Genomic DNA, 144,179 nt, shown 5'->3' with positions numbered 1-144,179 from the left:
CTTATCATAGAGACTTCGGACCACTTGGGATGAAAGCGTCTATCTTGGCCGAACAAAATGACATAAAAGTCAAAGGTCAAGGTCATTTGGAAATTTCCTTATTAATGAGTTTTTGTATCTGTTTTGTTTAGGATGGATGAAGTAGGACATCTTAAGACATTTCAAAATATAACCCTTTGACCCTTACCATGTAACAATATGTTTAAGAATATAGTCATTATATAACTAAATGAAGTAATGTTGGGTCTTTAAAAAATAAAGAGGCATTCAATAACTAAATGAAGTAATGTTGGGTCTTTGAGAATATAGAGTCATTATATTACTGAACAGTGCTCCAAGTTGTGACTAAAACGGTCACATTTGCGACCAAAAAATTGATTTTGCGACTAGAGATGAAAACACGCTCGCATTTATGCGATTGAGAAAATTGGGGCTGGAAACGTCCATTTTTAAGATCGGGATCGAGATTTCATTTGTAAAGATTCTCTATCAAGAAAATGTTTGAAGACATGTACTTAAATACACTTTACAAAGCATGGACTTAGATTACGTAATGTTATGGCAGCATGCTGTACAAAGTTTGAAAGAACCAGAGATGACACTTGTACAAACTTTGTAAACTTTCTAAGACCCAACCTTGTTATTGAAGCATTTGGTCAATTGCTTGCCTATCACAATGAATCATGCTTATAAAGAGTGTTTTGACTGCATTTATAGTGACTGTGTAATGGGTTAGGTACGTAGTAGTAAGTAAACATGACAAACAGCAGGCAAAGTCCTGTCTCAACAACTGTCAAAGTTGTACATGTATTCGCATTTGATTATTTCTGTGATCAGATTACTTGTGTTCTTCTGTGTACTGTACAACCATAGGGGTACATATATCTAATAAAAATATTTCCTTCAACCAAGCAAATTGTTTTTAGTCACAGTAATAAGTAATCTTTGATTTAATAAAGACATAATACATATCCTTAATACATATCCTTTTATTTAAATTATTAAGTTTTATTCACAAAAGTATTTTTATGGCGAGTGAAATATTTGGTTATGGTGACCAGAAATTCTGAAATGGCGACCAAAAACATTTTAGGTCGCCATTTTGCGACCTAAGAGCAAGTGTGACTTGGAGCGCTGCAGAAGTGCATCATGCAAGATTATGACAATTATGTATCAAGCGTTTGTAACGCAATCTTTCTATGCGTGCTTTTTTTAGCTCACGTGAGCCTTTAGGGGCATTTGTGAAATTATGACACGTGAAGTTGTGTTATTATTAAGAGCAGTGAATTATTATGGCGTCGAGCGAAGCTCGAAAGGCATCTAGGGCTCGTACGTCCACCGGAAGTGTAAGGAGCTGAACAACGCATGCTATCAATAAATCCGCGAAAATGAGTGCAACGTTTTCTTTTGTATTTGAGGAATAAAAGAAGACTTGCTTCCATTTAGAACAGAACTGTACGTCAATATAACAAGTTGGCAGATAAAAAAAATAGTTGATGTCTTTGACAATGTTCATATTTTATTGTAAACAATATGTCTTGGTTTCAGCGGATGAATACTTCACACACTTGCGATAGTTAGGCCTACGTACTGAATTTGTTAATAAAATATACCTGCCTGCAAAACAGATTATTTAGAATCCATTTCGAATGTTGACTATGTACAAATGCTTGATCTTTTAGAAACAAAAAACTTCCTGCACAGAACTATATCTACAACAAAAAGTAACTTTAAACCAACTACCCTACTTTCACTTTTAACTGTAAACGATATGAATGGTTGCCTCCTTATATCTACCACTGATCTTTTCGGTCCGGTCATTTGGACTCATGTGGTTTTTGAATCAATTGATAATTAGAGACAGAGTTTTTATCAGCAATGTACAATATATAGAATTAAATACAATCATACTTTTAATACTTATTAATTTTATTTGAATAGAGAGAAAAAATATCTACAATGTTTTAACTCCAAGGATATTTCTATTAAAACTTTTAAGTAACATTCAAAACTTTTTAGGAATGAGGTGAGTCAATTTGTAATGAATTGAAATTTGATTGATTTTGTGATAAAAACATAATTTTTATTTATCTGAAAGTAGTCGACAGATGTATTTTGTCTAATATATTTGTTTTTAAAAAGGAAGTATAATTGATACCAATTTTTAAATGAATGGTCAATAACCAAATTAAAATGTTTTTTATAATAAAAGAAATCGCAGTTCATTTAAACATTTTTATTATTTTAGTTGACTGCATAAAATCTATATTAAATTTTATTTGTGTTAATTGACCGCCCGACTCAATTTAAAAAAAAAATTAATCTCCAGCAAAACAATAAGAAAAGTTGGTCTCATGTTATTGTAAATACATTTCTTAAGAGTTACAGAATCATAATTTGTTTAAGGATTTTTTTAATCAAGTGTATGTGTGATCAATGATGGAATACCATAAATTATTTTGACTTAAAAAAAAAAGTTGTTCAGGTTTGTACTCTTCAAATTAACTTCAACTCGACGCCATTGTGGCCCTTCAGGCCTTTGATATGGTAATTCTTTTTTATTTTGTAGAAATTGAACAGTTGATGGAAACAAGAAGAAAAAGGAAAGGTATCGATGTGTGCATAGCAAGAAATATACTTTGTAATAAAAAATGTATGTATTCACGTGCATGAATACTAGAAAATCAGATATCTTTATTAGTATATAATGTTGATTTCATTTTTTTAAAATTAACAGACTTGTGTGACCAGGAAGCCAGTGGGGACAACAGGGGTGAAAACGGAATCACCCCCGACCAAAATACCTTGGACCAAAATACAGACTTGGGTGACCAGGAAGCCAGTGGGGACAACAGGGATGAAAGTGGAATCACTCCCGACCAAAATACCTTGGACCAAAATACAGCTGATAATGATAAAAATATATACCTAAATCAAAAGGGATGCAGACATTAATTCAGAGTTACCCATAGATTGTAGACTTTTCCAATTTATTTTATTATTGAAATTATGAAATATACTTTGTAATACAAAATGCATGTATTCACCTGTATGCATACTAGAAAATCAGATATATTTATTGGTAAATAATGTTGATTTCATTTTAAAAAAATTACCAGACTTGTGTGACCAGGAAGCCAGTGGGGACAACAGGGATGAAAGCGAAATCACCCCCGACCAAAATACCTTGGACCAAAATACAGCTGATAATGGTAAAAATATATACCTAAATTAAAAGGGAATGCAGACATTAATTCAGAGTTGCCCATAGATTGTACACTCTTGTCCAATTTTTTTTTTTATTATTGAAATTATGAAATATACTTTGTAATAAAAAATGCATGTACCGGTATTCACCTGCATGAATACTAGAAAATCAGATATCTTTATTGGTATATAATGTTGATTTCATTTTTAAAAAAATTACCAGACTTGTGTGACTAGGAAGCAAGTGAGGACAACAGGGATGAAAGCGGAATCACCCCCGACCAAAATACCTTGGACCAAAATACAGACTTGTGTGACCAGGAAGCCAGTGGGGACAACAGGGATGAAAGCGGATCACCCGTCTGTCACTCTTCCGTCCATAAATTTTCTGTTTTTGTCTAATAACTTTTTTATGCCGCTGCAACGCGGAGCGGGGACATAGAAATGCCGGGCGTGCGTCCGTCCATCCGTCCGTCACACTTTTTTGTAAGCGCTCTCATGCCTACATATTTTGACGGATTTTCATTAAATTTATACCAAATGTTTATACTACTAATACTTTGGTCAAGTTCGAAAATCAGCATTGGTCGAAACTTTTTCTTGGAGTTATGGGACTTTGACCACAATAATGACTCCGTTTTATCCAAAAATTGACCTTGTAAGCGCTCTCATGCCTACAAATTTTGACGGATTAACATGAAATTTATACCAAATGTTTATACCACTAATACTTTGGTCAAGTTCGAAAATCAGCATTCTTGTAAGCGCTCTCATGCCTGTAAATTTTGACGGATTAACATGAAATTTATACCAAATGTTTATACCACTAATACGTTGGTCAAGTTCGAAAATCAGCATTCTTGTAAGCGCTCTCATGCCTACAAATGTTGACGGATTTTCATGAAATTTATACCAAATGTTTATACCATTAATACCTTGGTCAAGTTCGAAAATCAGCCTTGGTCGATACTAGTATACTGTTTGACTGGCGGGGGTTCCAGGAATTCTATTCTTGTCTTAAGTTAGTATTTTGATCAGTTTTGTATTTTGCTTTGTTTTAAAGAAACCATTTGGAATATTTTTATCTAAGCATGCTCTTGTACATAATTTGGTAATTTTCATCTGCTCCATTTTGTTTAGATTTCAATTTAAACTTAAACTTAAAGAATGTTTAAGATATTATTTCAAACTTCATACACTTATACAGATTTTAATGTTGCATTACGAATATACACTCGGCGGGGCATTCATGTCCTATGGACATATTTCTAGTTTTTTGAAGTTTTCTTTGACAAGTGAATGGCTACATCCATTGTCACATTATCAATTTGACACTACATCGTACATAAAATGATGGCCCACGGGCCTATTAATCCTTTTTTACAGTTCTGGATAATATGGATTAAACTTTTTCTTATGTTTTAAGTGACAGACCCAAGTACATGGTGGTTTTATATATAAATATATATATATATATATATATATATATATATATATATATATATATATATATATATATATATATATATAAAGCACTGAATAGAATCAACAACTAGGCACCCCTAAAGTGTCGGATCTAACATATCTATCTATCTATCTATATATATATATATATATATAAATATATATATATATATATATATATATATATATATATATATATATATATATATATATATATATATATTTAATGGCTATGTTGCGGCGATACACAATATTTCATACAAATACACATCAGTATAAAAAAATGTTATACATATTAGCATAAGCCATTGAATGCTTATTTTCGGATTCGTCGGTCCTATGACACACCAAGGAGTGCAGACAGATTATCATACCGCTGTTACAACGCACTTTGAAAAATTACACACTTTGAAATTTGAAAGTCCGTTAATTTTGGGATCAAGTCAACGCATTTTGAAAAAAAATATTTTTTTACAAAGTGCGTTGATATCGTCGATATGTACACACAAAATGTTCAGGGTTTAGAGAAAATACTTGATAGTTTTATATACAATAAATGATTGTTTTAACCTTGTTTAGCTTAATGTGATATATTTAAAAAAGTACTCATTGCATTCTCAGCTAACTTGATAAACAGTTTCTAGATAAAATTGTTTTCTTTTCTCATAAGACAATATCGACAATTTACACAGAAAGAAAAATTTGAATTATCCAAATATGACATAAACTTCATCGCTTAGCAACTGCATTTTCCTTTTTTAAGTATGCAGCAAATTTACTTCTTATCTAATATATTGGTCTATACCCGAACGAATGTGATTTATAGATATAAATAATGGAGATTAATGTATAATATATTTCAACTGGCTTATTGCAAATATGATGTGAAAAAGCATACCTTAGTTCTGTTTATCAAAAGCAATATGATCTTTTAGAAGATCAGAGCGAGAAAATTAACCCACATCCTAATACTTATTTAATACTTAGTTAAAATAATTTAATGTTCGTTAATGCTAATGGTATTTTATTGAAAAGAGGGTTACTGTTGAAACTCATAGATTCTTTAACACACCAATGGTGAAATTATTGTTCGGCCAGCTCATTTTTTTTAGTATCACTGCATGTACTTATACCGAGCATATTTCTTTTTCCGATCTTTAATGTTTACCCAAAGTTGCTGAATATCATATGTTTTGGAAGGAAAAATGAGTGACAAGGAACCTTCATCTTCTAATCAATTAAATGATTCACTGGTATTTGACCTGTATCTTTGGTTAACCCCCATCCCCCCAATCCCCGTACTAAATACAATAAATTAGATTCACGAATGTTAACAAATCATCATACTATCAATAAATTAGAAATTTAGTTCCAGAATTTGAGATATAAAAATATTTTTTCAAAGTGCGTTATGAGTGTCGATACTAAAAAATGTTGATGTACCTTCATAATGCACTTTAATTTTTTTTTCAAAGTGGGTTAACTTGGTCCAAAATTAAAACGAACTTTGAAAAAAAAAATTTAAAGTGCGTTGATTTTGTCCAAAATTTTACGCACTTTGAAATTTTTTTTCAAAGGTCGTAATTTTTTTAAAACTGCGTTGCCACATACCGCGCTGAAGTTGCATAATAGAGCATTTAACTAACCAACTTTGTTGTGATTGAAATAGCTCTGTGGTTAGAGCACAACACGTTTGGTAACTGTACAGAATTCGGCTTTTTTAGGTTGTGGGTTCGATGTCATCATCTTGATGCAATAATGTTTTCTGGTCGTTTGTTTAAATGTTCAAAAATAAAAATACTAGTAGTTAGAAATAGGCTTTTTGCGAAATGCAGTATAAAATGTTTGGCATAGATTTATACGAAAACAGGCAGAGATTCCAAAACTTACCCCGATCAACACAACTAAGATGAGTACTCGTAAAATTGCCATTATAGATGAGGTTCATGCCATGTTACAACAAGCTTTTCGACCAAGTGACCACCTCTTCTTTATCGTTCTGTTATCCTAGACTAAACTTCCGCCTCGTGCTCACGTGGTTTAAGGAAATATGTTCTGTTCAAATTAAGCGATGTTGTAATCAAAACCAAAAACCCCGGTTCTATGTACTATCATTGTGCTGATTTCCGGTGTCATGTCCATGTACGTTTTTTCCATTTGGTTTTCAGAAGGTCGCGTGATTCCTGAAGTACAAAACGTTTTTGTGCGTTAAATTTGGAACCAAATTAACGCATTTTGAAAAAAAAAATTCAAAGTGCGTTAAATATAGGACGAAATCAAAACACTTTGAAATAAATTTTCAAAGTGCATTAAATTTTGGACCTAGTTAACCCACTTTGAAATTTTTTTTCAAAGTGCGTTAAGAAAGTACATCAACATTTTTAGTATCGAGACACTTGACGCACTTAAAAAATATATGTATAAATCACAAATTCTGGAATTGAATTTCTGATTTGTTTATAGTATGACGATGTGTTAACACTAGTAAATCTAATTTATCGTCTTTAAGAACGGGGATGGGGACGGGAATGGGGTTAACCAAAGATACAGGTCAATTACCAGTACATCATTTAATTGATTACAGAAAGAGGGTCCCCTACCCCTAATTATTTATTCCAAAACATATGATATTCGGCAACCTGGAGTAAACGTTTAAGATTGGAAAAAGAAATATGCTTTATTGCAAATTAAGTACAGTGATATGAAAAAAAAGATCGGGCCAAGCAATAATTTCTCTTAGGTATGCTAAAGAATCTGTAAGAGTTTCAACATAAACCCTTTTTTCAAATTCTTATCACTCAAATCACTTCATTATTAAAAAACATTCCATTGACAAACAATGAATTATCATAAAGTTAAAAATAGGCATTATGGTGGGGTTTATTTCCTCGCATTGATCTTCTAACAGATCATATTGTTTTTGGTAAACATAACTAACGTATCATATTTTCACATTATGGTTGTTTACAAGCACATGCAAACGCAAAGAGAACGCACTGCATGGGTGAATGGTTAACGTAACTGAGCAATGTTTTCTTTGATGTTTTATTCAGGTATGAAGGTACATATACGTGTAGCAAGCATTGCAGATAAATGTCATAACCCGCGTTATCTGTTTATATAACTATATTTTGTATACAATGATTGATGCAACGTTTGAAGTCCATATATATTTACATTTTCCAGGGCTTTGCCTGTGATAACACTACGTATCGATTTTGTACTATATAACCCATAACTTCAAATGGCGTATAACATATCTGAGGCGCCAGCGGGGTTTGCTTATTTATATTTAAATATTAAATCGTGCAATGGCTTAAAACTATATAAATATAAGTAATAAGGAATCAATCTTTGAATATTATGAGGTGGTAATTTCGGTCGGGGCGTGATCAAATTTATCATAAAGCCCTTCGGGCTTTATTGGATTTGATCATGTCCCGACCGAAATTATCACCTCATAATACTCAAAGAATGATTCCTCATTCCTTAAATAGCGTATGTTTTGAAAGCAGCAAAGTGATAAATTGACCTTTAACAATATTTTAATGATTATTCTAAAAATGTTTATATTACTTTGGCTTTTCTCCTTATAACAAATTTTATTGTAAATTGTGTACTTGAACTCTCTACTTTGCATTTGCATTTTATGACATTGAAACGGGTTTCTAAAAAGCATGCGCAAGACCCTGCGCATTCTAGAAGGCGCAAACTATTGAATTTGACCTTAAAGCTGACATGAATTCATAAAAGCATTTGGTCGCCATATTAGTTTCGATCGCTCCTCTACTGCCACTGGGGTATATATACCGGTTGAGAAAGTTACAGTCGGTTGCTTTCCGATCGAGGCATTCTGGTTGCACGGACTTCTAAATGCATGAACTACATATTGTAGTAAAATGATTATAGTAAAGAATAAAGAAAACAACAATCAATGAAATACAAAATGTATTTATTCTTTGAAAGGATTTCCCAGGTTTACTTTATTATTTTGCACAGACAGTGCTGCTTTACTTCGCATGCACATCGAACACGTGAGTCGTTCATACAGAGTGAATAACGTCTGCATCTTTTTGAAAACCCCGGTGGCACTACATCCAACACAGTAGATAAATAATAGTAAATCCAAGAAAGTAACAAAGTAACAACCTTTCCATCCGTTCCTATAAAAACGCTCCGTTTCTAAAATCCATGCGATCATTGACATTGCTCGATCTGCCACAGTGTGTGGTTTGCGCATGTGCGATGTTATAGTATATAGTGTATAGTATATACAGGAAAACGTTCTACAATTATCGAGGAATTTTATAAGTATCTGCGCCTGGATTTCAGTCTGTCTTGTTTCGTCGTTTATTAGATATATTTTGCCAGTGCAATGGTTGTCATTTTATTTTTCTTCAAAACACGTTTCTACACGTCTTTTCGTCCAAGGTAACGTGTTCAGGTGTACGAAATTCCTGAATGCGGTGAAGCATGAATAGTGCTCTCAGCCTTATATTGGAGTGTGTAGCGATGAGCAGAACAATAGGAATCGACAACTAATATGGCGGTAGTCGGAGATAAAAGGGAAATAATGCGTATTTGTGAATTCATGGTGTTACTCAGAAATTCTATTTAAAGTCCGATAGCTCGAACTTTTTTGTTCATATCACCTTTATGTTGTCTGTTTGAGAGCGGTAGAGTATCAGAACAGCTGATTTTAATCAGTCTGGTCAATTTGAGTAATAACTTGAAAAATGCGCCGATAAAATTTCATTCCATACACTAGTAAAACTTATAGAGAACAAATAAAAACTCAAGGGTGATAACAATTAAGATTAATTGGAGTCGCGGCTGAGAAATCGGACAACCTGCAAAATAGGGTTGAGGGGAAACTTTTTTTAGTTAATAGATGTTAATATGTATGCATGTACGAGTATAAATGTTTTTACCTGTTTACTAAGGTGCGAAGAAACGCCTATAATAAACAGAAAAAAAAGAAAGAAAGAATATGAAAGGAAGAAAAAATTTAAATAAATACATGTACATGTAGAGATGTGTACATAGTCGATGATCATCATACAAATATAAATTGATTATACTCACAGGTGCTCGTGGAGATTACAAGGCCAATTTATCACAGAAATTAAAAAATCTTCGCAGTAAAAATAGTAGGGACTTCTGGAAAATTTTAAATCAATCGGATCAAGTTAGTAAATGCTCTGTCAATATTGATGATATGTATCATTTCTTGCGTAGTATGAATGAAACTGAACGCACCGATAGTTATAATATGGAGCAACCAAGTTTTGAGTGTGAGGAAACTAGTTGTAAGTTTCTTGATAGTACTATTACCAAGGAAGAAATCCTCTCCGCAGTTAAAAAGATAAAAAACAATAAATCTCCGGGTTGTGATCAAGTATTGAATGAACATATTGTATCAACTATTGTTATATTTTTACCTTTATATGTGATGTTGTTTAATATTATTTACGATACAGGAATAGTACCTGATGAACGGTTAATTGGTATAGTTAAACCAGTGTATAAAAAAAGGTGACCCAACACAACCGGAGAATTACAGACCTATCACTTTGTTAACCTGTCTTGGAAAACTTTTTACAAGCGTTTTAAGCAGTCGACTTGAAATGTATTCTGATGATTTAAACTTAATTAGTGGTTGTCAGTCTGGATTTAGGAAAGGATATTCTACTCTTGATAACATTATATTATTGCATTTTTTGTCACATACTTTAATGCATTGTAAAAAGAAACTGTTTTGTGCTTTTATTGATTTTAAGCAAGCATTTGACACTGTGTGGCGTGAAGGTTTATGGTTTAAAATTCATAAAAGTGGTATAACTGGCAAATGCCTTACATTCTTAAAAAACATGTACAACGGTATCAAGTCAAAAGTAAAATTGAATGATGAAACTTCACCATTTTTCTTTTGTAACCTTGGCGTACGTGAAGGAGAAAATTTATCACCTTTTCTATTTTCCATGTATATCAACGATATAGAAAACTTTATGAACGAGAGAAATGTCAATGGGTTAAGTAGTATCACAAATGATTTAGAAGAAGAGTTGCTTGTTTACAGTAAACTTTTTATTTTGTTTTATGCTGACGACACTGTCATACTAACAGAGTCGGCTCAAGATTTACAACATGCGCTTGACGAATTTCGTATATATTGTAAATACTGGAAACTTACAGTTAATGTGAAAAAAACCAAAGTTATGATATTCTCCAAAGGACCTGCTCCTAAGTGCTCATTTATGTACAATAATGATAAATTAGAAGTAGTTAAAGAGAATAACTACCTAGGAATATTATTTTCCCGATCTGGCTCTTTTTGTAAAGCCAAGAAACGCTTGTGTACTCAATTCCAGAAAGCTATGTATGGTATTATTAGAAAAATAAGATATTTTGACATGTCCTTTGATATTCAATTAGACTTATTTGACAAGGTTGTTTTACCAGTTTAACTATACTCTTGTGAAATATGGGGTTACGAAAATATTGATGTTATCGAGCGTGTACATTTAAGGTTTCTTAAACACATACTTAACTTGAAAAGTAGTACCCCCAGTTTTATGGTTTATGGGGAGACAGGTCGTTTTCCATTATATATAACAATTTATACGAGAATGATTGGATTTTGGGCAAAGATGATGTTATGCCAGGAGAATAAGTTATGTAAAACTATGTATATGTATCTTTACAATTGTTACATTAGAGGTGAAATCAATAATAAGTGGCTAGTTTGTATAAAAAACATTCTTGATAGCTGTGGCTTATCCTTTGTATGGCACCAGCAAAATCCTGTTAGCGTAAAATGGTTAGAAAATATTGTCAAACAAAATCTTAAAGATCAATTTGTCCAAAAATGGAATAGTGAATTAGATACTTCGTCAAAAGGTGCTATATATCGTATTTTTAAATGTAATTTTTGTTGTGAAGACTATTTATTAATACTTTCACGAAAATTAAGAAACTTGTTTGTTAAATATAGAACTACAAACCATCACCTCCCTATAGAAATTGGTAGGTGGAACAATACTCCACGTGAAGACCGCAAATGCGGCTTATGTGAAGCCAATCAAATTGGCGATGAATTTCATTATGTTTTAGAATGTAGTGCACTGCCACATGTAAGAAAAAAATTGTTTAGTAATTATTATCTTAAAAACCCAAACATCTTAAAATTTAGAACACTTATGTCATCTTCAAATCATGTAATACTTATGAAAATGTGTACTTTAATTAGAAAAATATTTGATTTGGTCGGTCATCCTACGTAACAACTATGACAAATTCATTGTTTACTTTATTCTGTTTCTTTTTGTAAATCCTGCTTTTCTTATACTTTTGTAAATAATTCTTCTGCACCTCATGTAACATTATATGTTATGAGTGAAATAAATGAACTTGAACTTGGACAGGACCATGCACTACCCCCCCCCCCCCCTTTCCATTTTTTCTATAATTTTTTTAAATATTGTATTTTAATTACTATCGTTAACAACCCCTTATATATGTCTCCAGTCGAAAAATTACATAAATATCATGACTCTGTGACATTTTATATTCACACTCGTTTTTTCACTTTATATAGAGAGAGAGAGAGAGAGAGAGAGAGAGAGAGAGAGAGAGAGAGAGAGAGAGAGCGTGTGAATATAAAATGTCAGTCGTGATAATTATGTTATTTTTAGACTTAAGACATATATAAAGGGTTGTTTAAGATAATAAATAATAAAAAATAATTTAAAAATATATATAGAAAAAATTGGAAAGGGGGGGGGGGTGTACACGGTCCTGTCCACGAGCACCTGTGACTATGCTCTTGTCCCAAGATATCCTCAATTTACATTTTGCTTAGTTACTCGATACTTACATGTATAAAAACTTCGGGGTCTAAATTTCCAAGATTTCTCCGTTGAAACGCCCCCTTCAGCTCATCAGGTTTCAATATATGGCTAAAAATGTGATGTCTACGGGGATTTTGTATTGAAGCAGACCCGATTGATAACGTTAAAAAATTGTGCAAAGTATTCCGAGTGACTTCCGATTGGAGAAAAGATGTCAAAATTTCCCATTATAAATCTCCGTAAGAAATCTTTTTTCGTTCCTTTGATTTTTTCCGAGTGAAAATGATCATTTGTCAATGAAGATATCTTGAAAGTATCCCCTTTCATCTATTTCAGTTGCACTCCTTGCACAGGCATGTCTATTTTTCTTAAAAATCGGCGAAATGTGCTGCACAAATATCTTGGGACAGACTATAAAACTTTGTTTAGACCGGAGAGGGGAATGTATGTGTGTAGATGGCATAACCTGCTAATAACTTACGACACAAATAGGCCCCCGGGGCTCCGTGTTTAGACTGGACTCAGCACACGGGTAGTTGTGCCTCTACTCCTATATCATCAAGGAAGTGAGGCGGTCACGGGTCAAAAACAAAAATAACGGCATGTGAATTGTTTCTTATTAAAGGTAAGTTTATGGGTATTATAATCTTTTAATTATAGAATACATTCATGCATTATTTCATTTTATTTCTAATAAAGAGTACATTATATGAAAAGGAAAAGGATTATTTACGTTTTCATCTATAGTGTCTACATTTAGTTATGAATTCTTTAATTTAGTCATTGACTGAATGTTGTGAGGCTTTTTTCGTCTTGTATAATAATCATAAAATGTTCTTATAGAATTAATAAGTAATTGATAATCACAATTTGACGGAATCAGGCATTTTTTTAAAGGACACGGGCTTTTATTTTCTAGTAGTTGGATAATTTCTGACATTATGATAATATTTTATTCTTTAATGAAACAACTTTCAATTAATTTTCTAAACTTTGTAGGCATCACCGATACAAATTAAAACTGAAGTAGAACTGAACGGCGAAAAAAAAACTAACTGCAAAATGCGTCGGACGTGTAAAAGAAACCCGTTTTTGATATTGTGTGCCCTCATGTGTGTATTAGTTGTAGCAAATTTTTGTGACTTAGTTGTAAGGTATCAAATGAACTCGACAGACAATTCAATGAATTTGTCCGACATCGGCGATCTGGAATCTGAACAACTTGCTCAAACAGGTCGCAGACACAGAAATCTCGAGCAGATTCACAGAGAAAATTTGCATGGCAGCAACGTTCAGCAAAATGATGATTTGATGTGGATCCAAGAAATGAGTGACGTGTATGAAAGGGCTCCATTGATGAACCCGGATAAGGACGAGTTTGTAAAACAAAACAATACCTCAGATGAATGTAACGATTTTCATTCCTCCTTTAAAGAAAATCTACAAAAAGTTTTGAATTACTCTTTTAATGTGCCGGAGAAGTATTTAAAACTGTTGAATCTTGATAGAGTTGGAATAAAAAGTATCACCAGTAAGTCTGTGGATTCGCCATACCCGATTCTGGCTTCTGCGTCATCATCTAACCATTATAATGAAATCCAGGGATTAATTAGAGATTATCATCAAAATCTTCTGCCACTTTATCCAAACATGAAGTTGATTCTGTATGACTTAGGACTGAATAAAAACCAACTAAAACAAATGAAAAAATACTGCAAATGTGAGATAAGACAATTTCCTTTCCACAGTTTTCCAAATCATATTCGCAATCTGAGTGGCTTTGGATGGAAACCGCTTATTATACAACTTTTGTTGATAGAATTTGATTTTGTCATGTGGGCAGATGCTTCCGTGCGGTTCAATGGCAAACCTCCAAATAAACTTATTGAAGGAGCTAAGGAAGTTGGTGTTCAAATAATTCCAGGATGGGGATCTATTGCAGTGAGGACCAATCCACAAACGTTTGCGGCTCTAGGGGAACAAATGTGTATGTTTGATTACCCAGAACTCGAAGCAACATGGATGGCGTTCAAAAGGTCCGAGTTTACTCTGACGGCGGTAATGAAGCCGTGGGTATCTTGTGCATTACAATACGGCTGCATGGATTTCGACAAATCAAAATCGTATCTGAGATGCCCACGAGGCAAAAAGCAAAGACTCGGATCTTGTCATAGGTTTGACCAGTCTGTGATTGGGATAATTCTTACAAGACTGTTTAATCATAAATCGCATCTTTGTCAATTTATTGTGAATGGAATAGGATCTATCAAAAGAGGAGAGTATGTTAAATATTTTCCCAAATAAAAAAAAAAGATTTCGGCTTCCGCTGCAAAACACAAGGAAAGCTTAGTAAAACATGTACATGTATTTAATACTGTTTGTGGTCATTGCAGAAAACTACACAACTCGCATTGTAAGCTTAAGAATTTTCCAATCTTTGACATTCAATCGAGACAAATAGTTGGAATATTGACTTCTTTTAAAGTTAATAGAAACCATCGAAAAACAAAACAACTGGGCATCCTCGTTTCAACAAAGCCACATATTGCAGGTGATTTAACTCTTAGAATTTGTAGCAATGCGCAGTTTCTAAATCAAGAAATTAGCCTTCTTCATTTAGATGAAAAGAAAATTTTAATTAATATTTGATATGTAGTGTTGTTTTCTTTCAGGGTTTTTTTATATATATATTTGGGGGGGGGGGTATTTTGTGTGTGGGGTGGGTTTTTTTCTATATGTTTTTGTTTTGTGAGTATGTGTGGGGTTTTTTTTAATTTGGTTTGTGCAAACCAACAAAAAATTATTTTCATTTACTCCAAATCCTCATTCTTTTTTTTGCAATATCATAGCGTACCATTAAAATACTAAAATTAAAGATTAACCAAATAGATTATTTCAACATGCACTACATTGTACAAGTATATATTATTTCATGCAGTAACTGTTATTAGCTCTCTCTCATGACGATCTCTGTTTGCCGCAGAGCGATTTGGCCGCAAAAAAAAGATCTTTTTAGTAGTTCTCTACAGTGTTAATGTGTTTCGCATTTTCCACTAAAGCATTGCAAAATGTAACCATGAACATTGCTTTAGGGTCAGCAAATAAAATATTAAAAATTCTAAGGCAATGATTTAAGTACGTTATCTGTCGAATACATCGTGTTCTGTATTTATAAAAATTAGTCTCGGCTCTGATGAACCTTAAAACTCTGAGATTTTATTCCATACCAATTTCTTCTAAAACATTCGATCTAATGTATAATGAATGAATAAGTAGTTGTTTCAACTTACATGTAACTGTCAAAAAATCAGTTAACCCCTCTGGATCTATGCTAATGGAACATCGGATCGAGATTTCAGCCGTTGCGTAAATGGCAAAGCAGGACTTAGCGCAATGTCTCATTCATAGTTTTTGTGCGACAATTAGTGGACGAGCCCAAATTGGGATCATATTCTCACGAGAACACCGCGTGTACACACATGTATCACAGGTACATAGCCAGGGGGGGGGGGGTCGCAGCAAACACTATTTCTCAACGTTACATACCGTCCACTTTTGTTGGAGCATTTGTATATTAATGATGTATCCACGAATTAGGATTTTTATTCATAATTTTGAGAATTTCCCCTTGTTTTAACTGCTTGTCAAGATGTTTTGTAGATAAGGAGAAATGTAGTGCCTGTCGATTGATGCGATTGTATATTTTTTCGAATAAAGGAATAACTAGGAACTTTACGGACAATTGCCACTATTACAATGTAATGTAGCGAGCCAATTCACTTGTCACAACAAATAGACAATAGCAGCTGAAATACTGTTTTCTCATTAGGCTTCTTATTTTAACAGTTACTAAAACTTTGATAATAAAATGAACAAAAAGAATTAATAACGTTTTACAGTTTTTTATTTGTTTTTTGATCAATAAACTGAGTAAATGCCAGTCAAATAACAGAGTTAGTAATTTAAATGCACAATAGAAGTCCAAAACTGGAAACACAGGGCAATAGAGCCGGATTATAACATGGACTGGCAGCTGTGGAGATTGGTTCAGCTCTGGAGTTGTTTGTCATACTCATACTCGCCCAGACCTGCCCCCACGCGCTTCAGCTGGGTGACATGGTCAGAAATCTCCTTGATGGCATTAACCTGCTCCTCAAGGAATTCCGACTCGATGAAATCACACATCTGGAAAATAACAGATAAGGACATCAAATAATTGCTGCCATTGCAGATTTGTAATATTATCCAAGTCAAAAACTTGAGAACGTTTGCTCTTCCTTTGCGATTCATTACACCTTGCACATTGATAGTTATCAAATTAAAAATATTCAAAATTTTAATATTTTCTTTTAATAATTATTATGGCGAATTTACCCATCATGAATTACACATTGCCCATTTACTAAATATTAAAAGCCATTTGCATTTTTTAAATCTCGCATACTCGAACAAGAAAAAAATGTTGCAACCTTCTATCAAGACATTTTGATACAGAAGAGATATGGAAAAAATGTCAATATGTATCAAGACAATTAAAAATTACCTGAGCATCGCGGTGACCATCTGCCAACTTGTGAAGGTCAAGCAGGGATTGGTTGACACTTTTCTCCAGTTGGAGGGCTATCTGCATGGCGTCAAGTCCTGTTCCCCACTCATCACGGTCAGGTTTCTAAAAACGAACAGCATGTTTCATTACATTCAAAGTTTTATTGAAAAGAGAAAAAACCTTTTTAAGGATTCCCAATTTTCTCCATTCACGAAATAATCAAATTGTTCTTGTGTATATTCTAAGTCCTTCTGTTCATAATGAAATCGTTTATTTTTAGTGATAATTTCCATTTTAAAAAGAGGCTATAATTAAAGAGAAAGTGAACATTATACATTATGTTATATACCTTGATGTCTTGCAGCACAATACGGCCTCCCCTCTTGTTCTGGTATTTCATCAACTTCTCGGCATGCTCACGTTCCTCGTCAGACGAGTGCTTGAAGAACTTATGAAATCCTGGCAAAGCCACATCGTCCCGATCGAAGTAGAGAGCCTAAAATGATAATAAATACGGAAACTATAATCACGTTGTCAACACGTGATAGTTATGTCGGTCACGTGTTTCTATGTTGACATTTTTCACAAAACGCCAATACCATAAAAATAATCACCACTTATCCAATATTACTTATCATAGGCTAGAAGTTTTATGTCAATCGATATTAATATAATTGTCACAGAAATTATAGACGGCGGTCGTGAGAAAAAACCAAGATGTCTGCCTTATCGGCTTAACTCACCATGGACTGGTATGTGTACGAGGCGTACAGCTCCATGTTGATCTGTCGGTTGATCCCTGCTTCACTTTCCTCGTGGAAGTTCTGGCGAGGCTGACTCTGAGACATTTTTTCGGATGTTGTTGAGTTTGTAAAACGTTAAAAAGAGAACGTGAAAGACTTCTGTGACAATCCCGCCCGTACGTTCACTGACGCAGCAAAACAGGAATTATCGGATGGCGCTTTCGGGGTTGGCCGCGGTATATATACAGTGTGTGACGTCAGACGACTCAGTTCCACCTGACCTGCCTGATGTCATGCGGTGTTAGGTTAAATTGTTACCTGTCGTATTTTGCCCGCCTCATCGTAAATTTCATCATTTTATTATACGAGTAGACCTACAATGTATTACATGCCTTTTAATTTTGATATGCAATGTTACAATGAGCTCTTTCTTTCAATAGGATGGAATCCATACTTTTTTGCATGATTTATCGTCAATTAAATAATATTTTTCAAGGCCTTATTTGATGATTAATTCGAGAATTTATGATTGAAGGAAAAAATACATTTTTTCTGCAGTAACCAATTACACTACCCATAAAGCCCACATGAATTATCATTTAATTTTAATATAGTAATGATACATTACGTAAGCACAACTCTTCTTTAACCGCTGCAAGGAATATAAGTTGAATTTTTGTAGGTATTATCGATAAATGAAACACAATGTGTAGATCTATGTGCATATCACCAAGAAATTCCAATTTTTTAACTTTTCTGGGAATTTTGGCTCTTTTGAAATTTGAATTTTGGTCCTGTATTGAAGATAATATTGAACAGTTTGTAATCACAACTCCCTTTTAATTCATTGTAAGTTTTTTGGCATATAGGACCATTGATAGTGTGTTGGCATATTACCAGGAAATTCAAATTCACTTTTTTGGGGGGGGGGGGGGGGGGGTCGGTTCTTTTAGAGTTGGTTTTTTTTATAGATAAAAGGAGTAGATGTGCATATTTTTGGAAAATTTTTAACCGGTGTTTTTTTTTTTTTTTTTTTTGCAAGTTAATAGTTATACGCTCTCTGTCAAATAATTTTGGGTATTCAGTACTTAGTAAACCATGCCCTGAATCTTTATACATAATGTGTAGCATGGTAAAGTAATGTGGCGGGGAATATGGGTATGTGAGGCTATTTACTTTTCATTGAATAAAAAATATTTTTATCGATTTGAAATCACAGGAATGTTATTATTTTTAATTCTTACAAGTTAAAGCAAGAAGAATATATTGCATCCTTTGGTACTAAACGCACAGGTAGCGAATGTATTTCCCACCGATTTGATGACGTTCGTTCTACTTTGTGACCTGCAATGACTACCCTAAACAAAAGGAACGTGATATCAAACTGTTTATTATGTAACGATAATTCATATGATGTACAAACTAACATGGAAGGGGGGTACTTAACTGGACGTTAATAAAATTAATAAAAATTACAGTTTGTTCTATCATTCATTAATTAAAGCTCACATGACTGTCAAAAATCCATCAAACTCACGTGTACAGTAATTGTCAATAACTCCAATTTGATAATTATTAAAAAGTTGAGAGAAACATATAACTTGCCATTAAAACCGTCTCGTGCATTTCAGTGTCAAATTGTAAAAAATCTACATTTTGTGAATAAATTTTACTTCTGTAACATCTTATAACGGATACTCTTAAATTGTATATGGGTCATTCTCAAAAAAGGTGGATTTTTTCAAGTACCACTTGTTTAAAAACAAAGTACTTACAACCAGATTGAATTTATCATAGTTTGTATCGGGCATATCATGATGTTTGTTTGCTAAAATATGCCAACAGTACATCAAATGAAAATCTATAAAAATACGATATTTACAACCACATGAAAAGGAAACAGTCTTTGGTGTAACGCATAAGAAATATTCATAAATTTCATTAAATCTTATTGTTCATGCACTTGGTTTGGTGTTAAAGTTAAATTTTTTGAAGTTTTTCTTGAACTTAATCATAAAACAAGAATTTGATAATGTATTTTCCTTAATTTTTCATATTTGGTTTGTGAATGAGAAATATGCATCTATCTCATGACATTGTATTGCACACTGAAAACTTCTTCTCCATTTAATGTCTGATTTTTTTTTTTGGGAGACACTTGTAAGTGACATGAAAAATAATCTTAAGTGAAAAAACCTCAATATTTCTTGAAAAATCTTTGAAAATAAAAACAAAATAAGGGATGTTACACTAAGGACAATTATTGTTAGTCCAAATGTTATACCAAGGACAACCTTTATTTAAACACAAAAATATCAGATTTCAAAATAGAGACAACTGAATGTTTTCATAGCTATAACTTATGAATGCATATATTTAACAGTAATCATTATCAATGTGCATAATAGTGCCCCTAAAGTCAAATTATTTACACAATTTAGTTCCAGTATGTTTCACCAAGGACACTTATGCTACACCATGGACATTGTCTATTATAAGAATCAAAGTTTTAATATTTCAATTTGTTTTGAAAGCTTGAATGTATTTTAAATGAATTCAAAATTACCAAATGCACTTTTCAGCGGATATATTATACATGTTACTGTTATTCTCTACAAGTTCAGGCGTAAAATTTAAGTTTGTTATACAAAAGACACAACATGTTACACCATGGACACCATTTTATCTAGTTGATGAATAATTTTAGTATTTTATTATACTACATTGCATAATCTGTCATAAAATGTATTTATACAATACTTGTTTTATTAATTTTTCTATCAGAAATACATGCATGGGAATTGAAATACTCTTTTGCGTAACATTAAAAGTCCTTGGTAACACATTTTGTTTAAAGTCAAATAATATTTTTTAGGGAAAATTTGGCTTAAGCTGTAAGTCCAATATCAAATTCAATATTAATTATACTTGAATTGATAAATTTGATTTGATTTGACAATGCTGAATTTTTTTAAAATGAATATTTTAGGTCATATGTCCTTGGTGTTAATTGTATGTGTCTTTGGAGTAACAAAATATTGCATGATTGAGAAATAATCTAGATCTACAGCAAACAGATGCTTCAACATTATATATAAGCATAAACTAACAAATGTGATACATTGTGATATATTTATTGAATAATTTCATCATATCTTTCCCAAAAAAATAAATTATGTAAATTATAGTCTCTGGGATAACAGTGATAGTCTATGGTGTAACTTTTTGTTCTTGTTACACCAAAGACTGTTACACAAAGGACATATGTCTCTGCTAAACAATTACTGCTCCCTCAGAGTAAAAGAGCATATTATCTGCTACAACAACACATAGCAATAGTTTGTCTGTTTTCCAGAGTGTCTAAATATTTCTTTTTCCTAAGTATTTCCTGTTAGCCCAAAGACAATATAAAAAGTTACACATTTATTAAGGTCTTCCGTTTCCAACGGAAGACCTTATAGTGATTGTAATGTTTCTTATTAAGGTCTTCCGTTTCCAACGGAAGACCTTATAGTGATTGTAATGTTTTTTAAGGTCTTCCGTTTCCAACGGAAGACCTTATAGTGATTGTAATGTTTCTTATTATTATTATTATTTTTTTTTGTCCGTTTTTTGTCCGCAAGATTTCTCAGAGATGGCTGGATGGATTTTCTTGAAATTTTCAGGACTGACAGAAAATTATAATATCTCCAGGCGTTTTTTTCATTTTTTCAAAATTCACTTCCTGTCGTCCGTTTCCTGTCCCGCGACAAAAAGCTATGGACAATGAGATCTCAGAAACGATAAAGACTTGAACCTCCAAACTTTGAGGGATGATAGACCTATAGTTGTAGATGTGTTTAAACTATTTTGTTTTGTTCGTCGTAACTTCCGGTCGTCACCGGAAGCTCTTCAAAAATTATGCTTTTACGCATTTAATATATTTCTCGGAGAATTGAAATATAAGTATAAATGCTTACATATGTCATCTATCCGATGATTAAAAAACATAAAAATTCTACTTCCGGTGAGATATCTCAAATATCTCATGAAGCCTTTTTTAAAGTAAATGTTTGAACCCCGAGATCTCAGAAACTGTAAGTGATCAAAACACGAAACTTACAGGGATGATAGACATTTGGTAGAAGATGTGTTTAACCGTTTTTATTTGGTTGACCGTCACTTCCGGTCCACACAGGAAGAGTTCAAACAAATCAAGTTTTTTAAAAGTTTAACTCGATTTTTCAGAGATGCATGGATGGATTTTCTTGAAATTTATAGGACTGATAGAGAACGAAAATATCTCTAGGCATTTTTTTTCATTTTTTCAAAATTCCCTTCCTGTCGTCCGTTTCCTGTCCCGCGATAAAAAGCTATGGACAATGAGATCTCAGAAACGATAAAGACTTGAACATCCAAACTTTGAGGGATGATAGACCTATAGCTGTAGATGTGTTTAAACTATTTTGTTTTGATCGTCGTAACTTCCGGTCGTCACCGGAAGCACTTCAAAAATTATGTTTTTACGCATTTTATTTGTTTAACACTGAAATGATATAAAGGTATAAACGCTTTCATATGTCATCTATCCGATGATTAATAAACAAAAAAAAAATACTTCCGGTGAGATATCTCAAATATCTCAGGTAGTCTTTTTAAAACAAATATTATGACAGCGAAGTCTCATAAACTGTAAGTGACCAAGACACAAAACTTACACGGATGATAGACATTTGATAGAAGATGTGTTTAACCGTTTTTATTTTGTCAACCGTCACTTCCGGTCCACACCGGAAGAGTTCAAACAATTCATGTTGTTTAAGAGATTTACTGCTTCTGTTTGACAAAGTAAGACAAATTGATAGTCAATTAAGTCCTGTTGTCTAATGGTTATGAAATACTGAGAGAAGCAATGTCTTACAGTTAAATTGATACATGTATATCAAAACGGAAGACCTTTTTGTTGCTTTTGCAACAAGAGTCTAGTTTATTATTATTATTATTATTTTTTTCCCCTTTTTTGTCCACAAGATTTCTCAGAGATGGATTGATAGATTTTCTTGAAATTTTCAGGACTGATAGAAAATGATAATATCTCTAGGCGTTTTTTTCATTTTGTCAAAATTCACTTCCTGTCGTCCGTTTCCTGTCCAGCGACAAAAAGCTATGGACAATGAAATCTCAGAAACCATAAAGACTTGAACCTCCAAACTTTGAGGGATGATAGACCTCTAGTTGTAGATGTGTTTAAACTATTTTGTTTTGTTCGTCGTAACTTCCGGTCGTCACCGGAAGCACTTCAAAAATTATGTTTTTACGCATTTTATTTGTTTAACTTAGAATTGAAATATAAGTATAAACGCTTTCATATGTCATCTATCCGATGATTAATAAACAAAAAAAAATTACTTCCGGTGAGATATCTCAAATATCTCAGGTAGTCTTTTTAAAACAAATATTATGACAGCAAAATCTCATGAAATGTAAGTGACCAAGACACGAAACTTACATGGATGATAGACATTTGATTGAAGATGTGTTTAACCATTTTTATTTTGTGAACCGTCACTTCCGGTCCACATCGGAGGAGTTCAAACAATCCAAGTTGTTTAAGAGATTTACTGTTTTTGTTTGACAAAGTAAGACAAATTCATAGTCAATAAAGTTCTGTTGTGTAATGGTTAAGAAATACTATCTTTCATTTTCATCGAACACTTCCGTTTGTCCGTTTCCTGTCCCGAGACAAAAAACCTTGATTCCTAGAGATCTCAAAAACGGTGACGACTTGAACAATCAAACTTTGTGGGATGATAGACCTATGTATGTACATGTGTTTACACAATTTTGTTTTGTTCGGCGTAACTTCCGGTCGTCACCGGAAGCACTTCAAAAATTATGTTTTTACGCATTTTATTTGTTTAACACAGAATTGAAATATAAGTATAAACGCTTTCATATGTCATCTATCCGATGATTAATAAACAAAAAAAAATTGCTTCCGGTGAGATATCTCAAATATCTCAGGTAGTCTTTTTAAAACAAATATTACGACAGCGAGATCTCATAAACTATAAGTGACCAAGACACAAAACTTACAGGGATGATAGACATTTGATAGAAGATGTGTTTAACCGCTCTAATTTTGTGAACCGTCACTTCCGGTCCACACCGGAAGAGTTCAAACAATTCAAGTTGGTAAAGAGTTTAACTGTTTTTGTTTGACAATGTAAGACAAATTGATAGCCAATTAAGTCCTGTTGTGTAATGGTTAAGAAATACTACTTTCATTTTCATCGAACACTTCCGTTTGTCCGTTTCCTGTCCCGAGACAAAAAACCTTGATTCCTAGAGATCTCAAAAACGGTGACAACTTGATCAATCAAACTTTGTGGGATGATAGACCTATGTATGTGCATGTGTTTACACTATATTGAAATGTTCGGCGTAACTTGCGGTCGTCACCGGAAGCACTTCAAAAATTTGGGTTTTTTTTCATATTTTATTCATTTTACATAAAATGAAAATATCAGTATATAATCTTACATATGTTATCTATATAATGTAAAATTAGCAAATAAATTTTACTTCCGGTGAGATATCTCAAATATATCTCTGTAGCTTTCCTTTATACAAATTTGATGTCCGCGAGATTTTTGTCACTGTAAGTGATTGAGACACGAAGCTCTCATGATTGATAGAAATTTGATTGGGGATGTGTTTAACGACTCTAATTTTGCCAACTGTCACTTCCGGTTCTTACTGGAAGGGTTCAAACAAATCATGTTTTTAACAAGTTTAACTAACTTTCTCGGGTGTTTCATCTAGCCTGATAAACAGTGATGTACGCTTAACAAATGTACGAGAAATACCACCTTCTGTTTTTATTAATCACTACTGTTTGTCTGTTTCCGGTCCCGAGACAAAAAATATTGTTTCAAAGAGATCTTAGATTTGGCAGAGACGTGAACAACCAAACTCTGAGGAAGGATTGACTTATGATTGTACATATGGTTAATATTTTTGTTTAGATCGGCGTTGCTTCCGGTCGTCACAGAAAGTACTTCAAAAATTTATTTCTTTTTCATTTTCGTTGTTTTACATGGAAGTAACGTCTGGATATATCATTCACAATAAATATCATATCTACTTTTTTTCTATGTGAGAGAAGCAATGTCTCACAGTTAAATGGATACATGTATATCAAAACGGAAGACCTTTTTGTTGCTTTTGCAACAAGTGTCTAGTTATTAAGGTCTTCCGTTTCCAACGGAAGACCTTATAGTGATTGTAATGTTTCTTATTATTATTATTATTATTATTTTTTTTTGTCCGTTTTTTGTCCACAAGATTTCTCAGAGATGGCTGGATGGATTTTCTTGAAATTTTCAGGACTGACAGAAAATTATAATTTCTCCAGGCGTTTTTTTCATTTTTTCAAAATTCACTTCCTGTCGTCCGTTTCCTGTCCCGCGACAAAAAGCTATGGACAATGAGATCTCAGAAACGATAAAGACTTGAACATCCAAACTTTGAGGGATGATAGACCTATAGTTGTAGATGTGTTTAAACTATTTTGTTTTGTTCGTTGTAACTTCCGGTCGTCACCGGAAGCTCTTCAAAAATTATGTTTTTACGCATTTAATATATTTCTCGGAGAATTGAAATATAAGTGTAAATGCTTACATATGTCATCTATCCGATGATTAATAAACATAAAAATTCTACTTCCGAAGAGATATCTCAAATATCTCATGAAGCCTTTTTTTAAAGTAAATGTTTGAACCCCGAGATCTCAGAAACTGTAAGTGATCAAAACACGAAACTTACAGGGATGATAGACATTTGATGGAAGATGTGTTTAACCATTTTTATTTTGTCGACCGTCACTTCCGGTCCACACAGGAAGAGTTCAAACAAATCAAGTTTTTTAAAAAGTTAACTCGATTTTTCAGAGATGCATGGATGGATTTTCTTGAAATTTATAGGACTGATAGAGAACGAAAATATCTCTAGGCATTTTTTTTCATTTTTTCAAAATTCACTTCCTGTCGTCCGTTTCCTGTCCCGAGACAAAAAGCTATGGACAATGAGATCTCAGAAACGATAAAGACTTGAACATCCAAACTTTGAGGGATGATAGACCTATAGTTGTAGATGTGTTTAAACTATTTTGTTTTGTTCGTCGTAACTTCCGGTCGTCACCGGAAGCTCTTCAAAAATTATGTTTTTACGCATTTAATATATTTCTCGGAGAATTGAAATATAAGTGTAAATGCTTACATATGTCATCTATCCGATGATTAATAAACATAAAAATTCTACTTCCGAAGAGATATCTCAAATATCTCATGAAGCCTTTTTTTAAAGTAAATGTTTGAACCCCGAGATCTCAGAAACTGTAAGTGATCAAAACACGAAACTTACAGGGATGATAGACATTTGATAGAAGATGTGTTTAACCGTTTTTACTTGGTTGACCGTCACTTCCGGTCCACACAGGAAGAGTTCAAACAAATCAAGTTTTTTAAAAGTTTAACTCGATTTTTCAGAGATGCATGGATGGATTTTCTTGAAATTTATAGGACTGATAGAGAACGAAAATATCTCTAGGCATTTTTTTCATTTTTTCAAAATTCCCTTCCTGTCGTCCGTTTCCTGTCCCGCGATAAAAAGCTATGGACAATGAGATCTCAGAAACGATAAAGACTTGAACATCCAAACTTTGAGGGATGATAGACCTATAGCTGTAGATGTGTTTAAACTATTTTGTTTTGTTCGTCGTAACTTCCGGTCGTCACCGGAAGCACTTCAAAAATTATGTTTTTACGCATTTTATTTGTTTAACACTGAAATGATATAAAGGTATAAACGCTTTCATATGTCATCTATCCGATGATTAATAAACAAAAAAAATTACTTCCGGTGAGATATCTCAAATATCTCAGGTAGTCTTTTTAAAACAAATATTATGACAGCGAAGTCTCATAAACTGTAAGTGACCAAGACACAAAACTTACACGGATGATAGACATTTGATAGAAAATGTGTTTAATCGTTTTTATTTTGTCGACCGTCACTTCCGGTCCACACCGGAAGAGTTCAAACAATTCATGTTGTTTAAGAGATTTACTGCTTCTGTTTGACAAAGTAAGACAAATTGATAGTCAATTAAGTCCTGTTGTCTAATGGTTATGAAATACTGAGAGAAGCAATGTCTTACAGTTAAATTGATACATGTATATCAAAACGGAAGACCTTTTTGTTGCTTTTGCAACAAGAGTCTAGTTATTATTATTATTATTATTATTTTTTTTTGTCCGTTTTTTGTCCGCAAGATTTCTCAGAGATGGCTGGATGGATTTTCTTGAAATTTTCAGGACTGACAGAAAATTATAATATCTCCAGGCGTTTTTTTCATTTTTTCAAAATTCACTTCCTGTCGTCCGTTTCCTGTCCCGCGACAAAAAGCTATGGACAATGAGATCTCAGAAACGATAAAGACTTGAACATCCAAACTTTGAGGGATGATAGACCTATAGTTGTAGATGTGTTTAAACTATTTTGTTTTGTTCGTCGTAACTTCCGGTCGTCACCGGAAGCTCTTCAAAAATTATGCTTTTACGCATTTAATATATTTCTCGGAGAATTGAAATATAAGTATAAATGCTTACATATGTCATCTATCCGATGATTAATAAACATAAAAATTCTACTTCCGGTGAGATATCTCAAATATCTCATGAAGCCTTTTTTAAAGTAAATGTTTGAACCCCGAGATCTCAGAAACTGTAAGTGATCAAAACACGAAACTTACAGGGATGATAGACATTTGATAGAAGATGTGTTTAACCGTTTTTATTTGGTTGACCGTCACTTCCGGTCCACACAGGAAGAGTTCAAACAAATCAAGTTTTTTAAAAGTTTAACTCGATTTTTCAGAGATGCATGGATGGATTTTCTTGAAATTTATAGGACTGATAGAGAACGAAAATATCTCTAGGCATTTTTTTCATTTTTTCAAAATTCCCTTCCTGTCGTCCGTTTCCTGTCCCGCGATAAAAAGCTATGGACAATGAGATCTCAGAAATGATAAAGACTTGAACCTCCAAACTTTGAGGGATGATAGACCTATAGCTGTAGATGTGTTTTAACTATTTTGTTTTGTTCGTCGTAACTTTCGGTCGTCACCGGAAGCTCTTCAAAAATTATGCTTTTACGCATTTAATGTATTTCTCGGAGAATTGAAGTATAAGTATACATGCTTACATATGTCATCTATCCGATGATTAATAAACATAAAAATTCTACTTCCGGTGAGATATCTCAAATATCTCATGAAGCCTTTTTTAAAATAAATGTTTGAACCCCGAGATCTCAGAAACTGTAAGTGATCAAGACATGAAACTTACAGAGATGATAGACATTTGATAGAAGATGTGTTTAACCGTTTTTATTTGGTCGACCGTCACTTCCGGTCCACACAGGAAGAGTTCAAACAAATCAAGTTTTTTAAAAGTTTAACTCGATTTTTCAGAGATGCATGGATGGATTTTCTTGAAATTTATAGGACTGATAGAGAACGAAAATATCTCTAGGCATTTTTTTCATTTTTTCAAAATTCCCTTCCTGTCGTCCGTTTCCTGTCCCGCGACAAAAAGCTATGGACAATGAGATCTCAGAAACGATAAAGACTTGAACATCCAAACTTTGAGGGATGGTAGACCTATAGCTGTAGATGTGTTTAAACTATTTTGTTTTGTTCGTCGTAACTTCCGGTCGTCACCGGTAGCACTTCAAAAATTATGTTTTTACGCATTTTATTTGTTTAACACTGAAGTGATATAAAGGTATAAACGCTTTCATATGTCATCTATCCGATGATTAATAAACAAAAAAAATTACTTCCGGTGAGATATCTCAAATATCTCAGGTAGTCTTTTTAAAACAAATATTATGACAGCGAGAAGTCTCATAAACTGTAAGTGACCAAGACACAAAACTTACACGGATGATAGACATTTGATAGAAGATGTGTTTAACCGTTTTTATTTTGTCAACCGTCACTTCCGGTCCACACCGGAAGAGTTCAAACAATTCATGTTGTTTAAGAGATTTACTGCTTCTGTTTGACAAAGTAAAATAAATTGATAGTCAATTAAGTCCTGTTGTCTAATGGTTATGAAATACTGAGAGAAGCAATGTCTTACATTTAAATTGATACATGTATATCAAAACGGAAGACCTTTTTGTTGCTTTTGCAACAAGAGTCTAGTTTCTACTTACTTATCATTAAAAAAATTGAGTAAATTTCATCTTCAGCTATTTTGTCTTCTATCATTGTTTATAGCTATACGATGGGAATAAGGAGGCATCAATTATCTTTCAAATTACTAAGAATAGCAACTCTTACACACCAATATTTTGTTTCGTTACACCATGGACATAAAAACATGTACAGACAAACTTGATCTCGCTGAAAATTATTGTTCATATATTTTCTTCGTCTTTTTGTTTGAGAGAGGTATTTTACTTACCTTTTATCTCTTGACCCTATTATTTTAATAAAAAATGGTCTTACTACCTTACAAAACCTATTTAAAGTCGCAAACTCTGAGTGGGAACAGTCAAATAATGTGAAAAAATCAACTTATAAACTTTCTAAATTTTTAAGATTTTGTTAGAATTAACTGTTTATGTGCCAATATGTATGCTAATATATATCCAAAGGTAGCACAAAAGTGAAACTTGGCAAAAATCAAGGATTATACTTTCTAGTGCCCTTGAACAACCCAATACCACCTTTTTTGAGAATGACCCATATATGTTTCGGGAAAATAAATATTTAAGTCAGTAATTGTATAAGGGTAAATTATTTCGTTATATGTACATGATCATCTATAATTTAGGAAATTATTTGCAGTGACAACATGTATATATATTTACATGTATATGATTTAATATCATATAATTGTACGAAATATTTAATTTACAGTCATCAACGCATGCTCATGTTTGTACACATATGTATATACGTATATAACGCACGTTCTATTTTATGACCCCTATTACATATACTGTATATGTACATCGAAGTTCTAGATTATGACCCTCTGTTATGACCCTAGAATTGTAGCGTGTCGGTAACACGTGGCATGGTAAATGAGGATTACATATTACACGTGGTCTAGATTATAACTGCAGTTTATGCTAGAGATAATCTATAATGGGAATTTTTTTCTGTACCTTAATTGCTTCGCCACGGCCCATGCTCGAAACTTGAATATCATTGGCATGGCGAGCTTTTATAACCAGATAGCCGTATTCTGATCACTCTTTGTCTTAATTATGAACCCCAAGGGATATTAGAACCATTTTAACAAGACCTTGGACTTTCGGTAGGTTGTGACTATGTTATATCGCTGGTTTCAAGTGAAATATACACAGATCTAGATTGCGTAGTCTTATAGCTTAAAAGCCAGACATATCTTAAATTGTTGATTTCAAAGAGCCATGGCTGATTCGCCAGAAATGAAATAGACAGGCCTACGTCACAATGCTATTTGATGCAACCATCAAGATCCTGTTAAAATGGTTCTACCATACCATTTTAAAACCACATTAGTTACCTGGGTCTCGGAAAATATATTTCTAGACGAAGTTATATATTTATTTTGTATGTTCAATGTTTTGTTCTAAAATGAAGTGCGCAGATACATGTATTTACTCAAGTTGACATTTATTTCCTGAAACAAATTTCTTAAATAGATATATATCCAGGCATTGAACTGAAACATTATTTACATGTAACAGTATATATAGATAATTCTTGTTGTATTCGTCAATAGAGAGGAAATAATATGTATATACATGTACGGATTTGTAATAGGGGATATGACCTCAATCCTAACTACCAACCACGTACCAAATTTATGAGCTGTTTGTCCCGTTGACCCTGTGTTGAATCAATTTATTAAAAGCCTACATATGTATGTATTTATGTAGTATACAGCTACGGGGGATATACCAGACCACAATGGCGATATAATCCGCAATTTAACACATGTATGTACAAAGACTTCGAGCCGGTTTTATTTTAATGAAAAATGTCCTCTTACTGAAACAGAAGATTTAAAGAATGTATACTAAGGTTTTATTTAAATTTTTAGTTTAAGATAGAATTTTATTTTCGTTCGATTCTAACTTGATGTCCACGTACAAATGTGGACCCATGTAGGAATATGGGTGGTGATAATGTAGTTAAAAATAATCATTTGTGTATGACGATGAATGATATTCATTTATTTATTTAAAATATTTGATACAAGTTTGTGTGTTTTGTATAAACAAATCGCCTGCGTACTTTAATTGTGGTTATACATGAAATTCAAAAATAGTTACATGAAATATAAACGTAACTTTAACATGCATTTCCAAAGAAAATGCATGTTTGTAAAGCCAAAATCCATCTTATACAATGGACTGTGTTTTTCCTTTATGAAAACTAAAAATACTCCATAGCCCTTTACAGTATACTTTAAAACTGTGTTAACTGCAACTTATGTGATTGCAATCGGATCAGACAAGTTAAAGTTGCCACAAAACACCATAAATTTTCTGATAAAAAAGAAATAAATTAATGTCATTGCAACGAATTATGAAATCTGTGTTTGAATTAAAAAAAAAAAAACCCGGTTTAAGTATAGATCAGTGCATGGCTATGAATGATTTCAGTTAATAGAAGAAAATAATAGAGTTTTCTCCCTTTGTTTACTTATATATATGTGTGTATTTTAAATGATACAGCGGATGCTCCAAACTTATAGTTAAAAGATTTTTTTTTAAGTCAAGAAGAGGAGTACTGTAGATGATGTTACCCAGCAGCCCTTAAAAATAGTATCCCATGAATGTAACCGATGTTTATTATGGAACAATTTTATGATTCATCTGATATTAAATGCGAATTAGACAGTTATTAGTTGTCCTGCTAATTTATATAAACCGACGCAAATTTCTGATACCGCTATATACTAAAGTTTCATTCACGTAAATCAATTTTTCACGTAATAAAACAATGGGCCACGTGTTGAATTTCGCAACTTTAAAAGTTCCGATAATCAAGCTTATACTTTTCGCTGCCTTGCTTAAGGAATTTCATGTCCTTTTTATCTCAAGGTCATAAGCTCGGCTCTTTGAGATACTGAGAGAATATCGTAAAAACAAATCGCGGGAATGCGTGATTGCGAAGTGAACACACAGTGTACGACCTATAAAAATACCGATACACTAATTCAAATTTTCATCGTATCGTCGGCTGAAGTAACACGATTACCCGACACAGGTATATCAGACGACACGGAGCAGTCACATTAATTTCTAAGAACACCAATATCTTCAAAAGTTAGTTAATTAGCAGTCGGTGAGTCGTCGCTCGATTATCGGACGATGAGTCGCGATTTGATTTTTGAGGTCGGTCGATTACAAAGTCAATTTCGCAATTACTGAATATTCATCTGTAATAACGTGGACATGGCCGCTTCAAATTCTAATGCATGGCGTCGTCTGCCTGATCGCCGCCTATCGACCGATAGACGGTAGATGTTTAACGTATAATCTTCATATGTTCGGTCGTCCCTCAGCCATTTTGTCAAAATCGTCCAATAGAGCAGTCAACCCACGGTCGATTTTCGGTGTATGCCGGCCGACATTTAAGAAAATTCCAAATGCCTAATTGTCGACCGACCAACGACACTCAGACATAACAAACTATCTGCCAATGGTCGGACGATGATCGAGGGTTGCTCGACGGACTATTCAACGATCGACTGTTTCAACCATAGAAATCGGCCAATGACGCAGAAAAGAATGAAACTTTGCCCGACGGACACAACATTGATCGGTCGACGAAATAAAAGAGGTCGATATCGGCCAAAGACAACGGATGATGAACTGCCGACTGTCGTTCGATTAATTTTTATTTTTGCCTTTAAAAAACTCGTCGGACGTTGGTCGTTTTTAGCTCACCTGAGCTGAAAGCTCAAGTGAGCTATTCTGATCACATTTTGTCCGTCGTCCGTCTGTCCGTCCGTCTGACCGTCTGTAAACTTTTTACATTTTGAACTTCTTCTCTAAAACCGCTTATCCAATTTCAACCAAAGTTGGCACAAAGCATCCTTATGGGAGGGCGAATATAAATTGCAGAAATTAAAGTCCGATCTGTATTCAAAGCGCAGAAAACCTTGAAACTGTAGAAAAAGGGGGTGCATTTTTAAAAATCTTCTTCTCAAGAACTACCGAGGCAAATTCAACGTAGTTGAGCATAAATTATCCTTATGGGAAGGAAAATATAAATTGCAAAAATTAACGGGTAATTCTGTTTCAAATCTGAGTTATTACGAAAATAATGATAAAGGAAAGGCGTGTTTCAATCAGTTTAGTTCGGCATCCGGTAAAATTTGTAGGCAAGACTTGGACTGGGCAAAACAAAAGATTGGCAGTTATTAATCTGCCAATCTTATTAAAATTTCAGGATATTTGATGGACTATAGTATATTTGTATTCGCTGTAAATATTGCTGCATGCAAAATAATGCGTATTTGGAATTGACGATTGCCGATCTGCCCCGGCTTTTATTTTGCCACGGCCCGGGTTTGCATACCCATTTTACCAAGACTCGTATTCCATACTTCTAAAACGAGGTTCTTTGTTTAAAGCAGCCATGACATTATACGAAAAAGGGTCGATCTTACTATGATGAATCTGCTTGTTGTGCAAAAGTTCGCGTATGAAGGGGAATTTTGAAACATGCAAAATATATTGGTGCTGATTTTGTGAAGTAAATTGAGGCTAAATATTTCAATGCGTTGACAGTTTTCACACATGACGTTGGTGTTAGCTTGTTCTGATTTTCGTTTCGTTTTCATTATTTACGCTTTGTAACCTGGAAACTATCGTCTGTATTTCGTGATTTTTACGTATCAAATCAAACATATACTTCGGTAAATCAAACAGTTAACTGTTTACCTGCGCAAATTAAGCAACATCTGATGTAGGGGTACTGAAATACAATTCATTCTATCGGTAATTCGGCATTATCTTTTGCGTAATGGTAGATTAATGCAATAGGTTTTGTTGAGATGCTCGGCATTTTCTCGAGTTTATTCAGTTTAAATAGAGTTTGATATCGCTGACGGAAATATGTAGGTATATACATGTATATATATGATTCATTTCGAAAAAATAAATTGTGTTCTTTATTTGTTATAGTGCATGTTTCTTGTATTTAATTGTTTACAATTTCTATTTACTAACCATATTTGAGTGTTAAGCTTCGAATTATAAGCAAGATACAAAGATTTGCTCACAATTCTATGTTTGTACACAGATCTTAAAAACTAAAGATTAAAAAAGTAAAAAATTTGTCAATATTTATTAAGAAAATTCTGTTCTTCCAGAAACCAACTTTAGCAACTTATTGTATTGTAAACTTAATCTTTTTAGCTCACCTGAGGGTGGGGCCACAATGGGGGGGGGGGGTCGAAGTTTAACAAATGAATATATAGAGTAAATCTTTAAAAATCTTCTTCTCAGAAACTAATCAGCCAGGAAAGCTGACACTTGTGTGGAGGCATCCTCAGGTAGTGTAGATTCAAATTTGTGAAAATCATGACCCCCGGGGGTAGGGTGGGGCCCCAATGGGGGGTCGAAGTTTAACATATGAATATATAAAGTAAATCTTTAAAAATCTTCTTCTCAGAAACTAATCGGCCAGGAAAGCTGATACTTGTGTGGAAGCATCCTCAGGTAGTGTAGATTCAAAGTTGTGAAAATCATGACCCCGGGGTAGGGTGGGGCCACAATGGTGGGTCGAAGTTTTACAGAGGAATATCTAGAGTAAATCTTTAAAAATCTTCTTCTCAGAAACTAATCAGCCAGGAAAGCTGAAACTTGTGTGAAAGCATCCTCAGATAGTGTAGATTCATAGTTATGAAAAGCATGACCCCCGGGGGTAGGGTGGGGCCACAATGGGGGATCGAAGTTTTACATAGGAATATATACAGTAAATCTTTAAAAATCTTCTTCTCAGAAACTAATCAGCCAGGAAAGCTGACACTTGTGTGGATGCATCCTCAGGTAGCGTAAATTCAAAGTTGTGAAAATCATGACCCCCGGGGGTAGGGTGGGGCCACAATGGGGGATCGAAGTTTAACATAGGAATATATAGAGTAAATCTTTAAAAATCTTCTTCTCAGAAACTAATCAGCCGGCAAAGCTGAAACTTGTGTGGAAGCATCCTCAGGTAGTGTAGATTCAAAGTTGTGAAAATAATAACCCGTGGGGGTAGGTTGGGGCCACAATGGGGGGTCGACGTTTAACATATGATTATATAGAGTAAATCTTTAAAAATCTTCTTCTCAGAAACTAATTAGCCAGGAAAGCTGAAACTTGTGTGGAAGCATCCTCAGGTGGTGTAGATTCAAATTTGTGAAAATCATGACCCCTGGGGGTAGGTTTGGGCCACAATGGGAGGTCGATGTTTTACATAGGAATAAGCATCCTCAGGTAGTGTAGATTCAAGGTTGTGAAAATCGTGATCCTCAGGGGTAGGGTGGGGCCACAATCGGGGGTCAAAGTTTAACAAAGGAATATATAGGGTAAATCTTTAAAAATCTTCTCAGAAACTAATCAGCCAGATGATTCTTTATAATTGTTAAGACTTTGGCCCCAGGACAATTCTTTGGCCTCACGAGAAGGTTCAGAGTTTGATGTACGTTTATATCCCATATATAAACTATTGTTAAGGATCTTTTTGAGAACTGCAATACTCAACATATGATATGACTATAAAATCATCCTGTTAGAAAAGGGACTAATGATTATAAACATAAGAATATCCAGGGGAAAATGGATTTTATATATACAGGATCTACATGTATTATTGTACATTGTCCAGATAGTTTGTATTATGACTCCATTAAGCTGATTTTATCATACCTATTGTTCCTGAGGTGAGCGATGTGGCCCATGGGCCTCTTGTTTGAAATGTGACTGGAATTTTAGACCTTTATACTCTTAATTTGTAGATATGTGGGATTTATCAAGAGAACCAATTAGCTGCCGGTCTAGCTTCCGGTCTGGAAAAAAAATCGGATGGACGACCTGGAACCTACAGTTTCATACGTGTTAAAAAGTTGCAATTTACGGCACACAAAAAACTGCGCTGATTTTGGATTGATTAATCCTTATTTCCTTTAATTTTGAGATCCTTAGCATTAATTAATTTAGAAAACACATAAAATTCCTGTTTTTTGTTTGGGTTTTTTCATCTCTCTGCCTTCTTCTTTAATCAAATATCAAGCCCGTTTCTTTTTCATTCCAGTTTAACGAAAATAAGTTCAGAAAAAAGAAAAAAAGTTCGTAAAAATGATCAAAAATATATGTTTCTACATATAAATCCAATAAATGTGTCAAAATACTTGCGCCTGCGCAGAGTATTATCTGAATATATTATACCACGATCGGTATTATGAAAGAGGTACATATGTATATGATTATAATTATTCATATGTCTTGGTTAAGTACCTACCGAAATTTCTAAAAACCGACACTTGAGTTCGCTTCGAGAATACGATGTTTACTCCTAGCAATATGTTTATAGCCTATACTGATGCAGATTAAAGTATCTATGGTCTCATAGTTATAAAATATACCGAACTGCAAGGTTAGAATAAGAAAAATAGGCACATGGATCATACAACGTATCATATGATTGTTTAATGGCGGACAGAACACTATAAGGGATGTGCATGGCGTGTTGATATCATTGGTTTATGCAGTCAATGAGGCTTCTGGATTCACTCAACAACTCCCGAGTATTCCGCTACATGTACAGAGAGGTACAGAAATACCCAGAGATTTCAGCATGTGACCAAGAATCGGAGGAAGAAAGCTAGTGTAGGCTAAGATTGTTCAGGCTAACTCCTTAAGGTGGTATGGGACACTTCCATGTTGTGACGTATTGTTTATCAAAATAAACAATATAATAAAGTGTAATTAAATAGTAGTTTCTTTCCCAATAATGTCACCTAAAAGCATAGCGCAGTGGGTTAGAGGGTTTATTACGAATCTCTAAGTAATGAGTTCGAATCCCGCTGGGGGGTTTTACAATGTTTACATCTCCAAATATTTTTAAAAGCTATTTTTTGGTTAAATGTTGGAAAATTTGAAATTTCTAAACCTGTGAAAGTATTTCAATTAGAATGTACTTTATTCCACATTAACATCGACAGATATCCTGTACCACCTTAGAGGTTTCATTATATCTATGTCCCTATGTCAATCAGTCATTTCAAAAATTCTCAAATCATATATACAACGTGTATAAAAATTTTCATGTATTTAAAAAAGCATTGAAAAAACTAGATCTCACGTAGTTTTAGCGGATCACTAGTATTCAAGTACATTTAATACAATTTTGTTGGAAGTAACTTCATTAAGAATTTAGCATAGTATATGAGTAAATCTTTATGATTTACATAATTCGTGCTAATTCAATGATACTTCTACATTTCAATGTGAATGGCCTCATATAAACCTCAATTTTTTAATATTTCGTTGATGTAAAAAGACGAAAGCAAGTCCCCCCCTCCCCCCTTTTTTTTAAATGGGCAAAACAGATCATGCACCTGGAATAAATCAGTTGTTTAGAATGACAGGTATGCCTCGCCTGATGGAACTCGCAGACTATAATAACTGTGCGAGATGGTGATGTATAATTACACGTAACGCAGTGCGCCTGAGTGACACAGACAGGAAACAGAAGCCTTTAGATAACCATCGCTAACTAAAGCGTCTGATTGACTGTATCAGAAAGAAGCGGAAGTTCACCGTCTAATTTACAAAGATCACGCATCAGTTAATTTTAGGTGGTGATAAATTTTTCTAAGCACGATACCTCTGCAAATAGATAATTCGTTGTTATTGTAAGTGTCATTGGTTCTGAAAATAAGATAGTGCGATCAAAGTCGGCAAAATTTTAATGTAAAGGGAAACACCGCTTCTATCTTGTACATTTTTTTGTACAAAGCTGAGGCGATTTGATTCAAAATATCAATTGAAAAGAGGTAGAACTTTTTTTACATTGGCAGATATATCTATCGTTTGCTGTATAGGCAATGCATACCGATTTTTAAGTTTTGGCTTGAAGGCGAACGATGCATGTTATCTATGTAAAGGTGGGGTGGGGTTCAGAGCCCTATACAGTCCATGAAACGTTCTACTTTCCCACTTGAATGGTGAGTGAAAGGTGAGCGCACTCTGTACAAACGGTGAGCGCACGCTGAACGGAATATCCTGAGCGCTTTTGAACGGTGAACGGTGATAATAGAGACGTTTAAATGTTGATACTAAATTTACGTGAAGCGAGAAGTACAGCACCTAGTCATTTCAACTGTTAAAAAAACCAGCGGCATTGTTAAAGTCATAAAAACATAAAAACAAAACAAGTTTTTTTTTTGGGGGGGGGGGGGGTATTTGCAGATTTGCTGAAGAAAGTGTGTTTTTTTTAAATTTTACGAACTACATTCTGATCAAAATAATGTCTCTGATGTGAAATGTAAGTTTCCTTATACATTGTACCTTTACGCACGCGTTTTTTCCTCATTTTGTTTTTAACACTCCAAGACCGAATCTATCACCTTGGAGTTCCGAATGGAAGAAACGGGACTGACCGATATATAAACGCTAAACGAACGGTGAGCGAAAAGTAAACGCTTTGTGAATGCACAGTGAGCGCTTTTAAAACGGTAAGCGCGAACGGAGCGGAGAGCGAAAGTGAACGCATTGTGAGCGTACAGTGTACGTATGAAAACATGAGAAGGTGAACGATTCCGGGACAGTACAATCCCCCGAAATCCGTGTTTATAACGTTTAATTTTTATTTTTGATAGAGGAATGAATCCACGCATTTGAATCGGGGGAACACGTGTTGATGATACACAATGACATGCACGTACAGTAATATACACTAGTAATTATATGTAATATGATATATATATATATATATATATATATATATATATATATATATATATATATATATATATATATATATATATATATATATATATATATATATATATATATTTCAATGCAAGCCCAATAGAGAGGTGTTCTATGTTCTATTGAAATGAATTATTCTAAATATTAATATTTTGATATGAAAAATCAAATGAAAATTATTTATGTAGAATATTAAATTTACTATGTTGATTAGATTTTTAATAAGCTCAAATATAAACGTGTTTTTAACACACTCAGAAGCACGTGTCAACAGCAATCAACAGCATTAAATTACCTATGATACCATATATACTATAGTGACAGTCATTTATCAAGTTATTTATCAAGTAAACATTAATTCACAGAGTGTGATAAACACATTTACTACGAGAACAATTCTACAACATTGTAAAAATATTAAGTAAAATAAAAATCCCGACGTCGATCGTAAGAATCCGGAAAGAAAACAATCCCATGCTCCCGTTCGCCAAAAAAGCAAGCTTCAATAAAAATCTAACCGTGTATCAAAGATACGTGGGGGCTTACATAGATAGCACAGATACCAAAACCTATATTACCTCTGGCACGCGCGCTCTTTGCTTCCTGCGAAAACAAGCAGTGTCTCTCTCTCTCTCTCCGTATCGCATTCTGATGCGAGTGGTTGTATGTTGGAGAAACGTGAGTAGGTTTTTCTTCTGTCAGATTCCGACAGTGCAGAGTGTTTTACACATGATGAAGGTCAACACTCGCTGCTTGACCGTCTGTTTAAGGTAACTATTTTTTTTGTTTGTTTGTGTGCTTGTTAGTTAGTTATAACCTTTCCAGAACGATAAAAAAAACAATTATATCTTGAAACAAGAAGAGTACGATATTTTATAATATAAAGGCATTTGAATTTTTTTTAGAATGTTCAGTCAATGAACTGAAAAAAAATGTTTGTTTATGAGGGGGCCACTGTCAATTTCAAATGTACATTGCTACAGGCACGTAGCAACATAAGTATATAATCATCATTAACAGCTGGCATCAGTAATAGTTCAGCATTTTCTGATAAGTAGACAAAGAGCTATGTGACAAGTGTGTGTGTGTGGTTATATTCTAAACAATCTGTAAATTCAGACGGACAATTTTTATGTGTGTGTGTGTTTAGCAGTACAACATATATAACCAAATATTGATACTGGGACACTCGGATCATGTCGATTAAGGTCCAGACCAACAGAACCTGTGAATGATCTGTCACTTCTCACAATTGTTATGGCGAGTTAACTGTGCAAAGGTACTCTCTCTCTCTCTCTCTCTCTCTCTCTCTCTCTCTCTCTCTCTCTCTCTCTCTCTCTCTCTGAAAGCGATCAGTATAAAGATTCTATAACCTTCGTTAATTTGCTACCAGCCTCCATCTTAAGAAAACTGTAAACACACTGTTTGCATGCTGTATGTACTTGTAGCATAGTTATTTTCTGAAAAAGTGAGAAAAAGTCCACTCCAAAAACCAAGGTCGCAGCTACTGAGCATTTTGTCTGAGTCACTAGCATATAATGGCTACAAATAGAACACCATTGGACATGCTAAGATAATTACGAGGTATTGTGCGAGACCTGTGTGAGTTTGTCAGCAACGCTTTTGCAGTCAGTGTACGATTTGGGAATGTTTACTTGTGTAATGGTCTGGTAATTGGCAGGTTTCTCCAAGATCAGCAACAGCATTACATGTACAGGGGTATATGTTCCTAATTAACTTGTTGCTCTCAAACAAAAGACATTCCTCTTCCCCATCACGTATAGTCTACGGTTGTTCATGACTGCTCAGTGTACTAGGTTTAATGTACACATACCATTATGTAGATCCTCAATTGGCATATGTTCGAAATCCGTATGTACAATGTTAAAAAATATACGTACATACATTTACTTACAATAGTGTTTAAACTGTCCGTAGATTTGCCTATCGTCGACAATAGCGATAACAAGAGCAGTAACAGATGCACACTGGGTTTACCGAACGATACCTGTTGCGAGGCAGACAGATGGACGGACAATGTTCAATGTACATTACACAGTAGAGTAATTATAATGGCGAGCTTCCTCAGCAGTATTAATCTCATTGTAAAGCGAGGAAATTGGTCAGATAAATTCTAGCTGTAAGCTGGTATCGGCTCATTTTCACCCTTTTTTTAAACGAATACTACAGACATCCTTTTGATGTTAGAATAATCTTAACTCGGAAATTAAGGTTATCTAGTGTTGAATGAAATTTAAGGTATTTTCAGGGCATGTTCTATTATGACGGTGCAAGATCGTACACCAAAGTAGCTAGATCAAACACTTTTGTCGATGAAGCAGAAGGAGAAAAGGAAGAAGATAAATAACAAAAAAAGAAGAATTTTTGTGTAAAAAAAACACCTGATAAATTCAGTTTGGTATGCTCATTGTGAAAAGGAAATTATCTCTCTCTCTCTTTCTCTCTCTTTCTCTCTCTCTCTCTCTCCCTCGTAATGAATTAATCTTTGTACACGACGACATCCGAATCTCTTGATGACACCATAATGTACACGACCATTAGCAAATAGAGATATTTCACGAGATTGCTGGACCGGTCCTTGTAGAAATGAAGACAAATTACAACAGTTTATAACAGTACGTCACACATATGTCTCGGCACAGTGTCAATGAAATTCGTTAAATAAAGGAAGCTCAGGAAATTAGCCCGAGTCCCAATGATAAATGGTGGCACCGCTATTTATAGGTACATATTATAATTATAGATCCTGAAATTGTGGATCACGGTAGAAAATCCACACCAATGAAAAACTGTTTCTGATAACTATATACCGTCGTGGTGACGTCAAAGCTCTATTCTACGGTTATCTTGGAGATAATTGCGGAGACATATGGTATGCAGGTTTACCCCTTTTTTATGAAGACTATATATAAAATCAACAGTATTAATGCGAGAACATAAAACAGTGTTTTTACAAGATGAAGTGGGGAGAAAGAAAATGGGATGTATAGACAGGGATGTAAACTTATTAGTTTTGCCTTGTTAGATTTCTTGGAACGAGGAAATTTTTCTTTATTGCTTCCATATTTCATGTCTATATTGTTCACGTTTCAAAGACAACCTTAAAATAACACTGCTTTGTAATAAAACGTCTTGATTAGGTTATATTTCATATCTAATTGGACCTTACCCTTGTAATTACAATATTACACCATAACCGCTGAGATTTGTAGATAATTACACGTTTCTTAAAATTTATGTTGGACTTAGTCTCTTGTTTTGCAGATAATCATCTCTTTATAAAACCAAAACAAAAAAAAGATAGGATCTGTGTATTCCTAACAAAATAATGGCGTAGTTTCTTTCCAAAAAATGTGGTTTTCCACTTAAATGCTGATGCAAGGTTGTATATTTTTAAAAATTCGTACTGTCCACATTCATTGGATTCTTTGTATGTGTTTAGTTGGTATTTTGGTTTGCTGTCCTCGTCCGGTACCCTACCCATAATTCCGTTGGCACATTCTCAATGTTGGGAAGGCACTGCGGGCAAGACAGCAGGCTTTGCTAACTGTTCACTTGTGTACCATCATACATGTACTTGTGTAGTCTGATTTCTGATCTCTACTGTTGTTGTATCATAGTTTTACTATTAGTTTTAATTTTATACGCCACTGGATTCTTTTCAACCCGAACATATTTTACGTAACTCGTCTTCTTGAGAGGTTTTGTTATTTAGGTCTTAGAAACAAATTTCATATTCTGTTTGATAGAATGACCAATCTAGTGCAATACATGCATATGGATTTTCCCCCTTCATTCTGATTCCTAATTACTCACCGAATACTTAGACTTAGTCCGATTTTTCTTTCAGCAAACAACCCAAACATTGTTTAAATCTATGCAAATTTTAAAGTTTTCCTTAAATGTAAAAATATTTTTGTTCCTCATTATCAAAAAAGCTTTAAATGATGGAAATAGTAGATGTCATCCTTAGGTCGGTTGAATCGGAACTTAGAATATCTAGATATCCAACCGAAGATGCATGAAATGATATGCGATGTAAGTTTCCTTTGGGTTATCTCCAATCCCTCCATGATAATATGGTTACTGACGAGACTTTTAAGGCATACCAATATCTCCACAGTCCTGATCTGTTCCTTTAGTCTAAGAGCCATCATATTCAAATGGCCATAACTTAGGATTGTATGTTTCGAACAGCAATTTGACGTATATCTCTCCACAACATTTGTCCGGTGTCTGCATGTATATTTACTGTAGATTTAATTGAAAACCAACGTCAATATTCATTTGTTTTGATGCGGAAAAGAGATCCATCTTATTCATCAAACGTCAACAGACTTGTTGAAATGCTTTATTTCGGAGCCTGAACGCGTTTTTCATTGTATAGTTTTAAATTTGTTATAAAGTTTTGCATCCTATATTAAAAAGCATCGTTGAAAGATGCAAGTAATGAACAAAATGCAATATAGCAAGTAAGAAAATTATTACTGTGTCTGAAATATCTAATTTTGTTTTCAAAAGGTATATGTATATATTAACGCAGAAGGTGCCATCAGTCTGTGAAATGATTACACGCATTCCTTAAATCAAAGTGATATCTCGTTAAGTCTCGCCGACGTCGAACCATACTGCGGTATGGCGGATTCCAGAGGAAACGAATAAAATAGCATGAAGTGGAAGCTTTTGATGAATGTATTCCCTTTTGAAATAAAGAAAGAAATATTTACATTTATCCGTTTATCTTTAGCTGTTTGGTTTGAACTCGGGGGAAATGTGATATGTAAACGATTTATTCCGACACCTCACTTTTTCTTTTCTTGCCGATTATTACTGAAGAAAGGGCGATATATATCGAGTTAAGAAATTATCTAAACAATCTCCGATCTAGATTGCCATTTTCTTCAGAACCGGTGTTTTTATAGTGGCAATTAGATCTTTGCCGTGCAGAACGGCGAAATGGGTAGAATATTTGTGTCCTAAGTCTTGCATATACACGCGTGCTCCAGTGGTTAAAGAACCGAAAGCAACAGTTAACTCCCGGGTTCAAATGCTTGTTTTTTTCTATCCTGAAGGAAACTTATCACAAGTTTTATTTATCAGCTGAAGATATCGATAATCAAATTAACACGTTTCATAATCATAAGCCTAAGTGAAAGCAATTTAAGCTCATATATTGTCTTCATCGAAATACACATTGTCATTTAGCCAATTGTCATGCAGGTGTTTTGTTCACTGAACAGGTGCCAGAATATACCTCTGCGAGATTTGTCACGATTCTTAAATCTGGGGATTGTATTCAAACCACAAGATGGCGAGGTGGGAGTTTAATCTTGTATGTACTAGTGTATATATGTATGAAGAGAGAGGGGGGTCTGACTACGTTGTCGTCAAATTTACAGTGATGATGTTGTTGTTGTTGTTAATATATTTCCGCAATATAGTTTTACGCTATGGTTACGCTATGTACTAGTATTTGTTAAGCAGAATCTGTAGAAAGACACAGGCAAATATGCAATGTTCTTGGTAATTCATTATTGTCTTCTTCCGGTGGGATAAAAAATTAACTGCATTGTTCATTAAAAAAATTAATTGAAGGTCTGTTTTAAGAACTCTATGGAACCGACTACTGTGTTACTCCAGTAGATGACATGTTTGTTAGAGACATAGCACTGTGGAACAACTAAGAGCGCCGAGTATAGGCCCTTTGTCAGAACTAGTTTTGGTGACGTCTTCATATGAATGAGAGAATCTGAAAATAAAACAACTATCAACATGTATGGGATCATTGACACAATTGTAATAACTAGTAATTGCAAATAAGATCGTTGCTTAGAAAAATATCTTAAGCTGTGAGGGCAGGTTCTGTATACTCTGCAGTTGTTTTGACGAAAATGAAATTTTAAGATGAATTAGCCCAAACATACTTTTAAACACGTGAGCTATTTATCTTTATCTACCATAAAAAGATACTTGTAGCAACTTGAAGTGAAAATGTTGTATTCTATATTACAATTGCTTTTATTGTAACCAAATATCATCTCTAATGCTCGAACAGATGACATATGCAAGCCTGATACCCCCTATTACCTAAGCATAGGTTAGGTTTTGCCTATGTAGTTGTAGTTCTAGTTGATTTAAATGTATTTAATTGTAAAAAAAACAAAACACCACAACTTTTCTGTACCGTAAATCGTAGAAATCATTCTCTTTTGAAGTTATGATCTTCATTTTATAGCCAGCCCTGGCATACAATCAACCTCCTAAATTTCAAAGAATTAGTAATTGAGGGAAATGAAGACAATGTGTGTTGGGTTAAAAATACAAAGGCCATTTGCAATGGACAAATCAACAGAAAGAATCTATTTTTTCGTCAGTCGGTTAGGAGAAAGCAAGCAAACATTTTTATAAGTTTATAGGTATTTTGAAACCTTAATGATGGCCAGATCCTAAGCAATGCGTTGAATTAGAATTATGTCAGGGCGTAATGGGAATGGGTTTTTTTTTCTTGCCATGCTACAACTGCTAAGCTGTTGCTACAATTTTGTTGTCGAAGTCGTTTTTTGTTAACTGATAACGTTACTGCTAATGTTGTTTTTATTGCTATGCTATTGGTGCTACAGTTTTCGTCGTTTTTTTTAATTGCTGCTGCTATATTGATGATTTGGCTAACGCGTGTTGGTATTGTTGTTGCTACGGCCAAGCTGTTGTTGCTGCAATTGTTGCCGTTTCTTCTAATTGTGATTTTGCTACTGTTTGCTGCTATTATTGTTTCTACTGCTAAGATGTTGTTGCGACAATTGTTGTAGTTTCTGTTATTTCCTGTTATTTTTTTATTCCACTTACTGTTGTTGCTATTCTTTTTTGTGCTAAAAGTTGCTTTTTCCGTATTAATATATATTTATTGTTGGTTTTGCAAACTGCATTATGTAGTGTTGAAAGTTTTGTTGTCTTGTGATTTGTGAACCTTTAACTTTTTGTTTGCCCATGATTCAACCAAAGTTGCAAAGTTGTAATCAGTCATTTTATTGTTCCATAATATAACCTCTAGAAGTTATAAAGGTTAATGGGGTGTTAAAGAGAAATCATAATTATCTTTTCAGCATGAAGCAAATCAATTTAGCTATCAGGTGCTAACCAACGTTTTATTGCAATCAAAAGCATGCTATCACAGATCAAATCTTAAAACTTGAGATAAAAAAAAAAGAAAAAGAAAAATGACCCCAACGAGAATGTCACAGAGACCTTGATTCAATGGAACCGATCCCCCTTTTTTCGACACACTAGAATTCTGTCCAGCATTGTTAATATTTCATTACTATCATTCAAAAATATCACAAAAATTATAATTATCATCTTGAGCTGCTTCGATCTATTTTGGTAAAGCAAAAAAGCTGTTCATTCTTATACAAGCGAGCGTGTGACGTATTAATATTAAAGATGCATTTAATATTTTTTGGGGATATTGTGTTGATTAAGAGCGGGGTTTTATGTAGCGTTAATTTACAATAATAAACCCAGTGTGTTTTAAGGAATTAGACACATTGTTGACATTCCGACGGATTTTTCGACTTCTAATGAGTTCTGTTCAGATCATACCGAGGAATCTGCAATATATCTCGCTTCGTCCCAAATTTCTATTTTTATCCAATATTGGCGAAGAAATTGTTAATATTACACCGCCGCGACTAAATTACGTTCCTGATTTTAAGAATGAACGCTCACTTAATTAATTTTCTCTTCCCCGGTGATGAGGTCTATCGGTAATCCTCTTAACATTTCTAATTGACACATCTAATTTTCTGACGACATATGGATCTATGGACGAACAAAGAGTAGTTGGTTGTTTAGTAGGTACACGTCTCTGATTTGATGAAGTTGGCCACGAGCGGAGCTAGAGGAGGAAGTGGGTGGTTCCGTACCACCCCCCCCCCCCCCCCTGGAAAATTCAAATTTCTAAAATTTAGATGGTAAAATTACCGAAAAAATGCCCCGGACTTCCCCTCTTTAAACTTAGATATCCCTCAGATCCCCACCCCCGGAAAAAATTTCTGGATCTGCGCATGCATATGTTCGTTATTATATTTAATTGTAATCATGACAAGGAAGAAAAATAATCTTCAGTAAGTAAAATAGAATATACACAACTGTTATTCAGAAAGAGCAGATAATGCAGTATAAAAAAATTTTTGTATGTGAACGCATATACATGAACCTAAACGCATTTACCGCAATGCGAAATTTTACCTAGCTTTACCAGTGATAAAATAAAAAATGTCGCTATTTTCATATTGGTGTCAATTTTTGTTGTTTAAAATATGGTGGGGGGGATGAGGGTTGTGGAATAAATGTTGTTGGAATGTCAAAGTTTAACTATCTTGTACGTTAATGATAAATTGCGCAATGAATAAATTGTAAAAAAAAATATTTCAATTGACAATAATTGTGCGTAGCATTTAAAAATTCGGTACAATGTACGACGCATCCGTTTAAATTTTCCTTTAAGATAATCGTATTGCATCGCTACTCAGCCACCGCTTGCTTTTAATTTTTTTTATACCTACAAACCACTTCAAAACTGAGATAACTTCAGGATTCTTTTAACTTTAACAACTATTATTTTGGCCAATAATTCCCCAAAAATAAGCCAGCTTCATGGCTTTGAGTTGAAACAGCGGTCGGCCGCTTTTTCGCTAGAATTTATTGCCGGTATAATCATAATACAGTGCAGAAAAATGCACTTTTTACCCATCAGAAAATTATTCTCTCCCCAAGACCACGCGAATCCCTCAGGTGTCCTAGGAGGCATTTCGGAAAGGTTCCAATAAATGCAACGAACTTGCATCATTCGCCGATTGAACCATCTATAAGCGAGCTCAGATCGACATCAGCTAGAAGTGGAATATTCAGCAACATGCTGAGGAAATCGGTACAACCACATAATGCTGAGCCGAGGAGTTTCGCATTCTCTTATAACAGTTTTCAGCATTGTCGCTGTAACCTCTGTTACCGCTTTACATTAGCTTGATTGTTAAATGATAATACTTATGGGCGTTTCCGCTCAAGCCACGAGAGTAGAATTCGTGTGTCTTTAATAATCAGAAATGTTTCCTAGCATTTCGTGAGTCTTTTCTATTGGTAAACAACTGGCTCGGAATTTCCTCTGGTTTTTAAGGATCAAATTTGGTATTTGATTCAAAATTGGAAATATTGGTGATTTTGGATTTAATTCTTTATATGTACAGGTATGAGATCTTGCAAATATTTTTTATTGCGCGTTTTGCAGAATTGAACTGTTGGGCTGTCCATGATAAAAACCATGACCAAGCATCGTCATTTTTGAAAGTTTTGATACAGAATCCATATAATCATATAATAGCAGTGTCTGTTTGTTTGTTTTGTTTTGTTTTTTTTGTTTGTTTTTTTTTTTTGGGGGGGGGGGTAGGGGTTTTTGTTTTAATGCTTTTCTTTTTCTGGTTTATTTTTGTAATAAATTCTTCTGGTTTTTTATCACAGATAATGTAATACATGTATATACATATGTTAAAAATAGGAAATTTTCGCAGTTTTTGGCGTGTGCAAAGGGCAAGACATGATCAATTGTAATTTTGAATCAAACTCATTACTTGATTACAGGGATGACGATTCAGTGTGCGGTTGTCATTTAAAAAAAAAAATCATTACCAAACAGGCATTAAAAGAACTCTGAATCAGATACTGTATTGTGTATAGTTTAAAAATGCTTTATTACGAAAAAAAAACCCGTCCACTGTTTTTTCTGTCATCGATCGATTTAATTTGGCCATAGACAACATGGTCTGGGGCTCTCCCCGCCTTCTCTACTGTCCTTCAAAACACCCGGGAAAAAATCAATACTCGTACGGCTGTTAGGAGTGTTTTTGTAAGAGTAAATTAGCGCCATATCGCAGAGTATCGGCAAATAAACTCCCCGGTACTTATAATACATGCTGATGCGGCCAGCAAATCGGTGGATGTGTGCTTCGTCTCTCTCTCATGCATAACCGCATTGGACCTCATCAGCTGGTGGGTAGGTGGCTTTTCATGTTGTCTTGAATGTGTCTGTCTGACAGAGCATGAAGATGAGTTCGATGCTTTTGTTTCCTTTTAAGGTCATGTGTAAGGACTGTAGTTTGTTATGGTTTATTCCGGAAGTTCAAAGTCTTTATGCACTGGCGGGTTTTTTCTTCTTCATTGCATCCGTTTTTTGCCGTTTGACGGTGTATGTGTTTTGCTATAATCTAATCTGATCCTTCTATTTAATCGGTGTTTATATGGTTTTTGGTATAATCCGATCCATGTTTTTAATAAACAAAAGTGTGAGAAAGAATGAGTTAGAATATTAAGCATTCACGTTGGTGAACTGTAAAGTGTTGGATGAATAATGAACGAGTTTTCTAGAGGAGTCGGTTCGATTCCAATATGCTATTGTCGTTTTCGTTTGGTAATACTGTTGGTGCAAGCGCACATTGTTATATCACTGCACAGCGTTATTATTCTCGCTTCATCAATGACTGCAAGATGTTTGCACACAGAAAAAAAAACAATTAACAGAACGTGTGCAGAATGTTAAATAAACTCCGATTTTAGAAAAATAACTGCCACAAATTGTAATTAACTAGACTGGTTCATCAAAACACAATGAAAACGTTTTCGGAAAAAAATTCAATTCCCTCTTAATTTATCTCTTATGTAACTTCTGTAGCAATGCAAGTTTGTCTGCACTTTAAGCGTTATTTGATTTTTTACAATTATATATACACAGTTTTTCCTCTTGCATTTAAATGATATGACATACCGGCAAACATGCAAATCAGTCACAAACTCTGTGTTTTGAGTTTGTCTGTAGTGTAGCTGACCCTGTACGCTATGTTTGCTTTTACAACATGCAGTACCTATGATTTTCATTACCAATAGAACACAAAGGGTTCGATATACTGTTATACACGTAAAGCGTAATGTCGTAATTGCTATCTCATAATTGGCAATGTTTACGTGTATATCATGGGGGTATGATAATTGATCATTTAATTTGGTACAAGGGTCTCTAATTGCAGGATTGTTAAGTCTCCCTTGCGTTACATAAGTTATACTATTGTAATCAATGGACACCGATTAAAACTCCATGATATGATTGACTTATTAATACAGAACCACGGAATACTTGGTACTTTTTATTTTCATTAAAATATATGTATTAAGAGGATTGCAAGTAATTAATTGGTCTAAACCATGCACCAATGGAATAATATCTGCAGTATTCAACTGTTTAAGAATTATGGATATTTTGATTTCTTATCTAAATGAAATTACTGAAAAACAGGAACAATGTCAAAACGCTCTGTGAAAAAAGGAAATCGAAGTTGACGGGTTTTTTTTCGAAGTCTTGTATATCATAAATTGGATGTCTTTATTATTAGAAAAAGCCAAAGAAATGTCCAGAAGTGAAATACATGTAACATTCATAGACTGTTGTTTGTGTATTGATGTTAATTTCCTTTTGATATGTCATGGCAACACCCAATAGACTTGCCACAATGATAGAAGACAAGAATTAAAATTTCCGTAGCACCTTATTTACAGGAAATATGCTAACATTCAAACAACATAAAGACTTGAGAAAGTCTAATTACCCCTATGTAGATAGCCATATAATATCATTTCCATGACAATACCCCATGTATATTGCATATTTATAGTATTTCCATGGCAGTATTCTATGTAGATAGAATATTACGCATTATGGTATTTCAAAAGCAATAGATTTAATCTAATATCAATTTTGATATTACTTTTTATAATAGCAATAGATAAATAATTACAAACCAGGACGCGGGGGCATGTTTAAACTAATTAATAAATACAGGTATATTTCTATTTGCTGACAATAAAATACATATACATGTATATGCAATTTGTATTGTCGCTTTCAATATAAGTACGGTTCACATGCTGAACTAAAAAATATTTCATAATATGAGTAAAATAGTTGATTTGGCGTAACTATGTGATAGTGATAATAATTTTTTCCTATTTTTCAGAAATCGAAAGATGTGATGTTTCCCAACATTATGTAGAATATCAATCAATGGATGAATATACAACCAGGGGTAGTCATGGCAACCGTCAAAGGGAATATAGCATTGAGCAGAGATCTACAGAAATTAACAGCATCCGGACGACCAGTCTGAAGCAGATAGCTGTCAAAGAGAGACAGGGTACGAAGCGAAGTGACGGACAGTCCCGAACTAGTAATGACAACAGAGGAAGGTCAAACGCACAAAGCAAAGGCCCCAAGCCAAATCAAGAAGCCAAACAAAGTATTAAAGGCAGATCGACGTCATTGCCGAGGGAAAGAGACCAGCTCAAATATGAAAACCCTAAGTCTGACAGCAGTCAAAGAAAACAACCCAAACAGTTGGCCCTCAAAGGGAAAGATGACACTTCCGCCGGAATCGTTAATGATATCTCGAAAAGTACGACCGGAAAGAAACCGAACGCGTCTCGAAATAGGCATAGATCTGATGGCGATGTCCAATCTAAGGTCTCAAGGAGCAAATCCACGGATTATTCCTACCAGAAATCTAAATATGTGTATTCAACCAATGACTACTCACCAATCTCTTCGGATGAATCTCAGATCATGCATACTGACACCACTAGACTGGTGTCTAAAAGAAAAACCAAATCCATGCAACATTTCCGAACGTTTTACGACATGCAAAATGTTGAAAACAAACCCTCCATTAAGAAATTTGCCCGGCATCAAAAATATTTTTATTCGGACGAGGACAGTAGCGAGGCATCAACTCCTCTCAGGACAGGATTTACAAATGGCAACCATTCGTCGTGTGTTCGAAATGGCGTGCCAGCAGATACAGCATTGGATATGGATGGTGGCTGTGACTATTCATTTCCAAGTTTGGAAGGTTACAGCAAACACGGCCTGAAACGTAGCTTTCCCAGCTCCCCCTATACCCGTATTAAACAAATGAATAGTGGCAATATACTGATTGCATTCTTAGGTTCTATATTGTTTGGAGTTGGTGCTTTCCTGTTGTTCTGTCCTTCGACAGCTTTGTTGATAGTGATATTCCCCGTATCTTTCCTCATCAAAACGTCTATATTTTCGTGTGGTTGTACCTGTAACAATTGTTGTGAGTGTGGAATACAGTTGTCCTGGAAAGAAAGAAATTGGCAAAACAGTATTACTGATAGCACAGCGGTTTACCAAGCGTTACTTGTTATTGAATTCGGTCTTGATATTCATCGCATACGAGATCTAATAAACGCACGGCTCATATGCGCTGAAGATAAGCTGAAGAGGAAATTGTATCCAAAATTCACTAAAAAGCTCGCGGTCTCGTGCTCAGGGTTGGTCTGGGTGCCTGACCACGGTTTTACAATCAACAACCACGTGTTTTCGTCTTCTAGACGTGTTGAAAATCAGGAAGATTTACTCGATTTCGTCTCTGAATCGTCAACAAAGCCCCTTCCGCTTAACAGTCCTCTATGGGAAATACAAGTGGTTAAAAACTTTGGGGATCACAAAGACACCATTCTACTCATTCGAGTACATCCCATTCTGTCAGATGGGTTATCGCTTGCTCACAATGTTTTGGCTTCATTGACAGATTTAGATGCGATTTCATGCTCGGTGCCAAAATATTCCACGCGTGGGAAAGTTTACAGATTTGTAAAATCCTTCTTCTGTGGTTCATTAATTTTTCTGAGGGAGTATTTCTTTGCCAAAGCGGACTTCAATTTACTACATGGTCGACATACTATTCGGTCTAGTAAACGAGTGGTTTCATGGTCGGAACCATTCCCACTGGAAAATGCTCGTCGAATATGTCACGTGACAAGGTCCTCTTTAAATGAGGTCCTAGTGTCGGTGGCAGCCGGGGCCCTGAGGTCCTACCTCCAGTTAAATGGTATAGAAAACCCTTACAACATGCACAGTCTCATTCCAGTACATTATCGTTCAGGTGTCTCTGAATTCTCAATAGAAAACAATCAAAATGTGTACATGACAATGCAAATTCCGACAAACACAGAAGGTGCTATTCCTCGTTTATGGAAAATGAAGTCTTTCATGAAACATGTTAATCACAATGCATTGTTCTCGGTCAGTCGTTTTGTGAGATATGTGACGTCATACACCCTTCCCAGTGCTCTATACAATCGTCTTTGGAAGTGTATTCGAAATAAGTGCACGTGTATCATATCGAATGTCCCCGGACCTGAGGGTCCGATACGTTTTGGGTCAAGGTTAATCAAAGACCTAGTGACGTGGAACCCGCCTACTGATGACGTGTGTGTGTCAATTAATTTTGTGAGCTACGACGATCAAATCAAGATGGCCGTCATGTCTGATCCTTCTGTTCTGCCTAACCCGGAGCTGATCACTAGAGACTTTGCGTACCAGGTACGTGGGTTTCTTACACTTACTGATAACAAAACAGTCGCCATTTACTATAGAGAATCAATATTACATGTACATGTTCTTGGTGGCTCAAAATTCGTTGATTGCTCAAATTTTGTGGATTGTGTGGGTATCCTTTATAAAAGACTTTTCAATTACAGCGAATTTTAAAATTCGATTTCTTGTCGTTAAACATAAATATTTTGTCGTTTGTGCAATTACCAATTAACTAGAAAGTAGAAAAACCAGCAAGGAAAGATACATGTACTTGTAAAATGCATGTACCTTCAATGAATATGAAAGGTCATTTTATTAAACTTGATAAGGCTGTATCAAACGCAGAGCCATTTTACCAAGACTATGGACTTTAGGGAGTATGTGACAACCTTTTCTTGCGTCAAAACAAGTAGAAAGTGAATGGTTTCAAGTGAAATATACACAGAATGCGTGTGTTGTCTTAGCTCAAAAGCCAGACAAATTGTGTTGATTTCAAAGAGCCAGGCTGAGTGGCCTACAATGAAATAGACAGACCTACGTCACATTGCTGTTTGACAAAACTACCCAAAGTCCAACCTTTTGTTGAAATGGTTTTATTTATCGAACTTTTGATTTTAAAGAGGTATTGCATGTTCAAACGCCATTATTGTTATTTTACTGAGCTCAAAAGTTAAAAAAAAGAAGACGGTTTAAATACATGTTTTTGATGGTAAAATTTAATATTTAATAAACTTATCCAAAGAGCATATACATTTTCCTGTGAAATAGAGTGGCTGAGGTCAAGGCTGACTTTAAAGGTCAAGTTGGTTTTGTCAACTGCCCTTGACCTTTGATTTATTAATCTTATGATTGAAGTTTCTTAATTTTATAAAAATGTTGGATTCACAGTTTTTTTTACATCTCTCTCAGCATCGTGATCGCCTTAATGCTTGTAGGCAAATAGAGTTGCTGTTCGGGCTGCAATTAAAGTAGAATACATCATTAGTGAAAAACAGGTGCCTTTGTCTAGAGTAGCTAATTATGAAAATGTTGATCGCGATGCCACAAAACGTGGCATGGTTAAAAACATGTGGGAATTAGACGGAAAGATTCGCACCTTCAAAATGCACTAACGTATTCTTACTCTATGCAGATTTTGTTTGTAAACCCTCTGAACTAGCCAGAAAGATTTTCTAATAATCAAACTTTACACAATAACAGAACAATTGGGTTCGCTGCAAAATAAAGAATGTGTTCTTTAAACTCAAAATTTACAAAAATCATTTTATGAGGAAATTTCTTATTCTTTAGAAATTTTGAGGTGTGTTCTTTGAGCCATTACTTTTCTGTCTAATCTTTATTGAGGAAACAGTCATTTACAGATAAATGATAGGTTTATGCTTTGAATTTTTTTGTTGTTGCGACAAACGTTTTTATGCAAAATTATGCGATATCGTCTTAAGTGTCAGCAAAAATCACTACATAAAAAATTATCGCAATTAACTATGAGGTTTTTTTTAATTCTCGAGGACAGATCTCAACAACCTTCCCCCGCAAAACTAGTGTTAAAGGACAGGTATATGCAACAACTGATACCAACAATCGATTTATTTATCTTATTTGATTCATCAGTCGCAATATTATATTGTAGCATGTAATATAAATCATGTATCATGATTATGTTTTATTTATTATATTAATTTTTACAAATATTTGTTTCTCATATAAATGGTGTGTACGGTTGTGTTCTTCATAGGACGTTAGTGTTATTTAGAACCGTTTTAACAAGAGCTTGGACTTTCTGTGGGATGTTACTATCTAGTTTGCTCATCAAAACAAGCTGTCAAATATTGACATGCTTTCTTCTAATTCGCTTAGAGAAGCTCATTAATATTCATAGACTGTCAAAACCGGAAAAGTTTTTTCCAGAACAGCTATGCTGTGTGAAATTGACGCTGTTTCAGAGAAATATACATCTCTGGGTGAAGTCGGACGGGTGTCATTGCATTCAATGTATTCATATCTATTAGCCAATGACTGGACAGTGAACCATGAGTAGACCCCGCCTTCGTCAAATCGGACTTTGTCACGTACTGCCCAAGGTCCAAGCTCTTGTTAAAAAAGTTCTATTCTCGGTTGTTTTCCAGACACTTGCTCGTGTAATGTGTAATTATGCATGAATACATGTACATTGTACATAGTATACGTGTTCACATGCAGGTTTATACACCTGTCGGCATAAAAAAAACCTTGCTATGTTAAACTGATCTTAATAGATGAAAATTCAGTATTGCTAGTATCCCTGAATTACACTAAAGAAAAAACAGAAAATGCATATCAACAACGAAATAGTTTGCTTATACTACGAGTAGTGTTGCAGAATTAAAAACTAGAAAACGCATTTATCAACTACTAGAACCAAATACTAGTAGTCTCCGGACTACAAAAGCAGTTTTGATATCAAAACAATTGTGAAAAGAAATGTTTCCCGGGGGTGCGGTCGGTCATGCCGAGCTTGATCACGTGGTTTGTGGTCCCTATGTAATCATTCTACTGTAATTTCATCAGAGCTGTATCAGCGACCGCCAGAGAGCAATTCTATAGACATTTAATCATAGCAGTTGATGCCAAATCGATGGCAGATTTCCTCTGTTGGAAACTTCAAATTAACCGGTAAATGCAGAATGCTGCAAGCCAGCGTAACTGTCATAGCAAAAGAAGATTCATCTGTGTGGGTTTTTTTGTTTTTTTTTTTGCTTTTTTGTTTTGTTTTTTTTTTTGTTATTGACATAAGGCAAGCTTTGCATGCCGCAGAGCATTCATAATTACTCAAATTAATCGGCACTTTATTAAAAATACAGATAAAACTTCATAAATGTACACTAAGATAAAAGTTATGTTAAATGCATTTCTGATACTTTTAAGGATAATTTTGCAAATTTCTACACTATTAAGGTTGAAATCTTTAAAACAAAACGCAAATCTCAAAGTCAAAGTGAAAACATGTTAGTGCAAACTTGCAATTAATCGATAAGTCTGTAGAGAGGTTTAGAAGTTCATTTTTTGTAGTTTTCAATATTTTATGCAAACAATTCGTTCACTGTGCGCTTTTCAATTTCAATTTGATCTTTTGATTAAGATTCAAGGAGTCTTCTTCGGTCTCGGTTGACTGGTCTTTTTCAAGGTTTTCGGGTCCTCAGTTTCAAAGTACCATTATCATTCTAAAGATGCTTTTCATGCATTATATATAATCTAAAATCAATGATGCACATCGATGATGTAATTTTTGAACCACATTCAAGGTATTTTCCTCTACAATGTGCAGAATGTCAGCTTCTTTCTTTCAACATTACAGTTACTCTGTGCGCGTTGAATCTAAGTACAATGTTATAGAAATATTAATGTAATCGCAGTGGTCATTGTAGAAATGTTTTACATTTACTGTACACGTGTATTTTTAAGGAATTAAAGGGATCCTGTTTTTATATAATGGATTAAACGTTTTATTGAAACAATTGCATACACCATGCACTCATTCTTGTGTACTAGTAATTAAAAATATACCAGCAAAAATTTTATTTCAAGATTTATTTCAAGATATTAAATGCTGCTTGGATCATTGCCTCAAACTCATTTCAAAATTTCAAATAGTGTGCAATAAGAGAAAGTTCTACATATACATGTACGTTTTACTTTTGATCTAGAGAAAAATGCGAACTAGCTAAGCCTATCTTTCGGTCATGCATTGGTCAAAATGTCTTCAAGGGCTCAAATCAATGAAGTGTTATCGTCCAAACCCCATACCCAGACGGTAGATACTATTTTGACCAAACCTTAGGACTAGTACTTCTGACCTGAGGAAAACAAAAAAGTCATCATTGTTTTACGAACACAAATGATTTTTTACAATGAAATAGTTTTTTTTACAATGTACTGTAAAAAAAAAATGCAACAGAGTGTATTTGACTTAATTTTATGACAGCCATTTTCCATGTTGTGCACTAATATGACTTATTTTAATTCGTTGATCTCTAAAAGTCAAATACAAAAGATTAAATACCATAAAAGTACTCATATACGTACATTATATCATCTGAAATTTTGACTCGAGAGTAGACAAAATTCAGATTTAATAAAAAAAAAACCAACTTATTTCATGAAAACTTCTGAATCTAGCATTTGCCTTTATATACATGCATATTTAGCTAAAAGGGACATCGTAAAACATAAAAAAAAATATACATAAATATCAAATTTTCCAGCATACAGAAATGTGGGCACGCAAAGATTTCTAGTTGCAATTTGATATATCTACATATATTGTCTATGTTATAAATCATCATTTCATCACTTATTTAACCGGGATTTTATTGAGCAAACATTTACAAATCAGAAAGTATATAAGGGAACACTTTTTTTTATATTGTAGTTGATACTATTTTGATCTATACTTGCATTTCATGCAGGATCTGTTCATGTATGACGATTTTACGTGTTACAGTATAAGAATACCAGTATGCCTCACAATTTCTGTTGCTTTATAGGTCCTTCAAAAATAGTTTTTGGGGGTTTCAGGTTCAGGGGATGGGGATGGTTGAATAATTTGTATAATACATTTATAAATATAACACAAAGACTCTGGCAAACTAGCGAAAGAATTTCAATTATAACTTTTTTGCGTTTGTTCATAATACACATACATGTTGTTGGATAGAAAACGAATAAATGATTAGATTTTCAACTCCTGATCTGACGCACAATTTACCTAAACCTGCTAAATGTGTGTATATTATTTAACACACACTTTAGTAATTTACTGGTTGTCTGGACAATGTTTGTATATATGGACGTATTCAAAGCTACTAGTATTCGTAATTAAAAACAATATGTTTAGAATTGGTAAATGCTTCAAACATGTAGAAATTTCAATGACCTATCGGGTTAATTATGTTTTATTTAATTAAATGTTTTTCTTTAATTCGTGCGTCATAAAACCACATTCTTTACTTTTCTGCGCAAGTCACAATATTACTGAGATGTTTTTAAATTGTGTCCGTCTGGGATCTTCGGGGAAAATTTGTCTCTTTGAAACGCATTTTTGCCATCGAGCCAAGTGTGATGTATGTGCAGTCAATCGAACGAAATTATGGATGGATTTTTTAAGTTAACAAAATAAAAAATTAAGAATGTACAAGCATTTCGTACAAAAGGGGCAATAAATCTGTAATTATTCAAAGGTATGAGCCAAGGGGCTATATTTTAAAATATTTTTCACTCAAACAATACAAAATCGCTGGTTTGACGTATCGCTTTCTCTCAGGGATTCCATGACTTTTTCCACTGAGTATCTAACAAATAGATATAAGCAGAGTATTAGATTTAAGGATGTCACTCTCCTTTGACTCTTCATGTTGGAAAAAAAATAAGCTGCAGAACTGTAGCTCTGCGAGAATTTTGGGTTGACGGACCGTATAATCTATCAACCCATACTTCCCGTATAGAGCTCCAGTTCTGTAAGGTGGTCGAATAAGGAAAGAAAAATTGTAAAACTAACTTGCCTCTTCCCATTTGGAAGGTATCAAAGAATGGTTTGATAGTGAATTGGTTTGAATTTGGGTTCTATATGAATGATGATGTGAAGTGGTTACATTTTTTCAATCCAATATCAGTCTAGAAGAGAAGCCCTCATACTAAATAGAAATGCCACAAGAACATCCATGAGTAGAATCCAGCAATATCATTGTTTGGAAAACTTTATTAATATTTCATGTTTTGTTTTTGGTTTTTTTTTTAGGGGATGGGGGAAAGGTATTGTTTTTCTTAAAAATATAATTATTCTTCCTATTTGTTAGATAAGAGTAATTACTCCATGCTTTTTAAAAAATCAATAAATTAATTCAATGAATGCTTGTTCGGTAAGTACAAGTCACGTTATAAAGTACCAGAGCACGTTATGTTCAAAATAATTTAAGGATTTTTAACATTTTCCATCTTCGCTAGCCAAGGGTTTTCGGTCCACTTTGCTCCCCCGAAAACCCTTGGCTAGCGAAGATGAACATTTTCAGCAGGCAGATTAAACACAAAGCCTTTGTTTGTCATTTGAAGCGCAATAAAGTATGACCACAGTAAACAAATTGCTGCCAATGTATAATAGTCTCGGTAATGTGTCCGAGGCATATTTCGGTAATTTTGCTATGAAAATTTAAGAAATTTTAATTTTACAGGGGGGGGGGAGGAGGGGTGTGGTCCAGACCACACCTCACCCTACCCCCTCCCCCTTCTGAAATCTAATCTAGTGTCCTTTATTACGACAATTTAGATTATGAGAAATTAAAATTTGTACATAACAATTGATCATATCAAAATTTTGATTCCCCCTAATCTTAGTTTTTGTAAAGGACATTAGGTGCTTTTTACTATACAAAACACTACCAAGTCAAAATATGTGTAATTTACTTTTGTATTCATAGTTTCAAAATGATAGCTTTTGTTTTCATAGGCAAGCAAATTTAATAGACTTATACTTGCATTATTCAACTTCATAGTAATAGAACTAACTGTACTTAAATTAGCATTATAACCAACTAGCCAAGTAGCAGTTATAAAACGATTCACTAGCAACAGCAATAAGGGTTAGAAAGCTATACTTCGAAGCATATTATTTGTGCGATTCATTAAGGGAAAATTATGATAACAAAGAATGCTGCTACACAAACCAATTTTGTTTAGGGTTTTTCAAAAACTCAATTATATCGTCTGTCTGTCTCTTAAGATGTTATATGTACGGAGCGGAATAAATCGTTTCTATGGTGTGTTATTTAGGGAAATTCTCTTTACATAATCATTACAACTCAATCCAAGATTTCTTCTTTAACTTGTCGCTTGCGTCAGATATCAATTTAACTTGTAGTTAGTGAACTTTTTCGAGGTTTTTTTCCCCACAATTCTTCAGAAAGATGAAAAGGATTTATTTCCGGTTATTAAAGTTTTTACTTTCACCAGATAATTAAACAAACTGATGTGGTTTTTAGATTTAAAAAGGCTGGTTCTTAATTGTCTTTCGCTTTTTGCACTAATTTACTTACAATAACAATTAAAACTCAAGGATTCTGTTCAAGAAATCTACCTTATTCACAGACAGACATTGAAAGAAAGTTCATCTTGTTGATAATGCATGCAGAGTAATGGACTCTTTTTTTTCACTGTTACTATTATATTATGCTGGTAACTTGTATAATATTTGATAATGTGGTTAGCCATTGCTACCGGTATAACATCGGTTAATAGGTTTTGTGTTTAAAGTTATACATGTTAATGCAATTACGTAATTACGTTTTCGTTTAAAAGAAATTACACATTAGCATACCATCGCATTATTCCATCTTAACTTCAGTTTGATTATTTGCCCCACGTATATTACATGCGCTCTTGTAACTCCGGTCTACTAGATCTTTTCTATGTAGATTGATTTCACATTAGATGTGCATGAAATTGAAATGTAGTACTGAGAGAGAGAGAGAGAGAGAGAGAGAGAGAGAGAGAGAGAGAGAGAGAGATTGTTCCTGTTGTTTCATATTCATGCTATTATTATTATTATTACATGTATATTATTTTTGGTGTTGTTTATTTTTTGTCAGATGTCCTGCATTGCTGAACTGTTAGCTAACCGGCGAATTCCTGGAGACCAGATGACCAAACGACTGGAACCTTTGGAACTGGACTCCGAAATCCACGCAGAACCAACAGTGGAACAGGTGAGAGAGAGAGAGAGAGAGAGAGAGAGAGAGAGAGAGAGAGAGAGAGAGAGAGAGAGAGAGAGAGAGAGAGAGAGAGAGAGATAAACATGCAGAGTAGATAGAACAGGTCAAGGAAACGGGTAGGGTGGGAAGTACTTACATAGAAAGAGAGATGTAGGTTTGCACAATATCACTCGATCCATCTGTAGACAATCATAGTTTACATTGATGGGAACATTTAGAGCCTGCTCCAGCATACTTGGATCATCAATCAGTGACGCAAATTTTGTTCCCCTTCAAAGCATGTCATACCAAGTACATGTTCTACATCGGGATGCATACAAAACGGTGTGCAAAGTGATCAAACGAGAGAGATTTGTAATTCAATTCTGGTAATGTCTTCAGAATGATGATATTTTTACACCCCTGTAGATAAGCATACGTCTCGTAGATCATTTTAAAGCCAAATATATATATCCTTGGTTCCTTAGATGCATTACATCATTGTAAAAGATAACATACAAAATAAATCAATTTATTTTTGACATACCGTAGACGAGTTTTGTCAGTTACTGAAATAAAAGATGCTACAAATTTATCGAACAAGCAATGATATTATAGCACTGGATGTAAGGAAAAAATTATGGGCAATTACTCAAAGTCGCTGAGAAAATTGACAAATTTAGACCCATTAAGAAGATTCTGTTTCTTTTCCCTTATTGCAGATTCATCATAAGATGTCGCTCATCCAACAAGAACTGCAAGATCTGAAGATTCAACTGGAGTCTGAGGGGAAACATAAGCATGTTGCGGGAGAAACCAAAATTATCCGGAAAATTGACTTCCTCAAGGAACAATTCCGAGAATTACTAGTCGAATCCCGCCAGCGCCGGGCAGCGGAACAGGAAAATGCCATGATACTTTCCGAAGACGATCCGGTAAATTATTGCTCTGTCAAGTGTTTCCCTCTCATAAGACTGTCCCTGGTGACCACATGCGGAAAGACCTCATTGGCTACCGTTCCGTGATCTTTTGAAATTACACCCATATAAGGTCATTTTGACATATTCTGATTGCTGCTTATCACACTAAGAAAATTTTGAGAGGCAGAAAATCTTCAAATACGTTATTTGCAATGTGAATTATCAAGTTTTCTACCAAAAAAATATAGATTTGTTTGTTGAGTACGCATACTTTGAAAATCAATGTAACTTGCTGTTGGTGTTAATACGTGTATTCAATGTTATCGACAATAATAGCAGAAACAAATAGCGATTTCCTGTTTATCGTTGTTATTAACATATTTGGATATCTTAAACTTTGAGATAAAAATACAGTTAAAGTGATAGTCAAGATGGCAAAAAAAGTTCATTTTGAATGTTTACGTATCAATCTTCAAATTTAAATAAATATTACATGGATTTAACCATAAAAACATCAAGGGTAGAGAAACCTTAAATGCGAAGAGACTTTGATTAATCATATTGTTTCTAGTATCTTTATTCTTGTTAATTTGTTCGCATTGTTGATTAGGATGAGGATTTAGACGAAGATGGGGAACCAAAGCGACCATTCCGGAGGAGAACGTTGTCCATAAGTTCCCGGATGTCACGTCTTTCCACGGTATCGCAATCGTCAACAGTGCGCCCCCTAGCGGCCAATCCTGCGACTCAATTTGATCTCAGTTCAGAAATCGATTCTGAGTCAGAAGTAAGAAAAATATCTTCTCTTATTTCATTGAGATATGAAAGATTCATTTTTTAGTTCTAGAAAAACAACCACTTCTTATTATTACAGTTTATAAGTATCAGGGAGGTATACATTATATGTTGCAGTTAGTACAAATCGAAAAGAATGCAATCTCTCGCGTTTAGTTGTTTTCTAGAAAATAAATTAACCATTGATAATTTTGGGAAAAAGAAAAATGCAAATCATCATTGGAAGGCGTTGCTGCTTTAATTTGAATGATATTGTCAAGTGAAAGCAGAAAAAAAATTGATAATGAAAATTTTATATGAGCTTTGCCTGGCATTCACAAATGATAAACTTTAAGGTAATATAAGCTATACCTCTAAAAACTTCTTTTCTTGATATTGGTTAGTGTATAACGCCCTTTCTTGGATAAAGTCTTGAGGTTTCGTAATTGCAGTTCAAAAGCTAGGCGAAACATATAATGAAATTGAGATTGAATTTTAGGTACTAGTATCGTTTTTTGGTTTTTTTTTTGCATTGTTTGGTTTTTTTGGTAATATACATGTATGTTTATACATTTAGTTGAGGATGTGTAATTCTTTTTAGTTGCTTGCTACTCGAGGTAGTGTTGAAGGATTCTCCTCATATTGCTTGGTTGCTGTCTTGAGGTCTTTCTTTCTTAAAACCTTTTCCTTTTGAAAGTATTAGAGAAGGGCAAAATTTTCGCTGACTGAATTACACGATACTCACGTTTTCACGAACAATGCAAAAATTAGTGACGCATGAATAATTGAGAGATCGTGATACATGTATTTTATTCAGAATCAAGTGTTGAATAAAATGTAAAAAGTAGCAGTTAAATATAATGAATGTTTTGTTTTACTTTTCGTAAGATATTTTTTTGTTCGGATTCCCCCTACAAATAGAATGAGTGCAGAGGTCCATGTCACTTTGTCTACATCCGCGTTGAATAATTATGTAAAGATGGAGATACTTGGGGACGCACTTTGAAATATCTTTGATGGATAAAAACATATAAATATTAAACTTTTGTATATGTAACAGATATTTATATATGGAAATAAATAGCCATAGTCTGACTAAGCTTAAATACGATCTTTATTTTGTTGAATAATACCATTTTTATTTTTCCTTGTAGGCCTCTTTCAGAATGGACGGAATCTCCCAAACCGGAAGGAAGCAGCACCGACGCCTTTATTCGGAACATCCGAAACAGTTCGAGATTCTAGAGTACGCCTCCTCTCCCTCTGTGGAGAGGAAGCTGAGGACGTTCTAGTGATGGGGTGTGTAGTGAAGTGTGCGTGAGTGTGTGCCAGTGTTATAGTATCATTGAACAATGAACACGAACTGTTTCTTAGAGGGAATATTGGGATATGTAACTTATTATAAGACGATTGAAATTGTTACAGTGTTACTCATGTTGCAATATTAAATTGTTTGAAAAATCTCAACTTCTCGTTTTGATTTTTTTATTCAGACTCTCCATCTTTTTGACAAAAATTATTCTGTAATAATCATTATTTAGTTTAACAAAGATTACATTTTAATGATAGTTAGTTTATACATATGAAAGGGGAACAGGTTTCAAATATATTTCAGCTCGTGTAGTTTTTTTTTCCTAGATAAAACTTGATAATTGTAGAAACACGCCCTCAGAAGCATTGTACCTAAGTTGATAGAAAAAGATATCGCAAAAGTAATCTGAAATTATATCCAGTGGCAAACTCTATCTTGAATTAGTTCTTTAAATAGCATATCCTTTTGCTCACCCTTTTTGTTGTAATTTTATACATGATTGTATATCATCTCATTGAGAAAAATTATAACCAGTTTTAATGAATGACAGAATATAACTGGTTTGATGATACTACATTGTACTTTAATAGTACATGTACCAAATTTCTAGAACGTACTCAATACTGCAAAATAAATATTTTTCATAAAGTAGGAATAATCAAAGACATTGTTAACAGAAGCTTCATCCTAAAACAAATATTGGACGCTGACATGAGTTCTTTTGTTTCAAAATTATAGTCGTGTATCGTTGTTCACTTATGAATCACAGAAGAGATTTGAATCAAAGTTAAATGATAATTTATTAAATTATATTATAACAACATACATCAACATTCAATAAAATCCAATAGACATGCAGTGCATCGCAGTTTTCTTTAATTTACAAAATATTATAAACGGTAGACATAGGTTCAGCAGTAATAATCAACGTCTTGATTCAATTAACATATCTCTCTACATATCACATGGTTTTGACAATGGACGGATGCTTAACACTTTTAAGGTTAAATTAAAAGTTTTATTTCACAACAGATATATTTTCTTTACTTCAACTTAGTAAAGAAAGAATATATCAAAGAAGACACAAAAATTTGATGTGAAATTGAACTGTCTGCTACTGTAATTTAAAATGAGAAACCTCCCTGTGATTGCGCAATACACAAGGAAACGCCCACTGATATTGCGCAATACATGTGTACATGCCCAGGTCACTAGGAGATATACCAGTTCCATTTGCTTTCGTCATCATCATCATCATCACTCTCTGTGGTGCCGTTCTTTTCATTGGGCATGTGCGGCAGACCTTTGCGAGAATTGACCTTCCTCCAAATGCGCCTGAAGAAAAGTGAATACTTTTAATAGAAGATCAAGACTTTGCTATAAAGTTACATATAACCTGGAAATTAAAAAATATAAAATTATATAAAAGAATGTGAAAAATTTTAATGCAATGTATATGAAATGCTAATCATGTAAAACTTTTTACATGTACTTTGTACATTAATATTACAGTAGGTATTCAACTATTGAAATAATTTCAGCTAGATTTTACATGAAACAGTCCTTTGCTTTCTAAAAGAATCAAATTCATTGCATCTTTATTGGCAAACAGCCATGTAACATTGGATAAAAATAAAAGGGAGGCAAGAGCTGCATGTATCTGTAAAATAACACATGTACCCGTCAATAAAACCAAGATCAATATACAAGTATAAATTATAAGACTTCCCAGCTCCCCTACCTTGCATCTCTCTCACTAGTGTCAGCGTCCTGAATGGCTTCTCTTAGATCAGTCTCCATCTCCGATATACTTCTCTCCAGGTACTCATTCTGTTTAAGAAGTTTCTGTACCTCCACCTTTAAAATAAATCAAAAGTGTTAAAAGAGGTGCCATAGAGGAGTCACTGATAATTAGTGTGTGGAATTTCAAATTTTTCTTTAGTAAAATAATTTTTTTAAAATTCAAAATAAGAACGATGATCTTGTCAATTGTGACTAAACAGAGGAATTCAGCTTTTCCGACTTATTTGCTAGCATTAATTCACTACCAATTACCGGTGCATATTCAATGACTGTGTATAATTAAGTTGGAAGAAAAAAACAAACTTGGTACCTCTGTTTCTTTAATACACTGCTCCAGATGATTGCAGACAGTGAGCGGCACATACTCCTCTCTGAGTTTGGTTCGAAGCGCATTCAGATCATCCAGTTTCTCCAGGATCAGGGCTTTGACGTGTTCTATTTCATCAGCCAGTTCTGCCATAGGTTCTTCATGGTACGTACTTGCCAGCTGAACCCGTGGTTCTGGAAAATGGGAGTCAATCAAATTCATTATTATTCGAATCATATATGATTCATAAAAAATGCTCTTGAATATTTATACTAGTCAGCATCATCAGGAATATAGATTCTGAGTTTATGATAGATATTCTGAGGTACATAAATATCAACCTACAATACACTCGATCTAATACTTGTATTAAACAAAATAATATGTGTATGAAAAGGGGGAAAGAGGGAAATATACCTGGCTCGGTAGGTTCTCTAGATAACAGTTCTTCTTCCTCAAGCAATTCTTTCCTCAACCTGAAAAGTCCAATAGCAATGTACTACATGTATTATAACATCAACTGCTATTGGTAACCCACAGGCACCTGAGGTTATAAATTTTACTCATAATAAAAATAAATACCCTATACCCAATAACACATGCATTATTAGGTATAGGGTATCTATTTTTATCATAAGAAAAATCTATAACGTTAGGTGTGTAGTAACCTTTAAATTCATGGAGAACAAATTTTGCTGTATACTCCAGTCCTAGGTCACTTTTAAAATGATGTTTATAATTAACTTTGTCCAACCGATTGAAAAATATTTTCATAAAAAATATAAGCATAAATTTCTATGGTTGTTTGAAGCTCGATTTTCTGTTTAATTTTTTAGCAACTTTAAAAATAAAATTATTTCCATATATAACACCTACTGACTCAAAATTTAGACAAAGAGTACAATTAGGGATGAAACAAACATTTTCTTAAAGGTGATCTTATTGCATGTTGTAAGTTTGTAACATATGTTTGATACATAGACAAGCACCTTTCATTGGTTTCCAGCAATGACTTGGCCTTCTCCTCCAGCGTAGAGACCTTGTTCTCTGCTTCCTGTAGCTCCTGGGGTCGTGACGTCCCACGATACAACATCAGCTCCGCCTGGGTCCGCAGCTTCTTGGTATGGTCAGGTGACTGCTGGTCGAGCAGTTTGGAGATGTAATTGTCGTACTCCATCTGAAAACAACATAGTCCAGGAGGAAAAAATCTTTAGTTTCTAATGCCAATTTTTAAAAAATTTAATGCAGCATGCAGACATTTTGTTTTTTTTATTGTAATTATAAGATTTGGTAAGGGAAGTAATTCAATTTTACAAAATGGAAATTGAGATACAATGTACATGCCAATATAGTAATAAAAACAATGTACCACCATTAGAACATTGCCTGATCTATTAGAGTAATTTAAACACTGATTATTCTTGGCTAAAGATATACAGCAAGTAAATTGATAACATGGTTAATTTTCTCATTTAACAACATTCAAATAAATCTCAATACATGCAGTTTTAATTTCAATCTTCTAACAACTTTACCTTTATGCTTTTTAATATGTATGTAAATGTAGGACTCTCTTCAATTAAATCCTCTAATACGTTGCTATAGACTTGGAGTTTGTGAAAGTTGGGACGGTCATCACCAATAAAGTTGAGGGCATCCAGCTCCTATTAAAATGAAAAACAACTGATAGATTCATCGACCATTATTGATACTCAAATCGCCATTTATGGATAAGAACAAAATCTATTATACACAGATTAATAGAATAGAGTGTATAAGAACACAGGTGTACATGAAATCTTTAAAATCCTCACAACCATGTGGTGCATAAATCATGTTAATCAGCATCATGTTCAAGTTTTCAAATAAAATCGCTTGAGTGATAATTAAATTCAGTTTTTATAATGTTTTACTTTTAAATTCCTAGTTCCAGAAAGGAATGATCCAACTTTAATAGATGACAATTTCACCATAAAAGAGTTGAAAACAGAGTTCTGTGCCATCATTTAAATAATCTTTGGAGCTACTTTTGTTGGATTTCATTTTTTTAAAGGTTTAATTATATATTGTTGAGATGTAATTCTGAGGGTAATTAAGTCATAATAATTCATGAGTGAGGGGCATATCCATAAAATCCCCAAACTAAGTCATCAAATATTCAAATGATGCCACTGCATTTTTACATTCATTAAATAATTGATAAAAGCCAACTAGTAATATTAAGATGAATACCTCTTCTAATCTTTTTTCTAGATGTCTAACAGCCCTCACGGCAGACAGAACATTCTGCTCTGAAGCATCCTCCATTCCGATGACTTGACTCTCCATTGACTTCATTTTCCTATACTGGTCCCTTTTGGTAACCCCGATATGATGCGTTGGAAGAAACTGATGTCTGAATGTGTAAAGATTGTCTATGTTAAGACTTTTCTGAATGTCTTCCATCACATCATAGTCTTCCCCTTCCTCTTCCATAGGAGGAAGCCTCTTTGACTGACCACTACCTCCGGGCAACATAATCTCTTCGGCCTTCAGCTCCTCCACTAAGACGCCATCTTGAAGTTCGGTGTAGACAGACTTTTTCGAGGCAGCACTTGGATTTCTCTTGGTCGACTCTGGCCTATCATCAATAGTCCCTATCGTACTTACGGGTGTCTTAATGTTTTTGTATCGAATTTGCGGTGCCATGTTTATCTCACTGTTGTACAGTGGAACACTGCCCGTGGTACCCACACTAAAGTCATACAAAGTGTCTTTCATTTTAGTATCCTTAGTGTTTGTTGACTTCCTCACAGGGGGGTTTGGCACGGTGCTTTTATCAACAAGAGAGATTCTCTTTCCCTTTCCAGCTGTCCACTTGCTGCTTCCCCATGATGAGGGAGGTTTGTATAAATAGGACTCATTTAAATGTCCTCCCGCGTAGGAATGAATGTCATCTTTCTGAACACCTTCCACATCATTTAGCAGCTGTTTAAGCTGCTTCCGTGAGGTAAAATTAAATGCTGTCATTATTTTCTATTTTAAATCTCTGTCAACTGAAAATTAAAATGAAAAGAAATCAATTTTGGATGATGCATAAAATTATTTGAATAACATGAATATAAAGAAAACAAATTTTGATGATGCATAAAATTATCGCATAGCCCCCTAACTCCGTCACTACCCTAACTCCGTCACTTTCAGGAAACTCCTCGCCGTTTGAAATCAAGTACGATTATGACGTCATTTTTTACATGTCAAAAATCTTCAATCAAATGTCAACAATTTGCAACGGTTAAATTTAAGAATATGTCAAAAAATAACAGAATTAAACCTTGTTCATTTTATGCACCATTAATTGTGTGAAATCAGCTAAAACTTTTTCACGGGTGCACTAAAATATCGATATTTCTGACATGTGGGCCCATTCGATCATTTACGGTGGTCAGCCATTTTTAGAGAGGTCAAGATGAAACATTTCACATGTAATACATTTTTGATTAAGGTAACTAATACATTTTTTTCAGACCGCAATAGCCTTTATGCACTACTCTTGATGATAACGTCAAATCGCTCATGCCGATACTTTTGCCTTATACAGGGTATAGAAATATCAGGTATATCGCTATTTAGAATATGCTACATTTCTAAAAATGTAATAAATAAATAATTTAATAAGTAATATATTAATTAATGATATAAAATATTTGAAATATATAAGGACATAAATCAAATGGCATCCATAAATTCTGAAAAGGCCATTGTGATTGTTGTTACATGGACCCATTTTTTATTCTGGCGATCATTTCATTTCGATGAAATTAAATACAATTTAAATTGTATGCACCATTTTTACTTTTTATAACTTGACCTAGATACAAATTGAGTTTTAACTAAATTGTTAATGTTTCTTTATTCCCTGCCATATCATAGAGCATGTGGGTGACGGAGTTAGGTTCATAAGTTATGATAGCACGTGTGATAAACGTCGTATTCAGGGGGCTTATTTGAATAAAAATAAAAATATTTTTGTTAATAATTTTATAAATTATATTGTTTCAGATTATATTTAGCGATTGCAAATGATAAAAACCACAAAAAATAATTTACAGAGAAATGCGGGAGGTTTTCTGCTTATGGTGACGGAGTTTGGGTACTCGGGGATACATTTATAAGCAAAAATATTTTTGTACCTCTTCTTTCACTTTATTCATTCATTTTCTACCAATAATTTTCAAACCAAAAATAATTTTGCTTTATCACTTAATATAAAAATGATTTTTTAACTGAACCGTGCGTAATAAACATACAATCAAACGTACATTGTTATCACCCAGTGCGAGCTGAGGAAATTCGAACGTGTTCGTTGTTTTTCTTCAATATTTTGTTTCCAAAAATAAAATAGACTTACCTGTGACACAACTGACAAATACCATTCCATTTAAGATAACTGAGGTATTCAATACATCTGTGGGTGTTTAGCTGACATGCAAGAGGTGGGGGAACTCCATTTTTTTGTTTAAAGTAGTTATGGAGACAAAGAAGAGTTCTTTAACGGTAGGTAACTCTGATTATGAAAAAAATTACGCGCTTGAAAAATGTATGGAAAATTGTAAATTAATTTAAAATACATTATATATTTACTGATCAATTGATAATTTGTTTATAAAATTGATGTAACGATAATATTAATTTAATTTATAACTATTATATATAACAATGTTGTAACATTCAGGCACGTAGCATCAGGGGGGGCCAGGGGGGGCCTGGCCCCCCCCACTTTTTCTCGCAGCAACAAATTTTTAAAAATTTACATATAAAAAATTGAATTATCATGGAGTTGGCCCCCCCACTATTTTGCGAGTAAGTAAAAAATGGATAAGAAAATAAGGAAATGCGGAGTGAAAATGAAGTTATATGCTACTCGGTTAACTGGACCCACAGCTATCCTTTAATTTTCAATTATACATGTAGGTAATGTGTAAGGGATTATTATTTTTTTACTTTGGAAACATAATTTTAGGGAATTTACCATTGTTATATTACTTCGTCAACACAGGGACCAAGCCCGTTATAACATTAATTTCAATGTAACCATAAATTATTTATGGTTACGTTGAAATTAATGTTAAAACGGGCTTGGTCCCTGTGTTCGTCAATAGCAACTTTTGTATCACCCTACTACACACACGTTGCCCAAATAGGATTTTTTTCTCCCATCTTAAGTCACTTACTGTACCTATCGGTGCAGAAAATCAATGAGATTTTTCTAAAAAAAAAAAATAATGATAAAGCATATGGTAGATTTTTTCTCTCTTTTGTCATAATGTTTAACATGTGTACAAATATAAAACGGCAAGAGTTTGTCTTGCCAAAAAAGTGTGGACAAACTCATGCAAGTCGGTTTAAACCCCAAGTCTGACTTCTGGGGCTCGTAAGTATGTCTTAAGTATTGTTTTCACACATTTAGAAGTTTTACTATTATTAATTATTTAAATTCAGCATATAATTACAGAGAATTAATCACATTATGATATTTACACAGAATGAATATCTTAATATTCACCAATATAAATTTTTTGATTTGATTGATATAAATATTAATAGTGGTCGTAATAATCTGCCAAATTTTCCATAAACCGGACCTGCTGAATAGGTTGTAAACACGTAATGGTCGGTTTACAAGAAGTAACTGCATATATTAACTCAAGAAACTTGAGAAACTAAATGAAGGACGTTCAAAGACAAAAAAAACCTTAGCGATTTTAAAGACGACGACTGCCTCATTTCAATATATCGACTTAATGAAGGAATTATACCCAGATTATGTGAATTGCTTTATTGGTGAGGTAAGAGGTAGAACAAAAGAAATAAAGAAATCCACTATATAATTATATCACGTTCTAAGGCATCGCAATATTACGCCACAGGCAGTCTTCAAAAACGACAAAAATAGTGAATATTCGTCAAAACAAACAAGCAACAACAATAGACTAAATACATTGTCCGAGATCCATCGCTTTGAGCTTTTTAAAAATTTTAGGCACATTTGTATATATATACTCATGCCACCTAGAATGTTGTGTCTGTACATTTACATCTACCCCATCTAATATCAAAGATGTCATGCACGTGTAGCTATAAAAACCATTACATTCAAATTCGACAAAAGAAATGAAAAATACGTTTTTACTTTTTAACATAAACATGACTTAGCTAAGACATTGCTAAGTTTGCTTTATGTTACGGTATAAGACATTCTTAAGCAGGACTTATGTAGGTCCTAAGATTCCGCGTAAGTCCTACTTATGACCCTACTTAAGTCAAAATCTTAGCATGCTTTATGTTACGAACCCCAGACCTTCAGTATAGTATTTTCCTCTTGTCACAAGTAGCTATGCATGACCATTCTGATCTCAACTGATCTAATATACATTGTATATATAACCCACTTCTTGACAGATGTACAGACTTGGGTAAAGATAGATGCACTAGTGTCTATCCATGACTAGGCCTTAACACATTAATTCTTCAAGTCATAATAGATTGTCCATTAAAAAAAAAGTTCTGATGACTCAATAAATTTTATATCCAGGAACTCTGGGACATGACATAGCAGTTTCAAATTACATTTTCAGGTGAAGTTATACTGAGTTTTTCTTAGATCTATATAAAATACTATGAAGACCATTTTCAGTTCAAACACAATTTTAATAGCAATTCCAGTATTCTTCGTTTTGACCTGATTGGTTTTCTTTCACTCAATATATATATACCTTGTAAAATAAATACAATGTGTGTTAGCATATATATACAAATTTTTTAACAAAAAAACCCAAAAACTAAAAAGACATTACATACATGTAATATAATATAAAGATATAAATCTTCATATCTACTGGTACACTCTTTTTCAAAATATTATAGAAATGTTCTGATTTTTTGTTTAGCACATTTTCATTCAATAAATATTGGTGTTTTAACAAGTCTCGATAATCCTTCTGAAGGAGTGGCATAAAAAACAGTATAAAACGGTCTTTTTAAAACAATAACACCTATAAACTCTGAATCACTTCCTTCTGGTCGCAGGGTCATGTCCTTCACGCGTGGACCTCGCTGCTTCCCTATGTACAGACCTGGCGTCTGAGTCAACCAGACCTGATCGATAGCTTGAATTTCTGTCTGATTTTGCATCTGAACTGTTATGACGTGATATGGAAGTCTCCGAATCCCGAAATCTCTCTAGCCTAGCTGATTTCACCTCTGCACTGCTGAGATGACTTCTAGGGTATTTCTCTGGTTCTTTTGAGTCCCTGGACTCCCTCCGATGTCTAGTTGTTGCTGAAGATCTAGTTGTTGCTGAAGACTTAGAGTCAGAATTTCTGTCATCCATTCTGCTTTCTCTGCTGCTTCTACCATTGCTGGAGATTGGGGGCCTTTCTTTAGATTTTTCTCTGCTGCTTCTTCTGCCACTGGAAGTTGTTGGCATTTCTTTTGATTTTTCTCTGCTTCTTCTACCAATGTTGGAAATTGGAGGCCTTTCTTTAGACTTTTCTCTGCTGCCTCTACTGCCACTGGGATTTGAAGGCCTTTCTTTGGATCTACTGTCTCTTTGTTTCCTATCCTCCTTTGAGTCGTATTTCCTCTGGGAATCTCTTCTCGGTGTTCTAACAGACCTGTCTGATTCAAAAGTATTTCTTCTTCGTGGTTTATCAACTTCTATCCTTTCTCTCTCCTTTGAGCCAGACTTTGACCTACTTCCTGAAGAACGACCACTTCTATTGCGAGACCTTCCATCTTTTACATTTTGATCTCTTTCTGTTTTTTCTTTTCCAAATACAAACTTTTCCATATCTAAATTATTTTCAGTGTCAGAGGAATGCACTTCACCCTCCTCTGCTTCACTGTCCTGCAGTGTCAATACATCACTCTCATGGACGTCCACAACATCCGTTTCCATCTCCTCCACTAAAGATGAAGACCTCACCCCCTGCTCTCCTTCCTCTGTCTCAGAATTTTTCTCAAAGGACTGCCTTCTGACATCGATTCCATCCCTGGCTCGAAGCGAAACAGCTCCATTCAGATCAAGCTGACTCTCTTCATCGAAAAACTCAGTTATACTCTCAGTTTCAGTTAGCAAGTCCCTGCATACATTTTGCTTCTGTAGCCCAACTTCTGGTGGTTTAAAACTGCATAATGATTGAACTTTTTCTTCTTGAGTTTGTTTCTTAGGTGAGTTCCTTTTCATGTGTGAAACCAGATTTGTTGGTTGTTCAGTCTTTAGGTCATTTTGAGATCTTGTAACACTCACATTGCTTTCAGGGCTTGCATCATTCTGTTTGCTATCTATCACAGATTCCATAGAAGTCTCACTACACACAGTTTTCTTCTCTTCAATCTTTTTCAGTATACTGCTGCGAATGAAGTCAATGGATACAAGGGAACTTTGCTCTTTGGTCTTTAAAACTGATATGTTTGACACTATAGGTTCACTGCAGGACTCTACACCATTTTTTAAGCTTGAAATGGAGGTTTTCTCATCCCTGGACTTTACTTTGCTTTGAATGGTAGTCTGTACTGATGGAACAACTTCCAATTCCATAGGTTCACACAAAGGTTGACAGACATCTCCTGATATAGTGGAGTCTTGTTTTGATTCTAGACTAGATATTCCGGTAGTTGTTTGAATGACAGAGGTAGATTCCTTAGATTCTTGCTTTTTAATCCCTGAGGTAATGGTTGCTGAATCTTCACACTTCCTTACTCTATCTACAATGTGATCTTCCGAAGATGTTTCCCTTTGCTCCATGAGAGGTTGTGCACCCTTCTCTACAGAAACTCTCTCCATACTTCTCTTCTCTCTCTCAACTTTAGAATGATCACTTGTTGCATATTGAGCTGACTCGGGTTTTCTACCCTCTCTTTCATTTTCTTTTTGATCACTTTTAGATATTGAAGTTTTCTCATCTAATTGAGATATCGACGCAATTTCTGTTAGGTCCCTACATACAGTTTGATTCTGATGTTCTTCAGTAGTTGTTCTCTGCTTTTCAGAATTTAATTCAAAGTTTGGACATTCAGAAACCAGCACGTCCCTGTCTTTTACCTCTGCAACAGTTGCACTCTCTTTCTTTTGACTTTGTTCTTCAGTAGTCATTCTATGCTTTTCAGAATTTAATTCAAAGTTTGGACATTCAGAAACCAGCAAGTCCCTGTCTTTTACCTCTGCAGCAGTTGCACTCTCTCTCTTTTGACTGCCATGTTTTGCAACATTCTTCAAATCCTCCTTTGCATATTTCCTTTTTAACTGGCTAAGGAACTCACGATCGGCGTCATATTCCTTCTTGGACAGGCTGTTCTTTGGAACAGATTTCTTTTCTGCTTTCAAAGATTCGGACTTCAGAACAATTTTTGTTCCTTTAGATGATGTGTATACATTCTCCTTTACAGAAACTGGCTTGGTATTCTCAAACACACTCTCTGAAAAAACATTTTTGGATCCAAGTGGAAGTTTGAGAACCGCCTTAGAAAATGCTGGCTCATTGTCTCTCTTCTTATCCACATTGGATCTTTTATCCACAGTGGACCTTTTATCCACACTGGACCTTTTCTCCCTTGAACTGCTTTTCTTCTCAGTCTTCTTATCCACAGTAGAGGAATGTTTAGATGTATTTCTGGAGGAACTTCCTCTTCTTTCACTCTCTCTCGATTTCTTCCCTACGTCATGTTTTGCTATGCTAATACCTTCACTTAAACTATCTTCATTTCCAAGTAAGTCTTTTATTTCTTTATCGGACACATGGAGTTTAACGTCAAAACAGCTCAAGCTACCATCCTGAGCATCAGGTACACTCGAAGTGTAACCTTCAGCATTCTTATTCTCATCTCTTTCACTGGCAACATTATCTTTCAATACATGTTCATCATACTTTTCATTGTAAATGTCTCTACAGTTTTCATCCATTGATATCAACTCTTCTATAAAAACAGAAGATACGTCTTTGTCACCTGAAACATTTTGAGTACTAATTGGACATTTAAAAACCGACGTTGGATTTTCATCACACCTATTTGTTTCTCTGTCTCTGTTACTATGGATTCCTTTTTTGATCTCTGCATATGGAGATATGACATCCGCACCCTTTTCTTTGGCTTTCATCGGGTCCTTTCCACTACAATAGTCCGACTCACCAGTCAACGCTTCGACTTCATTGTTGAATGCCCCACGATACTTGCTAATTTTTTCTTCATTCACCCTCACCATAGCCTCCTCAACACTTGAAATCATCATTGCATTTCTATTTTCGATAGGCTTATGACTTGCTTTTGGAGTCAAAGGTTTCTTCTCAGTCCATTCTGTTTGCCGTAACATTTCATCCTTTTCACTGACCTTTGAACTTGACATTGGTTCATTAAAAGCATTGTCAGCAATGGTTTCCTGAGAATTTTTTAAGCTACCTGTATTGACCTTTGACCAAACCTCATCAATTCTGGATGAACCCACTGAATCTGGTTTCACAGATAATGGTTTTCTTCCAGATGTTGAAAATCCTTTTTCTTTGCGAGAATCAGGAGTGTCCAACCTGCTTTTCTTGGCACTTTTTGAATCCCTGTTTTCTTTGATTTCTTTGTCCGGGGATGAATCTTTACTACTTTCTTTGGATCCCTGCCTTTTATTTCTACTAAGTTTACACCTCAAATCTTTTATCCCAGTTTCATCTTTTCGCCTCGAGTCTTTTACAACATCACCACGATCACATTTATTTCTAGAGGATTCTGTTCCTTCACCAGACTTTCTTTGCTGCCGTGTAGGCCGTCTCTCTTTCCTTCTGTTCTCTTCTTTGTCCTGACTCCGTCTTTCCTTTCGATCCGATTCCTTTCTCTCAGAATATCTTCCATGCCTCTCTTTATCACCACCTTCTTTCTCTATCCTTTTCCTGCTGGGAGAAGACTGTTGAGGTCTATGTTTTGTTTTTGGAGACAAGTGTTCACTTTCTTTTGATGTGGTTTTCACATCGGCAACCACAGCTCTATGTAATGATTCCTCCTTAGGATCTTTCTTCACATTTTTCTGATTGTCAATTAAACCCTTCATACTAATTTCACTTTCTTTGTGGACTAATGAGTCTTCAGTTGTGCCGACTTCACTAGGTTTACTCCGCTTTTCATTGCACTGTGTCACTGTCACATTGAAAGACTGATGGTCAGATTGTGAATTAACTAAACTAACCCCTGAAAAGTCTTTCTCAATCACAGAGTTCGAAAGATCCTTTGCATTTCTTTTAAACTCATTAGATCTCCTGTTCCTCAAGTCTTTGATGCTTTTTTCCACTAGTTTTCTAGCAGATATCAAACCATCACGTGACTTCTCGGAGTGAAACTGAACACCATGATAAGAAGAACTCGGTTCTGTTGCTTTGTGGCTGGACTCTTCTTTCTTAGATCTCTTCTTGGAGTTGTCTCTCGAGTCTTCCCAAGAACTCAGACATTTTCTTTTTCTGGGAGATTTCCGGGTCTCTGGTCTTTGCTGTGTGTCTTTCTTTGCACTCAGACTGGCACTAACACTGTGTCCATTACTCCTTGTGTGGTCTTCTTCTTTGGCTAATTCACTGACCGGTTCTTGACAGTTGGGTTTCCGCCATTGTCTTCTGTAATTTGGCTTCTTCCTATAAGTAAAAACATGATTCTAATGAAAGGGCTCTGGAGTTGGAATACTAGTAGATATTTTACACATATACAACTTTATATTTTCTAAGAAAACATGAATCTATTACAGCCATTTTCTATTCTATATAAAAATATTAACCTTATATTCAGCATTTGCTTTGCAAAAGTCATGCACAATAGTATGTTTATTCTTTATGTTTAAAAAATACATTTCTTTTTGTTACCCGTACATGTACAATATAGTTCTACTTTTCAAATAATTTTAATGATCAAAAGCAATACATGTATATCAATCTAGGTAAGGCCAAAAAAAATTAATGATTTGTTTCTCAGGCACCGCCGCATCAGTAAAATCATCGCCGCATCAAACTTTTTTATCGTTATTTTTCCGGATTTTTCATATAATATCAATATCGGTTTTCTCTATTATAAAATCAATGTAAACAATCGCTCAGAATAAAGGCTTGTCTCAGTCAGTAAAAACGTTATTTTATCTGACACATCTACACAGTGACCAACCTAGGGGGCTAATTGGGCTAAATACAAATTTATGCAAATATAAGCTTGCTTTGTGGTCGGTAACTTCGCCAGAATTTCCTCAGACAGAGAGGTTGAAGTTGCCCTGTATTTTGAGTTTACGATCGTGAAAGTTAACCCCAAAAGCAATAAAATGATAATCATCTAATTCAAAAGACATTTTCATAGCCTAAATTAAATCCTGTTGTGATTAATAACTAGTGACTGTCTTATTTTAGCGGTTACAAATACGGTTGATGCATTCTCATACTGACGTGCACTGAAAATTACAACCTATGTTTATAACTTTAGGTGCTGGTATAACAATTAGTTGGTAACTTGTAATTAGTTAATAACTCTGCCAAGTTCGTGCTAAAATAATCTTAAAACCGTTTGTCTACAGTTATCTTTAAAATAAAACAGATCCAACTATATGACGGTTGTAATTGGGTCAAAGGGTTGGACTAATACCTCCAAAATACACTGAAACACATATTAGACTGATTTCATTTGTCATTTAGCCAACACAATTATGAAACATTTCATCTACAAAATGTATGAATACACCTAATAAATTAAATTTTAAAAAAATGGATAAGATTTTAAATTTTTTAGGAGTTGTTTTATTTGTAACTTGCTTTTAATCCAATTCAAATTAAGGTTGAATCTGTATATTCTATACATGTATTATCATTAGCATTATGCCATTTTCAAAGAATGGAAGTCTACCTAATTTCTCAAATTTCTCCTATTTTGCTGTGAGGGAGAATTTCAGAAATAAAGTCTTCCTAAACTAAGTTTGCTCTAGGTTGGTCCCTGTTAACACTAGCTACCACTGAAATTTCTGTTATCTTATGAAATTGAAGCCTCTGTGATATTGCCTAGTAGCAGGAATAAAGGACAATTGTATTGTTTGAGAATTTTATGATGACTAATTTACTTTTTCTTGATTTCTGTCCTTAAGGCACTGGAAATTGATAATTAGAAAACACCCCAAATGAATGCTTTATTTGATAAATTTTTATATGGCAAATTCAACTAGTGAAATGCCATAGAAATTCCCCTATTTCAGTTCAGACTTGTGTTGTTACTGTGGAGGGGAAAGATGGGCTGCAAAATGAAGCAGGGGCACAAACCATTTGTCATGTTTGTTCAATTGCAAATCTCAGCCTTTGAAAAGGAAACAGAAACAGCTAAAAAGAACAAATTTAAACAAATATTTAAACTTTGCCAATGTATCAGCTTGATGATTATCTGCTGATGAGTACACAAATAAATCATAAAATATGGGTTAACGTCATTGTAAATTTTGTCTAAAAAAAAAAAAAAAAAAAAAACCCTGCCTGCCTCATCAAAATTTCAAAATTTTGGCCCGAGAAACTAATGATTAATTTTTTTTGGCCTAACTGCAAAGTTTTTCATCAGAATTGAAAAAGGACAAAATTTAGCTTCAATTTCACTGTACAGATACGAACAGTCAAATACAGCTACTGAGACTAAATAATTGCTTTTAGTTTTGGAAAAGAGAGTTGTTAAACATATATCTACAGAAGTATACCTATACTGGTGTGTACTGTGGTTAACTTTTACCTGAGTTCCTCTATCTGAGAATCCTTTCTCTGGAGCTCTGCTTTAGCAGTGACGTACAATAGGGAGATGTTTTTCTCCAGGGTCTGACATTTCTCTACGTAGAATGCCTCCTGCTTTTTCGCTGCTTCCAGTCGTCTCTCCAAATCACTGATGGTGTCCAAAGCAGCCTTGTATTTTTCATTTAACTGGAAAGAAAAATTGTGATAATGGTAATCTTCATTACATGTACCGGTATATATAATACCTGATTATCATAGTCTATATCTGGTGTAGCTTCTAACACGTTAATTAAAAGGTAAAATAAAGTGTTTGACTCCATGTAATGACGTTTAAGCATCATCTTTGTATATAAATTCTCTGCTTTGAATTTCTTTACTGACTAGACCAATTTTTACTGTTATCAAAATTCAATAAAAATTGAAAACATTGCATTCAACATTAAGAGAGTTTGTTTTGCCTCGGACTAGAATGTCTTGATGTCATTGGATGAATCGCGCCATGTGATTGCCTTATAAATTTCTTTACACGGCAGGCGTCAAAATTTATACGGCAACATGACGGACGTAACGTTATTTGAGCTGATATATTACAAAAACGTTCAACCATATTTTAAATTTTTAAGCCCCAAAATATTAAGAGTGACCCCCCTTTGCCCGTGAAGTAATATGATCATTATATATGATCATAATATGATCCTATATACAATGGCATCCAGGTTTGCACAGACGACTGACGAGAAAGGTACAAAATTAGAGAATAGGCCTATGAATTTAATTGTTACATATTATCTTTTGTTTGTTTAACAGGGTTCGACATTAACCTTAGTCCGTTAGTCACAGACTAATTGATTTTGAGTCGGACTAACAAAATTTTTGTCTAATCAGTCCGGTTGGACTAATAAAAAAAATTGTGTAAATTATCGATGTTGCAAAGTCACTGCAATTGTCGACAACTTCCTGGAAAACGCTGACTTTATTTTTCCAGTAAATTGATATATGATACATTTTGGTGATTATCAGATTATAGAGTTACCGAGTGAAAACAACAGAGGTATGCAGGATGTTATGGGTGATTTGATAATTTTTTTGCCCTAAGGGGATGTCTGAGAAAATAGGTAACGAGCACACATGTTCACAACAACCCTGGCTTCGATAGAGACGCTTCGGTGTAAAAAAAAAATAAACGGAGATACTGAATACGCAGCGTCTTGCTATGTACTGAATAGTACAATACAACCAAGCCAGTGATTAACCTGTAAGAAAAAAAACATCAAAAAATTCCTTGTGATGTATGATACCAACCCCTTCTTACAAATTCTAATAAAAACATAGGTAATCATAGATTACTAAGCTCACCGAGACGGAGCATCACCATTATGAGACATCACCTTCATAAGACCACCTTTATCATTTTATATGAAATCATACTTTATGATCTTGGATATTCATGGATTCTGTTTTGACAAAACATCGTATATCATCTGATAAAATTTTTTTATGATAATCATATGTTCATATGTTAATCAATACAATGATATAAAATTAAATATTGTATCATGTCATATTTATAATATATATCATATAAAACAATAAAATACCGTAATAAACAATAATGAGATATGATATTGCAATGTATGATATGACATTGTATTGTGTTATACCTTATTGTATTTGATCACATAATACAATATCATAAAATATAATACAATATAGTATTATATTACAATATCATATTACATAATACATCATAACATTGAAACATATTATATTGTATAATATAGTATGATATTGTATTGAATGACACTGAAACATATTTGATACATTATTTGATATTATATCATATAATACAATATAATTTGATTCCAACATTGTATCTTATCAAATGATACAATATTATGTGATAAAGCAAAATATTATAAAATACATTATTATATTATACATATTGTATCATATGACACAATAATATATATTACAATATCATATAATACAATTTCATGTGATAAGATAATATATCATATAAACCAATATCATATCATACAATATCGTATGATACAATATTATATAATATTACAATATCATATAATACAATTTCATGTGACATAATTCTATATTACTGAAACCAATATCATATTATACAATATTGTATGATACAATATTATAGAATATACAATATTGTATCATAGGATACAATATAATATTTTGCAATATCTTATGTAATTGTATCATGTGATAAAATAATAAATTAAAAATACAATATAATATTATACAATATTGTATCATAATATACAATACAATACATAACAGTATCATGATACAATATCATATCATAAAATATCAAAAAAATTGATACAATATCATATCGTATTGTATAACTTTTTATAATATAACATATGATATCATATTGTATCATATCAAACAATATTGTTTCATATCAAACAATGCGATATCATAGGAATCATGTTATATCATTTATCAACAAACACATCTATCTATCGAGCTGGTTTGAGTGAGGTAGGAGATTTCTTTAGCATCCTTGATAATGGAGATCAGGCTCTGCATATAAAGCAACCTCTGCATTTAATTTATAATAAAGTTAAATCAACTATGCAAGCTATCATCTATAAAACATGACCTGTTCCAAAAAACTAAACCTCATCCAGCATCCGAAACCTATGGCTCAGATTCAGCATTCAAGCCCATCAGGTGCATTAGTATCATAACACGCATCATCCATGCAAGTTTGGTGAAGTTTTGACCAGTAATATCTAAGATATCATCATCAGAGGGCACTAGCAATTAAAACCTTAACTTCCTCCAGCATCCGCAACCTATGGCTCAGATTCAGCATCCATGCCTGTCAGGTGCATCTGTATCATACGACACACCATCCATTCAAGTTTGGTGAAGTTAGGACCTGTAATAACTAAGATTTATTTTTTAGCATCCTTGATAATGGAGATCAAGCTCTGCATCTGAAGCTACCTCTGCGATTCATTCATATTACAGTTAAATCAACTATGCAAGTTTGATATAGTACTATCATCTATTAAACATGTGACCTGTTCCTAAAAACTTAACTTTATCCAGCATCCGAAACCAGACTCAGCATTCAAGCCTGTCAGGTGCATCAGTATCATCAGACACACCATCCATGGAAGTCTGGTGAAGTAAGGACAAGTAATAACTAAGATATCATCATCAGAGGGCACCTGTTTCAAAAACTTTATTTAACCAGCTCTTAAAACCTTAACCTCCTACAGCATCCGAAACCTATTGCTCAGATTCAGCATTCAAGCTTGTCAGGTGCATCAGTATCATAAGACGCACCATCCATACAAGTTTGGTGAAGTAAGGACCAGTAGTAACTAAGATATAATCATCAGAGGGCACCTGCAACAAAAACTTTAACCAGCTCTAAAAACCTTAACCTCTTCCAGCATCCGAAACCTATTGCTCAGATTCAGCATTCAAGCTTGTCAGGTGCATCAGTATCATAAGACGCATCATCCATACAAGTTTGGTGAAGTTAGGACCAGTAGTGACTTAGATATTGCTATCAATGGGCATCCACAACAAAAACTTTAACCTGCTCCAAAAACCTTAACCTCCTCCAGCATCCGAAACCTATAGCTCAGATTCAGCACTCAAGCCTGTCTGGTGCATCAGTATCGTAAGGCACACCATCCATGCAAGTTTGGTGATGTACGAACTAGCAGTAACTAAGATATTGCTATCAAAGGGCACCTGCAACAAAAACTTTAACCTGGTCCAACAACCTTAACCTCCTCCAGCATCTGAAATTTAGGACCCAGATTCAGCATCCAAGTCTTTCAAGTCCATAAATAGGTCCAGATGCATCACCCATGCAAGTTTGGTGAAGATAGGACAAGTAATAGCTTAGATACAGGACCTGCAACAAAAACTTTAACCAGGTCCGGACGCCGACGCCGACGCCACCGCTGACGCCGAGGGTATAGCATAAGCTCTCCTTGACTTCATCTCGGTGAGCTAAAAAAACAGTGTTTTATATTAGACAAAATACGGATATGCATTTCATTTATTTTTGACGGGCAAATAAAATTGCCTGCGGACTAGTTAAAGTTAACAAACACTAGTCTGACAGGACTAATGCATAAAAAAGTTAGTGTCGACCCCTGTTTAATGTTTCATATCAAACTTTACGTCCTCGACAAAACAAAACACTTATTAGGTTTATTACTGACTGTTTACAGAAATTTGTGGTGTCAGTAAGGTCCATAGAAGGCTCGGCTCCGCCTCGCCTTCTATGGACTTTACCGACCCCACAAATTTCTGTAAACAGTCAGTAACAAACCTAATAAGTACCGTGGTAATATTATTGGCCAAGATAATATAAACCTACATGGACAGTCCAAATTTATGAGTGACATAAAAAAATTCAGACTTCGACCACACATCCTCAACATCTAGAAAATATCTTTATGCATAAAACAATAAATATTCAGAATGACCTTCATATAGTTCAATGTAAATTTATTCTGACTGAATGAGATAGAGTGAGTCTTTCACATACTTACTTCATTTAAATGACATCATATCAAGTTTTTGATTATGAAGAGAGCTAGTTCATGCATGTAAGAGTCTAAATGTTTGTTTATACCTCCTGATGAGCGTTTTCCTGTTGTAAACCTTCATGGGTAATTAGGTCATCGTAAAGATCTAACGTTGTCAATCTACTGGTCTCATCAATGCTCGGAACAACTGGAGATTGCTGAAATAATCAAACAAAATATCATTTACATATATATACAATATATATACAGTTAAATTTTGGTACATTTGAATGTTATATAGATAACATTCCCATCAATGCACCATGAATATATCATAGCAAAATGAAAGTCTAAACTTGTTCTATCATTATCTTGATATCTATCTTGAAATCTTGAAATATTCAGGCTTAGATAAACCAAAATTTTACTTGTGTTGTTATCAAATCAAGATGATATGAAGGTTTGACTTTTAAATCTAAATCAATTTTCAATATGCATCTGACACCCAGTCAGTATTTTTCTCAGCCCTTTCTCCAAATCACCATGGAACAGTTTTCTTTGAAAATAGCTACATTATGTCTTGATAACTATTATCTGCATACCTTTTCTTGGCATGGAATTTGTTCGGGTGGACAAGCTTTATCCTCTAACAGATCGGCATACAGGTCAACAGAATCTTCCACATGTTGAACTTCCATGTCATATATATAGCACTAGGACCTCTGTTTTAAAGATAAAGAGCACATTCAAAACATTTATCGTTGCGTCTTATTTCTAGTGTGAGAGAGAATGAAATCCTCAATTTGAATATTTTAAAAATATTAGATATTATATCCTTTAGAGAATTTATAAGGTTTGTACACTTGAGGAAGAGGTGATATAATAAGAATCAGCCTGTATAATAATGAGATGTTTACTTTAAGCATAACTGGTACATGTGGTATTGAAACATATTTATATTTTTAAATATACAAACAATTTATCAGTTTTCTAAAAGACTTTGAATTATGACTCCTTCAAAAATCTTGTGGGGTCTGTTCTATATATATATATACTGTTTTAATATAGTAAGAATCCTCATCGTTTACATTGGCGTAAAAACAATAACGAAAACGTGAAATATGATTTCTTTCCAATTATTTTCTTCTAGTATTCTTTGTACATTCTGTAAGGTATGGGATTAATCAAAATCAAAGACAGCTTTTAACGAATTCAATGTAGCATAATTTATAGACCAAGAGGGTTCTCTCTCTAAATATGTTACAGTCTATATAGAATATATAATTTCTCTAAACGGTTCTGTATAAGTCAGTTTTAGCAGACGTTTTTATTTTCTTTATTTTCATCCCATGAAGTGTGAAATATAGATACCGCGCAGAGCTCAAGTTCAACCATGATACCAAATGCATCTGACAGTGATAGAGTGAAACATTGAAATTGGTTTTAAAAATGTTCTTATATCATAATCATATCCAAGATCAGTAAATTAAAGAGCTCACAATTATTGGTGTTGTGCAAATTATCGATGTAGTGGAATATAACACTGAAATTTTTAAAGCTTACATTTGTTTACATCCTCTATCACAATGCAATTTTGCCGCTATCGTGTTTAGAGTTTGCGCTTCCTCGGAACTCCTCTAATAAATACGGTTAGTATGAAAAACTCTTCACCGGATAGAATTGAATATGAAATTTTTTTGAAGTTGATATTTCTAAGGTATTTTCTGATGTCAAAAAATGAATATTTGTTTTTTTTTTTCTTTTAAAGACAATCTGAAGTATTTTATTGATATCCAAAAGAGTTTTTAATGTGACTTTTTTATATCATAAAAATGATAAATTAATGTATCCATTTTTTGAAATCGACCACTCAAATATTTTATATTAAAAACACATGCTGATACCGTAACGAAGATTATTCGATTTTCTTATTAAAAAACCCAAACATTTGTAAGTTTTTATGCAAATATACCGTATGTAAATCCCCATTCTTCCTCGTTCTTTAGATAAAAGTAATTAAATATTGTTTCACTGTGATGTTTCCCAAAATTTGAATTTCAGTCATAAATTTCATCTTATCTGATATCCGAAAATTATATTTTTGAAATCAATAATTCGATTGTTTGTATCAATAAATCAACGTTATAGTTTCTGGTATCAAAGAATAGATTTTTTTATATCAGAAAATCATATTTAATGTCAAGAAAGGACCGTCGGCATTGAAAGTTTCCACAAATGTGTGTCTTTATAAAGTCTGTGAATCTTCACTTGCAGTTGTACATGTATTGTTTCTTTAAAACTATTAAGCTAACAGTTACTACATAATATGGATTAGTAAAATCATGCAAGGACATATACAATATATAGTTAAGATAAAGTCAGTAAAGTTTAATCAAACAATTCGATCGCTTTCAACTTTATCTAAGTTTTAAGTTTGACTAAGTTATACACATTTTGATTAAAAATTGTGTTTAGAATCTATGCAAATACTTTCTTAACGATTTGTTGTCACACTAAAATATACTGTTTAACTCCAACATGTTTACTTAGTGTTCTAAACGTGTTTAAAAATAGTGTTTTGGAATTTTCCCCCACACTTGTGAATTTCATAGGCGGATCCAGCCATTAGTATGGAAAGTGGGGGGGGGGGTGTCCAATCGATGAAAATATGTAGTGTAAAATTAATATTCGTAAAAAATGAAGGACTTTTTGCACGTTATCCGTGCGTATAATTTAACAATCACACATATATCTCGTCACTACACGTATAATTCAAAGTCAGGGCCCACTGCGTTAAAGTCCTAACAATCTTTATTTACCCATTGTTGAACGTTTGGGTTTTGGTAAGGAAGAATTTAAATTCTAACCTTTATGAACAAGTCTCCAGCAATGAGATCATGCGTCTCTGCTTGCTAGAAAATTAAGATCACCAAAGAAACAAAACGACACTGCTTTAAATAATTTTAAGTACTTTTTTCATTATCAACCTGTTTACTACGTGAAATAAATACACAATTCTGAAGGAGAGAACTTTACTTCGATAAATATATATAGAAGGGGGGGGGGGTCATCAGAAATAAATTACGGTCAGTTGTACGAAATTCTTGTAAGATGCGATTTTTAACCCATCATCAAAATATATGACTGGCGTCATGAGAAAAGGGCCCTTAAGGTCAAATTTTTACATTTTTTGTTTTTCATAAAATCCATTCATTGTCATTTTTCATTTATGAAAATACATTGTACCAAACTTTTGCTTATAGCACACAATTTAACGATTTATGGATATTTTTGTGTTGCAATAGTTTAAAACATCTGTAACGTCAACGAGGAAATGTTGACGTCAAATGACTGATTCCGTAATATAGATATTTTTTTAAATATAGAAATTATTGATCGGAATAATTGCCTTTAAGTAAGCATTTAAAGATTTTAAAAAGTTCATATGAAGGGGAGGTGGTTTGCCCCCCCCTCCCCCCCCCCCCTTGGAAAATATAAACTGTAACAACTCCATAAATAAACATTGAAACTTCCGATAATTGACAAGTTTTGTTTTTTTTTTTGTTTTTGTTTTTTTTTACTTTATAAATTTTGTCTGATACCCCATCGTACATACATGTACGTAACCTCTTATTATAGACTAGAAATTCTCTGATACTCTGGAATAGCATGAATGATGTGTTTAATTCTATTTTAGAAGAACACCGTTATACTCAATTTGATTTAAATTGTGGTCTACGCACGCACATAATTCAGTATTATCAATTTCATGCACGTAACCATACATTATTTACATACATGTACGGCATCGTACGTTTTTTGTGTGTGGGTTTTTTTTATTTTATTAAATATGGATAGGCTAGCTAGACTTCCATCAAACATCTTGGCATGCAAAAAATATAATTTTTAAAATTATCAATGTGTTCTGTAGTATCCCTATGTGCAACTAAAAATAAAACACCTGCGATATTTGTACCTTGTCGGGCTTCAATCCGGAAAAATCCGAAGTAGATTATTTTATTTCTTCATAACCTTTTGTCAAGAGGCATTCCGAAGGTTTCAGCTGGACGTCAACATGTCTGGATTGCGGCAAACACCGTTGACATGCAGTGGTCACACGCGTCCAGTGGTCCAGTTGGCCTTCAGTGATATAACACCTTTCGGTTACTTTCTAATTAGCGCTTGTAAAGGTATGACCTTTCAAATCTGGCCATAGTTTCTTCAAATGTTGAAACAATATGGACGGAATCGGTTTTTCCGAATTTCCTCTATATCTTTTTTTGAATTCACTGCCTATTCTTTACAGTTAAATGCTTTTTAACTAATTACTTTCATTCAGTTATGATGCTTGAGTTGTTAAACTTCATCATTTTAAGAAAGAGACTGGAGAAAACAGTTTGAACTAATCAGCTGTCATGTGTAAAAGATTCCGGACTCATGGTATCATATTGTTTCTTTACATTGTAGATGGAAATCCAATGCTCCGTCAAGGTGATACAGGAGACTGGATCGGAACATTTAAAGGCCACAAAGGAGCTGTTTGGGGTGCCACTATCAACAGAGATGCCACAAGAGCAGCCACAGGAGCGGCGGACTTCTCAGCGTAAATACTCCCTTAAAAACTATCCTATGTCACATTATTGAAGTTTTTATACCACACAATGTTTATGGCAGGGGTAGATAGTATTTGTCATTTCCCCTTCCTGTCTTTCTGTTCATTCATTAAACACACGCAAGCATAGGGTAGTTGCAAGTGTGTCCCCCAGGTCTGAAAACAATTTAAGATGGACGACCTGGGAGCTACAGTTCCTCCCATCGTAAAATACTGCAATTTACAGCACACACACACAAAAAAAATATTAGTTTTGGACTAGTTAACCTTATTTACACACAAATTCATGTGGAAAAATTTAGCACCATGATATTTTTCACGTAATTTACGAATAATATCATCTCTTTTCTTGCCTCAGACTTTCTCCAAAATGCCTAAATGACCTCGGAAAATGAAGTTTATTAAATTCATGTCGAAATCGAGAGTATCCATTTTTACATGTAAAAAAATTGCACCAGTTCTGCTTCACTCTTTATGGCTGGTGATGGTGTTTAAAAGAATATCTGTAGTAAAATGTTGTAGGAATTTTTTGGAATCAAATATTTGTTCAGAATGTATTCTTAAATAACATTAATCAGTCCAAAACTAGCGCAATTTTTGTGCACTGTAAATTTCATTTTTTACAATGGGAGGCACTGTAGATCCAAGGTCGTCCATCTGAATTTTTTCAGACAATGAACTACAGAGGTATCAGGATACAGACCAAATGATACTATACGTATCTTGGTACTCTTGATGTGCTATAAAAAATAACAAACAATTACTCATACTCTGGCATTGTTTAGTCTTCAACTTACAATATTAAATATAATTTATTTCCGCATATATATATTTTTCTTAAGCATCTGTAAAGATATCAGAACTTCAACATGGTCAGCATAAGGGAAAAATCCACTGTTGATATCAATATCATTATTTCAACACTCCAACTATTAAATTAAAATTATTATATATTTCACTTTTTAGCCAATGTTTTATGATTTGAACAAATTAAAACTAAAAAAGCGTTGTTTTTTTTTTTTTTGCAAGTGATGTTCACAACAAAAAATCTCTTTCTTGCATTAAACCCCATGAAAATATCTTGCGTGTGAAGAAAATTAACTAGCAGAATAAATGTTTTAAGCAAAGGATAAACAAACTATCATTTTTGTTTAATATCCTTTTTTTCATTTTATCTACACAGCAAAATCTGGGATTCTTTGAGTGGAGAAGAGTTACATTCCTTTACACATAAGCACATTGTGAAATCAGTGGACTTTGATGAAGATGGCACCCAGCTCCTGACAGGAAGTAACGAAAAACTCTTACGGATATTTGATCTCAATCAGCCAGAAGCAGGTAAATGCATGTAATTGAGGCATTTGACACGTTTTGTTAGAATTAACAGATGGAAGCTTAAGATGGTAGATATAAGATATCTATGGAGATGAAAGTACAGAATATTCTAAATGTAATTTTAATTTTAAAATTTTTCACATTGTACAATTTTAAGCATTAAAATGCATTTTAAAAGCTCCAAAACTTATAGATGTTAAAATTTATTAAAAAAAAAAAAATAAACCAACTGGATTTGAACTCCTGACCTACTTATTAAAGGCTGATGCTTTGAATGCTGAGCACTATCCATCAGAATTGTAATTTTTGGTATAAAAGATATGCCAGGTTAATTTCAAAGTTTTTTTTTTAAAAGAAAGAATGTCTTTTATGTTCTTTCACAACTTAGTTTTATGGCAGTAAGAAAATATTTTTTTTTTTATCACAAAGCGAAAGGACGCAGGAATAAATAAGTAACTTTGGTTTCCATCCAGATCCTTCATAACAAAGGTACAAACAACATGTACCGGCCAACCTAACAATAAATTCTACAAGGTTGTTATATTTATTTTTTTTGCTTCAAAGATGTTGAGTAAATCTAAAAATATTGTACCGGGTATTTTTTGTATTTTTGCATGTGTCAGGTTTTTCTTTTAATTAAAGTGTACCGGTACATATATTTTTTTAACAATGCTAGTTTTCTTCCAGATGCCAAAGTAACTTTCAGTGGTCATGAACACAACATAAGAGCAGCAATATTCGCCCATTTTGACAAACAGATCATCAGTGCTTCAGATGATAAGACAGTCAGGTAACTATTATAAAACTTTAACTAGGTGCTGTTAAAGCATTACATATACTGTAGATTCCCTATTTTACATGGTACTTAATTACAAGATTCAGCTGTTTTCCAGCAAATCGGGAGAACATAAAATTGCGAATGCCAAATTTTTTTTATTCTCATGAAGTTTTCATCTGTCTGAATAATAAAAGTGAGATTTTAAAATTCTTGAAATGCGCTTATCACGATTTTACACGGATATTAATTCCTCATGTGTAAATAAGAATCTACAGTGGTGTGAACAGTATTTGGCAGGACCAAACTTGTCAGCGAGATAGCATAAATTTGAGTTAGACAATTTGTTAGAGTTTATTCACATATATGCTTATGCAGGGCATTTTTCAATGTTCTTGATTTAAAGGAAGCTGAGGTACAAGAAAAAATTGGAAAGTACTGCCAATACCTGTACAGTATTGGAAAGTTTACGAAATATATATCTTGCTGGAAGCAGTTGAAAAAACTTTATTACAGGGTGTCCCAGAATATTGGATCCCATTTAGAATTGAATGAATTAAAGTTTTGGTCAAACTTTGGTCAAAACTTGTAACTTTTGGCACAAATAAAAAGAAATCTTGGGGTTTTTTTTCCTCCAACAAAAATGTTCTGGAATAATTAAAATGTGCCTTTCTTTTAAATATGATGTCATAAAATTGCATCATATTTTTGGGGTGAAATTGGTTTCATCCAACATATCCAAGGTGAATCTGTGAAAAAAAAAACAACTTGACAAGCAATAGATTCTACAAATAGTGAGAATATTTGAGAAAATGGGATCTGTACAGTGGCCGTTGTAAGACTTGACATTGTTCTAACCCGGCATTAATTGGAGCAATCTCTTTAAATTTATTCTTTTTTATAAACAGTGCTCAATTTGTGAAAAACTTATGAATGTTTGTGAAATTTTTTGAGTAAAAAATTAAATCTGTTCAATAACATTTATTAAAATGTGTTTATTATCAAATAAATTTAATCAAAGATTATTTGAAGAGAAAATGGTATGATATATTGTGCGACACCCTGTGCGCAATCTCTTTAGATGATGCTAAAGTATCATAATGATTGTAGAATAAGTATCTAAAAGTACAATGTACTAGACAGTAGACAGTATTCCTTTTAGATCCAGTGATGCAATTTTAGGACATCAAGAATTTTTGATTGGCAAAAAAATGTCTTAACTCATTTTGATTTCTTTGAAGCAATTCTTTTTGTTTTCAGAATTTGGGATGCAGTCAGTGGAAGTGAGATAAAGAAGCTGGAGTTCCCTGGAATTCCCAGCAGTTTAGAATTGTCAAAAGATGGACGAGTCTTGGTGATCACCCATGGTAATTGTACCAGCTTCTGGAATGCAGACAGGTACCAAACTATCCTTGTTGATGTTAGAAAAATTGTAGGTTTTTTATGCACTGTAGTTTCCTTATTTACTGTAAACCAATTTTTATTCTCGGCGACTTTATATCGAGATTAACTGCCAATAAACTGGTTTACGACGACTAATGTTTTGCGACCAAGCCTTATCCAGACTTGTATTATTATAAAAACTATAGACAAAGGATTGGTTCACGGTGAGATATATTCGCGACAACAAGGTTCTCGCTAACCTTGCGAAAATTTCTCGCACGTGAATAAAAGTTGGTTTACAGTAACTTGAGTACCGGTAATTAAAGTTGAACACAACTCATAAATAGGCACTTGCCATTTTTTTTTTTAACTCACCGAGACAAAGTCGGGAGAGCTAGCTTACGTTTTACCTCAGTGTCAGCGTCAGTGTTGGGCTCAGCGGCCGGACTTTATTGAAGTTTTGAACAGATTCTGCATCAATGTTATTACTTGTCCTATCGTCACCAAACTTGATTGATGCTGCATCTGGACATACATGACTGTACTTTTGAATTTAAAAGACTTGTATGTTTAATATTGGCCATTGATTTGAGATACAGGAGGAGGTTCAGGTTTTTGGAGGTTTTTTCCCCCATACTTCAGATTTTGACTAAATCTAACACAGCATATATGAGAAAATTCGTTTTTCTATTAACTTCTTTAAATATAATAATTAAATAACCCACAAGAATTGTGCAAAAACTTTTTTTTATTAGGCACATTCTTCCTATTACATAAACTTTAAAAAAGAACTGCTGTAATCAAACATGACACTTGACAGGTACCAAAGTCACCTGGGGTGATGTGTGACTAATTCTGTTTGCCCAATGCTATCGATAAATTTCAACAACATCATGAAGTAACAAACAAGCATCAAAAAGATCATTTGTTCATTAAAAAAAAATAATGGGTATCTCAGAAAAAAACAAGAAAGAAGGACCCCATTTTGTATAATCCTTCCTCACTTTAACAGCCTATTTCTTATTCAAATTGATAAACTAGATATATGCGCCATTTTTTTTATTCCTTTACAAATGATTCTTTTGTATGATATCACTTTCAGTTTAATCCCTTTTACGTCTACATTAACATACTTTATCTTATTCTTGCGTAAACATCCAAAATCAGCAACTCATTGGCTGCTCAAGAACTAATTGTATGACGGAGGACTCACGTGTTGTACTTTTGGTTACCAAGGAGTTGCTGATTTTGAAAGTTTGTTTGTAATGTATTGACCTGTATATTTAGAGATGCTTTTTCTCCTGGCTTGAAAAACAAAATTATCTTGACTAAGAAACAATTCTGATCACATGAACGACTCATCAGCAAAATATTCTGAACTAGTAAGATGTCAGCAGTTTATATAGAGAAGATTCTGGGATTAAATTTACTGACCAAAAAAAAAGGGACCATCTGGAGGGAGTCAAAGCTAAAAATCAAAATAAAAAGTACAAATAAAAATATTTTGTCCTTGGGGTCACTTTTTGACTCCTCCAAGCTGAACACCACTCATGCATAGACACCGTCACACGGGGATTTAATTTTGCTACACCTGATTGAACACCTGGAACTTGCGGCTGATGTACAATATTCCTTTCTTGGTCTTAGATTTTGTGCATTTATTTCTTGCTTTGTGTGCATTTTCGGTTTGTAAATGATGTGTTAACTGTATTTAATTATTTGTAAGTTGCTTTCCAATACAGCATGGAATGAATCAACTTTACAATGAGTAGGCGAAATGAATTTCTGAACTAAATTCATACACATGTAAAGAAAACCAATGTATGATTTAAATCATCAATTAACTGTATGAGTGTTTAAATCTCAGTAAAATACATGTACATCAAAATAATGTTCCTTTTAGTTAGTTTTAAAAACAATTAATTTTATGAAATATTTACATTAAGTTGTCTCTGCGTAGTTAACAAAGTAGTGCGTAATGTGTGTGCATATATTTAAGTTTGCGGAATCGGATGCCTTTTATGGACACAACTGTGATCAGCCAAAGCCAATCACAACATGCCTTTTACAAGTGGTATGAACCCCTTCGAAAATCACAGGGATTTTCATTTAATGTGTATGAAAAAGAGCATACAATGTGATCAAATGAATAATTCTTAAAAAAATAAATCATAAGTCATTTTTATATCAAAAAACTAAGTTACATAGAAACCGGTAGACATTCACTATGTTATGCCTTTACAAGAGTTAAAAAACTGAAGCTCGATGTTTTCTAAAATATGAATTTATTGGATATATTAAACAATTTATTGCATGAACGTTTTGGAGAATATATTGAAGATATATTGCCCCTCGGAAATATGATTTTTCCCAAGGGAATAAATCTTTACATTTTCCTCACAATCATGCAATAAAAATGTATACTGTTTACTCTAGATTCTAATTTTACACAAGTTCTTAATTTTGCAATTTAAATATTCTGCATCAAATTGTGAGAATATAAAATCATGAACACCAAATTTTTATCATAGTTTCCTTTCATTTACAATTGTCAAAAAAAAAAAATAATGGGGAGATTTTGAAATTGGCAAGATGAGCTTTTTACGATATTATGGTAAGAGGATATTAATTCCTCCCATTTAATTAGGAATCTACAGGATCCTGTTGTTTTGATATTGGCTGCACCCTTTTGTAATGTTACCCATTCATCTATGAACAGAAATGGGATTGTAAGTATCGCAATAGACAGTGATTTTAACTCAATATATGATGATGTTCTCTCTCCTTTGTAGGTATGAGAAGATCAAGGACTATATAGCTCCTACTCAAGTGAACTCGGCCTCTCTCCATGAAAATAAAAAAGTGTTTGTGTGTGGAGGGGAGGACTTCAAGATGTACAAGTTTGATTATGAAACGGGTGAAGAACTAGGTAAATTCAAATAGATCATTGAATTAAGGCTATCAGCAATGTTACATCTATATATATGTAAACTAATAGAATTAAATTGCCTATATTTGTTAATTTATTTTAGAATTAAGAAAATGAGAATTTTATAAAATGGTAGTTAATAACTACCATTTTTATAATAACTGTTATTTAATCTCATCTGAATTACTTGAAAACTTATTATCTCTATGTCAATATTTTACAATAGATTTAAATTCAAGTGTTATTTGATTTTTTCTGTTCAAGATTTTACATTCTAAACAATTAGCTACAGGTCTGTAGCTCCCTGTCAAGTATAATTTTATAAATTATTCCTCTCCCAAAATAATGATACCTAATAGGCTAATAGCGTAGTGCAATTAGTTTGAGCGTTAACTACGAATTTGTAAGTCATGAGTTGGAATCCTGCTCGTGTTTTTACAAAATTTACCTTTCCAAAAAATTTTAAAACATACTTTTTGGTGAAATACTGTAAAATGTGAAAATTCTAAACTGATGAAAGTACCTTGATTATAATGTACGTATATCCACATTTTTGTCAACAGGTGTTGCCTTAACCACCTTGATTAGGAACCTACACTATACATTTATTCATTTTTATCTTGCAGAATCCTTCAAAGGTCACTTTGGCCCTGTGCACTGTGTGCGTTTTTCACCAGACGGGGAACTTTACGCCAGTGGAAGTGAAGACGGAACTCTCCGTCTATGGCAGACCACAGTGGGCAAAACCTATGGCCTGTGGAAATGCGTGATGCCTGACGAATGTGTCAACAACACCGATTCTACTCCAGCAAAACCAGAAACCTAGTGGGCAGTGCGTTGTTAAATTAGGTTCTGGTTACAATTAAAGAAAAAAAAATGAAAAAGTCAGAATATGGCCAACAGGATTGAGCGAGTTTGAGCACTTTGGCCAGCAACGGTCAGCCATCAGAAGCGCTTTGTTTCACAGCACCATGATTTTGTATGTTGTTTCCTGTTACAACACAACTTCCTGTTGCATGTTATGCAATTTGAAATCAACCAGCTGTATCTCAAATTTCCAAATTTCAAGGTTACTAAAATTTCCAACCAATATTTTGAAACAGGGTCAGTTTCGTTAAGCTTTTGTATCTATTCAATGTTTATTTGTAAAATGAAATACAAGTGTAGAAGTTAAGATATATGTTGAAGGGGTGCAGCAAGCTTTGCAGAATTTAAAACATGACTGTCAGACTTCTTGAATGTCCATATGTATTAAATATTTTCTTGTTTGGACAACAAGAAAGCAAATGAACCAAAAATTCCTCATAAAAACTTCAACTTTGAAGCTCTGTACATTTGAATAAACATGATAAAATTGTAAGTAAAATATGATGTCTGTACATCATACCGAATTTTAAAAAAATGTATTTATATGATTCTTTGGTTTTTGGTGCTATCTCATTAAAGTACTTAGATAAATCCCTTGTTTGTTTGTTCATGTTATATTAGATTATCTGAGCAATAACTGAGCATATGCATTTTGTGTACAACTTTAAATTTACAGAACTTTTTATCATAGATAAATAGGCACCAGAAACTCACTCTTTAGATAGATCCTCCATAGATAGTTGTTGGTTTTGCCAGGAATTTAAACCAAGTTTAAAAAATAAAGTCTATGCCATGTCATTTGTATGGCCATGACATACGGGGGTATACATGTACATGATATAAACATGTAATGTTTGATGTGTCTGAATTTCATCCCTCTGTTCATATGGCACAATCTAAGTAGCCCAGCTAGCCCTCTGTTTATCTCAGATTTAGAAAAAAAACTGTTAAAGTTTTTTTCCATCGAATTTCAAAGGATTAACATGGATTAGACAAATTTAACTGTGTCATAGGTTTGACCTTGGCCTTCTCTTTTGACATCTTTTTATCTTAATTTTGCGCTCAGTTTACTTTCAAAGACCATGATAAATATTTCTTCATCAAAACACAAAGAAATTAAGACAGAATTTTTAAAGTAGTTAATCAGTGTTCTAATTTCCTTGACCTGTCTCATAACTTTGACCCAACTTGCTTTAATTTTGCAACTAGTCATTTAAAAAAAAACCCTGTTCATCCATAATTTTATGAGGCTTGAAAGGACGTTACATTTTAGTTCAGTGAGACAAAACCGGATAAAGCTTATGCTATACCCCTGCGATGGTGTTGATGTTTGGACCTGGTTAAAGTTTTCGGAGCAGGTTCTGTATCTAAGGTTTCTCTTGTCTTACTTTCTCCAGACTTGCATGGATGGTGCATCTGGACATGCTTATGGACTTAGACTTTAGAACAAATTTACAAAAATTTCAGATGCTGGGTGAGGTTAAGGTATATTGAGCAGGTTTAAGTTTTTGGAGCAGGTGCCCTTTGAATCCTGCGAAGCGGATTATAAAAAAGCGTAAATTGCTCCAACCCAGGTTATACGACTATAACTTGGGTAGATATTGAGTTGATTACAGACTTATAATTTAATTTTCTGCAATTTGCACTGCAAACTGAGTCTGTTTTACTTTTAAAAATGATATTAATCTGTTCAAAATTCATTCGTAACGTCAGTACGTTGGTCCATTGTGACGTGTAAATTTAACTAAATCCTTCTATCCAATCAAATGCCGCGTTACAACCAGAATTAAATTATATATTTTCATCTGTATTTTGTTTATTGTGTTCAATTTAATAAATGATATCGTAAAAATTTCATAAGAATATCAATCCACTGTATTATACTAGAATGCGCAATGAAAACTAAAGTCGGCCTCCTTAAGTTTGGTTTGGAACTTTTTGACCATCCAGAAGTATCAATATCCCGAGCTCATCGATTTAATCCGAGTTTACTTTAGATATTTCAAAACGCCTCCAGTTGACCGCTCATCTATTTTGAAATATGACGATGCAAAACCCCAGGTGATAAGTCTGGCACCCGAGGTGCAAACTTTCCTCGGGAATGGCTGATTTATATTGAGAAAGGTGAGATAATTGAGTCTCTTTATGCGACCGACTTATTACACGTGCTGATAAAGCAAATCGTTATATTAACTGTATTTCTTAATAAGTAAATGATTTTTACGTTCATATCGAACTTTTCACCTGCGTATTTAATGATTCTCAGATATCGAGAAGTTTAATTATTAGTGTTGACCACGCACGAACACTCTTAGGCCACATAAAATTAATTTTTAGATTCTCATCCTGATTAGAAAAAAAAAATGGAGTGGGTGGGTGAATTTTATTTTTTTTTTCATACTTTTTTCACATTCTTTCATAAAAAGACTTTTATATATCAGTGATACAGACTTATAAGTCTAAAATAATAATTATCTACTTAATCTTAATCTTCCAAATGATTATCTACAATCTGTACCCGCGATCAGTTCCGTGGCACGCACGCAGGGACGCATGCACGCACGCACACACATTAACATTTTGTAAAGAAAAAAATCTTCAAAACCCGCTAACGCTGGCATATCCCGCATGAATCACCGACGAATGCATTTTATTGTTTAAATATTCTAAGTGTTATAGTTATATAAAGAGGATGGGTGGTCAATAAATTACACAACGCCTTATATTTTGGATTCAATGTTTTAACTATAAACTATTATTAACAGTAAAGAAAAATCCAAATATCAACCAAGTACCAAATATTTTAGTATCAATATTTAAACATTTCCTCTTATCTTTAGACAGAGCTATTTTTTACTTAAAGAGATTGATACAGACTAAAGTGACCACAACCAATACAGATAAATGTTATTTCAATTACATTGTACACATCACTTGAGAAACAAATTTTTAAAAACTCAGTATCTTATCCACCCTTATAAAGGCATTTTACCCGTATCATTCGCTCATCTTTTTTTAATATAATTACACGTAGTTAAATCCAGATGTACATCAAAACTCATGAGCTTCCGCGGTGCCCCCACCAGGGCTTTGCCGCCTAATGGCGCGGCCCCCAGACCCCTTGCCTTTTTAACGTGCACATCAAAGAGTTCTAGCTATACCCATGCATTCTCTCTCTCTCTCTCTCACACACACATAAATCGAGAAATGAACACTAATATATACTTAGTTTTTAACTCTCTCTCTCTCAGCGAGAGTGTATACGTACAACAACAAAAACATGCCATTGAACTACTTAAAAGTTTCCTCTCTGACTCATTTCTGACTAACATTTTCTCTGTAATTTTTCTCTTATTCTCACGGTCCTAACTATCCTATACAAACAACAAATAACCACCCAGTCCGTAAGTTTTTACGACGCAGTACCCTCCAACCTGCTCATAAATATCTGATTTATTGTGCCCTGTTCACGCTGTCTTTTGCTATAAAATAATCTACCCGAATTAGTCAACCAAATTCTGCCAAAACTGCGTTCCTGAATACGTGAAGTTACGTTCTAAGGTTTATAACATACTAGTCGGACGTACAACATGAAAGCATTGATAATTATATTAATCGTCTGCTTGGTTTTTGTTAATGTTTGTGATAGCAAGAAAAACAAAGGTAAGAATTTGTAATAGACCTTTTTCCTGGTACATATTGGAACTATTTTTTCCGTTCATTGAATGACAACACTGCACCATGATCAGGCGTGAGATCAATACGCACTTTCCTTATATCTTAAAATGTTCTAGAAAATGTTGCAAATGGCAATCGTTTAGAATTCGAAAAAAGATTGACATGTATTTACAATTTTCAGTGTCTTTAATTTGTCTGTGATAACACTAGGAATCGATTTTTTTTATTATACAGTCCTATAAATTCAAATGACAATGTTGGGACGCAAGCAGGGTTTGCATGGTGAATTATTCTATTATTTAAACCTACAATAGCTGATACTTATGTAATCTGATTTATTTTAATATAATTTAATTCTGGTTGTAACGCGGCATTTGATTGGATAAAAAAAATGTAGTTAATTTGCATAACCTGGTTTGCACGTCACAAGACACGCTACAATTCACCAACGTCAAAAACGTACCATTCCGCTTGACGTTACGTTTGAATTTTGAACAGATAAATATCATTTTTAAAAGTAAACGCTCTCAATTTGTACAGTAAGTTAATTTAAGATACCTTTTCTAACACATAAATCGTCTTTCAGTATTTTTTTTTCTTCAAATCAACAATCTTCTGATGAAAAGGAAGAGGGCAATTTGATTTTTGTTTCGTATATCTATTTATTTCCTGTCCCTTAATACTAGGAGCTAGGAATGGGGAGCAACCCCCCCCCCCCCCCCATCCCGTCCCGTTGCGACCGGACGCTGACCACAGAAAAAAAAACCTAAACCAAAATTCTGAGTAACAAACAAGATCCGGCGTTGAAATAAGTTCAGGAAAGATGCATTTCCAAATATTTCAACGATTACGCATGTGTACATACATTTAAATTATGAAGGTTGAAATTTGTACAAACTTAAAGTGTAATAATTCTGTCAGCCAAAATTTTACAAGTGCCTCTTAACCCGAAAATTCATTTAAAGTGAAATCAGGTTTATTGGCTCTCTGATTTATCATTTTTAAACAGGCATACAGAAATACTGGTATTTTCATATCTTATATTGTTATACAATAATTAATCCCCTAATTGTCAACGTATTTTTCTGTTTTTCCTCGATAACGACAAAAAGCACACGGCGAGTGTGACCGGTCAGCAGAGGATGCTCACTTCTCCATGGCACCTGATCCTACCTCTATTTATTTTTTATTTTAGAGATGATCCATGCTTGCTCTTCTCCTGTGTTGTATATTTCCTTTGGGCTTTTGAACACTGTTCGTTATCTCCACATGTCATTTTATACCTCTTTAATAAAAATTTATATATCTACGTTAAGAGGACTCGACGGTCATGGCCATTTTTAGATTGTATTGATCTCCTTTAAAAAGAGAGCCCCGTATAAGCTCTATATTGGAATATAGGAAAATGCCCAAAATTAAAAGGTAAAATACATGGATTTTTTCTTTACTTTATAATAGCTTATAGCTTAAGACATCACTATCTAAAGATTTAAGGAAGGTCTGTTGACCACCCATCCTCCTTAAATTCAGATTTTGATGATATTAACTTCAATTTGCTTCATCAATGAGAAGAGGGAAAAGAAAGGCTTATATAGATATTGCAATATTTCAATACTTAAGTATTTCGTTAATTTCATTTTCTCATTTTTGATCAAATAATTTTTTTTTTTTTTTACAACACATATGCACAACAATAGATGTTGCTATCAAACTTATTATTCCAAGATTCGGAGCCACATTGATTTTTATACAATTCCAAAACAATGCAAACTAGTATAAGTTTTAACATTTTTGAATTTTATTTTCACATAACTTCATATACAATGTTTTCTAGGCAGTAACCTTCTGTATAGAACGAATCTCGATGTAATTACTATTACCTCATCGACGAATTGGCGTTAATTGCGTTGTAAATTAAGAATAAAATCGTGAGAATTCAAGTTTTTTTTTTCTCCAAAACAATTTAGATTGCCCTTTCAGTGTTTATTGTGCTATAAACCATTTGGATTGAAACGTGTCTTTGCAAGGAATTGACAACTTAGATTATAAAACTGACACTGTTTTTATTCTAGGAAGAAAGAAATCGAAATGTGACAAAAATGACGGCCCGGTTTGTGGAAAAGATGGAAAATCGTACAAAAACGAATGCAAGGCAACCAAGAAGTAAGAACTGTAACCGCGAACTTTTTTCAAGAAAAACAGAGAGGAATTGATAACAATTTAAACACATGACACTGAAACTATTTTTTTTTGTAAGATTCCTAAATGCTGTTTGCTCCCTCCCCCCAAGAAAATGGTCGTGTAAGATATGGCAAATGCTTAATTATTGGTTAATTAGATTACATGTACATATTAAGTACAATTTCAAATTCTTAATACCTTTTTATTCATACCATTGTCTACTGTTTTATAATAAAATGAATTCATGCAATTGAACAATTTTAATCTACTGGTACATGTATATTCGGACCAATGATTTTAAAGACCTCAAAGAAAAACAAACATCAGTTGACAGCTAGTTTAGGTGGGATTCAGCATTTAACCCTAAAACCAATTCTTCAAAATTATCTGAGATTGCTTTAGTCACTGATTTACGGAAGCCCGTTGGTGCCACATTCCTACGTGGCACCAACGGGCTTCCGTACTGGTTCGTTTAATAACTTCTTTAATTTTTCTGAAACCTTAGAATGGCATGTTACAAAATAATTTCTTACGTTAAGTGGATTGTCATTGCAATCTTTTGTTTGTAGAAAATGGTTTTTCAAATCTCAAAATAATTGAACATAATAATAATACAACTATACGAGGGTCAATCAAAAATTACGAAGACAATATGACTCTCTCTCTCATATTTTCTTTTAAAAAATCATAACTAACTAATTAATTAATGCACCAACATTTTTTTTTATTCATTTGTGAAGTTTCATTCCATTTTATGAAAAGACATTTTTGTTACCGATTTTAACAATATGTTTTGTCACCACGGAGCACAGTGACGTTCAAAACAGTAATGTCAAGATGACGCACGCAAAACTTACAGAATTACCCATTCTAAAATCACGCTTAGTCTCTTGTGCGTTTCATCTTACAATTAGGACGAAAAAAATATTCCACTTGACATCATATTTGATCACATTTGTTCAAAAATCTTAAGTTAGTTCTTCGAAGTTTTCATTTTTTACCGTATTTTTCTTCGTTTGCATTACGGAAAACCCTGAACGTCAGATAACGTTACTTATTCATTTGACCAAATATTTACAGATATTCTGTTTTCTTTTGGGTTTGTTTGATATCCAAATTAAAGCTACCACAACACCCACAACATGTATTACAGTAAAACTTAAATTTGCATATAATTTTCGACGTATTAATTGCACCACTGAACATCTTTACAGTTTGTATCGGCTTTTCCCCCATGTTAAATTCATACAGTAACTGTTTGTACTTCACGTTGCGCGGTGACGTCTGGGGATGTCACGTTTTTAGTCAGTTTTAAAGAGGACTATCTGTCTTTAGTAACTGATTTCTATGTAACGAAACAATGTATCCCGCTGTTATTGGGTGCATAAAATATCATAACAAATATTTCATTTGAGGATTTAATATTTTTTTGTTCGAAGTCCAAATCATAGAAATACACGTAATACGTTCGACGTTACTGGTATATGGTTTATTGTTGACGTAACACAGATTTTGACCGTGCGCCGTGACAACATATTTGCAGAACTGAAATCTAAATATTTCTTAAAATCAAAGAAAGATATTTAATTTTTTGATATCAAATTATTTGAAACTATTGATTAATTAAGCCTGCCAAGTTTAGTAACAATTTGACGTTAAGTAAAATAGCTTTTTTTTGGCAAAAGTCTTCGTATTTTTTAATTGGTCCTTGTTTATGATAAACACATATTATGAATTGTTCCGAGTATCAAACTTATATACGAGGGTTGTCCCAAAAAAATGTAGACAGGACACATAATTTATAATCTGTCCACTGCAATTTCATTAGACTTCTATGTTTTCTTCAATGACCCTTTGGCAAACAATGCTGAAAAGTTCAAATTTGTACTTAATTTATTTCTCGAGAAAATGAATAATTAGTAACAACAAGTTTTGTCAGGCGGGACAATGTGCGACGTCGAAAATTTCAAGTTTTACGTTGTTGCTAAACCCTTCACATCGATCACGATAACATTTACGTTTTATTTCCGAATGTCTTAGAAAAAATATTATCTTTGAACATGTACTCTGCGTGCACATTCAATATATATTTCTAGTTTTGTTTTGTTTTTTAATATTTTCTACGTACAAACGATCTGTCGGCTCCAAACTTGCCCTGTATTACTTGTTGTCTAACGTCTGTCTTACCGAAATGTCTCGTTAAACATTTTGACGTCCATTGATTTCGTTCGAGGTTTCTTTTTTCCACTTATTGTCATCATACTTGTTCAAATATTTTCCATGTTGTTTAACTACTTATTCACAAAACGCATTTCTCATCGACTTTGATAATTTCATTTACTTCCAAAGCCGCTTAGGATTTATTTCATTGTCTTTACAAAATTGTATCAGTTACTGTTGCGCCGCCCTAAACACTGACAACGTCATTTTATGACGAGTTAACTTTTCAACTTGTCACAAAACGCGCTATAAAATATTTAAAAGCTTTGTTATAGCCAAAAAATTTTTTGAGTAAATAATAGAATTATAATGAAATATCAGTGTATGTTTTATTTGAATTTTTTCATTCGAAAAGTACTTTTCCGCCCAATTTTCAATTCATTATGTTGATTTTAACTTTTTGTTTTTGACATTGCGCCGCATGTCGAATTTCTTACCTAACATGCTTGCATTTCACTAATTTAGTCTCAAACAATATTCGATTTTAAAACATTATTTGAATGGAAATTTCTTGAACCCTTTGTGGCACAAATTTCATTTTCCTTTGTCTTCGATTAACTTAATAACGCTACTTGTCTACGCTATTTTGGGACAACCCTCGTAAGCGTCATAAATCGATGATATGCCAAGTAAACAATTACTGAGAACAACATATATTTAAAAATGTGTTTAACAATGAAGACACACTGTATATTGATATTTTTAGTTTTAAAATTCTGATTTCTTACCCAACCTACTTGAGCATTTTACCCTCCTTATACTCCAATTTTATTTAAATGCAATGAAATTAAACCTTTTCAAATACGTTTTTGCGATGATTGGTTTTTGAAAGAGGGAGTGAGGAAAATATTATAAAACATTTAATAAGGGTTTAAAGTGATAATGTCAATAATTATTTTTTTTCAAGAGGGGTAGCGATAGCATGCAATAAGACCTGTCCATGCGGTCCTTGTATATGCACGGCCGATTACAGCCCGGTCTGTGGCAGAGACGGGAAGACCTATAGCAACAGCTGTAATGCAAAGTGCTCGTACGTATGCAAAACGGCAACAAAAATAAAGAAATGAAGAAATGAAAAAGAAAGAAAAGGGTTTAAAGTACAAAACACACACACAAAAAAAACATACCGTAGTATCAAATGTAAATTATCATAAGATTATTCATAATTCTTTTATGACAGAGGCCAAAAGGTTAAATGCGAGGGCGAGTGTCCTTGTCGAAAGAAGAAGACCTGTGATAGATGCTTGAAGAAGAAACAGAAAGAAGTTTGTGGAAAAGACGGCAAAACCTACGTGAACAAATGTTTGGCGAAATGCAGGTAAATAAACTGAAATTTCAGAATCAAACGCTTTCCATTGAAACTTCATTTTCATTTTCTTCTAATTTTAGATATGTATTAATTTTTTTCTCGGTTTTCATTTGAAACAGTGGCCAGTCCATTGAATGTAAAGGCCAATGTCCTTGTCCAGTTTGCGACTGCTCCAAACCACGGACTGTATGCCAAACAAACGGCAACTCTTTTCCTGGAGTCAAATGCTACGACCCCTGCAGGTATTGTACATCTATGATCACGTATCATGGCAATACACGTAAAACTATACCCATCTCATCATGCAATAAACCAACTAACGAAGTAATTGAGCGAGATAACGTGAATTGTTATATAAAAAAAGATTAAAAACGCCAGTCATACGTTTGGTAAAAGAGGGAACAAATAAAACAAATCTAGAAGAAATAATGCAGTTATATAGACTTTATATACAACGTGGCTTTGATTTCCTGTTCTTCAAAAGTATGTTTTTAGTTAACACTGCGATCGACACGTCGACAATTAGTAAATAGATGTACGAGTTCATTTTTATGCATATGTAAAATATGTCTCATAATTAGGAATTACAGCCCAACCCACATTACTTTTAACGTATTATATTTGGCGTGTACGATATTTGGCAGAAATTCGTTTTTTAACAAGTTGGCGTGGATTTAAATTAGCGTATTCCTGAATGTGACTATTTTTATACATATATGCATGGCATACAGTGATGTACTTGATTTAGCGGAAGTCGCATTCCGCCAAACACGCTAAATAGAATACACAGCCAAATGTAGTACGTTTACAGTACTTCTAACTTACTTAAAGATATACACTGTGAAATGAAATAGATATTGAAGTTCGAGATACCAAAGATTGACTGTACAAATGTAGGAAGCAATGCAAAAAGATTTGGAAGAAGGCCAAGAAAAGCAAGAAACCTAACAAAAAGCCCGGATCTCGTCGACCCTCAAAGAGGTGTAGATGTAAAAAGAACAGAGTTCCCGTATGTGGCGCAGACGGAAAAACATACGGAAATAGCTGTATGGCCAGATGCAAGTAAGATTTACATTACTTTCTTTCATGATATTTTAAGGAATGAATTCAATATTTTTTTTGTTTTATACCGCGAAGCGGTTTATAAAAAAGCATAAACTGTTTCAAACCATTTTATATGGTATAAAACTAATAAATATTGAATTCATTGCTTAAAATTTAATTTTTTTACTCTTCATCGTAGATAAAAACGGCCATTCGACCTTTAAAATGACGTAAAATTGTACAAAATTCAAACGTAACGTCAGGCGTATTGATACGTTTTTGACGTTAGTCTTACTATGACGTAGGCAACATTCTTAATACGGTATAAACTATTTTTTTAGCCAAAGAGAAAGCGCGTTACAACCAGCATTAAATGATTTATCAAATGAGTTCATACTCAAGAATTATTTAAATTCTTAGAGCCTATTTTTTTTGATTTTTGTTTTAACTTATTCGCTGGGTGTATTTTCTTGTATGCGTCAATGAGAAATATAACTATAAATTTGTTTTTGTCGCGCGTGTAAAGTAGATAGGGCTACCAACGAATACTACTAAGTCGAGTCATCATGAATTCTAATGATTCCACAGCAACTTTGATTTTTTTATGACTTTTATGAATTCAGTGTCTTGATTGAATCGACATTCTTTTCTAAGGTCTTCCGTTTTTAACGGAAGGCCTTATAGTGATGGAAATGCCTTTCTTTCTCTTTTTCTTTCTTTCTTTCCCTCTTTTTTGTCGGCAGAATTTCTCAGAGACAACTGAATAGATTTTCCTGAAACTTTTAGAAATAATAGACAAAGTCCTCTTTTTTCAAATTTATCAAAATTCACTCCCGTTCGTCCGTTTCAGGTCCCGAGACAAAATCCTTGCCCTCTTGATATCTCAGAAACAGTAAAAACTTCAACAACTAATCTTTGCAGGATTGTAGTTCTATGTATGTAGATATGTTTATCTTAGAAACTGTAAGTGATCAAGAAGAAGAAGCAAAGATTTTAAGAAACAAGGATAACTGTTTAACGGATTTAGTTTCGTCAACCGCCTCTTTCGGTTCTCATCTAAAGCGTTTAAAAAATAAAGTCTTTACTTAATTTAAATGTGTTTTAACTAATTCTTTTAATTCGTGTGGTAAACATTACATGTAATGTTCATTTGCAAAAATTACAAGAATGGCAATATTCTATATTCATTCAGCACTTCTGTTTGTCCGTTTCCAGTCCCGAGACAAAAAACAAAAACCTTGCCTCAACGAAAACTCAGATTTTACTGAGACTTGAACAACTAAACTTGGAGGAAAGATAAAACTATATAAGGAGATATATTTAACATGTTTTATTTGAATCGGTGTAACTTCCGATGGGTCACAGGAAGTACTCTAAATATTGTGTGATTTTTTTTCCATTTTCGTTGTTTTACATGCATATGGAAGTAAACCCTGGAAACTTCCTTCACGTGAAATATTATGTTTATCATTTTTTTCTACATGAATGAAGATTCAGGGTAGATTAAGAACGGGAGACCATGTTGTTGCTATAGCAACAAGAGACTTATTGTATATGGGAAAACTAACTATCAATTTCCTGTACATGCCAGACATGTTAATGTCGATAGCAGAGGAGTGTCCAAAGCGTTATGATATATCCTTTGAAATTTTTATTTAGTTTGAATTATGACGGTTATTTTTATTTTGTATTTGCCAGACGTGTGAAAATCGTTAGCAGAGGAGAGTGTCCAGAGCTTTGCGCATGCCCATTGAATTATTTTCCAATTTGTGGGTCGAATAACAAAACTTATGACAACGAATGCTCTGCGAAGTGCGAGTAAGCCAACCACTGAAGTTAATTATACATAATGATTTTACTTTAAAAGATATGAAAAACTTAAGAGATAAAGCAAATATTTTAATTACAATACCATGATAGTACTTGGTAGTTACATGTTTTTAAATCCCACTACCTACAATTTAGAGGCTAAAAAATCCAGTTCTTAATGAAAATTGTTTACAATAATTCAAGCAACAAGTGGTGATAAAAGTAACTGCATCAACTGAAACATTCTATCTATGGCAGAAAACAGTCCGTTCTCTGCAACGGCCAGTGTCCTTGTCAAGAATTAAAACCCTGTCCCCGAATCATTCTACAAGTCTGTGGAACAAACGGAGTAACATATGACAATGACTGTCTGGCAAGTCAAGCGTAAGCTTCAAAAATGCAATGCATCTATCTATCTATCTATCTATCTATCTATCTATCTATCTATCTATCTATCTATCTATCTATCTATCTATCTATCTAAATGTCGAGTAATAATTGCAAAAAAATTAAAATCAAAATGCACAGACTAATAAGACTTAATCGATCAACTGATTTCCGTTCTGTCGCTTAGAGGCCAGTCCGTGGCTTGTATGGGGGAGTGTCCGTGTAACGATAATCTGGTGCCTTGCCCCAGGATCATGAACAAAGTCTGTGGAACGGATAACAACACATACAACAACGACTGCCTGGCCAAACAAGCGTGAGAAGTTGATACTCTCTCTCTCTCTCTCTCTCTCTCTCTCTCTCTCTCTCTCTCTCTCTCTCTCTCTCTCTCTCTAAACTGTTAAACTATGGTACAATTTTCAAGAACACCTTTTACACATATACTCAACTGTTTCAGTTGTTGTATTAGAAATCGTAAGCTTTATTTCAGGAAAAGTTGGGTGTTCATTATGGGAAGCTTTACTTATTTTTACATAGCTAATCGGATAACTTTATAAAAAAATGTTGATAAACCAAGAGATAATGTCGCGATTGTAGATTAAATAACATTCTACTACAGTTATTGCCGAGATCAAAGAGATGCCGCGGACATTATTCTCTAATTTACCACGAACGTCATCAGTAAATTATCAGATCAGAAATACCTATTTGTCTCGCACTGATCATGAAAATACAACTTCAAACCGTAAAAAGTTTTAAAAAACCATGTCAATTTCACGTGTTAGTTCCAGTCAAAACCATGTGTATTTCCTCAAATTTTTATTTTTTAAAAAGAGATCAATGCTGCTGTTCCGAGGACCTCCCTAGCACATTTTCACTGCGTGTTTTTGCATAAAATATATATCATATAGTATTAATAATCGTATTTAATTGCCCTTAGAATATTAGGAATATGATTCAAAGATATTTTATAAATAAGTGAAGAGTATTAAAAATCCAAAGAAAAATTCTGTCGTCTGCATGTGATGCCTTTGATCGATACACATGGAAACATTACTAACAAAACCGTAAGGGGTTACCCGGAACAGCCGTCAAAATGACCTAGATCGTCTCTCTATAGGAGGAACAATCTTTAGAAATACTGGGCTGTTAGTATAATAGAAATAAAGTTCTTGTTATCGTGAATGTTGCAGGATAACCGCCTCGGTCTCGAAATGTTTTATATTTCAAAGCAACATCTCTCGACCTCGGAGGTTATTCTGCAACATTCACGAAAACTCGTACTTTATTTCTTAAATAAATTATTTAAGCAATATTTTGATATTTCTATCGATATATTTGGCATATTTAGCTTACATTTCATAGAAGTCGAGAAAAAATTAACCCCAATTTTGTCCTTAAATTAGCTTATTTCATGCTATATCTCAATTTTTTTAAAGATGTGACCCCAACATAATAGATCCCCATCTTTATATCCATATGGTTTTCGGATGATTGCATTACTATTATTTCAAGTGCCAATCTCTTTAAAACGTGATTTCATTGGCTTGAGTTCTGTTCTTCGTCAGTAAGATCATATGACGAGAAATCTTCGTCATGAAGAATGGGCGGAGCGGAGCGAATCAAAGCGTAGTCAATTCTTCATGACGAATATTTCTCTTCATATGATCTTTCTTGTCTTAGAACAGAACCCAAGCCAATCAAATCAAAGATTTGAGGAAAATACACCGCCCTCTATTGTGTCCAAATATTGCCGTGCCTTAATGGATAAGTATGGAGCCCGGTGTATTTCTTTACAGTAAAATCGAGCACGTGTATTTTAACGTGGACTTTCGACCAAGTCATATGAGAATAAATATGATTTAAAGGATATTAATATTGGTTTTGATTAAATGGGATATTGAAATTGTGTTAAGTTGTTTAATCCATACACATGATTTAAGATATACCTGAAATCTGTACAAGGTAACCAAATACATGTAAAAGCCGTTTTCTCTCTTCGCGTCGAAAACTTTGCTCAAACAGTTTGAAAGACATAGCTAATATCAGCTATTTAAAACACGAACTGTGTTTGCGAGAAAAAGGCAGGAAATTACATGTTATCATGTGACGGAACATGTGAAGATGACAAATAATATGTGCAATTTAAAATGAAAAAAATTAAATGTGTGAAACTTGCACGAATTCACTGTGATTAAAAATAGCATAATTCACGAACAGCTTTACTTTGATTTGTGTGTATGGAGGAGGGGGAGGGGTATACATAGTGTCCCGCAACGAAAAGTTTCTGAAACGTCCTTTCTCAAAGTTTCCACCAATCAAAAACTCTTCAGTGTTCGAGAAAATTAAAAGAATAATTCTTCACCACGAAGACAGCATTCTTAGCGAGAATAAGGGACATGTAATTGGCTGAATAATTGGGTTATGTTCTAAAACTATTAACAATTGAGGAAAGTCTCTTAAAAATGTGAAAATATAAACAGTAAAATACTTTCTTTGTTAGTTCACACGGGTCAAGAAGTTAGGGACCATCGAAAATATTCTTACGCGGTGTTTTTGTTTTGGTAAACTATGATTTCTTTTATGACGTTTATCAATTCATACTGTGGACTTATTTCAGTTCGTGAAATTTTGGTAAAGTTCGTCATCTTCATACCCACATGAACCAATGAAAAAAAGAATTTTATTGTTGAACCATAAAAAACAGCTTTTTATTTTAATTTATACAAGTTATTCTAAAGATTTTTTTTCTTAGTGGACAAACCATAGAGTGTACGGGTGAATGTCCCTGCCCCAGTTCTCTGCTGCCGTGCCCCCGTATTATGAACCCTGTCTGTGGTACCGATGGTCAAACGTACAACAACGACTGCCTAGCAAGACAAGCGTAAGTGAAACACTCGATCCAACGTTCTAATCTCAAATAAAGCAACTTTGAATACGATTTTGTCAAAAATTACAAATGTAGAATCGATATGATGCTTTGCTCTTTTAGTTTTTAACCTATTGAAGGGGGCGTCTAATACTGTGGACTGATTAGAATTCGTGGTGGCTCAATTATCGTGTTATTCGCGGGTAGCCCTCGCCAACGAATTTAAATCCCCAACGAAAACGAATTATTAAAGGTTTGGTTTACCTACCGAGACAACTGAAAACTGACTTATCCACGAAATTAGATCCCCACGAACAAGCAAAAAACCAACAATCCACGAAAATTGGCCCCCACGAAATTAAATGATTCCACAGTATTTGCTTTCATGTACAATATTAAATATCACTTTCAACAGAGGATGTTTAAAGCGAGATTTTAAGAATGATTAAATGAACGGTTATTTTTTAAAAAAAATTATTTGGATAAAAGCACGTATTACCTGAACGTTTATAATGAAAGTAAACGATTGTTAGAATGTTCCGCTTATTTTTGTTGTTAACAGGAAAGATTACCAATTGCATTTCAAATATCACAAAATCGTGCACTCATATCTCATGTATCGTGCATCTAATTACAATATAGTGCATCTAATATCACATATATCGTGCATCCAATATCACGTACCGTGCATTATTTAATGTCATTATAGTGGACAAACAATAAGTTGTCTAACAGCGTGCCCGTGCGCAGAGGAAACCTTGACTCCATGTCCCAGAATAATGAACAAAGTGTGTGCAGCCGACGGACAGACATACAACAATGATTGTTTGGCCAGGCAGGCGTAAGTATACATGGGTGCTATCTTATGTCTTAAGTTGCGCAGCAGTAGTTTTATATTCCCTATACTTTCATTGAATGGAAAAATTCGAAAATTCGAAAATTTCACTTTCACTTTCCGGTAAAAAAATAATTACTGACGGCCAGGCACGATCGTGTTCAGAGATTTAAACAATAGAATGTAATTTCTTGAAGAAATGGCGTCTGGGAGACTGACTGTACATCAAATAGCCCTTCAGATCTGCATTGAAAATTAAATATGATAATTTTTTTTACTGTAAACTATTCACAAGTAAAAAACAAATTCAAATATTTTAGATTTGAAATTTGAATACAGGCATTTCCTTCAATCTTCACACAAAGCTCTTCGTTTGAAGAAATAAATAAAGTTTAAAAATGTCAAGACAATCCTATCCTCTTTAGAAATTCTTAATTTTATGTTAAACTGTATACGTTAACGTTAGTTGGACAAGGTGGTCTGTTAATTATTACATCATTTTAATAAAAACAGATGTTTTCTGTGGAAATATTAAATTATGGAATAAAAGTTAAATATATAATGAATGCTAAGGCGAAAAACAAAATTGATTGGAATAATCTTAATTAAAATGAAGTTAAAATGTCATGAAAACTACCAACACAACTTTAATGATTAATAAATGTTGTCATTAACATCAGATTAACATTTCAGAGGCCAGGTGGTGTCTTGTAATGGAGATTGTCCCTGCAAAGGAACAGATAACCTTCAGCCTTGTCCAAGAATCATGTTACCCGTATGCGGAGAGAACGGGCAAACATACGACAACCAATGCCTTCTGGAGCAAGCGTAAGAAAAGCCATCATGTTTATCTTTTTAATATTCAATTTAAAGAATCGTACAGACTTAATTCCAGTCCGATGAAAAAACGACTCTCTCTCTCTCTCTCTCTCTCTCTCTCTCTCTCTCTCTCACCTTAAATTTGACTCAAAACTGGTAAAACTACTGTACAATTTACAAGAATACCTTGACAAGTACAATACTCTACATACATTCTCTCTCTCTCTCTCTCTCTCTCTCTCTCTCTCTCTCTCTCTCTCTCTCTCTCTGAACTTTAATCATTACAGTCTTTGTTTAGTTTTGTATGCATCCATATCTATCTATCTATCTATCTATCTATCTATCTATCTATCTATCTATCTATCTATCTATCTATCTATCTATCTATCTATCTATCTATGTCAGGGGCCAAACACTTTCTTGTTCCGGGGAGTGCCCATGCAGTGTCACGGGCGGTCTGCGTCCATGTCCGAGAATCTATAATCCTGTGTGTGGCTCCGATGGGAAAACCTACAACAACGATTGTCTAGCTAAACAAGGGTATGTAGATTGAAATTAACATTACAGTTCTGAGGAGTGAGGATAGATCTTTTTCTATTTTATTTTTACCAGTATTTTCATCGAGAAAAACTTATTAACCATGAAATAATAATTATACTGTAATATTCAAGCTTTCTTATATTTTTTTGTTGAATGATCATCGTGTGCAGTAAATGAAAAGATGCATTATTAAGTTGCCTGATATTATTATTCACATGAAATTCAAAGCATTATTATCTTAATGACCAGAAACGCAAACAACCGGATATGATTGTGAAGTAATTATCGGCATGCTGTTATGAGTTAATAAAGAAAATGGCATCGAAATTACAAGATGAAAATATTATTCTAAAAGTGGAGGGAATGCGTCAATCGTCTACACTGCACCAATTAATCGTCATATATCCCATGCCTCCATGGCCCCATCGAACTTAGCAATAAGAGAGCCAGGAAAATTAATTTTCGTCTTGTCATTGGGGAATTATTCCCTATAACGATCTGTCCATTTTGTTGTGCTTTATTTCTTCAATGCATGTTTAGGGGTAATTTCTTTTATACTATTAAATGAATGTCATTTCATGGTGAAGAGGTGTGCAGGTGCTCCAAGAAGGACGATGTCCATGTCTCTGTCAGCTGATCAGTAAGCCGGTTTGCGGAGAGGACAATACTACGTACGATAATGCCTGCAGCGCCCGGTGCAGGTAATGCTATATGAACAGTAACACACGGTTATATGCACAGTAAAGCACGGTTATAACGATCACGCTTCTAAAGAATCGACGCTTATAGAGAAACACCCGCGATTCCCAGCCGAAATTCTTCATGTTTTAATGTCTTAATAATTAAATTTTAAGTATATTGCGAAGTTGCACATTAATAGCGAATTTATTGATACATGTATAACGAAGTAGCCCTTAATCCATTCTACTTGCAGGTAAAATTAATTCACTCTATTTTCCCTTATATATATATAAAGCCTATTGATAACTGTTTAATTGTATATTTGTCCACTACCATAAATCATCAACTGCAATTTTATAATATAGACTATATTATAAACATTATATATTATAATATTGACTGAGTATATGATGGCATTTTCTGATTTGTTGGACTCGAAGACAGCAATGTTGCCCGAAGCCGAAGGTCAAAGACACATTTCTGTCTGAAGGTTCAACAATTCACATTTTGCGCGTATCCTTATCAACAACAGTTTTGTTACAACAGATGAAAGAATGATTACAAGTAACCACCAGCTATTCATGTCGCACAGTCCATAGCGAACATTCATATTGAGTAGCTGTGACGTAGCTGTCTGACAATTTTATGTTGGACTGAATTTTTAACATTCGTTTTGTTGTACTTTTTGTTAGAAATAACTATAGAAGAATATTTATAGCGGTATAACAATAAAATTGCTGACCACATTAAAATAAAACCAAAACAGTTGCTTTCAATTTGAAAAAAAGTGAAACTATTTTTATGTAATAAAAGTGTTTGAAAATATCCTTCGCCTACGTTGAAAAACAAACAAAATCAAACATTTTTTTAGAATTCATAGTTCACACTCATACAATTTGAAAGATGCCCTAAATTTTTGTTCATTACAGTAACTATCATTATCATTCACTTAACGTGAGTACATTTCTGGTTTTCCTCCAGTGGTGTGACGGTCGCCTGTGAGGGTCAGTGTCCCTGTCAACGAACCCAGAGGGTCTGTACTAGGGAATACAACCCAGTATGCGGATCAGACGGACAGACCTACAGTAACAAATGTACTGCTGAATTACTGTAAGTATTGGTGGATAATGTAAACCCATTTTATACGCTGCGACCTTATTGCAATTTACCAACACAAAAAAAACAAACGAAAACAAAACAAAACAAAACTGGTTTGCGGCGACTTTTCGCGATCAAAATGTAGATTATGATAAAAAATACGTGGCCGGTTTTTTTTGAATTTACAGTTTCTATTACAAATCAAAATTTATAACAATTTGTATTTGATGTTTTATAAGTATGGAGCTTATACGATAATGTTACGTTTAGGGGTCAGACAGTGAGATGCGACGGGAGCTGTCCGTGTAGAGACGGCCTTACTCTCTGCCCAAGGATCATGCTCCCGGTGTGTGGTGCGGATGGCAGGACGTACAATAACAGATGTCTGATGGAGCAGGCGTAAGGTCTTAACAGCACACGAATCAACAGATATAATGACAATGCCAGAAAATATCACTTTCACTTTTATTTGATTAGTTAATTGAAGAATTTAATATTAAATGAACTCTAAATTCTCGCCGTTTTTTGGTGTATGTGTGTGTGTTGGGAAGGGGGGGGGGGGCTAAAGTTGGGGGGAGTCAGTACTCTTTCGCAATTCATAAGATTTATTGATTGTGTAAAATAAAGTAATCTTGACATCTTTACAGAGGTCAGACCCTGGGCTGTGAGGGAGAGTGCCCGTGTACCGCCAAGGGGAACCTCCGTCCCTGCCCCCGAATCTATAACCCGGTGTGTGGCTCGGACGGCAAAACCTACAATAATAGATGTCTTGCACAACAAAGGTATGTATCGATATCAACTGCGTATAACTTCACGTAAAGATTTTTTTTATAAGGTAAAAGCATTGGTTACCAAAAACACTTCAATGATAAAAAAAATATCTCCTTATTGTTCTACTTTAATAGGGCTGATGGTTGTAGCCTATTTTAGACTGTTTTGATCTTCTTTAGAAAAAGATCTCTATATAAAAATATAGGGGAAAAAATTCAAAAAGTAAAATATATGCATTTCGTTTTTTTTACGAAATAAAATTGTATAGCTTAATAAATCATAATCTGAAGGTATAAGGTAGATATGATGATTAATCTATTGACCACTCAGCCTCCTTAACTATTTTAACAAAATCAATCCTGTTGACGAGGTACATTTTATTTAGAATCAAACTGTATCCACAAAAATAAACTGTGCCAAGCTTATTTGAAATGAGTTCTATAAATCAACACAATTTTCATCTTAGCGGTGTTCAAGTGGCTCAAGACGGTAGATGCCCTTGTATATGTCAGGAGATATACAGCCCAGTCTGTGGCTCTGATGATAGAACGTACGACAACGCATGTAACGCTGGATGCAGGTACATTGATTGATTAATATATTCTTTGTTGTTTAACGTCATAATCGAGAATATTTCAATTTTGTTTTTTGTTGGCTCTCGGAGATTATGAATACTGAGGGGTCCCGCTTTAATAAAATCCTGAAGCTCTTTGACATCAATGTGTGCAAATGAAACTCTGTCATTTTTTATATACATGCATTAAAGTTTATTCACAAAAATGGCAATCCGCGAAAACTGCCCCCGGCGATTCTTCAGTAACTCTTTACTTGGTCTTTCAGTGGTGCGACGGTTGCTTGTGAGGGTCAGTGCCCCTGTCAAACATCTTTGAAGGCCTGTACCAGAGAATACAACCCCGTATGTGGGTCAGATGGACAGACTTACAGCAATAAATGCAACGCCGAAGCTGCGTAAGTTAATATTCTTTCACTAATAAAAATGTGTTTTCTGGCGGACAGCTACATTTTCGTGCATTCAGTGACCAACAGCAATATGCAATGCAGTTTTTTCCGTAGTTGTTCATTAGTTTGGTTATGATCAAAAAATCCCTTTAACCTGCTAACTAGTTTTTTTTTTATATATGGGTTAATGTTAAATTACTTTTGGAATCCGCGGAAATTGGTCTCCACGAATTCAAATGATTTCACAGTAATTTGCTTTATTCTCTTTTAAAGAAACGCAGAAATTGAATGTAACGGGACCTGTCCATGTAGAAAACCTTGCATCTGTCCATTCATACTAAGACCAGTTTGTGGTAAAGATGGAGTGAGTTACGACAACGAATGTGGAGCAAGATGCGCGTGAGTACTACCCCGGGGCCATGCTAAATTTGAAAATTTTTATATTGATATCAATTTTATGATGGGAAAGTGAGACAACGGGTATCAAATGTAAACTTGTCTTATTTCAGTTGCCTGAAACTAGATGTTAAGGGTACTTTTTAAAATCTACAATATCAATTTTAATAAATTCTGAGGCGAAAATGCTATAATAACATCAGAATTGCCAATCCATTATTTTTTTGTCAATTTTGGTGCCTTTGTCGTACACAATCAACGAGAAATAAAATCAATAGTATTAATACACGCTAAGGCGACCGCCATTTTGAGCAGATGTTAATTAACACACAAAGTAACTTATAGACTTATACAGGTAGTGATGTAAGTTTTAAGCAGTGTTTTACAATATCATTAGTATCCATGACGTCTTAGACAGTAATATTTTATTGAAATCGACAACAAACACGTAATGAAATGTACCATTGCACCATTATGTTTGATAAATATGACAATATTTGTGACGCTCTTAATAACTTTAGCTATCTATAAAGGCTACAAAATAAGACCGGGTTCACGGTTTGTCTTGTAAGTGAAATATTAACATTGTATTTGAATTGCGTCTGTTTTCAAAATGAACATATGAAATTTTTATTTGTTTTTTTTAAAGTGCGAATTAAAGTGTTATGAAAAAAATATTTGGTTTTAGTTCTCAGACAGTCGAGTGTGAGGGACAGTGTCCTTGCAAAAAAGCATGTGCCTGCCCATTGATATATCTGCCTGTATGTGGAATGAACGGGAAAACGTACGACAATGAATGCTCGGCAGAATGCGAGTATGTAAATTTGTCCATCTTATATACAATGCATTTTGATTCACATTATAATTTTAATCTATCAAAATGTCTTCAATTCAGTTTAGATAAAGTAAATTGAAATCCGACGATCCAAATAACACAACAATGAGTTTATAAAGATTACATGCTTATAACACATGTATAATTCTCGTAACATTTTATATCATTATACTTTCATGTTAAATACTGAAATCTGATTGGTTTAGACGCAGTTGATAATCCGTTACCATATGCGTTAGCAATACTTTTGGCAACGGGTAACGAATTGTTACATGTGCGTAAATTATGCGCGTACGGTTCGCCGAGGAATTCACATCATTTCTATATAAAGCAGTAAAATTTTCTCTAAAATTAAGACATTCAGTATAATAAAATAAATAGTGCCTGTTTGGGAGGGTAACTGTTGAAATTGACACCCCTCGAAAAAACCATTGTCAACCTCCACTTCGCGTCGGTTGACAATGGTTTTCTCGGGATGTCAATTTTAACAGTTACCCTCCCAAACAGGCACTATTTATATAACAACTTTTGTTTTTGTAAATTTTGCTTTCAAAGTTGCGACCTAACTCATGGCAGAAATAGTTTTGATTGTTAAATGAGACCTATTTAATTTTTTGTCCAGTGGCACTGTAAAACAGTGTTCGGGGTCCTGTCCGTGCCCCGAGTCAAAACCATGCCTTTGTCCTCGCAACCTTGACCCAGTTTGTGGAAGCGATGGCGTCACTTATGGGAACGAATGTCAAGCTCGTTGCTCGTAAGTGGAATTAAATAAGTTTTTAATTTATCATGAAAATATAGTTTTGATTTTTTTGGTCATATTTTTAAAGAATATTTGCCAAGAAAACTTGAATTAATTGCAAATTTTATCTACAACTAAAATTATATAATAAGATTATTTTAAGGTAAGATCGTTGCTTTGAGATATATTTAAAATACAAATGAGAGGATCTTATACTTTTCCAATTTTGCATCGTGTTTCACGCCTTTAACAATCACCACACTTTTACATGTATTCTCAAATCTAGTCCGTTTAGCTGACAATACTTGCTTTCTTTTCAACAACCATTTTCTTAAAAAGGAACTAATAGTGTAATGTGTGCATGTTTTAAAGTTATGTTTATTCCTAACAAATATCGTCTTTTTCTTCACAGGAAGCAATCCGTTGCCTGTAAAGGAGACTGTCCTTGTGCTATTGTATCTTAAACATACCCGGTATAATTGTATCCGCATATATACTTCAAAGAGAGCCGTAAACTGAATTATTAAGCGAAAATGACTACAGCCACCGTTCTATCGCATCACGTTTTAGGATTATGTCCAATTTAGTTCCTCATTAACCTAAGCTTTATTGTTCTTTCATCGTTATTTGTTTTATGTCTTCCATAACAATGTCTGTATAAAGCAATTCAATACACTGTACTGCGCATCAGCTATCATATTACATTGTAAAATGCAAAACAGAATAGAACAGAATACTGTAGCTTTATTATGCACAAATCTTTATAAATGATGTTGGAACAATATTTTTTTTTCATTTAGAGCTTGTTTTCAAAACTCTTGTTTAAGTGAACAATATAATTCCAAATTTGGTTTATAGAAGGCTAGTTATTAAGAGAAGTGAAACTGAAGATCATTAGTCTTGTACATGATACCAATGCAAGTTTAATCCCAAGAAGCATATTTAAATACAAAAATTGGCAATGTAAATGTCCTATCATGAGATAATCAAAATACATTATAAAACCATTTGCTACATTAGAAATAGCAGAGAAATATAATTCTTATCTGTAAAATGGAGCAAGAGAAAGTTTGAAATTCTGTTGACTCTGTTGAATTCTATATGCAGTCTAATCAAAAGTCCTGTGTTGTTTTGGCGTGTTAGGATCGTTTTATTTTTCATGTCCATCAATCACTCAAGCAGAACGATTTTATGTCATCCATTGTGCATTGGTTTAAGCAACAACGGCAAAATAAATCGTTTTTGAATTCTTTCATCGTCTTGAGTTCTTCTTGAAAAATGGAAACAATTCCTACAAAAAATGAATTTGTATTATAAAGAACAGTTTGGTAAAATCAAAAAAAAAAAAAAAAAGAGAAAAAAAAAGAAAAAGAAAAAAAAAGAAAAAGAAAAAAAAATTCACGCCGAGAATAACGTCATAGCAACACGAAAATCACCCATACACATCAAAAATAAAGCAAACAGGATCGTCTGTGAAAAAGGAAAACAAAGATACTTAATCAAGAGAACAAACCTTTAAGGACACACGAGACGTTCCTCAATTTTATATAATATTCCTTGATATACTATTCTTTACTCATCAGCATTTAAACCTCTTAATTCCCAAAAAATTCTGAGTACATTACCAGGCTATTTTCCGAGCTAGAATATTTAGAAATTTCCTTTAAATAGCATGTAAAATGCATTTGAATGCTTATGAATAAAGCCATAGTATAACTTTTAAATTGAACACTTCATATTTAAGTATAAAAGTACCATATAACATAAAAATATAATTATGGAATTATTTAATGGAAATCTGCACATTGTGGAGATAGGTAAAATAGAAAAAAAATGGAAGATAAGTCACGTCTGACCTTAAGAGGCAAACACAATAGTTTATCCATGTTTTAGCTCGTTCTTTTAATCTTTAGAATACACTGCGATTAATCGTAGGATATAAATTTGATAAAATGCTTAGTCTTAAGATCGAACATTCAAGTTTAAAGATTAATCGACCTCCCGCAGGTAAATTTTCTCTAACAGTGATATGAATGTTTAAGAATTTTTTTATCATAACATTTTCAATTTTTAAGCGATCTAGGCGAAATTGACTGACCGTGTGTAAATATTCTTTTCGATAAGATTTTATGAAAAATATCATAATCATAAACTAGGTTTGTATGAGCGAGAATTCTTGATTTGTTTAATAATAAAAAATCTTTTATTTATTTTCAGTTTTGTGAATTTTTCCCTCCAAAGATAAAATCATTAACTATGAGAAAAACAGCACAATATCCATGTAGTTTTTTTCATTTTGCCTTCAGAAAATCACCTGCACTTTAAAACGATTAATTGCGCTAATATTAAACTTATTCGCTATAATTTTCACCAAGAATTTGTTTACCACGATCAACAGTCGATTCAAATGTAAAGAAAAATACTTATTGATAGGTGTATTTAAAATAAAGTAAGTTGATGTACCGGCTTTAAACATATTTGTACATTACATTTTTCTACATACTTCTAAGAATTCGATTATCATTTTATATATAATTATATCTATAAAGAAATATACATAAAAAGAAACAGGATAACAAAATAATTGAGATCTACGGTAGGCATACTGTAAATGCAAACCAAATACGTACCTTTAAAACGTGAAAATTTGCCGGATCCACCACAAATCAATTCTAGACTTTCAAATAAAGACGTCGCACATTGAAATTTATTATTCCCGGGAGTCAAATCATACTTTATTCCAGACGAACAAACGATGACATCCTCTTCTGATTTCAAAGCAATGGCGAAAATGCCACAGACTTGAAACACAATCAGAACTGCTCTCATCTTCCCTATAGTGTCCTAATGCTTCTCCAAAACTGCTTAGCTTTTTTTCTAAAGACGGCATCCTCTTAAATACAGATAACTGGATTTGGATCAACGCGTCATCGGCAAAGTAATCGAATATGATACGAGTACTGCTGAATACGATGTCATCAAACTGTCGTCTGTCAAATGAAAAAAGTTTCGGAGGTAATTGAATGCAAAAAGAAAGAGTGAGGGGGAAGTACACGAATAAGTGTAATCTTTACTTAAGTACTAGAACCGACACTATACGATAAGAAGTAATATTTGTCGAACGTCTTTTATTAAAAATGTAATCTAAAAAAATTAAAAATTGAAAGTAAACATATATACATGTTGTAATTTTGATCGTAGGTGGTCGTACACGTACGACTTATTTCTTTTTTTTTGAAAAGACAGTTTCTCAAACGGTTTCTAGAGAGTCTTGTTGGTCAACAAATAAACCATCTGACCTGCCCTAAACTTTGACATATGATATTTTTGCCATCACCATAAACTTACATTTAGTAAAGAAAAAACGGAAATATTTAAGCTTTTAGTTTTGGACATTTTCTTATATCTTTATAAGAGCTTTTCTTCGTAAGAAGGTTAATAGTAGTCTTAGTTTTGATAATATTTAATAATTGTTTTAGTAGTCTTGCTTTGTTTTGTTTATGATATTGTTAAAGAACTCTGTCAGCGAGTTTTATTTTGTTTGCGTCGAGTCAATTTCCTAAAACTATATGACTTCTTTAGTGTGTATTATTTACGAACGAAAACAAGCCTCAAGGTTTGTTTACAGTGCAACGATTTCTGGTCTCTTCATCTCGATTGTAATGCTCAAATAATAGCCAAACATTCAATATGCCAATGTAAACAACTTGTTTACATCAAAAATGACAAAAATAAAATTTATTGGAAATGCTGATCTTAAACCTTGTCTAGAATCATTAAAATCTTTTATGTTTACATCTAGGTTTCCATGTCTGCTTTTAAATTACAATAAACTCTAATGAAAATATTTATCATAAATCGTGTCTAGATTCCTTTAAAATATTTTCTCTTGTTACTTCTAGGTTTCTTTATGGACATACATCATTGCTAATAATGTACATTAACGCTCTCAGGTCATTGTAGCCCTTACAAAAAATTAGTGTTGAATCATTTAAATTCGCTAGGGCCAAGTTTCGTGGATTGTGGATTTTTTTGCTTAAAGGCGTGTACTTTTGTGGATACGTCGGTTTTCAGTGAGAAAGAAACATTGTTTACAAGGAATTTATGTTAGCACTTAAATCAACCTGGATAAGAAAACTTCTTCATTCCTCGCCTAAATGGATGTACATATTTTAGAAGCTGAAATGAATACAAGTGTTAGCAACTTATGGTCAAAAGGTACTGAATATACACTAAAAATATGTAAATTAAAACATAATTGTTTCTGGAAAGAAGTACTCCTGAGCTGGACCAAAATAACTGATTGCCAAATAACTATAAAAGAATTAATTCCATTTGAACATATATGGTATAATCCAAGAATTAAAATAAACAAGGCATCTGTATTTCTAAAACAATATTTTAATAATGGTATGATTTGTATTATTGAGCTTTTTGATCCAAATGGTAATTTCTTAACTTATGAAACGATTATTGACTCAAAGGTAAAAACAAATTATGTGAAATATGTAGGACTGAGGAACGCAATTTTTGATTATATAGGGACACAAGTAAAACAAAAGATTCAGCCATATATACCAATGCCCCTAAAAGTGTTTTTTAAAAAAAAAGAAGATGTAAAGATATATGCAATTTACTTACTAGAGAAAAGAAAAAGCAAGTTACCTCGGTGATAAATTGGAGAGAAAAAGGATATGATATGAATGAATTTGACTGGGGAAATATATTTGAACTTCCATTTAAAGTTACTCTTGAATCTTAACTCCAATGAATGCAATATCAAATACTACATAGAATTGTTCCAACAAATAATTATCTCTATAAAATTAAGCTTAAGGACTCTCCTCTTTGTAGCTTCTGCAAATTAAACATTGAAACAATAGAACACTTATTTACAGAGTGCCCTGAAGTTAAGGATATATGGTATAGAATTGAAGAGCTTTTCTTAACAAAATATAATGTCTCTTTTGTTTTTGATAAAAGTAGCATACTTTTCGGTAAATACAACAATAATAAATCATACAGAGTTCAGAACTTATTGATACTTATTGTAAAACAATACATTTTTTCCTGTAAATTCAAACCTATCCAAAAAGTATCATAATTGCCGACAGATTCCTTATTCAGAAATGCATGCTATTAAAAAAAACTGCAAATATTTAGAATATGTAAGAGACTGGAAAGCAATTTGTGATTTGCTGTTGGTAGCATATATATTAGCTATTATTAAAACTTTGGAACCCAATATCCATTGCAATTATTACTATAAGTAAAATATACATAGCTGATTTATGTTTGATGTATATGATGTGATTGCCTGTCTGTCTTTTTATTCTCTTTTTATCATATATAACTCTTTTGCAAAATATTATTATATATAATTTTTTTTGTACCAAAAGAGTTTCAGTAAAATGTTTAAAAAAAGAAGAAGAAAGATTTCTAAATTTGTTTTCGTCGAGAATGTAAATTCAATAGGGGGGGGGGGGTGTTGTAATTACAAATACCACAAAAATTGAGCCACGGTGAATTCTACTGATTCCTCAATAAGCGACAAAGCGATATTTGTTTAGCGAATATCATTTTGTATTTCCATGAACGAAATTTTGTAAAATTATTTCCCAGTATTAAGAAATACAAAACAATCAAAGATCATAATGTAAAAATAGATAAATGTTCATTTGCAATATTGTATATAAGAAATAATTGTATAGTTTTTTAAATGATGTAGTAAGTTTTAAATTTATTTTATTTCATTAACACTTACAATTATTAAAAATCTCTTAAAAGTTATTAAAAAATTAGTTCATATATCTTTTAAAACTGAACTAAACAAAATTATAAAAGAAAGGTATTTTTATTTCATTCAAAATTAAAAAAATTCAATAACAATTTCTTTCAATAAGATGCTTATTGTGGAATCTATTTTATTCGTGGGGGTCAATGTTCATGGGTATAGCCAAAATTTTTCTGGTTCTTGGGGTCGAAATTTTGTTGGTAATGTAATTAGGATAATTTTGATAAATTTTAAACAAATGATTGTGTAAAGCTTCGTTGGGATGTGAATTCGTGGCAAGGCTACACACAAAAGCCACGAACATTGGTCCACCACGAAAATTGATGATTCCACAGTATTGTAAAACAACTTAAATTCGCGTGCGATGAATGTTTGGCAGGTTCCAGTGGTTCAGTGGATTCGCGAGAGCCTCCTCATCGCAAATATTTTAGCAATGTTCTTGTCGTATGTGGATAAGGCTTCGTTGCGAAATTTTGTCACCACTAACTTTTCCCCAATAATTGCAAATAAAAATCGCCGCAAATAAATGTTGGATCCTGGACACCTGATCCCACCTCTATCTTTTTAGAGGTACGTGTTGCTTTGCTTTGAATTTGTATTTTGCTACATTATAGTTATTTTTGAGAAGGTTGATATTTTGTTATTGTCATTATTCATTTAAACTACAGAGCATTAATCACGAGTGGTTAGCAGTCTGTCCCCGAGGATACTTTTCGTTCGGTACATCCTCTATTCACGAGTAATATATAACATTACCACATTATTATACTTTCATGTTAACTACTGAAATCTGATTGACGCAGTTGATAATCCGTTCTTTTACCATCAGCGTTAGCAACGCACTTAGCAACGGGAAACACAACGAATTGTTATATTATAAATTGTAAATTATACCCGTACGGTTCGCCGTAGAATCTACGCCATTTCTATACAAAAGTAGTAAATTTTCCAGGAATAAAGACATTCAATATAATTAAATAAATAGCGCCTGTTTGGGAGGGTAACAATTGAATTTGATACCCCTCGTAAACCACTCTTAACCTCCGCTTCGCGTCGGTTTGACAATGGTTTTCTCGGGGTGTCAATTTTAACTGTTACCTTCCTAAACAGGCACTATTTATAAATTGGCAGATGCGTCGCCCAGTGTAATAAGGCGTCACTCCTCATAGTCTATAAGAGACAGACTCTACGAGTTCACTTGGTGTCCCTCAGAATGTCCTTAGAAATAATGAAGATATTTCATAAGTACAATGTACATATTCCCAGTTTTAGTGAAAAAAAACAACCGCTCTTACAATATATTAAAGAAATGCATTGTTTCTCTCACAAATATACATGTATTTGCAGATTCTAATCCTACGTGTTCTATTTCTAAGTGTTCTGCCAAAAAACTGTAAAACTTGTGACAGTTTGATCACAAGGACCTACTTTACAAGCAATCTAACTGGGAAGATATTTAGTACCATAATGCGGGAATACCTGAACTCGTATGTAAATTATGTAATGTTGTTTGTGGACTCATCAATGTTGGTAGAACCAAAAGTTAATTTTAAAAACGAGTATCAGGACTTCCTTTGTATTTCCTTTAATTATTCTGTTTGGTCTACGAAAGTTAGTTTTCTAGATAAATCAAAGTACCGACGAACTGACGGGAGCTGATTTTATCGATGTTTATTTATTTTAAATCAATGATATATTATTTTGCATAACAAGTACAGGTAATTTTTAATCTGTATTTGAATTACGCACATTTTTATAATATGAATTTTCGGACTTTTTCGACGCAAGAATGTTGAAAAAAAAACCCATATGAATCATGTCAAGTAATGTTTAAAGATAGAATCAATTCAACCAAACTATGTATCAGTGATAAAAATATTTCTGGAAAATTTATGGATCCTAGCAATATTGAATTCTAGTCTCGTTCAACCAAACGCTCGGCTATCGCCGTTAATCTCCGACAAGCAAGAAAGACTCTCTGTTTGTCGGAGATTTACGGAGACAGCCGAGCGTCGAGTTGAACGAGACTATATTAATCACTCTGGCGTAAGAATACATACGACTACAAACAATATCTTAAATGTTCGTACCATTAAAAAAATATGTCTATTTTCAAGGTATTTATAAGTAAGTTTCCTTGCAAAACAATGCTTTAGCATACATTATATCAAATTTATCAATTATTTTTAAGAACTAAGTCATGTCAACAGTGATGATTTGTGCTTTGGTCCAAAAACTGTCTCACTTTCGGTTTGTCAGAGTACTGCATAGGAGAGTTGATTAAAATAAACTCCTAAAAATCACCTTCATAGCAATAGCCTATCAAGGAGTACGTCATTCCGGAGACAACAAGAAGAGTTCTGCATAAGAAATCTAGATACAACCTGTCCGCATGGATGCAATGTTGAAAAGGTGGGGTATTTTTCAAGTCCTCATTGTAACAGAGTTAATGTAACGGTGACAACACCAAGATACTTGGTATAGACATGGAAACCGGTCTTATAACGAGCCAAGTATACACGATCATTCCTTTGATTTATACTACCTTATGTAAAAAAGCAATTGGGTCTCCATCACATTTGCACCAAACTTTTCTATGTCCCTAATAAAGAGTTAAATAATCTTCTTGAAAAAGTCAGGGTAATTCCAATTTTTGGTTTTTCCACACAGAGTCGGATCCATGATTATGGATATTGCTAATTATTGGCTTTTAAGGCCCTTTCGCAATTGGAGCACGAGCAGAAGCGACAAAATGTTTGTGCGACCAAAAACTGTTACCAAAATAATTGCATATGAAAAATTACTCGTCCGAAACTCGCACGGTTGAGAGCTACCGTTGTGCGATGTAAACGCATTGTATATTGCGATTAATCTTGCGTCTGGATGCGACTGCTGTACAATGAAAGCGAGTGTTGTAAGATTATGCTATAGGATCGCACGAGTGACCAGATTATCAGTCGATTGAACGTGCACCAATGCGATAGGACATGCGGGGCTCGTCCAATCATGCGTTTCACTGTACGAATGTTCGTGCGAGTCAGAGGGGGTATATATATACATGTCCCACCTGTTTGCGAGACTCTTCTGTAGAAATGATTGAACCGAAGATACCGCCAAAGAAGATAACAAAAACAACAGTCAAAATCAAGGTCAATTGAGGCCTGAAACAGACACCCTTATACAGTGTATACTGTATAAGGGAACTATTCGCCCCCGTTTTATTTTCGCTCATTTCGCTCTTTTTGTCAGTAAACGGATTAAAACTTGGCGAATTCCAATTTCTTACATTATTTCTCTTTGAACAAAACGTTGTTGGGGAAAATTCAAGAGGAGCCAAAACCGTAAGTAGAAGTGAAAATGTCACGGGGCAAAAATAACCCTGTATCCAGTATATACTAGTGGCAAAGCATAAATACTGAAACCGATAAATCTTGCAATGATCGTAAAACGTTGCAGGATCACACGAGACAAGTTGAGCAACAGTCTCATGGTCGCACAACAGACGCATAAACAGGTGCGATTTATTTTACGATCTTTAAAAGTCGTGCATCGCTCTTGCGAGTACACAAAACGCTGTAAAACGTACTAATGTTCGTGAGTTGCATTGCGATAATTTTTATCGTATTTGGTCGCGTCTGAATAGTGTGAATATCCACTATTTTGAGGAGACTTGATGCGACCACAAAATCGCATGCAACGAATGCGAGAGCTCGTTCAACGTATGCGATAGCTCGTGCGAAGCTCAAAAATTTCAATCGCAAAGTGTTGTTAAGTGCTCGTGTGCCAATTGTGAAAGAGGTTAACCCCATGCATTTTCAACTATTGCTCCCAAACTCTTCAATTACAAACTCTACAAGGCCTTATTTTCTAACATCTAAATGATAATCCTTTAAAGTGTTCATGTTTTTTTCACCCTACAACTATAGTCCTGCCAAAATCGTCATTATTGGTGATGTTAATATTTAAATAACGAAGACCTAAGATCGCTTATTATTGAAGACTAAAATTTAGGGAGCCTACATATCATTCATTATGCATATAGAAATCTCGTATTAAACATTTTAGAGGCCAAACGAAAACTGTCTAAAGTTTTTAATAATGTACTGGTCCCTGCTGACAAGGCAGGTAACAACATTGTCTTTGTTTGTAAGGCACATTTATTTATATTTATTGCAATTTAATGCATTTTTAAAGAACTGGGTTTGAATTTTTGAAGTAGTAATCCAACTTGCACCTTACAACAACATACTCCAGAGGTGGGATCAGGTGCCTTTGAGGAGTGAGCATCCCCTGCCGACTTGTTGCACCCATCGTGTGCTAATTGTCAATATCATGAAAAACGGAAGAAACCGTAGTTAGTCCGGTGTATAACTGATGGTCTTACCGTAAATAAAAATATTTTACAAATTTTGTGTCTTTTCATAAATAATTTTTGGTTTATTTACTTTCTTCGAAAATTAATTCTCATAATTTTAACAATCCAAATTTGAAAAACGAACACTGAGTAAACAACGTCATACATAAAGATTGATACGCCCACAAAACACTTCAGTACCAAATTTCCACAGGAATACTTAAGGATTTTCAAAAATGTAAATAAATCCAACTTAGAATAGATGAAAAAATAACACGAATTATGTAAAATATTTTTTATACAAGCATTCTATTGTCAAGCAAGTTCAAAGGAATGTGGAAAATGCAGAAAAGTAAACGCTGTTCCGCAGTAGAAACTTATTTATTACTACCTGAACTAATATGAAAATTGATTTGTTTGTGCATCGAGATATACTCTTCATGAATGTAGATATATTACTACATCGTCAAATAACATCGAATTCTAACACAGGATGAAGCTCTACCATTCAGTCAACTGAATGTAAACTGAATAGTCTGGAAATGTGACTGAATGGCATGGCTATGCCATTCAGTCACCTTTCAGTTGACTGAATGGCAGATGTTCATCCTGTGTAAATCCTTCCCTACTACTGTGAAATCATTAGATTTCGTGGTGGCTCAATTTTCGTGGAATTCGTGGCTTCCTCTCTTCAACGAATATACACCTTAACGAACTAATAAACAAGGGCTATAAAGTCATAATCCTTTTGTATGTATACGAAAATACACGAAATTACGTACCCTTGAACCTGTTAAATTTAAGCAATCCACGAAAATTAGACCCCACGAATTTTAATGATTCCACAGTATATATGCCACTCCCATTATAACCATATATAGACAGAAATCGTAATCATGAGACATTCAGCTTAATTATACAAAGAAAATCGATAAACACGTGTAATTATCAAAGAATTTATTTCATTTCGGCATGTATAATAATCTGTTATGACGTGAATTACACTAACACAGGTGACTGTACTGTGGTTTCATCAATATTCGTTGAATATCAGTTTATGTTCATTGAAGTGCAATTTCTTTTAACATTTTCTATTGATAGGATCATTTGCCACGAATTTACGTATCCTTGAACCTGTGATTTTCACTTTATCCACGAAAATTGGTACCCTTGAATATTAATGAAACCACTAGTACTGAAATCTGATTGGTTTAGACGCAGTTGATAATCTGTTCTATTACCCTATGCGTTAGCAAAACACTTGGCAAGGATAACACAACGAATTGTTACATGCACGTAAATTTTGCGCGTACGGTTCGCCCCTTTTGCCCTCGTTGTCAGCGGGCAAATTAAAAACTGGGCGAATTCCATTGTCGCAATTATATCTCCTTTAATAAAACTGCGTCTGGGCGAATTAAAAACGGGACGAAATCGTTTGTAAGAAGTTCGAAAATAACATGGGGCGAAATAACCCTGTACTTAAGGTATGTATGTTTTTGCAATGCTAGCTTCCTTCACAGCTCTTGAAGCACACAAAAATAAACTATATAATCTGAATGATGAACTTTTAATTTTCGCCTATTTAAACATAAAGATGTATAGCACAGAGTTCACGAAATTTGCAGCATTCGAGCAAATTTGATTTGGCGTACTTGATAATTGTAATGCAAGTATCGTTGAACCATTATAGTGTAATTGGGAACTCTATTCACTATGAACGATTGGCAGTGAGATTTGTCACGTCAGCCTCAACAAAAACGATTACTCAGCAAAAATAATACGCAAGCTGTTATAAATTGTATAGTTTATGCAGAAGTGAAAAAGCACTGACTTGTACACCTGTGCAGAGATTTTGGTGAATACAAAAGAATGTTGGCGGCTCTGTACTGGATAAGTAACGAGATAGTGTTGAATAGTTTAGAGAAAACATTCCCTCCGAGGGCCAAAGGCCCGAGGAGGGGATGTTTTCTCTAAACTATTCAACACTATCTCGTTATTTATCTTACTTAAAAAAATTCCCCCACTGAATCTCCAAGAAGCATTGACCCATTCATAAATCCACCTGTGCTGTAATACAATGCATCAAGCTCATTTTGAGACTCTAATAGTACCATACACAATAGCCTAACCAAACACACCCATGGACGAGTGAATGTTATAGGAAACCATTCCGCTGTACTGAGCAGACTTAAATGTAGATGATAATTTTTTTAACGCAAAGTAGATAAGAGATAAGATAAGATAAGATGTTTTATTTGGTACTTAAAGGCCATTGCCCACTGTACATCTAGGCATCATATTAATATGCAACATAAACATGTTATATACATAATGCATATACATACAAAATTTGTAACAATACTGTATTGTTTTGACATAGATTGTCATAGAGTTAACATTTCTTGTCTTATTGACAGACCTTTTTTGATAAAAATTGCTGTACATTTGATGACATTTTGGTCATTGCTGTTAAAAAGCTGGTCAATACAAATTGGAACCTTTTTTCTTTCTGATGGACAGTGAAATAAAAAATTTCATCTTAAGTCCGCTAACATTGGACAGTGAAATAGAAAATGTACTTCATTTTCAATTTGTCTTAAATTACAAAGTTGACAAAATCTATCCGCACTATCAATTCCCTCAAATCTACCTTCTTCAATACGTAATTTATGTAAGGAACACCTGAAAGAGGCTAATGCCTGTTTTAAGGGGTAGCTTAGAAAGGTGAGGTAACTCTCACATGTAAGTTGTTTTTTGAACATCACATAGAAAGCACACTTTGGTGAATTGTCTAACTTTGAGTTCCAATCCTGTAGGGCACAGTCTCTCACCCTTTGGTTCAATTCTGACATAAAGACCTTTGGATCTCCGGGTCCACCACTTAACCAAACGTCCCCAAAGCCGTAGTGATTTAAGACTGATTTCAATTTAGATACCCAGTTTGGAGTTGAACGATTGCTGCACAAATCCAAATTATAAAGCATCTCGAAACACTGTCTTGGATATCTTGTAGTTTCCATATTTTGTATTTTTAGCCAGTATTTCACTGGTTTTATCATATATATAACATAAAGGGGTAGTCTTCCACATTCTCCTCTAGCCATTATATTGGTAGCTTTTTTGCTTATTCCCAATATCCATTTGCAAAAGTCATTCTGTACAGCTTCAATCTCTTCGTTGATATCAGTTCCCCAGACTTCTGCTCCATATGTTAGAATAGGAACGATAATGCTGTCAAAAAGTTTAAAACACACCTTGGGATCACGGTTACTCAGGATTTTCAAAGAATGTTTTAACATATTTAATGCTTTTCGTGCCTGTAGTGCCAGTAACTTGCAGCATTGGGTCCATTTCAGTCGACAGGAAAATGTGGTACCAAGGTACTTGTAGTAAGACTCAACATCCATAGGTTTCCCGTTGAACATCCATTTTTCTGTCCCTGCAATTGCTCCACCTCTCTTGAAAACCACTACTTTTGATTTGTCCATATTTACTGATAGGTTCCACTTCAGACAGTACTTTTGTAGTACATTTAGTTTCTTTTGAAGTCCATTTACAGTGTCTGATATCATAAGAAGATCGTCAGCAAACAGGAGGGCTGTTATATCCGATATTTGTTCTGTAATATGGATTCCTTCACACTGAGAGTTGCGTAGCATCTCAATAAATTCATTTATGTACATAGAGAAAAGCCATGGGCTTAGAATACATCCTTGACGGACACCGACATTACATGTAAAATATTCAGTAATTTTGTTTCCAATTTTAACACAACTTAGCACACGGTGATAAATAGACTGTAATATTGTGATCATCTTACCATGTATACCTTTGTTGATAAGACAATAAAATAGTTTTTTACGATCGATAGAGTCAAATGCTTTGGAGAAGTCTATAAAGACACAATAGATCTTCCCTCGTTTTTTTGTAATGTATTTCTGCACTACAGATTGTAGAACAAAAATATTGTCAATTGTGGAATATCCATGACGAAATCCTGCTTGTTCCTCGGGAATACAACCCATGGTCTCAGACCATAAATTGAGTCTCTTATTTAGAACTGTTGTGAATATTTTGCTACAGGAATCAAGTAGTGAGATTCCCCTATAGTTATTAGGGTCTTCTCTGTCTCCTTTTTTAAAGAGAGGAATAATCACACTTTTGAACCAAGACTCTGGAAATTGTCCTGAATTAAATATTTGGTTAAAAAGTTTCCTTAGTAGGTTTCCTACTTCTTTGTTGGAATACTTGTAGAATTCGTTTGGGATTCCATCTTGTCCAGGACTTTTATTGTTTTTTAGACCTTTGATAACTTCCTGAATTTCTTCTTCTGTGATTTCATTGTCGAGAATCTCATCAGAATTGTACGAGCACAAATCACAGCCTTCCTTGTGTTGTTCTAGCATAATATTTACATGTTCAGTAAAGTCATTTGTTATGGTCTCTTCCTGGTTAAATAAGTTGCAGAAGTAATTGGCCCATTTTCTGGCTGAAATAACAGGTTTTTTCTTCACTGTTGATTGGCTTGACTTCAGCAACTTTATAGTTCTCCAGAACTCGGTAGAGTCTTTGGTCGCTTCACACAATTTATTTTTCATAAATTCTCTATAGTCTCTTTCTTTACTTATACATAGGTCCTTGTATCTTTTCTTACATTCAAGGTATTCATCTAGCTGTTCTGCTGTGTGCGTTACTCTGTACTTGTTAAGAAGTTGGCACTTTGTTTTCTTGAGTTGTTCACACTCTTTGTCGAACCATTTTTGATTGATTCTTTCTGTATTTGCCTTAGTTGTTTTTTCACCTTTTACTTCCATGTGCTCACCACACCTCTCCAAGACACCCCTCAATTTACAGACAGTTTCCTGCGTACTTAAGTTACATGACTCAGTAATACATTTAATTTCTGATAACACATCAGGATTATGCATATTATGTGAAAATTCAACAGATTTACTCATATCCCACTTGAATTTTGGTAAATGTTCAAGTTGTACATCAACCTCCATGACTTCAATACTATTATTAACAATATTTAAAGTACAAAGTATGGGAAGATGGAGGGAAATATCTACATCTAATACTTTAAAATCACTAATGTACTTAAACATTGCTGAATCAGCTATGCAGTAATCAATTGTACTACACCCTCTGTTAGAAATAAATGTAAAGTTTCCTAACAAGTCACTGTTGGTTCTACCATTCACAAGATGAATTCCCTCCACAGCACACAGATCTAGTAATTGTTTACCAAAATGATTTGTCTCTTTGTCCTGGTTTTTTCGCTTTTTACAGAATTTATCCGACATATACAGTTCGTCCTCACAGTCTTCTAACACTGGGATATACTTAATTGAATCATCAAGCATATAATCTACACTAGCACCTGTTCTTGCATTAAAGTCACCAGCCAGTAGTAATCTACAGTTATTGTATCTTGGGTCATTTTTTATTTCATATACATCTTCTGCTAGAAGGTCTATTCCACATTCAGTGTCTCTAGAATTGTAGTATATAGACCCCTGTGGGGGTAGATAAATAAAACCCAAAATTAAATTTGGGCACTCTTGATCACTAAATATATCCTTAATATGCAAATACAATCTATCATCAACACTTAATATTTTTGTTACACTGTACTGTAGCACCAAAGACCTCTTAACTAAAACAGTTACACCACCTGCTGGCTTATTACAAACTGTACGCATGGCTGAAAAAATTACCCATTCATTACTTTCAAATTCATGGTCAAATTCATTGTCTCTTGTCTGAAATGATTCTATAAAACCAACAATATCATAATGCTGTATCAGGGAATACACTTCACTTTTATTGGAGCGTAATTTACTTGCTAAACTTTCTATATTCCATGATACAACACTAATGTTCATCACTGGTTGTACATTTTCAATAACAATAGAATAATCATTTGTAATGTCATTATTTACAATGTCCTTATTTACAGTAAACAGTGGGCGGCCGAGTTCCTATTTATGAGCATCGTTTTCCAGATCTTCTAAAGAGTACATTTTGCTTTCGATTCGGAGCTTATCTCTAGTAAGCGAGGCCTTTTTCCCGTTATTCTTTGCTTTTATTAGGAATGGTATTAGTTTTTTTCTTGTGTCTCTTAGTTCGGGAGGGAAATCCTCAGTTAGCCTTGGACGATTCTTGTACGGAATTTCTCTGGATTTATGAATAACCATTTCCTTGTCCATCACACTTGTTAGCTTGATCATTATTGGGCGTGGGTTCTGCGTCTTCTGTCCTGGTTTTCCGAGTCTGTATGCCTGGTCGATATTGATATTGGGTAACTGGAGCTCTTCCATAAGTGAGTAGGCTCTCTGGTACGTCTCTTGTGGTTTGGTGTCCCCATCCTCTATTCCATGCAATATGACGTTATACTGCCTTTTCTGATCTTGGCTTGTTTTAATTTTGTTTTCGAGCTGTAGCACTCTATCTTCTAAAGCTGTATTATGCTGTTTCAAATTTTCTACCGTTGTTTCATAATTGTCTATCTTTTTCTCAAGTGCCGCTAGTTTATCGTTAATAGAGCGAATGTCTTCTCTTAAATCTTTACCTAATTCTCCGATGGCTCTCAGAACGTCCGAATCTCCTCGGTTTTCAAACGTCAGCTTTCTCTGTGTTTGTCTTGTGAGTTGACGACTGTCATCCTCGTTCAAGGGTCCTGGGTTTAATTCGACATCACCACACTGTTGTAAGGCTCTGGACGCGATTATGGACACGATTATGACGATCACCAATACACAGCGAGTCTTTCTCAGAGCATTTTTCAAAATGGCGGACGGAGATTTCTTCACAGTTGACTTACAGGTTTTGACACTTATTCGCATACTTCGACACAGAAAAAGGCCTATCTGGAGCCTCCAAAGTCCAATGTCGATCATGGTTATACACTTACTGCACTATGTATATTTTTTACAATCTGTTTGCCTAATTTTCAGATACGAGTCAAAGTGCGACAATATTCCCTTTGTTGTTAAAACTAAGGAAAGGGAGTGATATGGTTCAAGGTTCAAAGAGGAAGTCTAAAAGTGTTTATGGAAGTGATTCATATGTGATCCCAAATCTATCAAAATTAAGAAAAGGAGATATATCTGCAGATATATTGTTAGAACTATATATGATAAGAGTTAAATTTGGCCCCCATAATTCGCCATTTTTTAAATGTTTCGGGTACAATAAAATGTTAACTAATTTTTAAGAAGAGTTGATATAAAATATATTTTTCATGTATTTATTTGAATTATTTGCACTCACTGGCAGTATATGACGTCAGAAGTGACGCCATTTCTATAATGCAATCAAAATCAGCCAAAAATTGACATTTTTCTTATCTATTTACGAATGGGAAATATAGAGCGCATGCTTGAACAAGGAAAATATTTTTGTCACTTATTAGTCTTGGCTAGATACATCTCTGATTCAAATATTTCATTTGTTCAAGAATGCGCTCTATGTTTTCGGAAGGAAAAACTGCTTGAAAACAAGCTGTTTTACGCTCAAAATGCAAAAATGGCGGGAAAAGGTTGTCTTTACAATGTCGTATTTCTAAATTGTGGGCACTTGAACCAAAATGAATATTATGTAAACACATCATATACATACCTGTACTAAGAAAACAAAGAATGATAGTAAAATGATGATGTTCATTTTAGGGGGCCATTTTAGGCCCTTATCATATATAGTCCTTTCATTTGTGGCTTATCGGATATACATTTACGGATGGCAATATTCTATAAATTTGGATTTATGTTGGAAATACATGTTTTAACATTTTGTCATTTTTATTTGTTTTATGCACTGTTAAATATTTGAATATCCAACTGACGGGCGGTTGGATATTAAAAATATCCAACTGCCCATCAGTTGGATATTTATATATCCAACCACTGCTGATTGAATAGTGAAAATAAACTTTGACAAAATACAATGGGTGACGTCATAGAAGTTTTTTAAGCAAAAATAATACGCAAGCTGTTATAAATTGCATAGTTAAAGCACTGAATTGTACACCTGTGCAGAGATTTTTGTGAATACAAAAGAATGTTAGTGGCTCTTTTCAGTTAAATAATTTCTAAGGACAATTGATGTTAGATATATCCCGATCACTAACTAAATGTAAATGAGTTATTACGGGAAATAATATAGGACTATCCCCTCAGTGTGCGACAAATGTATCCACAGTTCCATCGGGTACTATATATTCTATATATCAGCTTTTTTATCGACGACTTTATTTCGCGATTGACTTCAGATTAGCTGGTTCGCAACGACTAATGTTTGCGACCAAGCCTTATCCAGACACATCTTGTTCAACCCTAACAATAATAAATGACTGTTTCGTACCGGGATATATTAGAAACTTCACAAATTTGACAAACAGGTATAAATTTAACTATTCCCAACTTACTTAGGTCTTTTATTTGAATGACAAATACATAACATATAAGGACTTATATCACACTTAAAGTGTCTTTTAATAGAATTACGTGAATGTAAGTGAATTGTTGTTACACAAAGATTAAAAGAGTATTGTAAATGCATGCATTGCGATTGTCATGTTTTACTCAATCTGCTCTATTAGTCACTTCATACATGTTGTCAAATTTAAATCCACTTTTAATGCGTATTTTTGTTCAAAACACCAAATGATTTGAAGTCAATCTTAATTCTCGTTTAAAAAGTAGTCAATTGTTTTATTTAATCTTTTTAGCAAGGCCTTGGGTTCTGAACGTAGTTTGACATATGCTACGTACATATCAAGATACTGTGGAATCATTAAAATTCGTGGGGCCAATTTTCGTGGATTGCTTCAATTTTACAGGTTCATGTGTGTTCTCTGATACTCACAAAAGAAAAAATGACTTTACGTTCCTAATTTTTTTTATTCGTGGAGGATGTTAATTCGTGGGTGAGAGGTATCAACGAATTCCACGAAAATTAAGCCACCACGAAATCTAATGATTTCACAGTATGCAGAGTTGTAAAGTACTTTTTTTTTTAAAATCAAAGTGCCGACTCTTTTTGACAAGAGTAAGCATATACTAGTAGTCATTAGTAAAACGCAAACAAGGTAGACATATAGATAGTGATAATTTTTCTGGAGGTGATATTTTTGTTTCAATGCAATACATCCGGAAATAATACACCACATCGCCAGCGAGTTGCGACTGCACTTACCTCGCGTTGTATTCAACAGGAATTCTCTTCAAAACAATGTTTTGAATAAAAATTTTCAGATGTGAATTATGCAAATCCCGAATTTTTGTAGTCAATCTTTGAACGCATCTATGACATCAATTTTTGAACTAACTCTCTAGTATACGTTATCAATAAATAATAAAGCATAACCATAGGTTTCATATTTAATTTTTGAAATTGATCATTACATACCAAAGTAACACGTTTAAAATCGATCAACAAATGGACAGAACGCCATTAGCTCTGTGAGAAAACAATCGTGGAGGCAACACTGACAAAAAAGCATTCTGTGTATTTCCGTTTTAGAGGATTGGGACGACAAATTGCCAGTCACGTGGGTATCTATAATGACAAATAAAATAAACATATTTCAAACACGTATAGAACTATTTCAACAGAAGTTTGGACTTTGAATAGTTGTATCAAACAGCATCATGACATAGGCCTATCTCTCTCAGTGCTGGCAACTCAACCATGGCTCTTTGAATTAAATAAAATTGTCTGGCTTTTGACTGAAGACTACGAGTATACAATTATTGCATATTTAGATTAAAAACCAGCGTCATTTTTAACTTGTTTTGATGCAAGAAGAAGAAAGGTACACCCTACCGAAAGTACATGGTTTTGTTAAAATGGTTCTATTCTTTTGAAAAAGGGTTTAACGGATAATTGAATTTTGTACTTATTTTAGATGCTACATATTCTTACAATTAAAAGCCCAAAATCAAACGTTTAAAATAACAGGACCGACAGCACTTTGTAACTAAATTTAATAGAAAATATTGTCTTCTCACCCGTTGCTTCCAGTAACGATGAAGGGAAGCTATGACACACCAGACGTACAACGTCTTTGATGTGGTGAGTGCAAGCTCTGGTAGGCAGCCAGGCACTGAAATGCTCCCCTCCCGGGCAGGTGCTCGTGAGACAAGGATTGACACAGACTGCGAGAAGAATACCAAACAGCGGGAGAAGAGTCGCTGCATTCATCCCTTGTGTTTTGAGTCTTCTGTCTCCAACGAATTGAGCAAAACTCAACCAAAACATTTAATCGTTTTTTTATATACCTGACGGAGGTGGCAAAACACTGGTCAATTAGCACCTGATTGGCAGGAATATTAAAGTTTACTTAATTGGTATATGATCATATTGGTATACACAGCGAACCGAGATCTATAAGTCTTTATAAATTTCTCTATTATTGCTACGATATAGTTTCATGTATATGCAGTGATTAAAGAAAAGTTTGTGAAATCTAAATTTATCCTTTTACTTTCTTTTTTAATTTTGAATATTGTCTTTGCACGATATAACTGACTTTGATTGTGTTTGATTATTTATTTTATTCCATGCATATAATACTTACAAATATGGAGTATAAAGTCTTAAGCAATGGGAGGGGGGGGGGTCAACTACTTGCATAAAAAAGAAATATACAGTACATGAAATAATAATTACAGTACACGTAGTTAAAATCAACACACTTCTTTGTTTAGAAGAAGAAAAAATACTAGTTAGAAAAGACAACGCCCTTAAAGTATTCATAAGAATGATTATGAATATTGCAGGAAAATACATAAATGATGACCATGTGTAGCATGTTTTGTTTGAAAAGTTAAAATGCAGGAATATGATTGATACATGGTTTTAAATACATTTTTATCTTAAATTTTAAGAATACAAGGGCCCATCTGACCTTCTTACTAGTATTTGTAGTATTAACAATTCAGAACTGCATTTTCTCTTTTTACAACGTTGTGAAATAGTGTATGAAGACAGATGTTGAGATATTTATTCCTCAAAATATAGAAGTGGCTCTGGGTGGATCTAGTATCTTAGCAATTTATACTTATAATTATGATAATTGCCTTACAAAAATGCCCAAAATATTTTTTAAAGAATCCATTTGCTTCACAAAGATAACTTTTGCGTTTAATGGCCTAAGTTTTGTAGAAAGTGAAATTAAAAAACTGAATTGCGACCATTCGCAATGTTTCTCGTCCGGAATAGACAACAGTCTGACGTGAAGAAATTTTCCTACTCTGTACTCTTTGCTTATGTTACATAAGATGTGTGCTGTGGTTTTGGACACATCGGAGACATAACCAGATAAACTTTCTTTCAACTTTCAATTAGCATTTACATTTTCAATTCCTTTCCTGTGGCATAGAGTAGGGTTTTTCCTTGTAGAAATGTAACAATGTACAAATGATCTACGTGGGCAGATGTAAATTGCCTTTCACTACGTGTTCCATGCATATTGGATAGCCAACGCGTGTTCAGTCAATGACATTATACATGTATAAACGGCAGGCTTAGGATAAATTACATTGTAAAGTAATGCATTACATTACCATTACTGATTATGATTTTGGGCATTAAATTACCATGACTTAATTTTTTTGAAGTAATGCATTACATTACCATTACATGAGGAAAGTAATGCATTACCATTCCATAACTTTGTGAAAAGTCAATAAGTTTTAAAAAAGTAATTTAAAAGCTGAATAAAAGTTTTGCAAACGTTTCATATATAAAACATATCTACAAGTTCATGTTCATTATCGTGTTCAAATTTATTGACTTATACAAGATTGCTGTTGCACTTTATGAGCATCAAAGTTTCAAAGATTTCATCTTTTAACAGCATCATGTTAGGTTTGGAAATTTAGGATATAATAGACTTTGACCCGTGTGTGCATGGGTTGACATTGCAAATGATATCGGACATTTACGAAATAGATACATCGATACACGTATTGTTGACATCACTAAGCTTTAAGCCTACAACGATGCTATTAATTTCACTACCCTCTGCTTAGTTAAAATAATCTAACTGTCTCGGGACAGGCCTTCACCACAGTTAAAACGCCTCCCATAAACCTGTAATGTAATAAAAAATTATAGAATATCTCTGAAACGATGAACAGAAAATATAGCGAATTTTCAATGAAAATTTACACGTATTTGTATCACCGTTTCTGGGTTTATTAATGCAAATGTGATATTGTGGAAACATGAACTAAAGAGTCACCGGTGAGTAAGCGTGAATGCAATGCGCATGCGCAAGATTGTAAAATAAAAATAAAAACCCAGATGACTTCCGGATTTTTAAAACGTATTTTCGTTGATTATTGATTAGTGTAGCTTGATTGAGAAAAATAAAAACAAATAGGTGATCTTCAAGTACCAATGATGTTTAGTATATATAAAACAAAAGACAGTACTCTTCCGATTTCTCGGTCTTAAAGCTAAAAATTCGAGTCTATAATTTTAATATTGTAACATAGCATAGTGTTCAGTCAATAATAGAAAAAAATACATGAATCTTGTATTTTATATCTGTCCAAAACTACTGTACTTAATATACAACACAAATATTGAGAGAGAGAAGAAATCAGAGAGAGAGAGAGAGAGAGATATTATTTTCAAATGAATTAGTACTAAAAGTGAGTTTTAAGCTTCCAGAGATCATGGTTGGACAGTGCATTCTTTTAAGTGCATTCTTTTTTTTCGTTTTTAAGGGGTGTCTGGTCTCCATTGTAATGAAACACAGCCAAGATAAGGGTTGGGATTTGGGGTGATTCAATTAGCACCTCTTTAAACAATTGATTGTTTTTATACTTAGAATACCTTTCGGACATTGTGTGTTGTTAACACATTCTTCAAAGTAATGAATTCATTAAATGCACAACTAATAACAGTAATTTTTCAAATGATATAAAATTCTTAAGAAGAACCATTGTCGGATACCCACGGGTGATTGCGTCTTTTACTTATCAATAAGTAAAAGACGCGATCACCCGTGGGTATCCGACGATGAAAAAGAACACTCTTGAATGTTATGAAATTGTATTATATAGCTAGTTTTTTTTGACAATTTAAGAGTGGTTTTTTTTTAATCATACAACTAAAATATTTTTATCTCAAGAATTTTTTCTTCTTTAAAACAATTTTGAATCAAATGAAATTTCAGTTATTCAATTCATCACAATGTTATGAAAATGAACATGCATTAAAAAGCATAGCAACGCAAAGTAATGCCATGTAATACTATCATTACACTAGATTCTGGAAAGTAATGTATAACATTACCAATACTTGTAATGCTCAATTTGTGGCATTACACATTACTAGCATTACTTTGAAAACATGTAATACATTGCAATGCATTACCATTACATTTATACTGATACAGTGCGCTACCAAATTGGTCGCACCGTTCATTGTATATAGTTTGATACAGATTTATGGAAATTTCATTTGACTAAAATAAATTTATAAATTCCAAATGTTGTCAACATGCGCAATAAAAATTATGCACCGAAGTGTTGAGTAACCAGATGTAAAACTATAGATATATGCTTACTTGTCCTAGGGTTTACGAGAGCCTTTTTTCAAAGTGGGTCAATTTGGTCCCAAAAACGCACTTCGAAAATTTTTTCAAAGTGCGTTGATTTGATCCAAAATTTAACGCACTCTGAATTTTTTTTCTACAGTGCATATTTTTTTTAAAGTGCGTTGCCACAGACCCTGGTTGTCGCGCATTCTTCTCGCTGAAAAGCAGCATTTATCGCGTGGTTGTTAAAACAAAGCATAATATTGATAAGGTCCCAGGATCATGAAGCATGATCCTGGGGCAAGGCCGCGAACCAGTTCATCTTTAGTTAATCGCGAAATAGAGTCGCGAGTAAAATTTAATTTACGGTGATTTTAAGCTTATGGATATTTTATTCAAGTAACGTTTTGTTCAAACTTCTTTATCAATTTACATCAATTAAAGCTCCAATGTTTGCAAAGAAAAATTCAACTCCACTGTACGTCAAAAGCGTTATTTTTTTTTTTTTTTTGCACCAATATCCGTTATTCTTCATGAAGTGTGAGACAGATGGTGGGACGGACAAAAAACGGACAACAACGACGCACGATGTCTTTGAAAAACCAATGATGTTTTCTGTCTGTGAATCCATTAAAACTAAAAGAATATGGACGGATTTTAAAAAGGGAAATTATTCAATTTGTTAAACTTTCATATACAACTTCATGGTGTATAATATATTGTCTTATAACAAATTTTGAAAATGAGTTGTTGATTTAACTTTTCAGATCGTTCCCTAAAAGCTATTTTGTTATACTTGTATGCAATGGCTGTCAAGTATGAATACATTGGTAAAATTTATTTTAAAATATGTTTTAAAAATAGGTTGCTCATGAGAATGAAAAAAGTAAACCAACTTTTTTACGAAAAACATTCGCGAGTTTTGCGAAAACTTCGTGGTCGCGAATAATTTTCGCCGCGAACCAGTGCTTACTGTATGAATA

General features: G+C 33.8%; 7 protein-coding genes and 1 long non-coding RNA gene across 11 annotated transcripts; 4 read left to right on the top strand and 4 right to left on the bottom strand.

Moving 5' to 3' along the window:
* Positions 1 to 13,077: 13,077 nt before the first annotated feature.
* Positions 13,078 to 15,184, top strand: LOC128185815 (uncharacterized). Its single transcript, XM_052855483.1, has 2 exons — positions 13,078 to 13,146; positions 13,521 to 15,184. The coding sequence occupies exon 2, from the start codon at positions 13,584 to 13,586 to the stop codon at positions 14,823 to 14,825; it is 1,242 nt and encodes a 413-aa protein (XP_052711443.1). The 5' UTR covers positions 13,078 to 13,146; positions 13,521 to 13,583; the 3' UTR covers positions 14,826 to 15,184.
* Positions 15,185 to 16,407: 1,223 nt separating this feature from the next.
* Positions 16,408 to 18,038, bottom strand: LOC128185864 (soma ferritin-like). The gene is made up of 4 exons (XM_052855538.1): positions 17,811 to 18,038; positions 17,417 to 17,563; positions 17,065 to 17,190; positions 16,408 to 16,706 (listed from the first exon to the last, which is right to left on the bottom strand). The coding sequence occupies exons 1-4, from the start codon at positions 17,913 to 17,915 to the stop codon at positions 16,569 to 16,571; spliced, it is 516 nt and encodes a 171-aa protein (XP_052711498.1). The 5' UTR covers positions 17,916 to 18,038; the 3' UTR covers positions 16,408 to 16,568.
* Positions 18,039 to 39,433: 21,395 nt separating this feature from the next.
* On the top strand, positions 39,434 to 64,183 carry LOC128184982 (uncharacterized). Of its 3 annotated transcripts, none has more exons than XM_052854644.1 (6): positions 39,434 to 39,616; positions 50,924 to 53,310; positions 60,921 to 61,037; positions 61,745 to 61,957; positions 62,553 to 62,729; positions 63,871 to 64,183. In XM_052854644.1, the coding sequence occupies exons 2-6, from the start codon at positions 50,971 to 50,973 to the stop codon at positions 64,006 to 64,008; spliced, it is 2,985 nt and encodes a 994-aa protein (XP_052710604.1). In that variant the 5' UTR covers positions 39,434 to 39,616; positions 50,924 to 50,970; the 3' UTR covers positions 64,009 to 64,183. The 3 variants fall into 3 exon arrangements, with proteins under 3 accessions (XP_052710604.1, XP_052710605.1, XP_052710603.1); XM_052854645.1 differs by lacking the exon at positions 39,434 to 39,616 and adding an exon at positions 39,927 to 40,125; XM_052854643.1 differs by lacking the exon at positions 39,434 to 39,616 and adding an exon at positions 48,782 to 48,912.
* Positions 64,184 to 64,809: 626 nt separating this feature from the next.
* Positions 64,810 to 70,681, bottom strand: LOC128186125 (uncharacterized protein C6orf118-like). Its single transcript, XM_052855859.1, has 8 exons — positions 70,529 to 70,681; positions 68,371 to 69,173; positions 67,674 to 67,802; positions 67,128 to 67,315; positions 66,556 to 66,614; positions 66,142 to 66,332; positions 65,770 to 65,885; positions 64,810 to 65,363 (listed from the first exon to the last, which is right to left on the bottom strand). The coding sequence occupies exons 2-8, from the start codon at positions 69,145 to 69,147 to the stop codon at positions 65,240 to 65,242; spliced, it is 1,584 nt and encodes a 527-aa protein (XP_052711819.1). The 5' UTR covers positions 69,148 to 69,173; positions 70,529 to 70,681; the 3' UTR covers positions 64,810 to 65,239.
* Positions 70,682 to 72,807: 2,126 nt separating this feature from the next.
* Positions 72,808 to 85,144, bottom strand: LOC128184954 (putative autophagy-related protein 11). Its single transcript, XM_052854605.1, has 4 exons — positions 85,024 to 85,144; positions 84,529 to 84,639; positions 79,891 to 80,075; positions 72,808 to 77,783 (listed from the first exon to the last, which is right to left on the bottom strand). The coding sequence occupies exons 1-4, from the start codon at positions 85,117 to 85,119 to the stop codon at positions 73,187 to 73,189; spliced, it is 4,989 nt and encodes a 1,662-aa protein (XP_052710565.1). The 5' UTR covers positions 85,120 to 85,144; the 3' UTR covers positions 72,808 to 73,186.
* Positions 85,145 to 88,471: 3,327 nt separating this feature from the next.
* LOC128184290 (serine-threonine kinase receptor-associated protein-like) lies at positions 88,472 to 96,915 on the top strand. The gene is made up of 7 exons (XM_052853723.1): positions 88,472 to 88,611; positions 88,889 to 89,024; positions 90,217 to 90,371; positions 91,056 to 91,158; positions 92,404 to 92,541; positions 95,319 to 95,455; positions 96,082 to 96,915. Exons 1-7 carry the CDS (start codon positions 88,497 to 88,499, stop codon positions 96,279 to 96,281), a joined length of 984 nt encoding a protein of 327 aa, XP_052709683.1. The 5' UTR covers positions 88,472 to 88,496; the 3' UTR covers positions 96,282 to 96,915.
* A 2,855-nt stretch (positions 96,916 to 99,770) lies between these two features.
* On the top strand, positions 99,771 to 120,745 carry LOC128184289 (agrin-like). 2 transcript variants are annotated; one of them, XM_052853721.1, is made up of 23 exons: positions 99,772 to 99,985; positions 102,073 to 102,163; positions 105,309 to 105,431; positions 105,582 to 105,719; positions 105,830 to 105,952; positions 106,608 to 106,772; positions 108,453 to 108,572; positions 108,822 to 108,947; positions 109,138 to 109,266; positions 111,706 to 111,834; positions 112,529 to 112,660; positions 113,348 to 113,482; positions 113,879 to 114,013; positions 114,601 to 114,714; positions 115,676 to 115,804; positions 116,063 to 116,191; positions 116,440 to 116,574; positions 117,030 to 117,143; positions 117,404 to 117,532; positions 117,797 to 117,922; positions 118,608 to 118,733; positions 119,377 to 119,508; positions 119,906 to 120,745. In XM_052853721.1, the coding sequence occupies exons 1-23, from the start codon at positions 99,913 to 99,915 to the stop codon at positions 119,955 to 119,957; spliced, it is 2,805 nt and encodes a 934-aa protein (XP_052709681.1). In that variant the 5' UTR covers positions 99,772 to 99,912; the 3' UTR covers positions 119,958 to 120,745. The 2 variants fall into 2 exon arrangements, with proteins under 2 accessions (XP_052709682.1, XP_052709681.1); XM_052853722.1 differs by lacking the exon at positions 112,529 to 112,660 and having other exon boundaries at positions 99,771 to 99,985.
* An 18,266-nt stretch (positions 120,746 to 139,011) lies between these two features.
* Positions 139,012 to 139,883, bottom strand: LOC128182735 (uncharacterized). The gene is made up of 2 exons (XR_008243460.1): positions 139,655 to 139,883; positions 139,012 to 139,202 (listed from the first exon to the last, which is right to left on the bottom strand). It is a non-coding gene; the product is annotated as an uncharacterized LOC128182735 (long non-coding RNA).
* Positions 139,884 to 144,179: the final 4,296 nt, after the last annotated feature.

Source organism: Crassostrea angulata, chromosome 5 (assembly GCF_025612915.1).
Source record: "Crassostrea angulata isolate pt1a10 chromosome 5, ASM2561291v2, whole genome shotgun sequence".
In the NCBI taxonomy this organism is placed as follows: Eukaryota; Metazoa; Mollusca; class Bivalvia; order Ostreida; family Ostreidae; genus Magallana; species Magallana angulata.
The sequence above is the reverse complement of the archived record's forward strand: the minus strand, read 5'-3'. Positions and strand labels throughout refer to the sequence as shown.

Coding starts and splice junctions, on each gene's coding strand:
- LOC128184982 (XM_052854643.1), top strand. CDS start 48,879: ATGCATAACCGCATTGGACCTCATCAGCTGGTGG. Junction 61,958..62,552: donor TACTTTCCGAAGACGATCCG/GTAAATTATTGC, acceptor ATTGTTGATTAG/GATGAGGATTTAGACGAAGA. Junction 62,730..63,870: donor AAATCGATTCTGAGTCAGAA/GTAAGAAAAATA, acceptor TTTTCCTTGTAG/GCCTCTTTCAGAATGGACGG.
- LOC128185864 (XM_052855538.1), bottom strand. CDS start 17,915: ATGTCTCAGAGTCAGCCTCGCCAGAACTTCCACGAGGAAAGTGAAGCA. Junction 17,564..17,810: donor CGTACACATACCAGTCCATG/GTGAGTTAAGCC, acceptor TTATCATTTTAG/GCTCTCTACTTCGATCGGGA. Junction 17,191..17,416: donor TTGTGCTGCAAGACATCAAG/GTATATAACATA, acceptor GTTCGTTTTTAG/AAACCTGACCGTGATGAGTG.
- LOC128184954 (XM_052854605.1), bottom strand. CDS start 85,119: ATGGAAGTTCAACATGTGGAAGATTCTGTTGACCTGTATGCCGATCTG. Junction 84,640..85,023: donor AAATTCCATGCCAAGAAAAG/GTATGCAGATAA, acceptor TGATTATTTCAG/CAATCTCCAGTTGTTCCGAG. Junction 77,784..79,890: donor TCTCAGATAGAGGAACTCAG/GTAAAAGTTAAC, acceptor TTTTACTTATAG/GAAGAAGCCAAATTACAGAA.
- LOC128184289 (XM_052853721.1), top strand. CDS start 99,913: ATGAAAGCATTGATAATTATATTAATCGTCTGCTTGGTTTTTGTTAAT. Junction 113,483..113,878: donor CAATGCCTTCTGGAGCAAGC/GTAAGAAAAGCC, acceptor TATCTATGTCAG/GGGCCAAACACTTTCTTGTT. Junction 117,144..117,403: donor GCATGTAACGCTGGATGCAG/GTACATTGATTG, acceptor TTGGTCTTTCAG/TGGTGCGACGGTTGCTTGTG.
- LOC128186125 (XM_052855859.1), bottom strand. CDS start 69,147: ATGACAGCATTTAATTTTACCTCACGGAAGCAGCTTAAACAGCTGCTA. Junction 67,316..67,673: donor ACATATTAAAAAGCATAAAG/GTAAAGTTGTTA, acceptor TGTTGTTTTCAG/ATGGAGTACGACAATTACAT. Junction 66,615..67,127: donor TTGCTGGAAACCAATGAAAG/GTGCTTGTCTAT, acceptor TGGACTTTTCAG/GTTGAGGAAAGAATTGCTTG.
- LOC128184290 (XM_052853723.1), top strand. CDS start 88,497: ATGTCTGGATTGCGGCAAACACCGTTGACATGCAGTGGTCACACGCGT. Junction 89,025..90,216: donor GGAGCGGCGGACTTCTCAGC/GTAAATACTCCC, acceptor TTATCTACACAG/CAAAATCTGGGATTCTTTGA. Junction 91,159..92,403: donor TCAGATGATAAGACAGTCAG/GTAACTATTATA, acceptor TTTTGTTTTCAG/AATTTGGGATGCAGTCAGTG.
- LOC128185815 (XM_052855483.1), top strand. CDS start 13,584: ATGCGTCGGACGTGTAAAAGAAACCCGTTTTTGATATTGTGTGCCCTC.